This window comes from Notothenia rossii, assembly GCF_949606895.1.
Source record: "Notothenia rossii genome assembly, chromosome: 12".
NCBI classification, from domain to species: domain Eukaryota; kingdom Metazoa; phylum Chordata; class Actinopteri; order Perciformes; family Nototheniidae; genus Notothenia; species Notothenia rossii.
The window spans coordinates 13,673,256-13,817,434 of record NC_136911.1 but is presented as its reverse complement, the minus strand read 5'-3'; the positions used below and the strand labels follow the sequence as shown (position 1 = coordinate 13,817,434).

Below are 144,179 nucleotides of genomic sequence, written 5' to 3'. Positions count from 1 at the left end.
GTGTAAGAGAGGCCCCTAAGTGTTTAACTGTAAAATATGGTTCTCTAAATGCAAATGTGGCTGGTTGCGGTGTGGTTAAAACACAAAAACGAAGTGTAGATATGTTTGAAGGTTGACTGATAAGGGCTTGAATAGTCATCATTACATTTGGGATAAATTGTCTACAAAAACATGTCGCACCCACGTCCAACTGGCTCCCTCATTGTAAAAATGCATCACTTAAAATAAATGTAATGTAATGTAAATAAATGCCACTTTTTGTTTGGATGTTCAATTAATGTTAATTGGTGATGTTGTTGATTGAAGAAATCCATGCCTCATGTTGAAGGAAAATATCTCAAAGACATTCTAGGTCAGGGGTGTCCAAACTACGGGTCGGGGTCCAAAAGCAGCCCGCGGACCATTTTGATAAGCCCACTTTTCAAATAAATTCAGTCAATTAAAGTTTGAAACGTTTTCTAACACATCTTAGTTGATAAAGAAAAAGGCTCAATAACTTATCTACCATACAAGCTTGAAATACACCCTTCATATTTCCCCTTATAAGCAAACTGAGGGATGAGCTGCCAACAAAATAAATGAAACCCTATGGAGAGCTGTGATCTAGGCTGTTTTTTTCTTAAGGCATTTTCAAGTATCAAGCATAATTTACCTACATTTGATTAAAAAACATTTCGCTGACTTATAACTTAACTTATGAGGCAATATACCTCACCTTTAGCGAGTGGCCCAGCCCTTCCTATATTTTTCTGTATGTGGCCCTCGGTGAAAAAGATTTGGACATCCCTGGTCTAGGCATATATTGAGTTTTGGGTGAAACACAACTCAGATAAAAAACCCAGACTGAGCCCTGCCTGGACTTCAGTACTGGACCAGCTTAACAGACAACCTCCCTTATTCTCCATTACACTTTACACTGACATCCATTCATCAGTTTTCAACTTCCAATCCCCCCTGAAATTCCATTTAATCTCAAAACTAAATATTGTTGTGCCCCTTGTTTGCTTGGTGCTTGTAAATGCATGAAACATATAATCCCAAACAGGAAATGGAAAGCCACTTCACACATCAGACAAATGAACATCTGAAGAGCTACCTGTGGGACTTTCTACTCAACAAACTGTCTCTGAATGTCTTTTTAACCTCTAAAAAGGCCTATCCAAACCACATGCAGTTGGATTGTACGTCCTCACTTTTTATACAATCGTATCACCTCTCTTACCATTCAAATGTCGAAGGGTCATTTTAACAGTCCCCCTGGATTTTCCCTAGATTGTGTTTCCATGAACACACAGTAATGTCACTACAGTTGTTTTGAGGTTATCTTTCTCTTAGATACCATTGTGTTTTTTGTTTCTATCTTGGAAAAAGTCACACATACTGTAGAACCCTGCTCTAACACTCTTTTATTTGTTTTGGTTAATTCAACCAGATAATCACTTTTGCAAAGGCTCCTTTTACATTATAATTATTTACATTGCAATTATACAGTACCTTTCCTAATAAAACGCAGAAGTGTCAAGGAAGCCTAATTAAACTAGCTGTGAGTAATGCCAACTAAACTACGATTATGCAACTTTGGGAGCTAGGGCTGCTAACAACTCTCATTGTAGAAGTCTTTAAAAGTTTTAATCTAGTTTACTCATGCTGGCTTCTGTTCAATATTTAACCTTGCTCCGTTTCCTGGCTCATTTCCACATTCTTAACAATGGCATGGCATTGCACAATCCTGCCGAGCACGGGAAAATCCCAGACACGTCCTACTGTACACTAGTTAAAAGGAGTGAGACGTGAAGACTCAGTCACAGTCTCACTGGATTCCTCCAGGCATTTTACACCGGCTCTAAAAGCACTACCCGAATAAGCACTCCAACTATAGGAAACCATGCCAAGCAGTAAAGTATGTTTCCTGGCAACTCTGTGCTCCCTGGTCATCCTGTCAACCTTTATCGGCAGCACACAGTCAGGTGAGTTCTACAGATCAAGCTACAGATAATACATGTGCAGTTTTGTTTGTGTCATCTCTGGCAAGTGTAGATCCATTTATAAAAGGATAAGGAAGTACCTGCAAATCCTAAAGCTCTGAAAACAGGCAGATTTACCATTGTATGTTTCAGGGTAAAATCAAGGTTAAAAAGCAAATTATTTAACTTGTAGAAAAATGTTTATAATGTATTTTTGTTCACAATGTGTTTGCAGTGAGCTGCTGCCTGAGTTACAGCAGTCGTCGATTGCCATGCCAACGGCTGCTCGGATACACCGTCCAGACCATCAACACCTCCTGTGACATCGACGCTATTATGTGAGTAAATGATTAAATCTCTTTTCAGACTACAATTCTGCACTTCAGTAGTAACAGCAGAACAGGGAGCAAGTCAGTGACAACAGTCTCACATGGATATTACAACATAATGTTATGGACAAAAGGTGCAATTGCACAATAAATGTTATTATTAATTAATCTGCAGACATGTTTCTGAATTGAATTATCCCTATGACGTTATACTACATACCAAGGTGATGTGTCAAATAACATAATATATTTAATTTCTTTCTTGAGTTGTTAATGGTTGGCTTGTTTGCTTTATGACCAAAAAGTATTTTTTATTTCATCTGATAATCAGTTAATTGACAAATCATTGTGGCCCTACTTAGAAATAGTGACAGTGGACCTAAGATAAACAAGTTTGGGTGTCTGACATTTTTTAGAAAAGGAGATGAAGATATAAACAAGCAAACTCTCTGGAGAGTGGCATTTTAAATGATATATCTTATATCTTGTGTATTCCTTGTTTTTCATTAAACATATCCTTGGTCATTGATTTTGCTTTCTTTATTACGGTAATTATTTTGACCACGAAACAACCTAACAGCAGGATTCACCCCCATATGTAACTGTTGCAATATGTAGAGTATACACACTAACAGGTTAATACACAACCTGGAAAGGACCGGTTTTTCTGGTGAACTGCATTCATGCGTCTCGTGTTTGATGAAGTCTTCACTTTTTTTCACAGATTCCAGCTCCCAGGAAGGTTTGTGTGTGCTGACCCTTCAAGCATCCATACTCAGAGAGAGAAGAAATGTCTGGAGTGAGTATACTCATTTGTCTCTAACTTCAATAAGTACTCTTACCGAACATTGAACTCAAATAATATTGTGTTTTCATTTTTCTCTGCAGTGAAAGGAGGAAGAAGAAAGGAGGAAGAAGAACAGTAAGATCATAGCAAACCGAACCTGAGGGCACGACACATGAGCTGTATACGGAAGTTACTGTATGAAGGATATAACTAATATTTAAAAGCCTTCGTACACCGAAGTAAATTATCATGTCATTTTGTTAAATTATTATATTACATCTTATTATATAAGATTGTGTGTTTTATAAACAGGTAGTAAACTGTACACTGAAGGTGCAGAGCATCATTGAAGTATATTTTTGTAAAGACATTTTAGTAAAGAGGAATGGAGAGTAAACGTTTGAATTGTAATTTATATTGTCAAAGGATTAATAAAAATAGAGATGTTTAATAATGCATTTGTCTGAGTTTCATAACATTCAGCATATATGTTACATATATCTGCTGCACATTCTAAATGTTATCCTAGTTTACAGTGTTAAATGAGTAAACCAAAGGTCAGCATTTCAAATAGGGTGCAAAGAATCAAGAGGAGCAAAATACAGTAGACATAATATAACAGTAGATAAATCACAACGACAGAATAGGGTTGAAAATCAGTTTTCTGAAAATTAATAAAGTAAATAGGCATAAACGACAAAAACCCGTTTTAAATATAAGATTTTAATTTTGTTTTAAAAGAATAGCTTTAAAATCATCCTATTCCACACTGTTTGATTGTATCATACTTGTTCTACACATTGTTCTTGCTTTTCATTGATATATAATTCAACAATATCCTAGTGTTTTGCACCATGAAAGCTAACTTATTATGCAAAATCCACTTTTTCTTATTTTAAACACAAACATGTTTCCCCTCTGTGTAAAGAGATTCTAAAAAATTCTGTCTGAAAATGAGTGGATAAGTTTTTGGCCACTTTATGATGTCATTTCCCATAATTTGAAGTCTACAGTTTTTGTATCTCTTGAAACTTTAGGAGAAGTAAAGTCCTGTAGGTTTGAATAAAGCTTGACTGTAAAACATGCTTAACAAACTGTTAAGCGTTATGGGATGAACAAAAATGTGGAAAAGTAGAGAGCTCATTTTGTGCTAACTGCTTTTAAGATAAAATCAAAGAAGTTAAAATAAAGGTTTAAATTCAATATTTACATTTTTACAAGAGACAGTTAACCAAATGTTGCGGAAAACTGTCAAAGAGTGAAATCAAACTGTGGCATCCTAAAAGATGATCATAATCATGACTATTTGTTCACTGCTCCATTCTAGAAGTGAAATGTAGGGCTCAACTACTTATGGAAAAACACATTTCACTCATACCTAGTCATAACTTGGTCTTCCAGTTTGTGTGCATGGAAACTATTGAAATTCATTTCCATTTCAGTTAAACCAGTAAGAGCAGCTGATCTAGTTGGTAGGTAAATGTAATCCCAGAAACCTCCTTCAGGTATACTTTGTTACATTTTTGAACAAACCAAAACATTTCAATACGACTCCAAATCTCACATAAAGAGGATTATATTTCCTTTCCATCATGGTCTGTCCCCCACAGTGAGGAGTAATCTGTCCTCGTTGATATCTTCTCTGTTCTTCAGAGCCTTGGAGAGTTTCACCCAGAACAGCTTGGGGTGCTCCTCAGCTTGAGGCCAGCTCAGGTAGGTCTGCCTCTTCAGCAGCTTCCTTATGTGGTGGTAAGCAGACAGCTGAGAGGTGGGAATATCCTCCAGAAACACCAGAACCAGCACATCCTTCTGCTCATCAAACAGGCGGAAGCTACACAGAGGAAACAGACGGATGGATTTTTTCATTACTAATTTATTGTTATAATCTTTTAATAAAAATGTTAAGTTTCAGACTTGGTTTATGTTTAAGATTATGACACTGTTCATGGTAAACATGGTGTTTGAAATTTTAAAAAAGCAGAATAAAAGACTCTCGCACACTTCATAACTTGCAGTCAGAGATTATTATCAATGTTCCGGTACACAAACCTTGATTAGGTTATTTGGATATTTAAATAACCTGATAAAGGATGTGGTATGGAAACGTTTCAAATTATATTTTATTGCAAATGATGAAGCAAGTTTGAGTATTGGGAGTATTTAGCTCTACATTTTTGACCAATATTATTATCTTAAACAGCTGTCAAATAAATATAAAAGGTGCTATTTAATACAACTATATGAGCTTTTTTCTTGTGTTAATTTCTCAATTAAGTTAATTATTTAGTATATCTCAGTATAACTTTTTTTCATTTATTTATTTAATAGTTTCAACTGTTTTTATTACCTTTTTTGTTTTATTTGACTTTATATATTTTTTAACTGTGTTTATGTATGCACCATGTACACCAAGACAAATTCCTCGTATGTGTTAACCTACAATAAAACTGTTTCTGATTCTGATTCAAGTTTGACAAGGCAGTGTAAAGCAGCATAAAACACAACTTCAAAAAGTAATCCAGAAAAGGTGTAAACCGATTAAGTTGCAACAATCTGACCAATACACAATAAAAGACTTGTATTTTTTCTGTGTTAATAAGTGTGTCATGTGTATGCATTTATATATTTGTGTAGGTCAGCGAGGAGCTCCAGCTGTCTGTGGAACACATAAAGCGGATCATATACATCCTTCGAGACTTCATTCATTCCCCAGAGAGGCGTGTCATGGCGGCCACCATCTCCAAGCTCCAGCTGGACCTGGACTTCGACCCCACCTCCCAGGCCCGGTTCCAGAACAAAATGTCTCAGGATGCATCTGAGATTAGAGGGTGCAGTGGTAAAGTGCTATTTTTAAAAGTGGGGAGTGGACCTCGAACCCTCGAAGGGGTCCTCACCTCCTCTAGGGGGGTCCGGGGGCATGCTCCCCCGGGAAGATTTTTTTTTAAATATTGAAGTTAAAAACATCAGTGAGAACCACCCTTGAATGATGGGATCGGAGACTAAAACCTTAGGGATCCAAACTATAACATATATCCGGATTGATGCAAAACAAGTGACATTTCACCTTTTTAGAGAAATTTTGAAAAAAATATTTGGGTGCATTTTCCATATCTTTGGACCCCTTGGTTGATTTTGATGATTGACACCTCTTTTTACTGTAACCGTTAGAGCCAATATAATCGAGGGGAAGTTCCTAAAATCCATCTAAACATTACCCATTGGTGAATGAGTGATGCATAGCCAGAATGCCCAAAACCGGAAGCTGTCATACACTCTCGTAGCAGCTAATATGAAATCTCCGTTATTGACATAAATATGAAGATGGATTATCAGTAATCATTTCAAAGTGACACAGACACATTGGATTAACCTTCAGCAGTGTTGTATGTATTTTAATGCCATTGAACAAAACTTTTGATCAGGAAACAGCAAGACTTATTTTCCGCTTTGGTCCCGTAAAGCTACGTTGTGTGTTGTCTGGGTTTGCTTCCCCTGCCGCGAGTTTTGGTCGCTCAGTGATGATACCCCTAGAATCTGTGGAATCTCAGTTTGCTAGCTGATATCTTGTTGGCATGGGGCTTAAATGGTTTAAACACTGTTATAAATGTTGTTTATCAAATACAGAAAACTAGTGTAACAATTCCTTTTTTTCAATGTAATAATATGACACCAGCACTTCCTATGAACCTTGATGATGCAGTTAATCCAAAATGGTCATGAAAAGTGACCTACGTCCTCACCTATTACAGAATTCCTTCTAAACATCGATGCATATATCAGATTTCTCTAAATGTTGTTTAATACGATTATGGATTATTTGACTCTTGATTGTTTGTGTGTGATCTTCTCAGGTTAACAAAGTCCTAAGGAACCATCCCATTAAACCCAACTGGATGTTTGCCATGTATAACATCATCCGCCGATCGGTGCGAGCCTGGCCTGAGCCTCTGCTGCCACCTAGTGGACATATTCAGAATATTACATCTCATCACTTTCTTTCTTTATATAATATTATAATTACTGAATTTACAGTACCACACATGCCTTTGACAGAGCTGCAGACCTACTTTGGTCCTGCGTCAGAGTGCGAGGGAGCAGAGAAGGAAGATGAAGTGGATGAAGAGAAAGCAGAGTTTGGTCCCGTTTTAGCTTCTCAGACTGAAAACCCTGTGACGACAGCTGACCCCACACAATCTGCAGCCAGCACCATAAACTCCACCCACTCCAAGGAGCCTCAGCGCTCGCCCCATCAGCTGGGTGCACAGCTGGGCCGGCTCAAACACGAGACCAACCGGTACATGCAAAAACACACAACATATACAGTAGATGGCTGTAGAGATGGCAAAAGTAAACACATCCTTTACTCAAGTAGAAGTACAGATACTCGTGTTTAAAAATACTCTGGTAAAAGTAGAAGTACTGACAACATGTCTTTACTCAAGTAACAGTAAAGAAGTATGTGCTTCGAAATGTACTTAAATAAAAAGTACCCATAACTACCAACTGTTCTATAGAGTAACTGACCTCACTTTATATTAGAGGTCCCCTATTATCCTGTTTTTCATCAATATATTATAGGTCGCAGATACAAAACATGTCTCTGAAGTGTTTGCCTCGAGATACCAAACAGATTATGCATTTTATCCCATAAACCCTTCGGTTTCAGCCCTGTTTCAAAAATGCTGATTCTCTGTCTGTTACTTTAGATGAAAATAAGGAGCCGCTCCCTACGCCCCTCTGAGAGATATTTGGTTAAAAATAACAGAATGGTGCTCTAGGAGGAGATTCAGGTGATAGGGTGGGTGGGTGTTACCTTGGTTGGTTATTGGATAATGGTTACACAAGCCAAAAAAACTTTATGACATCATAAAGTGGCCAAAATCTGATCAGCTCATTTTCAGAAACTAGGGCCAAGAAAGGGTGGGTGGAGGGGGTCTGGGGGACGGGTCTCGGGCGGGCGGCCCGGGGGCAAGGCAGAGACCAAGGAGGGGGTCTCGGGCGGACGGCCCGGGGGCAAGGCAGAGTCCATGGAGGGGCGAAGACCACAACGGGCGAACTCAGGGGGCCGAGCATGAGGGCGAAGGCAGCGACAGGAAGAGTCAGGGGGCCGGGCCCGAGGACGAAGACCACGGCTCTCAGGGGGCCGGGCTCTCAGGGGGCCGGGCTCGAGGGCGAAGACCGCGGCTCTCTGGGGGCCGGGCTCGAGGGCGAAGACCAGACAGCTCCGGAGGCCGGGCAGGGTCCGGTGTCGGACGAACAGGAACCGGAGTCAGTGGGACAGGCTTCGGCTCGAGCGGTGACTTGAGAGGGAACTCGAGAGGTGACTCGAGAGGGGACTCGATAGGGAACTCAAGAGGAGACTCGAGAGAGGGCTTGAGAGGGAACTCGAGAGGTGACTTGAGAGGGAACTCGAGAGGACACTTGAGAGGTGACTTCAGTGGGGACTCGAGAGGAGACTCGAGAGAGGGAACTCGAGAGGAGACTCGAGAGGGGACTCGAGAGGTGACTCGAGAGGGGACACGCGAGGTAACTCGAGAGGGGACACAAGAGGTAACTCGAGAGGTGACTTGAGAGAGAACTCGAGAGGAGACTTGAGAGGGGACTGGAGAAGAGACTTGAGAGGGGACTCAAGAGGGAACTGGAGAGGTGACTTGAGAGGGAACTCGAAAGGGGACTTGAGAAGTGTCTTGAAAGGGGACTCGAGAGGGGGACTGGAGAGGTAACTCGAGAGGAGACTTGAGAGGGGACTCGAGAAAGAACTTGAGAGTTGACTTGTAAGGAGACTTGAGAGGGAACTCGAGAGGGAACTCGAGAGGAGACTTGAGAAGGGACTCGAGAGGGAACTCAAGAGGATACTTGAGAGGAAACTCGAGAGGGAACTTGAGAGGGAACTCGAGAGGTGACTTGAGACGGTCGGTACGCCGACAGGACTCGGGGAGCTGGCGACGGCTGGAGAGCCAACAGGAGACGAGGTGCTGGAGTCGGCCGGTACGCCGACAGGACACGGGGAGCTGGCGTCGGCCAGAGAGCCAGCACTGGAGCCGAAGCTGAAGTCGGGACCATGGCTGCTGGGGGCGGAACCATTGCTGCTGGGGCCAGGACTGAGGCTGGGACCATGGCTGCTGGGGCCAGAACTGGGGCCGGAACCATGGCTGCTGGGACCGGCACTGGAGCCGGAGCCGCTGGAGTACGGGCTGGAATCCTGACCTTGCATCTTCCAGAGACCTTTTGGAGGCTACGTGGACCTCCAAACGCCAGACGGGTTCCTGAGAAGAGGTCTGAGGCTGGAACTGGAGCCGCTGGAACCGGAACAGAGGCCTGGACCATGGCTGTGTGGGCCAGGTAATCGAGCAAGGAAACATAGCTCTGCGGGCCGGTATTGGTGCATGGATCCATGGCTGTGGAAACCGGAACTGAAGCCGGGATCATGGCTGTTGGAGTACGGGCTGGAATCCTGGCCCTGCGTCTCCTCGAGGCTTTTTGGAGACTCCGTGGACCTCCAACAGGACAGTAGTCGGATCCCAGGAAAGGGTTAGAAGTTTCGGACAAGTCCTCAGGACAACTTGTGAAAAGTTGTAGCCACTCAGGCAACGAACTCCTCAACCAAGGCATTTCGGCCACCTCCATTTGTGCCTTTTGAGGATAGCCTCTTTGTCCCTTCTAGAAGAGGTTCCACTCCACTCGGCATGATAACACTGTAGGGAGAAATCCAGATCGAACAGATCCAACTCAAAATCATAAAAATCCGCTGGGTCCATTGTTGGTCGGTTCATTCTGTTACGAATGGGTGAAGGAAGCAGGACCCAAATACAGATAATGCTGAAAAAATACCTTTATTTCAAGGATAACGGGCAAAAAAGGCAGTATCCAAAATATCCAAAAACAAACGAGCAGCACAAGGAACACAGACCGTGGAATAAAATGGAGGGGAAACAATGAACCGACATGGAACACTGGGGAAGACTAGACTAAATACACAGAAGGGTAATCACAGGAAAAGACACAGCTGGGCAGGGGAGGGAGAAACACAAGGGCAACAGGTGAACACAATGAGACAATCAGACACACCAGGGAAACTAACGACAGGGAGGAGGACCAGACAAAACACGAGGAGGAAGACAAAACACCGAATGAACAGACTTACAAAACCCATAACCAGACAGACAACACTAAAACCGTGACATAAACCTAGGAGTGTGACACGCAATGACTCTAACATAGCCTGTTTGAACATGTAAGAAGTAGAAAGTACAGGTATTTGTGTTAAAAATGTAAGAAGTAAAAGTAAAAAGTCGTTAGAAAAATAAGTAGTGGATTAAAGTACTGATACCAGAACATTTTACTTAAAGGGGACCTATCATGCTATATTTGAATAATATATTGTAGGGCCATACATATATAAGGTATATTTATAAGTTTTATTTTTCAAAATACCAAACAGATCATGCATTTCTGCCTTTGCCTCAATCCAGCTCTTTCTTTGCATGAGCTGGAGCTGACACCCCCACCCCCCTGCAAAAGAGGGGGCGAGGCACAAGCGTCATGTTACTATGCTGTTGCCATGCTGTTGCTATGCTGTTGCCATGCCACAGCAACCTCTCATTCCCCTGATAGGTGGAGAGTTGACCATACAGGTGGAGTGCACCTCTGTGACATCATAGAGGTGCAAATCAGAATCCCCATGTATCAAATCCGTTGCAGCCCTGTTTTTAGACATTTGGGTATGGAGGAAAGAGAGAGGGTTGTATTTCTGACACTTGGTGAGTTCCCTGGAACACCGGGGACACATATTCATGTATAAAAGACGTACAAAAGTGCATTTTGCATGATAGGTCCCCTTTAAGTACAGTAACAAAGTATTTGTACTTCACTACTTCCCACCTCTGACATTAGCTTGTAGATGGGTGAAATAATACAAGGTGTTTTATACACAATCAAAAACAAGGTAAATAAAGTGGTATGGTGCAGTTTTCTTTAGAAAAGATACAATGTACTTTATTAATCCCAATTTAAGAAAAAAAAACGTGTTGTAGCAGCATAACACAAAACAAGGAATAGCCCAAAATAACAAATTAGAGTAGGAGTAAACAATTCTAAAATAGAAACATCTCAAAATAGAAATTAAAAAACCAGCATTAGGGAGTAAGAAAAATATATATACTGTAGAGATGACCGTGAAGATAAAAAATCTATAGACTGACTGACAGATAAAAACAAACTATTGAAGGGCCAATTTCCTTTGATGTTGTAACTTGTGTGTTCCCTTCAGATATTTGAACACCGACGGATTTTCCTACTCACGCAAACACACAAGGGAAAACGGCAGTTGTTTGGAAAGCATTTCATGATGATGCAACCCAACTAGTATCAATCATGTGACAAGGCTGGAGTGATGATGACACAGCAGGAACGTGTCATTAGTGCTGGATAAAAGCGTTGATAAAACAATGATGCAGTACAATGCTAAGGCTCATAAAGATTGTTTAACATTAAGAAATGATGATGTTGTCTTTGCAAAAAATAACACTGAAAAATAATATTTTTTCATTTGAAATACATGATGTTATTATCAGCAATGCATTACTTAAGATTCCCATTCATGTTCGAGAACCAAAAGTGCCCTTTAATTTCTTGTTTGGAGATCCCATGAAGGATGTTGCTGCTTTTGTAAAAACATTTAGATGTCTGTTTAATGTTTTTTTGTTTTAACATACCTACCTGGTTTCTAGCCTGTTTTTATCGCGACATGTTCAGTTCTTATTTCCTGATTGCAGTAGTTTTCCATTTTTATTCAGGCTTTTTTACTCCGAGATCATGGTGCACGTAGCTCTACTTATTCACAGTCAACATCCTTTACAATGTGGAACATTCTGCATAGAGACTTTTCTCTTAAACATGTGTAGATATTATTATTATGGCCAGTTAATGGAATTTTTTCATTAGCTTGTTTTTACGCACAGGGCCTCACCAATTGTACTCTAATTTTGCGTCTCTAGTGATATAGTATGATTAACAAGTTTCTATCTTTTTGACAGTTATTTGATGTATCTCAGCCTTTCATACTGCCTGTGAGATCTTCTGTAGATCTTAATACATGTCTTTCTTTGCTGCAGGTTGCTGGATCAGCTGCTGCAGAAGGAGAAGGAGTACCAGCAGGTCCTGAAGGCCACACTGCAGCAGAGAGCACACGACCTGGAGATGGTCCGAGTCAGACACAGACCCCCAGGTAAACAGGTTGACATACTGTATTATCCTTCTGTTTGTTTTTCTTCCTCTCTAACTCTCTGTTTCCTTACAGATATTTCACCTCCCTCCATATTCCACATCCCAGCGGACCCACAAGCCGGACAAGGAGCTCACTGATTGGCTGAAAGAGAAGGGGGCAGACGGAAATAACGGTATGTGTACAGAATCTAGTTTTACATGGTCATATGGAATTTAGGGGCGTTCTTCTCAAGTCTACAAGGCTTTAGGCCATCTGAATGTACCGTAAATGCTTTAGAGATAAGTCATTCCTTTTCGCAGCACAGGTGCATATTTTTGGGATTGCTGCAATATTGAAGGTGTCTAGGTTGAAAACTGTCCATCTAAAAAGAAAAAACACAAAATGCAACATTCATGGTGGGAACATTTATATTAAACTTGTTGCGCAATGCTACGTTACAAAGATACTTCTGTACCAATCTGTATTGTTTTTGACATCAAGAAGTTTAAATCAACAGCCGAATTGGGGATATATCATATCCGAGATTCGGCCGCATTATCATTTTCAACTAAGAAAAAAAAAAAAGAACAACTAAATAAACGTGAATAAAATAAAATGGATAATAGGAGTTTAAATAGGCTTACCAAGAGTAACATTTCTGATCTGAAAGAAAACATGTAGAGATTGTATAATAATCTATCACTATCAACAAACCTCTTTTCTTCAGCAATAGATTAAAACTAAAGTATCGAACCTGTTTTGAAAAGGTAAGAAGTAGAAAGTACAGCTATTTTGTTAAATTAACAACAAGATAACAAATCTATGAACTATAAATCTATAAACTGACTGACAGATAAAAACAAACTATTGAAGGGCCAATTTTCTTTGATGTTGTAACTTGTGAATGCCTTCGGATATTTGAACACCTACGGATTTTTCACTCACGCAAACACACAAGGGAAAACGGCAGTTGTTTGGAATGCTTTTGATGATGATGCAACCTCAACAAACCTCTTTTCTCCAGGGGTGGAGTCCTCTGCCGCATCTGGCGGGCCATCCAGCGGCACAGAGAGCGAGAGAGGCTGAGGGGTGACGAATGCTCGGAAGATGATGCATGATGGGCTACGTAGACTACAACTCTGGAGGACTCTGTTTGGCAGAAACACGCACACATCAACACTACCAGTCCTGCTTGCATTCTGTTTTTCTTTCTCTCTCCCCAGTGCCTTATCATGTTGTAGTCTGAAGGTTTTATGTACTGAATCTTAGTTTGATTACATCTCTATAGTCACAGACTGGACCAGACCAAATCTGTTCAAAATCTATCATAGCAATCAGAAATATTTGACACTCCATGCAGTATATTTTTAGTAAGAAAATGTCATCCCCCCAGTAAACGTTTTCTGTTCAGATTATTCACAAAGAATCACAATGTCCAAAGAAAACGTTTAAACTGCTCCTGTGGCATAATATATTCCGTGTGATCCACTGAAAACCTCATAACAGAAACTTAATTCAACATGTTAATTGGTTTCAGTCTTACCCCTCCCGATTTCTGTTGACTTTTTTTGTTCCTCTTTCCTTCATAACAGCATACAGTTGGACAAAAGATAAACCATTATGCTGCAGGACTAGATTCACACGCCTTCTGTTTTGAATAATGATTCCAAGTACAGCCATTGTTCTCTGAAAAAACCCACATGCATAGTATTTTAACAACCACATCTGTAATGTCACATAATCATCAATAATACAAACAAGTAGGCAAATTCAATCGAGATAAAACCATTTGTTTCTTTTCCTGCCTTCAGAATGATTGGTCAGTATGTAAACACGATGTAGAAAAAGGGCTCCAAATGTTCTAGTTTTAGGTTGAATACTTTATTAATTCAGTGGATAATTGTTCAAAACTGTGCAAAGATGGAACAAACAAAGCTAATCTGCTTTTCCTCTTCTGTAAAACCTTATTTAATAAACACATATGTTCTTCTCTCTGAGTACCTCTATTTAAATGTTTTTGTTTTTTATTCCAGCTCTAGTATGTGTATGTGCTTGTGTATTTCATTGAATACTTTAAAACTCCAATAAACCTGAAATAAATACAAATTGTTGCCCACTTTGTTTTGATGTTAACTTTTAGTACCAGATTGTATTTTTCCAATAGTCAAGTCAAATTACAAGACCTTAAACAATCAGCCATGCTAGCAGTCTCCTCCTGATTGGTGGAGTTGCCCAATAGCCGTAGCGCCACTTCTGTGACGTCACAGAAGTGTTCAAATCTGGATCAGTCTGTATCAGATCCGTTGCAGCCCCTTTTAAGAGATTTGGGTATGGAGGAAAAAAGAGAGGGTTGTGTTTTCTGACACTTGGTGAGTTCCCTGGAACACCGGGGACACATATTCATGTATAAAAGACGTACAAAAGTGCATTTTGCATGATAGGTCACGTTTAAATTACATAAACCAAAACACTGAACAAACTGGCACATTAAATGTAAAGTCGAATGATAAGTAGGAGTATTATAATTTGTCCTTAGGCCTTGGGGTACATTAGTCAGTCTTTGAAACCAATATTTGTGTACACTAAATAAAAACCACAAATGTGAGCATCATGGTGGAACCATTAAAAAAAAATCAATCACCAAATTCAAAGGGATTTATCTTTTGATCACAATGGCCATCCTTTGCCACATCTCAGGACTGGATATACAATGAATTTGTTTTAACAGGGTCAGTATCTCTCACTACATTATGGCACATCATTTATTTTTTGAAATGTTGTTTGTAAGGCAGGACTCAAAATAGCAATTTAACTCAAATCCTAAAGAGTATTTTTGAGCATGACTATGGGCTAACATATTCTGACCCTGAATCAATTATTGCAGCTCATTAGCCCACAGTATTACAGCAATATTAAGGAAAGCAAAGCTATTATTGTAAAGTTTAAACAATGTACTATTTTAAGCCAAAGGCTATATGCAAATCTCCACCTAGAAACCTCAAGATGAAAATCATGGATTATCCCTGAAATATTAAGTGACAAAGTTTAGCATGCTCACTTTAACCGACTTCTTCATGGAACAAGGAAATAAAATAACTATATCAGAGCTTTCGTTATCTCGTTTATTCCCTGTTTCATTTTTCCTCAATTAACTTGCCACTGTCTGCAAATTGGTGGTATGATTATATTTCATCATCACCACGCCTGGCATGTACGTGCATTATGGGTGAACATCATACTCGCAAAAGGGAAACCACCTGATTGAAAACCTGCTCTACAGTGTAAACCACGAGGCCTTTTCATGCGTCAATCTTCATTTCAAACTGCCTTAAGACATAATTACTGATAACTCTCTCATACGATGCTTTTTTAATTTTCTTTGTCTCCATTCATATATGTCATTCGGTTTGAGCGTCAAACATTGTTAAAGTATACGTATATCATGTCCAGATGAAGTAATCCAGTTGTTTACATAAGTGATTTTGATTCTTAGAGTTCACCTGAATGACGACAGTAGAATATTTAAAGACGTACTGCATGTTTTTAAAGATGTGCTTAGGGCAGCTTTTGAACTAGTCACAAAAGGGTGAGAAACCTGTGTTGACAGTTCACACTTAAGATCTGCTGTATGTGAAGACAGCATAATGACAGGTTTAAATTCATTTGTGTGGAATATAATAAGCTGAGTATGACCGTTTGTACTAACTATGTAATGATGTCCACCTTTGAAATGATCATGGGAATAAATTACTGTTCCGGGGAGAATAAACTTAGCCACAATGTCAGGATAAATTATGGATAAGATATGGAGTAGCTTGCTTTTAACCTATTCAGCTCACCATTGTTAACCACGTATGAGTTTGAATGCAGCACCTGTCCCAAACATTTTGTAATAAAGAACTTACGTTGAGACATATGAATGTAATGTACAGGACTGTCTCAGAAAATTAGAATATTGTGATAAAGTTCTTTATTTTCTGTAATGCAATTAAAAAAACAAAAATGTCATACATTCTGGATTCATTACAAATCAACTGAAATATTGCAAGCCTTTTATTATTTTAATATTGCTGATTATGGCATACAGCTTAAGAAAACTCAAATATCCTATCTCTAAATATTAGAATATCATGAAAAAGTATACTAGTAGGGTGTTCAACGAATCACTTGAATCGTCTAATTAACTCGAAACACCTGCAAGGGTTTCCTGAGCCTTGAAAAACACTCAGCTTGGTTCAGTAAACTAAATCACAAGTATGGGGAAGACTGCTGATCTGACTGCTGTCCAGAGGACCGTCATTGACACCCTCCATCAGGAGGGTAAGACACAAAAAGAAATTTCTCAAAGAGCAAGCTGTTCACAGAGTGCAGTTTCAAAGCACATCCACAAAAAGTCTGTTGGAAGGGGGAAATGTGGCAGGAAACGCTGCACAACCAAGAGAGATGACCGCAGCCTTAACAGCATTGTGAAGAAGAGTCGCTTCCAGAATTTGGGGGAGCTTCAAAGACAGTGGACTGAAGCTGGAGTCCAGGTATCAAAAGTCACTGTTCACAGACGTGTCCGGGAAATGGGCTACAATAGCCGTATTCCCATGGTCAAGCCACTTCTGAACTCAAGACAACGGAAGAGGCGTCTGACTTGGGCTAAGGAAAAGAAGCACTGGACAGTTGCACAGTGGTCCAAAGTCCTCTTTTCAGACGAAAGCAAGTTTTGTATTTCATTTGGAAGTCAAGGCGCCAGAGTCTGGAGAAAGGCTGGAGAGGAGCAAAATCCAAGTTGCTTGAAATCCAGTGTGAAGTTCCCACAGTCAGCGATGGTTTGGGGAGCCATGTCAGCTGCTGGTGTTGGTCCACTGTGTTTCATCAAGCCCAGAGTAAATGCAGCTGTGTACCAAGAGATTTTAGAGCACTACATGCTTCCGTCTGCTGAAAAGCTCTATGGAGATGAGGAATTCATTTTCCAGCATGATCTGGCACCTGCCCACAGTGCCAAAACCACCATTAACTGGTGTACTGACCATGGCATTACTGTCCTCGATTGGCCTGCAAATTCCCCTGACCTGAACCCCATAGAGAATATGTGGGGTATTGTGAAGAAGAAGCTGAAAGACACCAGACCCAACAATGCTAATGAGCTAAAGGCCGCTATTGAAGCATCCTGGGCATCCATAACACCTCAGCAATGCCACAGGCTGATTGCCTCCATGCCACGCCGCATTGATGCAGTAATCCGTGCAAAAGGATTCCCAACCAAGTACTGAGTGCATTAATGGACATTTTCAAATGTTTGATTGTGTTTTGCTGTTATAAATCTTTTTTTTTTACTTGGTCTGAGGAACTATTCTAATTTTTTGAGATAGGATTTTTGAGTTTTCTTAAGCTGTATGCCATAATCAGCAATATTAAAATAATAAAAGGCTTGCAATATTTCAGTTGATTTGTAATGAATCCAGAATGTATGACATTTTTGTTTTTTTAATTGCATTACAGAAAATAAAGAACTTTATCACAATATTCTAATTTTCTGAGACAGTCCTGTATAATTTATGTACGTCTTGTTAAGTCTTTGACGGTTTATGTTATATGTTTCATGATTAGTTTATATAATCATGCACTGACTGTCGTTGTTCTTCCTGTTTTAATTTGTGTCCCTTTACCTCTTCTGTATATAGTCTTCGTATCCCTTTGTCCTGTGCCAGTTCGCTTTGTGTCTTTCGTCGTCAATAGAGCCATTGTTTTAAACCAAGAATCTTTGTACAGTAGGCTAGTTATATTCAACAATCAAGTTTATTTAGTTTCATGTTCTTGCAGTGTGCTTTTCTAAGTGTTGCCTCTATATAAGTAAAGACTTTTTGAATTTTGAACCTTGTGTTGAGTAGTCCAAATGTGTGAGTCACGTTCCTAACAATGAAACCACAATTAGTGATTGGGGCTGCTAGCTCTCGAGGGATTCTGCATTTTTTTTAGTTATAATAAATCACAAAGATCAAATGTAAAAAAGAAAAGAGTGATGACAAGTTTCCAGTTTTCTCTGCTCTTGCCCCCCTGAATCAGCTGATACCCAATCTCTGATCTAACAGTAAGGGCTGTTGATTATAGGATTCACTATGGGGAGCTGTGTCTTTTTTCATACAGTCTATAGGCTAATTGCAAATTAACATCAAAATGATACTATTGACCAATGAGGTGAACTAAGGTTACGTTTTACAGCTGTCACATTACAACACTATAATCCTCATAAGGAAACTGGGAAATAGCAGCTCACATGTCAACATTGTCAACGCAGTTCAAACTCCTCGACAATCCAACTATCATAACCTATTTCTATTCTGAACACATACAGTATGCTATTTTTAGCTCCTGTGGCTGTGGTTTAAAACTAGATTTCAAAATCTGCAGGCTGTACCGGAGGCTTTACATGTTTTTTTTTGTATTCATTCTGAAGCAATAGCATACACAAGCTTCCAAGTCAATGGCAGCATTGGACAAACTGTTTAAACTTTAAAAGCTTCAGGCATTAGGCATTGATTTTATAGTAGTGGATTAATTCAATACCATTTATATCAGTAACTTAGTATTAAAATACAAAGTGTTTGGTGCACTACCCTACAGAGCAAATTAAATGCATTTGTGCAAAATAATTTGGAGATTTGTTGTGTAAAACCTCCTATACAAGGCCTCAAGAAAAGGTACTTGTAATAATAATGAAGCATCAGCTAGATTTATAATGAGCTTACAGTGTCAATTAGAGACCCCCTTATCATGTAATGCTGGAAACTAAGCGTACCATGGTATAGTTTAATGTGGACCAGGAACACCTCTTTCCATCCGCTTCAAATAGGGCCTGATCAGTGATCACACCTCTTTTTAAGATCCACAGAGCAATTGGCAAAAACCTGAGCTCAATTTTATAGGCTACTTACCAAAATAAGCACTAACCTTGTAAATGACAACTGAGTCAGTCAAAAAAGTTGATCTTAAACTAGCAAGAGAGAGGTGTAAGAGAGGCCCCTAAGTGTTTAACTGGTGTGGTGTGGTTACAACACAAAAAACGATGTAGTTATGTTTTAAGGTTGACTGATTGAAATGAATTGATTTATTTAAAACAAGGGACAGTGTACATTAATCAACATTTTAAAAACAAGTAACTCGAATTAGCCAAAAGGCTAGTTTTCTCCGATAGTCCCTTTGCCAGATGATGATAGGTATCCTATCAGCAAGAATAAAAATACCAATAAATTGTTAGGAGCAAGTCATAATAATAAAGAAACCATTCACAACACGCACTCACACACACACACTCACCTACACCCACACATCAGTGCTGACACTGTTGGGTGTCAATGAGCCACTTTTTAACACTGTGCTTGAATGAGTAGTAGGATGAGGACTCTCTTATAGATTGTGGTATTGAATTCCATTGATGGGATACGTTGAATGAAAAGACAGCCTGGCTAAATGCACTTATCCCAAATGGGATGGTGCAGTCTCCCCTAGCCGCACGTCTAGTAGCCCTGGTTGAGGTGGGCTTTAGGCTGACGAAGCCAGCCAGAGGAAGAGGAGCCAACCCACGAGTGATCTTGTAAACTAAGCAGACATTGGTGTATATACTATGAGATTTTCCCAGCTGAACAGATTCTACTTTTTAACAATGTGGCAATGATGATACCGGAATGGCTTTTTTTTTTGTGTTTTAAGTGCTTGTTTATATAATGATTCCAGTGGTTTTAGAGCTGTAGAGTGTGCATTAGACCAGCTTATCAGACAGTAGTAGGTCCGCAACCTTGGATTTGTCTTGGATTCAACCCTCTAATTTCAAACCACATCAAGTCCGTTTCAAAATCAGCCTTCTTCCACCTCAGAAACATATCAAGACTCCGGCCATCACTGTCCGACTCTGTTGCAGAGAAGCTGATACATTGTTTTATTACCTCACGCCTGGACTATTGTAACAGACTCCTGTCCGGGGTTCCCAGCAAAACCCTGGACAGGCCTCCAGAACTCAGCTGCCAGGGTTCTCACACGCACCAAGGCCTGGCAGCACATCACCCCCACTCTCTTCAACCTCCACTGGCTCCCGGTCAAGACCTGCATCACTTACAAACTCCTCCTCCTCACCTACAAATCCCTCCATGCCCTCTCCCCTCAGTACCTCACAGATCTCCTCCACCCATACATCCCGTCCCGCACCCTTCGATCCTCAGACTCCGGCAAGCTCTCCATTCCACCTTCACGCCTCCGCACCTACGGGGACTGTGCCTTCAGTGTCGCTGCCCCCACCCTCTGGAACTCCCTCCCTGCAGAAATCGGCAGAAATCAAACAGAAGGTGGACAAGCTGATCGAGTCCGATATGCTGGAGAAATTGATCCTGATTCAAGCTATCTATCTATCTCTCCAATTTGCGCAGTAAACTAATGTACCAAAGTATACAGGAACAAAACTCCTAATAATTGATAAAACACAGGCCTCATACAGAGACAGAGACATGCTGCAAACATGCAGCCTGAGGAGAGAAGGAGTATGGCCCACACATCTTTGGGCCATTGCAAAGCAGCAGCAATGCGCTCAAACACAACAAAGTATGACTCAACTTCAGACTCACGAAATACTGGAACCAGCTGAATGTTGTTACTTACATCAAAAGGAGTATCAGAACCTGACAATGGTTGCGTACCCGAAGAGGTACCAACTGAACCTGTCTGCAGCTCTAGCTGACGCATCCTGAAAGCTGTGTCTGCATCCAACTTTCTGATCTCCAGCTCCCTCCTGAGCTGAAAATCTCGCTCACGCTCCTCCTTCTCCTACTGTAGACGAGCTAACCTCACTTTCAACCTGGCATCTAATTTAGAACCAGTATGAGAGGACTCACGCCACACAAGGGAGGCCATACTAAAAACACACAACTAATTTTCAACACTCACACTTAAATCACTTCACTCAACAGGCAAAATATCTGAGGCTACACAAACATCGACTCTTTCAAATAACAAACTTCCCCAGATCCTGCCTACCGCAAACTTACCTACCTATCTTCTGGAGCGTGCCGGGCTCGAGGCGACTTTAAAAAAGGCAAACATCAGCGGCCGAAACCCTGAAACGCCTGCCCCCAACAGGGACTAAATCCCCACCCAGGATTTACCCCGAAAATAAAAAAGGCAAAATAATAAATGAGTGTCTGAAGGAAGGACTGATTCAGCCCAGCTAGACACTCCCCTATCTAAACTGAGGAAGCTGTTCAACAGTAAGAGACTTCAGCCAATGCTACACTTATATACACTACTGCTCACCACCAAACACAATATCAACACTAAACAACAATCAAATAGAGAACCGCAGTGACGCGTCCAAAAACCCGGAAGTAAGTTAGCATTTTTAGCACTTCCGGTTCCTTCGTCAAAAAGCAATGCATTTTTTCCATAGGGTTTTAGAAAATAGCTCGAAATAAGGTCTGTGGTTGACACACATTTAAGAGATAAGTCACGTTTTGTTCTACGAAATCAAATACATCAGCAGTGACCCCACTGGTGATTTTTGAAGAGTTTACGTGTCTAAAAACGATGGTTGTTACCGAGTGGCTGAATAGGACTACAGAAATTGTCGAGGCCGTTGTACGTCATTACGCCTAACACGTAAACACTCCCGCTAAGTTTGTTTTCCCCTGTGTTCGGCTTGAAAGCAAGTACCTGCCTATCTTTAGTATCTCATTCTGTATATCTATATCTGACCATTAGAATCTGTATTTTTTGAAATTGTCGTTTTTAACATCGTAGTTTTACAAATGATAGAATCATTAATTACCAGTGTTTTCCAATTTTACTCTGCAGTTTGTTTCGTGAGCTAACGTTAGCTAAAGCTAGCGCTACTAGTTAGCTACGCAATGGTTTGTTGCTTTGCTCCGGGTTGCAGCCACAGGCTTTCGCATGAAACGTGCTTGTTCTATCGTTTCCCGGCCAATGTTTTCCAATGGAGAGTCTGGATTCGTGCCCTGAGGTAAGCCGACGTTACATTTTTGTCCATGTCACGGTGAAATGTAAATGATGGGTAGTGACTGTATCGCCGTTTTAGAGATGGAGCTGCTGAAAAGACCGCAACATAAGTAAAGATAATGAATAAATCCTATTAAAACCTGTGTGGCTTATATGATAAGTCTAATTAGTACAGGCAGCATAACGTTTCACCATGTAACTAAAGATTGCGGTCTGGGAAATCAGTTTGACATATTGAACTAATAACAAATCACCTCTGGCTAGCAGAGAACTCTGCTCCATAGCTTCTCTTGGACGTAAAATCACATGTACATTTTACATTTATATTCAATTTATTATCCCATCCCTCACATACTTTTGTATATATAATAACTTATATTTTGTTTTTCTTGTTATGCTGCTGCAACACAAACATTTCCCAAATTGGGATTAAGAAATATTAATTAATTAAGAAATATAACTATTATAATTAGTGTAGCAGCTGACACCTATTTTCAATATGGATTAATCTACCATTTATTTCTTTAGTTCAAATTTCATCTATAAAAATGTCAAAATAGTGAAAATGTTCACGAGACTTATCAAAGTGCAAGGTTATATCTTTAGATGGTTTGTTTTAGCCTATGTACTGTATGTCTTAATGCTCTTATATGTGACGGGGTGACTTCCATGAAACTAATATTTTATATCTTCCCAACAGACGAGCTGACAGTTAACCTAACACTCTAACAACCACAACATTACAAATGCGAGTAAATGTAAATTAAAACGATTCACAATGTTTTAATTTCTTCTTCTTTCTTGCAGTGAGGTGAAGCTGACCTTGCACTTGGTGCCATAGGATGTTCCTCACGCAGGCTGAATGTTTCTCCTTCCTTACTGACACAGAAGCCCTTGATTTGCAATGCTTCACTAATTGTCATTTCCCTGGCTCCGTAGGGACACTTTACCTCCAGCACAGCGGAAGACCCTACCAGACCATCTGGAGATGCCCCCAACAATCGTGACTCATGGACCTGCATCTGGGTTGCAGTGGTGAATGCCCTGACGCACTCACATTCATTCATAGTCCCCCACTGTACAGACAAGACACCATCAAGGGCCTGTTGTTGCCCTAGCACCCTGGCAATAAGGGAAGCAGTCACACGCTTTGACCTCAGGACAGCTCCAAAGTTGCTGGCAGTCAACCTTCCTTTCCTGAACAAATGCCAGTTTGGGTTGGTTCGCTGACCAGTGGTAGCCACCTGAACTGCCCTCTGTTGCTCTTCAGACAATGCCATGCTTGCCACAATTGCCTCAGGTCCCTGATGCCCAACAGATTTGATAATTTCAGGAACAGTAAGTGTTTCCAAGCTGCAGTGTTCCTCTTCTGGCTCGGGGGAGAGAAGCCAAGAAATTCCTGAGAACCTGCCCCCGAGTCTGTCCCTCAGCCAGTCACGATCTTCGGAGGTGGGCTCTCTTATCAGCGGGTTAAATTAGTTATTGGTTGGAGGAAATAGCTCCTCCACTGAATGCGTACGTTTAGCTGCCTTTGGCTTCTTCCACTGACAGGGGGTGTCAGTGCAGCTGAAATTGTGGATGGCAAAGATGGCTCATGCAGCCGCATTACTGCATTTCCATTCTCCACATGGGCATTCACATTTTGTGGAGAGAATTCCCTCTTCTCCTGTAGATACCTGTGGTGGTGGGATTGTTTTATTATTTAAAATATATTTTCAGATTTGTAATGCCTTCCCAATTGTCCCTTTAATTGTTTATAGCCTACTGTATGTTTATTTCATGGATATTTCTGTGTTTTCTGGTGTGTAATATTTGTAATCTTGGGGCCTCTTCTCTTTAACGTCTACATGCTACCACTGGCTCAGATAATGAAAAACAACAAAATAAGTTACCATAGCTATGCGGATGACCCACAAATTTACGTAACCATTTCACCAGGAGACTATGCTCCAATTCAAACACTGAGTAAGTGCATTGAACAAATCAATGACTGGATGTGTCAGAACTTTCTCCAATTAAACAAAGATAAAACTGAGGTAATTGTTTTTGGAGCCAAGGCAGGACGTTTAAAAGTTAGCGCTGAGCTTCAGTCTGCAATGTTCAAAACAACAGATAAAGCCAGAAATCTAGGTGTAGTCATGGACTCTGACCTGAGTTTCAACAGTCACATTAAAACAGTTACTAAATCAGCTTACTATCACCTAAAGAATATATCTAGGATTAAAAGACTGATGTCACAGCAGGATTTGGAAAAACTTGTCCATGCTTTTATCTTCAGTAGACTGGACTACTGTAATGGTGTCTTCACAGGTCTCACTAAAAAATCCATTAGAAAACTTCAGCTAATTCAGAACGCCGCTGCTCGAGTCCTCACTAACACTAAGGATCACATCACTCCTGTTCTGAAGTCTTTACACTGGCTTCCTGTGTGTCAAAGAATAGATTTCAAAATACTGCTGCTGGTTTATAAAGCTTTGAATGGTTTAGGCCCAAAATACATTTCTGACCTCCTGCTAAATTATGAACCATCCAGATCTCTCAGGTCTTCAGGGACTGGTCAGCTTTCTGTCCCCAGAGTCAGAACTAAACATGGTAAAGCATCTTTCAGTTATTATGCTCCAAATATCTGGAACAAACTCCCAGAAACCTGAAGGTCCACTGCAACTCTTACTACTTTTAAATCCAGGCTGAAGACTTTTCTTTTTGTCGCTGCTTTTAATTGAACTATTCATATCTTAGACTGCATTGTAACTTGTATCCATTTATTTTTTCTTTTAATGTTTCTTTTATTAGCTTTTCTTTTTAATGACTGATTTTAAATCCCATTTTCTTAATGTGATTCATTTTTTGTAAAGCACTTTGAATTGCCTTGTGTTGAAAAGTGCTATATAAATAAACTTGCCTTGCCTAATAAAGATTTCATGAGACACATAAAATGGATTTGTTGATGGGAATTAATGTGAATAAATTAACTTGGTCTTAAAAGGTTAACGGTACTCTTGCTATCACTACTCACCGACACTATAAACCTTGTCCCTCATGCTAGCCCTGACAACACCGGTAAGCACACCTTCATCTAGGCTGCACCGTTTTACGTGTCCTGACTTGTAGTGGTTCTCTCCCTCCTCTGTCTACACTCTTCTCGTCATCTTTGTAAAACGATATCAGACTGGTAATTGACACAGCCATGACTTCTAGTTAAATTCAGTGTGGCTAAAATGAAAAGCTTTGTGAAAATATATAAGCGCGCGAAAGTCAAAGTCAGCTTTATTGTCAAAAATTCTACATGTGTTATACATCCAGAAATATCGAAATATCGTTATCGTATCGAAAACAAAACAAAAAGGGCCTAGATAAACGTGGTATACATTAAACAAAACGGGCCTAGATAACCGGGGTATTCAGTTTAAAATGTTAATATATTTAAAGTGTACATAGCGCAGTTTCAGTGCCAGTCAGTTGAAACGATCTTAAGTTGGCGTGACGTTGAAGTCGTTCTCTATAGCATAACGTTAGCATTTTGCTTCTGGCGACTAGATTTATGATTCAAAAATGATAAAGTAGGGTTGACATGTGGAGATTATCCGACTGAACAAAACGTGACCCCTCTCTTAAATGTGTGTCAACCACAGACCTTATTTCGAGCTATTTTCCAAAATCCTATGGAGAAATTGCATTGGTTTTTGACGAAGGACCGGAAGAAGTTTACTTCCGGGTTTTATGACGCGTCACTGCGGTTCTCTATACTCACTCTTTGTCTCAGAGATCGGACGAGCTCCCATTTGTTACGTTCCCTCCAAATCTAGGCGTACGAAGGGAAGGAACAAAACACAGAATTGACCAGAAACGAGAAAAAGAGAAGAAACTGATCTCTGAAGCCACGAGCAGGTCTTTTAATGGACAAAAAGAACACAGGTTCACCAGCCAATGTGCACAGTAAACTAATGTACCAAAGTATACAGGAACACAACTCCTAATAATTGATAAAAAACAGGCCTCACACAGAGACAGAGACATGCTGCTAACATTCAGCCAGAGGAGAAGGAGAGAGACCTGAGGTTACCTACTGTAACCCCAGCTTCTATGAGTAAATGGCGCAGCCCTCTAAGGCTATCGCTATTGGGTAATCCCCCTGCGCCACCGCGAAGCACTGAAACACTTGTAGTCCACGGCCACCCGCAAGGTGGGCCCCACCCTCGGGCCTCCTTCCGGTATAAATAGGAAGGTGGCCCGGCAATCTGCTCCCATACAACATAACTTTTCTTCAGCTATTCGTAGAGCCAGTGGGGCCCAGCGCTTAGAGGGCTGCGCCATTTACTCATAGAAGCTGGGGTTACAGTAGGTAACCTCAGTTCTATTTCGTATATGGCTTCGCCCTCTAAGGCTATCGCTATTGGGTTAAGGACGAAGCATGATGTAGTCTGCGCCCCACTGGGTCCGCTCGGCACTAGAAGCACAGACATACCTGCTCAATAACACCCCCCTGCCTGATGTGCCATGCGTAATGGCTCATCACCGTACCTGGAACATAGCAAAACATGCCTATCTTCCCGACGGGGTGAAGGCTGGGAACAATACATACCGGCCGCTGTGAGAAAGTAGAGACGAAAGTCCCACCTCGTCCTGCGATCGTAGTGGGTGTTAACTGTGTTCGTTATTCTCCCGACCAGGAGAGAAGCTTTAAAAGGAGACTAAATGGAGTGTCTGTGAAAGTTCAATTGGGTACTTTAATTAAAAAAGGCGCGGGTTGGTCACAAGCATGATATTGTTCAGTCAGACAAACAGCTGTGATCCGCTCCTCGATAGGGAAGAGAAGAGAATGGATCTCTCCTCCGGTGCTGTTATATATCCTCTGCTGGCTCCTCCCCGCCAGCCGGCTCACCTCGTCTCCAATGTCCGTTAATTTGCATTTAAACAGAGGATAGGTTCTTTTCACATTCAATATATGCTTAACACGCCGTTTCTCCTCATATTCTCTTTCATCACTTTTCATTTAACACATTCTAAACGCTGTAATCAATACTCTAAACAATACTTCTCGGCTCGTTTGGTTTCCGGTCATTCCGGATGTTGTCACATGCTACTCTCGTCTGTAAACAATAATGTATTCAAATAAACTGTACCTTCATTTAATATTCAGCATGGTAGTATCTTGACATCTATAGTTGTAGTGTTAAGTCAGTAGGCTTCGGTTTGCACCACTCTATATCATTTCGCTACTAAATTCGCCTCTTCAGGAAATCGTATATTAGCCACATGCTAAATGCTAACCGTAGATGAAGGATTTTCAGAATAAAAGCTTAACTGCTTGTGCACAAGAATTTCTGGTTTTTCAGTATAAAAGAGCATTAAAACTGACGGCATGTTTAAACTACATTTCTCCATTAAAACATTGATTTTAATTTCTAACATGGGGGAACAGCAGCTCTCTGCGTGCAGACAGGCAGGAGAGCGCACAGCTGGATCCCTGACGTCACTCACTCTGACCAGGCACTCCGTACAAAGTGTGTTAGAGGAAAAAGGAACATCCCTCCTATAAGAGGGGAAATGGGCCGCTCTCCGCGTGCCAAAAGGCAGGAGAGAGGCGCACAGCTGGCTCCCTGACGTCACTCACCCCGACAGGACACCCAGTACAGGGTGTCTCAGAGAGGAATGGGAGACATCCCTCAAATAAAAATGAATAAATTAACAGGGGGAAGACCAAGATGCAGCCGTGCAAATATCTTCCACTGACATTCCTCCGTGCAAAGCCGTGGAGGAGGGAATTCCTCTGGTGGAGTGCGCCTTGATGTTCTCCGGGGGCTCCACCCCAGAGGAGACATATGCCTGTGACACAGCCTCACACAGCCAGTGTGACAGCCGTTGTGCAGACAGAGGTTGCCCGATCGAGCTCTCTCTATAGTGCACATAGCAGGACAGCAGGACAGCGCGCGCACCGGACAGAGGAGATTTAGAAAAACAGCGGGGGTAAAAACCGCGCAAGACACTGTTCCTGGGATGACAGGAGTGTTTCTTGTATCCCATGGAACTGCTGGGGGAGAGGCTTCTCTGTGAAGTGCCGTAATGGTCTTCATGGTGACGAGCCACGCCATCGCCGCCGCTGCCCGTGAGGCAAAAGCGCTGCGAGGGAGTTTCCACACGCTGCCTTTCACTCCGTCTCTCCTCATGAGGCGCGTACACGCCCAGGGGATGAGAAGTGTGTGCATGCTGTCCACACGAGGCGTTATAACGGTGCTCGTTGTTATTATGACCGTGTGTAGGAGGCATATCTGGGACAGAGGAATGCCGCGAGTTCTGCAGTTTATAAACCAATAGGTTAAAACAGCAGGCTTCTGCAGCGAATGAACCACCTCTGGAGTGTCCCCCTGTTGGAAGAGACTCAGGGGGATCATCACGTGACCAGCTGACGCCAACGCCGAGCAGCTGCGTCACGGAGAGGGCTGTGTGGGTTGTGACACGCCGGAGGTGAGCTGTCAGTTCTTCCCCTCGCTGCCGCGAGAGTCGCGCTCTCATGCTGGCTGAGTTTAACTCCACTCCCAGATAAACGATTGTCTGAGAGGGAAGAGGACAGCTCTTCTTCCAATTTATTATGAAACCCAGGCTTTGACAGATGCGATACGAGATGTACGTCTGTAAAGCGACTTCCTCCCTGGGGCGAGCCAGCAAATAGCAGGTCGTCCAGAGGAAAACCACACTCTCATCCCTTCTCTGTGTAGTGGCTCCAGCATTCTCTACACAAATGCGAGGAGCCAGGAAATATCCGAACGGCAGACGATTGTCTGGTCTGATATTCCCTGAATGGAAAACGCAGGAATTTCCTGTGTTTCGGGATGATGGGTACGTGGAAGTATGCATCCTTCAGGTGGAAGTGAACCAGTCGTCCTGGTGAAAACATTCCAGCACCTGTTTGATCGTCAGCATGTGGAATACTGACAGATCGAGGATGTCTCATTCCCCCAGTCTTTTTCGGGATTAGAAAAATAACGGGAGTGAAAACCCCTGATTTTCCTCCCTTTGAGGAACCCTGGAAATATCCTCTTTCAACAGGAGTTCCAGCAGCTCGGATTGGAGCGCAAGACATAGCTTCTGGGAGGACAGGAGTGTTTCCTGTATCCCATTGAACTGTGGGGGTGTGGGAGAGGCGAACTGCAGGACGTATCCTCTGCTGATCAGCCTGCTCATCCATCTGTCCATCAGACACACGCGCTGCCACTCTGAGAATCACTCTAAGAGCGGGCCCACATGCTCGAGATGTTCTGTGGTCGTCATGGCAATGAGCCACGCCAGGGAGTCTCCACACGCTGCATTTCACTCCGGCTCTCATCATGAGGCGTGTACACGCTCAGGGGTTGAATGGAGGTGTGTGCAGTGCTGTCCACACGAGGCGTTATAACAGCGCTCATGGGTTTATTATGACCGTCTGTAGGAGGCGTATCTCGGATAGAGGAATGCCGCGAGCTCTGCAGGTTATTAACCGAGGTTAAAACCGGCAGGCTTCTGCAGCGAGCCCTGCTGTCTACTTAATCAACAGATTAGTGGCAGCCGGCTTAATTAGCGAGCTCTGCAGGTTATTAACCGATAGGTCAAAACCAGCAGGCTTCTTGCAGCGAGACCTGGCGCCGTGGCGCTGCGGGCGCTGCCGCTGGGGGCACTCAGCCTGGAATACTGCTCATTCCCCCGTTCTGGCTTCTCTGTGATGTGCTGTAATGGTCTTCATGGTGACGAGCCATGCCATTGCCCTCGCCGCCGCTGCCCGTGAGGCGAAGGGCTGCGAGGAAACCTCTACACGCTGCGTTTCACTCCGGCTGTCATCATGAGGCGTGTACACGCTCAGGGGATGAGTGGAGGTGTGTGCAGTGCTGTCCCCATGAGGCGTTATACCGGCGCTCATGGGTTATTATGACCGTATGTAGGAGGCGTATCTCGGACAGGGGAATGCCGCGAGCTCTGCAGGTTTATTAACCGATAGGTTAAAACCAGCAGGCTTCTGCAGGGAGCCCTGCTGTCTACTTAATCAACAGATTAGTGGCAGCCGGCTTAATTACCGGCTCCCAGGGCCGTGGGAAGTAGGGGTGCTGAGGGTGCTGCAGCACCCCCTGGTGGAGGACAGGGGATATGCACTTCCACAAGATTAAATACAAATATAATTTAAAAAAAATGAATTTTCAGCCTTGATGTAACAACATTCATAATTAAGTAAAGATAACTCCCTTTTCACCCTGGTTACATTTTCCATTTGCCCCGTACGATGGGCGCTGTAAGTGATGAAAGTGGGGGATGTTGGCTTATCAGGCACCCGCAGCTCACAGCCAGCGTGAGAGAGAGAGAGAGAGAGAGGGATAGATAGATTGAGAGAGGGGGTGCACCGGTACCGGCTGGGATTGTTGTTAGCTTCTGCTGCGCTAACGGATATAAGAAGATGTTTCTACAATAATGTGGAGGGAGAGCTCTCCTGTCAGACTGAGAGGCTCAGTGAGGTAAAAGACTCTTGAGTGTTTAGATAGTTGAGTGGGTCTCAAATGTTTTGATCACAATTTATGTAAACAAATATTTCCAAGGCACTCCTTTATAATTATTAGGCTGAATAAAAACAGGTTTGAAATCATTCCAATGTATACTATAGGACAGTAAACCAAAAATATTGTTTAAAACTGGAGAGATTTAAAAATATGCATAAATAAATAAATGTTAACTGATGAGATATAAATGAACCACAAAAATAAAACAAGTTAGCCTACATTTATTTGTTATTGGCTATGGTAGGTTATTGGATATGTTCACATACAAACCGATCTTTTTCATATGGGTGTTTAGAGTTGTATGCCCTAGATCAGTCTCTAGCAATTGTGCACCCCCGGACCCCCCAAGAAGATGTGAAGTCCACCCCCCAATTAAAACATGTTATAATACTAAATACATTTGAAGCCTTTTTATATAAGCTGTCCACCATGTCAATACGTTTCTGTGTTTGTAGTGTATTGGTCTTTTGTAGAGGTTTTTCATTGTCAGCTAAAATCTTGCCTAGGGCAGCACATTGGTCAGAACCAGCCCTGGTGTCATCCCCACAGCACCCCCCGTTTGAAACATGTTCCCACGGCTATGCCGGCTCCGCTTCCTCGGAGGCTCTCGCGGAGCAGACCAGGAGCGGGGGAGCTTCACTCCCCTTTGACTCGCCGCCGGGAGACCCTGTCTCTGGGGTGGCGGGGGAGCGGAGACGTGGGATGGAGCCCCTGCAGCCGCCGGGGCGGTTGCTGTGGGCGTCTCTCCGCTTGCGGCCTCCTGTGGCCGGCATGGACGCCGCGACTGCTGCGGGCGTTGGTGCCGTTGTGGCAGATCAGCCGACTGGAGCCAACTGTACATGCTGGCGAATGCCGTCCACCTGTTCCGCGGCCGTCTTCATGAACTGGGGTCCGAACAGCCCGTCCGGGCTGATTGGAGTGTCCAGTAGCACTTTTCTGGCCGTCTCCGTAACAGACGCCGCCGCGCTGTGGTGACGGAGAGGGGGAAAGCATGTTCGGCCGCCAAGCTGGCACCCTGCTCCGACTCTGTCTCCCCCGTCCGGGGGAGAGGAGGGAGGGGAGAACCGAACGGTGAACCGTGGAGGGAGGCGGGGCATTGCCCTCGCCGCCGCTGCCCGTGAGGCGAAAGGGCTGCGAGGAAACCTCCACACGCTGCGTTTCACTCCGGCTGTCATCATGAGGCATGTACACGCTCAGGGGATGAGTGGAGGTGTGTGCAGTGCTGTCCACATGAGGCGTTATACCGGCGCTCATGGGTTATGACCGTGTGTAGGAGGCGTATCTCGGACAGAGGAATGCCGCGAGCTCTGCAGGTTTATTAACCGATAGGTTAAAACCAGCAGGCTTCTGCAGGGAGCCCTGCTGCCTACTTAATCAACAGATTAGTGGCAGCCGGCTTAATTACCGGCTCCGCTTCCTCGGAGGCTCTCGCGAAGCCGACCAGGAGCGGGGGAGCCTCACTCCCATTTGACTCGCCGCCGGGAGACCCTGTCTCTGGGGTGGCGGGGGTGAGGAGACGTGGGATGGAGCCCCTGCAGCCGCCGGGGCGGTTGCTGTGGGCGTCTCTCCGCTTGCGGCCTCCTGTGGCCGGCGTGGACGCCGCGGCTGCTGCGGGCGTTGGTGCCGCTGTGGCAGCTCAGCCGACTGGAGCCAGCTCTACATGCTGGCGAATGCCGTCCACCTGTTCCGCGGCCGTCTTCATGAACTGGGGTCCGAACAGCCCGTCCGGGCTGATTGGAGCGTCCAGTAGCACTTTTCTGGCCGTCTCCGTAACAGACGCCGCCGCGCTGTGGTGACGGAGAGGGGGAAAGCATGTTCGGCTGCCAAGCTGGCACCCTGCTCCGACTCTGTCTCCCCCGTCCGGGGGAGAGGAGGGAGGGGAGAACCGAATGGTGAACCGTGGAGGGAGGCGGGGCAGGAGTTGCTTCGGACTCCTGCCCGGCACTCTGTCCCAGGGACACGAGGCCCCGTCCGCGGGCTCGTAAGCCTGGACGGGCCAATCGTCCTCCTCGGCCACAGCAGCAAGAGTGTCCGCTCTCCGCTTCCTGTCGCCCGAGGGGAGACGAGCGCAGTGCATGCTACCTGCTGGTTTAGAGCCGCGTACGCGTGCTCTGACCCCCGGCAGGATTCGCATACTGCTTTTATCTCTGCAGGTAATAACTCATTATGAACCCAGAGCCACATGAGGGACAACCACGGACGCAGTTGTTGCTCATGATGATTCTCAATTGCTGTGCTTCAGTAACTGTGCTGGTTTGCTGAAAAAAAGAGGGAGCAGATTGCCGGGCCACCTTCCTATTTATACCGGAAGGAGGCCCGAGGGTGGGGCCCACCTTGCGGGTGGGCGTGGACTACAAGTGTTTCAGTGCTGCGCGGGGGCGCAGGGGGATTACCCAATAGCGATAGCCTTAGAGGGCGAAGCCATATACGAAATAGAACACTGCTTCTTCTTCTTCTTCTTCTTCTTTCTTGTTTATTGGCGGGTTGCAAACCAACTTGTAGGTGCATTACCGCCACCAACTGGACTGGAGTGTGGACAAGAGACTAAGCAGAAAACAATAAACAAAAGAAACAAAACAAAACAAAGAACCAAAACTCTAGATTATTTTAAATGTATCAATTTCTCTTAGAAATGATAATCTCACAATATATATTGCCTGATGTTTTCCCTAACAGTCCTGATAGCGACAAGTCATGGAACTTTGCTTTCTTCAGTGTCTGGAAAAGCAAATTTCTCTGAGTACTATATTTCCTGCAAAGCCGTAAAACATGCTCAAAAGTTTCTGGCTGGCAACAGTGTATACACTTTCCGGTTGGATGCTTTCCTATTATACTTAATGTATAATTGAGACCTGTATGACCTATTCTCATCCGAGAAATGACATTTTCCTCCCTTCTTTTAAACCCCACCTTCCTTCCATCCCCCACATACCTTTGAATTTGATAAAGATGTCTTCCTGTATCACTAAGGTCACAATGTTCTTGCCATGTTGTTTGTGCATATTTCTGTATGAATGTTTTAACCTCCGCTTTACTGAGTGGAACTTCTATGTCTATGTTCATACTTCTGAGTGTTTGTTTGGCCAGAATATCCACCTGTTCATTACCCTCCACACCAACATGAGCAGGAACCCAGATGAAACGAGTTGCTATGCCTTTGATTTGTATTTTATATAAAATTAGAAATATTTCATTTATTATGTCCATTCTAGATGAAGATCTACCTGATCGTATACTCGATAATGCTGAAAAGCTGTCAGATGCAATTACACTGTTATGTATTTCTTTCTCCTCTATCCATTTCAATGACAATACCAATGCCAACAACTCTGTGGTGTATACTGACATATGGTCTGTTACCCTTTTCTTTATATGTGTATTACTCACTGGGATGTATACTGCTGCCCCTGCACGCCCTGTCTCTGGATCTTTGGAACCATCTGTAAATATGATTGTTGAGTCTGAGTGATATCTTGCAAAAATAATACTGGACTATGCGCCATACTGGTAGTTCTTTCTTTTCCTTTAACTCCTCTTGTATATTGAGGTCTACACTTGGCAATGGGAATAACCAGGGTGGAATGAACGAGATTGGAACTGTGGGGCAATACTGTATTTGATTCAAACCTATACTTGCTGCCTTAACATCGCCAATCCATCTGAAACTTGTTAAATGTGACTCATTGTGCTCCCAGCAGTCTTTCAATAATACTTTTCGCAGGATGACTATCAATATGCCTCTGAATGTTTACCCAGTATGCCAACATTAACTTCACTCTTCTTATCCTCAAAGGCATTTCTCCCATTTCACCTGTATTGCTGATACTGGAGATGTTTTAAAAGCTCCACTACAAATTCTCAGGGCCTGAGCTTCTAGGACATCCAGTTTATTAAGGTTTGATTCTGCTGCTGCCATGAACGCTATACACCCACAATCGAATACAGGTCTCATGAGTGACCAATATATATTCAGAAGTGATGACCTACTTGCTCCCCACTCCTGTCCCGCTAAACACCGAAGTACATTGTTGACCTTTTTACATTTATTTTGAACTTTTCCTATATGATTGCTCCATGTTAGCTTTCTGTCAAACCAAACACCAAGAAATGTTATTTTATTAACCTGTTCAAGAGGTTGCTCATACAATTTTAACGATATAGGAGCAATGTTATGCCGTTTTGTAAAACAAATGACCTGCATCTTAGCTACTGACAGTTTGAATCCCCATTTATTTGTCAATTTCTCCACTTCAACTATTGCAGCTTGTATTTTCTTTCCAACATGTGCTACATTGCGGCCTTTTGCCCACAAAGCCCCATCATCTGCATACAAAGATTTTCACACACTTGGATGAACTTGATTAAAAATGTCATGTATCATTATATTGAACAGCAACGGACTACACACACTACCTTGCGGAGTACCATTTTCCACAGCATAAATACTTATTCTGCACCTACTCTTACTTGTATTTTCCTGTCCATTAAAACATTCATAACCCAATTATATGCTTTACCACCAATTCCCAATGATTTTAACTTGATTAGTAGTCCTTCCTTCCAGAGCATGTCATAAGCCTTTTCAATATCAAAGAATACTGCAATCACTACTTCCTTGTTGGTCTGTGCTTTCCTGATGTCTGATTCTAAGCACAATATAGAATCCATTGTATTCCGACCCCTACGGAACCCACTTTGATATAGGGACAACAGAGCTTTACTTTCTAAGATATATGTTAACCTTTCTGTAACCATTCTTTCCATGATTTTGCATAAATGAGATGTCAGGGCAATAGGTCTGTAGCTAGATGGATCTGAAGGGTCTTTCCCTGGCTTCAGGATGGGCACTATTATCGCTTGTTTCCACACTGAAGGAAGTTGGCCAGAATCCCACACCCTATTAAACAACCTTAACACAATGACTAGAGTGTTATCTCTCATGAGTTCCAGCATTTTGTAACAAACACCATCTTTCCCAGGAGTGGTTTGACGAGCACTAAAAATTGCTCTTCTCAACTCAAACATACTAAAATGCAGTTCCAACTGATCTCCTAACGCTTCTACTCTATCCAATATTCTCGGGTTTTCCATTCGTGTATTATTTCTGCACTGCCCCCTTGTCCCCTCTGCTCAAAACTGGCAACTCATAATTCCTTCGAATTCCCCCCATTCTCCTAATCATGCCCCAAACATCTGCAAGCTGTACTTCTCTTCCAATACTATTGCAACTTGCCTCCAAAAAGTGAGTTTTTGGGTTCTTATTGTTCTCCTTACTATAGCCTGGGCCCTTTTATACTGATTCAAAGCTTCCTGAGAATGGAGTTTTTTGAGTTGCCTGAATGCTTTATTCCTGTCTTTAATGGATTTCCTACATTCACCATTCCACCAGGGTACACTCTTGGTAAACCTAACTCCTGCAATTTCCGGAATTGTTTCTTTAGCTGAATGAATGATAACCTTAACCAGCTCATAATTGAATTTATTTATATCATCATAATTTTCGTCTTGAAGTGTTTTACATCTATTCATACTTACAACTTGGAAGGCATCCCAATTAGCCTTTCCCAATTTCCATCTAGGAATTTTCTTTTCCTTTTCAAACCTTATGTTAGTCCCAACTTTAGTCATTACCGGATGATGATCGCTGCCCACTGTACTATGCTTTACCACATTCCATGTACTTATACCTGCTCAAGCACGAGATACAAATGTCAGATCGAGTACTGTTTCTATATTCTTCTTGCAATTATATCGTGTTCCTTCCCCAGTGTTAATACACACTAGCGTGAGGTCATCTATAAATTCCTCAAATACTGCACCATTTGCAGTTGTGCTACTGCTTCCCCATAGCGAGTTACGGTATGTGCATTAAAATCCCCACACCATATTACTTTGTCTTTCAGTGAACCCCCAGCATCCTCTAATATACTTTGATCTAATTTCCCACATGGATTATAATAATTTACTATATCTATAGGTCCTCTATCATTCCATACCCTTATAAGTATTGCTTCATGATCTGTACTTACATGCATAACTTTGTAACTTATACCACTCTGTATGAATGTTGCAACTCCTCCCCCTCTGCCAGAGTCCCTATCTCTTCTAACTGCAGTATATCCCTTCACAATAAAATCCAGTTGTGGTTTCATCCATGTTTCCTGAATACAAAGAACATTAGGTTTCTCTCCCAGGTTGTCAATATATTTTTTGAATTCTTGTCCATTTGCAATTAAACTTCTAGCATTCCACTGCAGTACAATTAACACCATCAGGATGATCCAGTCCATGTCTGAGGTGGTTGGATGTCATCATTTAGGATATCTTTCACATTTTTCCAGTGCATCCCTTTTACATCAAGGTACTTTTCAGCTGATTTGACAATTATTTTGATTATTTCATTCCGGTTGTAGTCTGCGCTGAACAGTTGATAATCTCTGCCATAAACAGTCCAAACTCTCTTTTACTCACTATCAGAGTGTCCTCCTTCAACTTAACACAGTTGTGGACTTTTTCTGTTTCTTTGCTCTTATTGTTGTTTCCCATTGTAACCTTCATTCCTCCCGAAACTGTCTTCGCTGCCTCTGCATAGCTAACTTCCTGCGTCACCCTGACTCGCTGCACCTCTTCTGCTTTCTTGCCAACCTCACATCCACGGTACGCTGAGCTATGCTCCCCTCCGCAATTGCAACATTTCAGCTTTGCCCCTTCTTCACATTTGCCGTATTCATGATCTCCACCACATCTGCCACACCTTTGTTTTCCCTTGCTCACTGCCGCCACATGTCCAAATCTCTGACATTTAAAACATCTTATTGGTGGTGGACAGTAGTGTAGTCCAGGGTATACGCAGGTATACGGCGTATACCCACTTATCTTTCAGACAGCATGGCGTATACCCACTTCTCAATCACCGCTGGTGCGCATTATTTAGTAGTGGCTCAATGTCATTTCATAGTACTGTGAAGACTCATGACACAAACCTACTCTGCCTCATATTGGCTAATGCCTTCGCTGGTTAGATTGGTCAGGTTTTCAGCGCGAGAACTGATGAAAAACCAATCAGAGGCAGAGTAGGGCGGGTCTTAATAAGGGAAAAAAACTGCATATAGACAAATGTTAATTTACTTTCAACTATTTGCCATTACAAAAATTGTATGAACTGTTAGAATGAAGCGAGCCATTCAGACTAAAATTTTCTTTTACAATAAACATCCTTGTGGAACTACATCGGCCAGCAGCTCAGCTACAGATAGTGAGGCTAGAACACCGGAGCTGTTAGCTGATAGCCCTGTAACACCTGCGCTCCCTCCGTCCCCCTCATCCGTTGAAGAGGATGCTGACAGGGAAGGAGATGAAGACGACAATAACGGTGGGTCTCACTTCTATATTTTAAGATTTTTGTAACAAATCGTAGCTAGGTAGTCATATATACTAACATAAAAGTAGTAATAGCATTATTTTCGTTAATAGTTGGTTTCAACTTTTAAATTTAGTATTTCTGATTCTAGTGGCGCTAGTTAGCTATTATAGCTTCATGGCAATGAGCACAGCACACCTTAGTGAGACAGAAAGACATTTGGAAAATACATCCATTATTTGCTGCAATCCATATTTATTACTCTGAACTTTATTGTGTCCCTTATGCTAAGTGTCTGCCCCAACTTTATTTTCCCGACATTTACATTTATCTTGTACACAAAATCCATCCCCATACACCAGAGATAGCCTGAAGGCTTTTCAAGAGCATAGCTAGGTACCACGCAATCTGAAGAACGTTAGCGCTTAGCTAACGTTAGCTAACATAATGCTAAGATCATCGTGTGTTTGGTGACGTGACACAGCTATCTGCTTAATTGTAACATTAGCTGTGGCAACTGAAGATTAGTGTTTTGGATTGTCAGCGTTTTCCTGTCAAATGGAGATAAAAAATTAGCTAGCTAGCACTAGCAGCTACATAATTTGAGGTCAAATGTAGCTAGTGCTAATTTATAGGAGACTGCACAATCTGAGGGTAGATGTTGGCTGCCAGTGGTCTCTTCTAATTAAAGACAGCCATTTATCCCGCCGATCTACCTCTTTTAGGATTGAATAAAGTCTTATATCTGTGTTACTTTGGCGACTGTTGTTTCAGCCAACAGCTTAAAAATAGCAAGGGCATTTTGACCTTGTGCGACGCACAGCCAGATTCGGGCATAGCGACGCTATGTGGAATCCACAAATTTGGATACATTATGAAAACGGGTACTTTTATTTTGAAGGCAGGATGCGGTAGGAAGTAAAAGACGTATATGACGGTAAAAGTTTAAAAGTGCGTCTTCCTCACGAAAGGAAACGTGCTGTTGTTTACCAAGGACCTGGTTGAAAAGGGCACAAGGTTTGTCTGTGTTTAGGTCTAATTTGTGTGCAACATTGAGTCACGTCATAACGCCTTTTCTTAGAAGAGTTTTCACACTTTGTATTGACACAGCCATGGATAAAGCTACAGCTAGGCCCTGTGTAATTGACTATTTGACTATTTGGGGGCTAAAATGAAAAAATCTAATAATGCAGATTATGAAGGTGACAACTTTACACTTTTGAATAGGTTATGGTCATTGTTCCCCTTTTATAGCCTATAATTCAATAACTTTTGTTGTTCTTCCCTTAGACATCAATAATGACTGGCCTGACCTGTGGACTGTCAATCAAAAAGAGGATTTTAAATCCAAGAACCCCTGGTTGGGATCCAAAAACAAAAAACTTGGTAAGTTTAGGTATCTTGTTAGTTTAGGTAGCTTCTGAAACAGTGGACACACATTAATATTGTGTGCGTGTGTGTGTGTGTGTCCTTTTATGTATATGGGAAAAATAGACCATGCACACATACAGCTGTGGATACAGTAGTTACATTGTATGTTTATGCTTCACAGGATGTCTGGTTTGTAGCAGTGTGAACTCCATTGGGATCAACAAGGAGCAAGGTGTATCACTCTCAAGAGAATGGATGAACTTTGAAATTCAAGTGTCTTCTCAGGGAAGTAGAGAAACAAGTCTGTCAGTCTTGAGAAATAAGATCAGGAAACATGCTTTGTCCAAGGCACACTCTCAGGCTGTGAAGGTGGCAGAACAACAAAAAGAATCGGCCATTGAGAATGCAGTGGAGGTTATGACTGAGTCCTACAAGAAGGAAACTGATGCTGTGTTCCGAACAGCCTACCATTTGGCCAAAAAGAGACCCTTTTCTGACCATGAGAGCCTCATTGAGCTGCAGGAACTGAATGGTGTTAAGATGGGCTCAATACTTCATTCACGTTACAGTGCAACACAAATCATACAACATGTTGCCAGTGAGATGCAGAGCAAAATTGTGAGTAACATAATAGCATCATCCACGAAGTTAGCTGTCCTTATTGACGAGGCCTCTTCTTTAAGTCACAAACCTGTCATGACAGTTTCTGTAAAAGCGTCAATTGAAGGAGCAAGCCCTGAGTTCATATTCCTTGATCTAGTTGAATTAGACAATCAGAGAGCAGATGGCATAGAACAGGCTTTACTCACCTGTTTAATGAAGGCTGGCTTTACAGAAGAGTGGCTTCTTGAAAACTGGGTAACATTTGTGTCTGATGGAGCCAGTGTCATGCTAGGAAAGAAGTCAGGAGTAGCAACCAGGTTGACCTCGAGATTCCCAAGGCTCTTTGTGTTGCACTGTATGAACTATAGGCTGGAACTAGCTGTGTCAAATGCTGTTGATGAGGTGACGGGTGTCAACCACTTTAAAATATTTATGCAGAAGCTATATTCACTTTATAGTATGTCGAACAAAAATGAGCGTGAACTCAAAGATGCAGCAGCTGAAGTAGGCTCACAACTTCTTCGCATTGGCAGAGTTTTAGATGTACGCTGGGTGGACAGTAGCTTTCGTACTGTTCGTGCTGTGTGGACATCCCTGGGAGGTCTTGTGCAGCACTTTAAGAATGCGTCTTCCGATGAGATGAGGTCCACCAAAGAGAAACAAATGTACAGAGGTTTATTATACCGTCTTCAAAGTCCTGAATTTATCTGTGACCTTGGGCTCATGTATGACACTCTCCATGAACTAAGTGTCCTGTCACTGGAGCTTCAAGCTCATTCTATAACTCTCCTCAGAGCAGAGCATCTGCTGAAACGCTCAATCAGAGTGATACAGTCTTTCAAAGAGAGTCCAGGTGAAAAATACTGTGAGGCTTTAGAGGCAAAAGAGGCTGGGGAGTATCGCTCTATAGCTCTAGTAGGAAATGCAAAGCTGAAGTCAATCAATCCAGGCCAGTTCTTACAAAGCCTTGTGAACAATCTTGAGCAACGCTTGTCTTTCGAAGGTGCGGTCATCAAGGACTTCAGCATCCTTGATCAGAGTAAATGGCCATCAAACCCCAGCATTCGCCATGGTGAAGACCAGGTTAAGCGACTGTGCAAGCGATTTCACTTGTGCACAGACCAAGCACTGAATGGGATGCGAGACCTACTGGAAGAGCCCAATAGTGAGCCCAAGGACCTAAAACCACTCATGAACTGTATGAAGACATTCCCTGTCAGCACAGCAGAGTGTGAGAGGAACTTTAGCCTTATGAACAATATATGCTCAGACAAAAGGGCTGTACTACTGATCTCAAACATATCAAACTTGATGATGATTAATATCAACGGCCCCCCTACTTCTATGTTTGATCCTCAAAAGTATATGAGGACCTGGTTGAAGAGACACCGTGCTGCCACCTCTATGCGTTCAAGGCAATGCGGTGTGAAAACTCCTGCAGAAAGCAAGTCTGTCTGGAAAATACTGTAATATGAGCACTTACTTAGAAACCCAGCACTGGGTTGAGAGAGTCACTTTGGTTTTCATGGATATGTTGTAAAATGTATATATTTTTGTTCATTGTTAACTATATATTGTTGTTTTGTAACATATCGTTTTGAATTTATTGTTGAATTATTTGAATGATGATATTCAATATTTGTGGTGATATTTATTTATATATATATATATATATATATATATATATATATATATATATATATATATATATACACACTATATTGCCAAAAGTATTGGGTCACCTGCCTTGATGTGCATATGAACTTAAGTGACATCCCATTCTTAATCCATAGGGTTTCATATGACGTCGGTCCACCCTTTGCATCTATAACAGCTTCAACTCTTATGGGAAGGCTTTCCACCAGGTTTAGGAGTGTGTTTATGGAAATATTTGACCGTTCTTCCAGAAGCGGCAACTGAAGTTGGATGAAGAGACTGGCTCTCAGGCTGTGCTCCTAATTCATCCCAAGGGAGTTCTATTGGTTTGAGGTCAGGACTCTGTGCAGGCCAGTCAAGTTCATCCACACCAAACTCTGTCATCCATGTCTTTATGGACCTTGCTTTGTGCACTGGTGCACGGTCATGTTGGAACATGAAGGGGCAATTCCCAAACTGTTTTCAAAGTTGGGAGTATGGAATTGTCCAAAATCTCTTGGTTAAATTACCTCACAAATGCGCCTCTGGAAGAATGGTAAACAATTCCCATAAACACACTCCTAAACCTTGTTGAACACTCTGCTTATTTATATAACAAATAATTCACTCATGAGAAGGAACGACAGATGTCCCGTAATGTAGTGGAGTAAAAGTAAGATATTTTACTTTGAAATGTAGTGGAGTAAAAGTAAAAAGTCCCCCAAAATGGAAATACTTAAGTAAAGTACAGATACTTCAAAAAAGTACTTAAGTACAGTAACGAATTACATTTACTTCGTTACTGTCCACCACTGTGTGTAAGTAATACTGAGTAACTATACTGGGTTAATATTTTTGGGGTGAACTAAATAGAGTATGTCACTATAAAACAGGGCGATAATCCTTTGCACTATGGGCTGCTTAAAAAAAATTGCAAAACTAAGAGTATACCCACTTCTCCAGGGACCACTACACCACTGGTGGTGGAACATACGGTCTCACATCATAACACATATAACCAATAAGTATGTTTTCCGGAAGCCTTTTTTCAACAAAGGTGATCAGAACCGAAAGACTATCTTCTTTAATTCCATTGCGGTTTGCTTTCACACGTTTGACATCACTTATTTTTGCATGTTATATTCCCTTTCACATCATCAGTTGATATTCTGACGGGGATTCCTGTCACAACTCCCCTGACTAGCTTTCTACCACTGAACAGTGAACATTCCACTTTCTTACCCTCCACGGCACTCATCTTTATTGCTCTCCCCTGTTGCTCTCTATCCCTACATTTGATCAACATTGATCCATTCCTCAATACTTTAGCACTCATTAACTCCCCGATTTCTTTACTGATGGATTTAGTTAACCGTATAGGGTTCCACACACCGAACGAAGCTCCCTCTTGCGCAAGTTTCACAACCACCATGAACTCCTGTTGCCTATTTCCGACTACTCTTTCTCTCCTTTCATCCTCACTATTGCTCTCATCCAAATTAGTATTTCCTCCCTTTTTACGTTTATTTCTCCTCACTATATCCCATTTTCATAACTCCCGCCTGTTGCGTCCATGTCTCCTGACTCGCTTCCTGCCTCGTCACTTCCCTCTGCCATCTCTCGTCCAGTCACAGTCCAGTGTTGCCACCACCGTCTACCAGAAACAGCTAGCGTCCGCAACCGCCAGCAGTCCGTCAAAACAACTTCTCAGAGACCACTGCAGCCTTCCTCAGGTCCTTTAAGGAGGCCCTGATTGGGGATTGGGAGCACCTGGGGGAGAGGCTGCACCTGGAGACAATCAGGGAGGGAGAGAGACACACACAAAAGCACACACACACACACAAGCACCAACTGCGGCACGTAACATCTACGAAGAAGCATGTAGCTGTTTCTGTGATTAGCCCTCAATACAAATTGCATTGGATGCAGAACGAAGGAGCTGTTGTTGAGATGATTGATGATTTGTTTGGCAATCCGTTTTTCAAATACCTTGGAAACTATGGGCAAGATACTGATGGGCCTATAGTTGGATGTCACGAGAGGGTCACCAGCTTTGAATAACAGGACCACAACAGCAGGCTTCCATGGATTGGGAAAACTCCCTTGATTGATAGCAATATTAATGATGTGCGTTAGTGCATGGGTGTCAAACTCAAGGCCCGGGGGCCAAATCGGGCCCGTGACTTGATTTTATGTGGCCCCACAAGAGCTTGCAAAGAATATAATATATTTATTATACGGTTACATGCCGCTTTACAGAAGCACATTGCCCATAAACTACATGTCCCACAATGCATCTCATTTTGACTTTTTTCCCAGAATGTGGCTTTTCTTTTTAAATCATTTTGGGACATTCTCACTGAAGAGACTTGCAATTATTTGCCTAAGACTTCTTCTTTCAGACGTAGTTAATTATTAAGTTATTACCCTATCCGATAATAATCCAATGCAGAGGCAATAATGTAATATAATACATTATTTTAGATATATGATATGTTTATATATGTATTTCTATATAGTCTTAAAGTTACAACCAGCCCTTTGAGAGCAACCATAATGCTGATGTGGCCCACGATGAAATTGAGTTCGACACCCCGTTAGTGGCTTTTGAGGAGAACAATTGAGGAGTAAATCTCTTTCAGCATGAATGTGTCCATACCGTAGACATCCTTAGCCCTTGAGAATTTCAGATTGGCTATTACAACCCAGTCTCACGGCATTTCGTGTTATAGTCACGACATTTAATCTATTGATTCGTGTTCACCAACACGATTTTCCCCTTTTTTTCGTGTCACACAGAGCGATTAAAAGCAATGTATTTGTATTGGTAGTGTGTTTCGTTACCTGCACCACGTCTTTTTATCCAGTCGGGTCTTGGAAGACCGGAAGCTGTGGGGTTCATAAAAACATTTTGTCAAGGGGTGAACTCTGAGGCATGAACTCAAATGCACGACTCAACTCAGACTCAGGTAGTGTTCAAAATAAAGACTTGCGGGAGAGTACGTGGAGGGGAAGATCCCGCGTAGAAAGCCAGACTTTTTGGCCTGGCTGGTATACAGGGGCTGGTCGGCGTCTTCGGTCTGCTGCTCTTTTTTCACCAGCTGCGAATTTCTGCAGAGGATTTTCAAAGCCGCAGCCCACACGCGATGACAACGCCTGACCAGAGCGTGGGCAGACGGGACCGTGACCTCTCTCTACGTGGCTGGGAACAGTGGCGGCTGGTACCCATAAACACAATGAAACGGGGACAGGCCCGTGGCAGAAGTAGGGAGGATGTTGTGTGCATACTCAACCAAGGTGAGGTGCTCGCTCCAGGAGGATGGATTCTGGGACACCAGGCAGCGCAAGCAGGTTTCCAGTTCCTGATTCATGCGCTCTGTCTGGCCGTTAGACTTCGGGTGGTATCCAGACGAGAGACTGACCGTGGCACCGATGAGGCTGCAGAACTCCTTCCAGAAACGAGACACAAACTGGGGGCCCCGATCGGAGACAATATCCTTTGGGAAACCATGCAGACGAAACACATTCTGCATCATGACCTCAGCCGTTTCCTTAGCTGAGGGCATTTTGGGCAGAACAATAAAATGTGTCATCTTATAAAAACGGTCCACTACCGTGAGAACTGGTTTTACCTCTAGAGAGGGGCAGGCCCGTGACGAAGTCCATGGAAATATCCGACCAGGGTCTGTTGGGAATAGGAAGTTGTTGTAATAATCCCATCCGCGCCCTGGAAGAGGTCTTGTTGCGAGCGCAGACAGGGCACGCCTCCACATACTCCTTCACCTCCTTCTCGATGGATGTCCACCAGAAACGTTGTTTTACAATGAACATGGTTCTCTTGACTCCGGGGTGACAGGTGAGCAGCGAAGTGTGAGCCCAGTGGATCACCTGTGGTCGCTCGGCTTCCTGAATGAATAGCCGGTTAGGCGGGCAACCCCTGGGTGCAGGAGCTCCACCGTTGGCTCGTATCACCTCCTTCTCTACTTGCCAAGTGAGCGCTCCTACCACCCGGTTTAATGGAATGATGGGTTCCGGCTCCTTGACTGTAGGCACAGGGTCAAACAGATTGGACAGAGCGTCAGGCTTGACATTCTGAGACCCTGGCCTGTAAGAAAGAACAAAGTCAAACCGGTTAAAAAACAAGGTCCACCTAGCCTGGCGGGAGTTCAGTCTTTTGGCTTTTTTGATGTACTCCAGGTTTTTGTGATCGGTCCAGACCACAAAAGGATGCTCGGCTCCCTCCAACCAATGCCTCCACTCTTCCAACGCCAGCTTCACAGCCAGCAACTCACGGTTTCCCACATCGTAATTTCTCTCCGCTGGGGAGAGCTTCCTGGACAGGAAAGCGCAGGGGTGAAGTTTGTTGTCCTTCTGTTGGCGCTGGGAGAGGACCGCTCCCACCCCTTCGTTGGAGGCATCCACTTCCACCACAAACTGGCGAGTGGGTTCCGGCAGGGTAAGTATGGGGGCAGAGGTGAACATCTTCTTAAGCCGCGAAAAAGCCTCCTCAGCCTGAGGAGACCACACAAAAGGCACCTGAGGGGACGTGAGGACATGAAGAGGGGCTGCAATAGCACTGAAGCTCCACACAAAACGCCTGTAAAAATTAGCAAAGCCTAAAAACTGCTGCACTTTCTTGGGAGAGTCAGGGGTAGGCCAACAGGCTACTGCACTAACCTTTGCTGGGTCCATCCTAACCTGACCTGGGGAAATGATGAAGCCCAAAAAAGTGACTGTCTTGGCATGAAATTCGAACTTTTCGGCTTTGACAAACAACATATTCTGGAGAAGTTTTTGTAGAACCTGGCGGACATGTTGTTTGTGGGTGTCAAGGTCAGGGGAATAGATCAGAATGTCGTCAAGATAGACAAAAATGAAACAGTTCAGAAACTCCCTCAAGACATAGTTGATCATAGCCTGGAAAACTTCAGGAGCGTTTGACAATCCAAACAGCATGACCAGGTATTCATAGTGGCCTGAAGGATTGTTAAAGCCCGTCTTCCATTCATCGCACTCCCTGATCCTGACCAAATGATAGGTATTACGCAGGTCTAGCTTGGGGAAAATCTTGGCATCCTGAAGCTGCTCGAAAGCGGACGAGATGAGAGGAAGGGGGTACCGGTTTTTAACCGTAATGTCATTGAGAGGTGAGTAGTCGATACAGGGCCTAAGAGACCCATCCTTTTTGCCATCAAAAAAAGATCCTGCACCTGCTGGGGATGAGGAAGGGCGAATAAGCCCCGTTTTGAGGGAGGCATCAATATAGTCCTGAAATTGCATATAGTCGACCCTTAGGAATGGGAGACCCAGCAATCAAGTCAATAGCACAGTCATAGGGAGGATGAGGAGGAAAAGCCAGAGCCTTGGACTTACTAAAAACTTCACTTAGATCGTGGTAGCAGGAAGGGACGGAAAGTACATCAGGAAGATATATTTCTGGGATAGTATCCTGCCTAACACTCCCAGTGTTACATCTCCTGTCAATCTCTGCTACCTGCTTAAAACAGTGATGAACGCAATTCTTTGAGGGGTGACGGGGCCTCCAAGAAGAAGTGGTATCCGGCGGCGAGCGCCTCCTCTGGAGAGGCGGACCAACCTCATCCTTGAATTTATTCCTTCTCCTCTCCGCCAAACAATTGTCTATCCTTATTGCCATGGATATGACGGAGTCCAAGATCGAGAGGCGCCAGCTGGTCTTGTAGGGGATCCGAGAGACTGCTGACGAATTCGTCAAATAATGCAGCGGAGTTCCAGCCGCTGTCGGCTGCAATAGTCCGGAACTCTATAGCGTTGTCAGCCACACTATGCTGATTTTGACGCAGTTTAATCAGAGCCCGAGCTGCTTCCTTGCCCGGGGTGGTTTGATCGAAGGTTTTTCTCATGGTGTCTATGAAGTCGTCCAGAGACCCACAGATGGGGGAGCCTCAGGACCACTCTGCCGTATCCCATGCTGCTGCTCGGCCGGAGAGATGGGAGATCATGAAAGCCACTTTGGAGTCATCCGTGGGAAAAGCAGCCGGTTGTGTAGCTCACACTGCACAATGAACGGCCTGCAGCCTTCCGAGTTTCCGGAATACTTTTCGGGTGGAGCCAGATGATTGTAGTTCCACGTGGCTGTTGGTTAGGTGCTGCACTCCGTGCTGTATGGTGGCCATCTGCTCCTCTTGTTGCCCAAGACGTTGGCCCTGAGAGCGTATGGCGTTCTTTATCTGCTCTGAGTCGGCTGAGTTCATTTTAATGGCCAGTTCGTACTGTCAAGGGGTGAACTCTGAGGCATGAACTCAAATGCACGACTCAACTCAGACTCAGGTAGTGTTCAAAATAAAGACTTTACTGGTATAGTCACAGTAACAAAACAGGGAAAAACAATAACACTCTTTCGAGGAAAAACAAGGACTATGATCATGATGTTAGAGGAAACGTAATATGTCCGTGGAGTCGGCTTGTACGTGTATCCTAAATGAGGAAACGAACTGGCAATGGACAGGAGGGGACTAGCACAATATATACACAGGGTAAGGGGGAACAGGTGGAAACAATCAGGGCGGCGAAAACAATCACGGACACAGGAGACAGATAGGAGCGGGGAGCGTGGAGGCCTGAAATGAGAGGGAGAATTACTTATTGGAATAAACATAAAGCACAGACAAGGGACATGAAAAAACTAACATAAAGAATAAACTTTCACAATAAGTTTCTTAGACATGACACATTTTCGTACTCAATATCAAACCACGATTATTGTTTTTATTTTTAATCGTATAATGTCTGACTTTTTTTGCCGTCTGTGAGGAAAAGATGGGGCTCAGAGCCTCAGAATACTGAAATCTGTATTTTTTAAATCTTTTTTTCCTTCTAATTTGTTATTCTTTTCTAAATAACACTCAACAATAACACACAATTATCCTTGTTTTTATTTATTTGTTTACTTCCATAATCTCTGGCTTTTTTGGCGTCCCGTCAGGAACTGAATTTCAAAATAAAAATAACCGGAAACAGACGTAGGCCTATAAGGGACATTGCGAGCATCATTGCGATACACACCCACTGAACTGATTACCCAAGATCTTCAGCATGGTTTAAGCTCGGTGCTTGGATGTTTTAGCCGCAATGCACGTTGGGATATGGTGTTAATGCGATATGAAATTTGTTGCGCAATGCTACATTACAAAAGAGACTTCTTTTCCTATCTGTATTGTTTGTGACATCAAGAAGTTTTAAATCAACAGCCAAATTGGTGGTATCTTGTATCCGAGATTCGGCCGCATTGCTATTTTCATCAAACTAAGAAAAAAAGAACAATTAAATAAACGTGAATAAAATAAAATGGATAATACAGTAGGAGTTTAAATAGGCTTACCAAGAGTAACTTTTCTGATCTGAAAGACAACATAGGCTATAGAGATTGTATAATAATCTATCACTATCAACAAACCTCTTTTCTTCAGGCAAGCAATGATTCTAAATAATAATGATCACGCCACTAAACACAGATTAAAACTAAAGTATCTAACCTGTTTTGAAAATGTAAGAAGTAGAAAGTACTGCTATTTTTGTTATAAATAGAAGAAGTAAAAGTAAAAAGTTGTCAGAAAAATAAGTAGTGGAGTAAAGTAGACCTACTGATACCAGAAAAATGTACTTAAGTACAGTAACAAAGCATTTGTTCTTCACTACTTCCGACCTCTGAATGGGTGAAATAATACAAGTTGTCTTATGTACAGTCAAAAACAAGATAAATTAATGGGTATGGTGCAGTTTTATTTTTTAAGGTAAAATAAGATAAGATGTACTTTATTAATCCCAATTTAGGAAAAGCAGGATAAAACAAAACAAGAAAATTGCACATAATAAAACATTTGAATAGAGTACAAATAATCAATTCTAAAATATAAACATCTCAAAATACCAATGGTAATAAACCAGCATTAAGGATTAAGAAATATATATAAATGACCGTGAAGATAACAAATCTATAAACTATAAATCTATAAACTGACTGACAGATAAAAACAAACTATTGAAGGGACAATTTTCTTTGATGTTGGAACTTGTGTGTTCCCTTCAGATATTTGAACACCTACGCATTTTCCACTCACGCAAACACACAAGGGGAAACGGCAGTTGTTTGGAATGTATTTCATGATGATGCAACCTCAACGAACCTCTTTTCTCCAGGGGTGGAGTCACTGCCGCATCTGGCGGGCCATCCAGCGGCACAGAGAGCGAGAGAGGCTGAGGGGTGACGAACGCTCGGAAGATGATGTATGATGGGATACGTAGACTACAAATCTGGAGGATTCTGTTTGGCAGAAACACGCACACATCAACACTACCAGTCCTGCTTGCATTATGTTTTTCTTTCTCTCTCCCCAGTGTCTTATCATGTTGTAGTCTGAAGGTTTTTGTACTGAATCTTAGTTTGATTGTACATCTCTATAGTCACAGACTGGACCAGACCAAAGCGCTTTTAGTGCAGCCAGAACTCTATATATCTGTTCACGCACTTAAATATGTATTGATGCTCATGCTTGAGAACTTTGCTTGAGCATTTTGAGAAGAAAATCCATCATAGCAATCAGAAATATGTTTAAGTGACACTACAAAGTATCTTTTTAGTAAGAAAATGTCATCCCCCCCAGTAAACGTTGTTTGTTCCGATTATTCACAGAGAATCACAATGTCCATAAAAAACGTTTAAACTGCTCCTGTGGCATAACATATTCAATGTGATCCAAGGAAAACCTCGATACAGAAACTTAATTCAACATGTTAATTGGTTTCAATCTTACCCCTCCCGATTTCTGTTGACTTTTATTGTTCCTCTTTCCTTCATAACAGCATACAGTTGGACAAAAGATGAACAATTATGCTGCAGGACTAGATTCACACGCCTTCTGTTTTGAATAATGATTCCAAGTACAGCCATTGTTCTCTGAAAAAAAACACATTTATAGTTTTTTTTAAGAACCACATCTGTAATGTCACATAATCATCAATAATACACTGAACAAAAATTTAAATGCAACACTATTGTTTTTGCTCCCATTTTTCATGAGATGAACTCAAAGATCTAAAACATTTTCTATATACACAAAATAACCATTTCTCTCAAATATTGTTCACAAATCAAAAAAATCGAGATAATCCATCCCACCTCACAGGTGTGGCATATCAAGATGCTAATCAGACAGCATGATTATTGCCCGGGTGTGCCTTAGGCTGGCCACAATAAAAGGCCACTCTGAAACGTGCAGTTTTGCTTTATTGGGGGGGTCTGGGGGGGTCCGAAAACCAGTCAGTATCTGGTGTCACCACCATTTGCCTCACGCAGTGCAACACATCTCCTTCGCATAGAGTTGATCAGGTTGTTGATTGTGGCCTGTGGAATGTTGGTCCACTCCTCTTCAATGGCTGTGCGAAGTTGCTGGATATCGGCAGGAACTGGAACACGCTGTCGTATACGCCGATCCAGAGCATCCCAAACATGCTCAATGAGTGACATGTTAGGGTTAGGGTTAGGCTTTAACCCTAACCCTAACCCTAACATGTCAGTGGGTGACATGTAATACATAATCAGCATCTTGATATGCCACATCTGTGAGGTGCGATGGATTATCTCGGCAAAGGAAAAGTGCTCACTATCACAGATTTTTTCAGATTTGTGAACAATATTTGAGAGAAATGGTTATTTTGTGTATATAGAAAATGTTTTAAATCTTTAAGTTCATCTCATGAAAAATGGGAGCAAAAACAAAAGTGTTGCATTTATATTTTTGTTCAGTGTACAAACAGGTACGCAAATTCAATCGAGATAAACCATTTCTTTCTTTTCCTGCCTTCAGAATGATTGGTCAGTATGTAAACACAATGTAAAACAAGAAAAAGGGCCCCAAATGTCCTAGTTTTAGGTTGAATGCTTCATTAATTCAGTGGATAATTGTTCAAAACTGTGCAAAGATGGAACAAAACAAGCCAATCTGCTTTTCCTCTTCTGTAAAACCTTATTTAATAAACATATATGTTCTTCTCTCTGAGTTAAATGTTGTTGTTTTTTATTCCAGCTCTAGTATGTGTATGTGCTTGTGTATTTCATTGAATACTTTAAAACTGCCATAAACTTGAAATAAATACAAATTGTTGCCCACTTTGTTTTGATGTTAACTTCTAGTTCCAGATTGTCTTTGCCAATGTGTGTAAAGTACATTTACTGTACCTGTTCGCCTTTTACCCGCCTATTATTATCCATAATCGCAATGGATTTTCTGACCTCATCTGACTGTGTGCCAACAACAACTCCTACCTGTGACAGCATCATTTGGTACTATGATACTAGTAGGATTAAATCAGTCACGTCAAATTACAAGACCTTAAATCATCAGCCATGCTAGCAGCTCTGTGAGGCTGTATTAAGGCACATTGTTGCTTTTAGCAAGCTTACGTCATGCTAACATATTTACAGTAACAATTATAATATGCTGTTGTTATTCAGGTATTTTATTACCAATGTTCACCAACTTAAATGAGAGTTTTAGAATGCTAACTTAATAATTAGCCACGCAAACAAGTCAAGCTCAGGGTTATCGGGATGTCAATGGTTTGGGAGTATTCATTACATAAACCAAAACACTGAACAAACTGGCACTGGTGGGGTATAGCTAAGTTTGAAAAACCGGCTCGAGATAAACTTTTTGTTATATTCCATGGAATTTTCTTAACATCCCTATAGCAATGAATATCTTTAGTGCTTTGACAAAAATCCATAAAAAAAATTCATCTGTGGAAGCCGTGGTACTGTAAAAAGCACTACCAATCATTTTAGCCGGCCCGGCTAAAGTAACTGGAAAGCTACCTGCCTGTCAGCCATCCATCTGTGCACAAACTTATCTCGTGCCCTCATTGGTCATGTGCGTGTTCGTGTGTGTTGGAGGAGGGGCTCTGTAAGGAAGTGGCAGATTTTTTCCGGCTGTGTATTTTCAAATTCTTGCGCACTCGACCTGGTTTCTCCAAAATTACCTACCCCACCTTTAAATGTAAAGTCGAATGATAAGTAAGAGTATTATAAGTTGTCCTTTGGCCTTGGGGTACATTAGTTAGTCTTTAAAACCAATATTTGTGTACACTAAATAAAAACCACAAATGTGAGCATCATGGTGGAAACATAAAAAAAAAAGCCATCACCAAATTCAAAGGGATTTATCTTGTAATCACAATGGCCATCCTTTGCCACATCTCAGGACTGGATATACAATGAATTTGTTTTAACAGTATCAGTATCTCTCACTGTATTATGGCACATCATTTATTTTTTGAAATGTTGTTTGTAAGGCAGGACTCAAAATAGCAATTTAACTCAAATCCTAAAGAGTATTTTTGAGTATGAATATGGGCTAACATATTCTGACCCTAAATAAATTATTGCAGCTCATTAGCCCACAGTATTACAGCAACATTAAGGAAAGCAAAGCTTGTAGGGTTGAAACAATGTACTATTTTAAGCCAAATGCTATCTCCACCTAGAAACCTCAAGATGAAAATCATGGATTATCCCTGAAATATTAAGTGACACAGTTTAGCATGCTCACTTTAACCAACTTCTGGAACACGGAAATAAAATAACTTTTTCAGGGCTTTCTGTGAGGATTTGCAGTACTTCCTCCTTCTTTTTCCCCTGTCTGTGTTTGTTTTGTCTGTTTGTCTATAGGCGCATTCACACCGCAGTACTTTTCCCACAAAGGTTCATGAGAATTTAGTTCATGAGAACTCTCTAGTTCTCATGAACTAGAGAGTACAGATCGCGTTCACACCGGAATAAATCCCTGAGGGAGGATTAGGCAAATGAAGCCGCTGTCGTCACGGAGGATTAGGCAAATTAAGCCGCTGTCATCACTTCTTCTTCTTCTGCTTTGGGTTTACTGGCAGACCGCAAACAACTTCACGGCGTATACTGCCACCCGGAGTCCCCGGCTGGAAGTCCCCGGAGTTGGGGACTGGCTTCAGTAGAAGCTACTGGGAGCAGCTTCTTTATTTTGTGTTGCCATAAATTAGTCTCTCTGCGTTTCTGCACTGGGCTAATGCTAATGCTAATCATGCTAATGCAAGGATAATAAAATAGCGGCTTCACAAAACATTTTGGGAGTTTGACAGGGCGTGGTTTGCATTTCGCCCAGCCAATCAGACATAGGAACCTTTTTCTCCCACGGAAGTACCTGCTCTCTAGCAGGGACTGAAAAGGGGGTGAAAAGGTTCTCATGAACAAATTTTAGTTCCGGCTCTTTTTGGTGTGAATGCGACATTTCGGAACTATATCGGAACTAAAGTGGGAAAAGTACTGCGGTGTGAACGCGGCTCTTGTGTCTGTCTCCTTGGCTGGGCGTGGCTACCTACATTCCGATTCCCGCCAACTCACCTCCTCAGCTGCTGCTCATCTCACTGATTGCCACTACTCACCTGTACCCGCTTAAAACCCTGGTTCCCATCTTCAGACTTCGCCAGTTCTTCGTTTATTCTTCAGTGGTAAACTATCGTCCAGGCCTACTAGTGACTTTTTGATGCTCCTAGTGAAGGGAGATCATTTCCTAATCCTGCTTGTTTTTCCTGTTCCAGATCCACATACTCCAGCCGCTCTGCCTGCCACATCCAGCCTCCCCTCCTGATCAGCCCAGCTCCACGTCTTCCCCCTACGTGTGCTTCGTTCGTCAACTCCTTGTCAGTGTCGTGGACAAAATAAAGCCTTTTTGACACTTCACCACAGTCTCAGTTGTAGTGCTTGCATAGCGGGTTCTCATCTCCAGTCACTTCTCGGGAAACCTAACACTTTCGTTATCTCGTTTATTCCCTGTTTCATTCTTCTTCAATTAACTTGCCATAGTCCGCAGGTGGTCGTATGATTCTATTGTATCATCACCATGCAAAAGGGAAACCACCTGATTGAAAACCTGCTCTACAGTGTAAAACACGAGAGGCCTTTTCATGTGTCAATCATCATTTCACAGTGCCTTAAGACATATAATTACTAATAACCCTCTCACACAACGCTTTTGAATTTTCTTTGTCTCCACTCATGTATGTCATTCGGTTTGTGCGTCAAACATTGTTAAAGTATACATATGTCTAATCCAGATGAAGTAATCAAGTTGTTTACACAAGTGATTTTGATTCTGACAGTTCACCTGAATGACGACACTAGAATATTTAAAGACGTTCTGCATGTTTTAAAGATGTGCTTAGGGCAGCTTTTGAACTAGTCACAAAAGGGTGAGAAACCTGTGTTGACAGTTAAAATTACTCACTTAAGAATTTCTGTTTGTGAAGACAGCATAATGACAGGTTTCAATTCATTTGTGTGGCATTTCAATCAGGAGAGACTTCATTTTGTTTAAAGAACATTTATTGACATATGTCATATGATAAATGTTAAGTCTTTGGCGATTAGACCCCGATCCTGAAATCGTATATCTAAAGGGGGATATGCAGCCGTGAGCAGAGGGAACCCTCCAGGGGTCTATAGTTTAATGTGGACCAGGAACACCTCTTTCCATCCTGCTTCAAATAAGGCCTGGTCACACCTCTTTTTAAGACCCAGAGAGCAATGGGCAAAAAGCTGAGCTCAATTTCATTGGCTACTTACCAAACATAAGCACTAACCGTGTAAAAGACAAATGAGTCAGTCAAAAAAGTTGATCTTAAACTAGCAAGAGAGAGGTGTAAGAGAGGCCCCTAAGTGTTTAACTGTAAAATATGGTTCTCTAAATGCAATGTAGCTGGTTGCGGTGTGGTTAAAACACAAAAACGATGTAGATATGTTTTAAAGTTGACTGATAAGGGCTTGAATATTCATCATTACGTTTGGGATAAATTGTATATAAAAACATGTAATATATATTACACAGTAGTATTCATGTGTTAATAAGCCCACTTTTCAAATAAATTCAGTCAATTAAAGTTTGAAACATTTTCTAACACATCTTAGTTGATAAAGAAAAAGGCTCACTAACTTATATACCAAACAAGCTTGAAATACACCCTTCATATTTCCCCTTATAAGCAAACTGAGGGATGAGCTGCCAACAAAATAAATGAAACCCTATGGAGAGCTGTGATCTAGGCTGTTTTTTTCTTAAGGCATTTTCAAGTATCAAGCATAATTTACCTACATTTGATTAATTTTGCTGACTTAGAACTTAACTTATGAGGCAATATACCTCACCTTTAACGAGTGGCCCAGCCCTTCCTATATTTTTCTGTATGTGGCCCTCGGTGAAAAAGATTTGGACAACCCTGGTCTAGGCATATATTGAGTTTCGGCTGAAACACATCTCAGATAAAACCCCCAGACTGAGCCCTGCCTGGACTTCAGCGCTGGACCAGCTTAACAGACAACATCCCTTATTCTCCATTACAATTTACACTGACATCCATTCATCAGTTTTCAACTTCCAATGCCCCATGAAATTCCATTTACTCTCAAAACTAAATATTGTTGTGCCCCTTGTTTGCTTGGTGCTTGTAAATGCTTGAAACATATAATCCCAAACAGGAAATGGAAAGCCACTTCACACATCAGACAAATGAACATCTGAAGAGCTACCTGTGGGACTTTCTACTCAACAAACTGTCTCTGAATGTCTTTTTAACCTCTAAAAAGGCCTATCCAAACCACATGCAGTTGGATTGTACGTCCTCACTTTTTATACAATCGTATCACCTCTCTTACCATTCAAATGTCGAAGGGTCATTTTAACAGTCCCCCTGGATTTTCCCTAGATTGTGTTTCCATAAACACACAGTAATGTCACTACAGTTGTTTTGAGGTTATCTTTCTCTTAGATACCATTGGTGTTTTTTGTTTCTATCTTGGAAAAAGTCACACATACTGTAGATCCCTGCTCTAACACTCTTTTATTTGTTTTGGTTAATTCAACCAGATAATCACTTTTGCAAAGGCTCCTTTTACATTATAATTATTTACATTGCAATTATACAGTACATTTCCAAATAAAACACAGAAGTGTCAAGGAAGCCTAATTAAACTAGCTGTGAGTAATGCCAACTAAACTACAATTATGCAACTTTTGGAGCTAGGGCTGCTAACAACTCTCATTGTAGAAGTCTTTAAAAGTTTTAATCTAGTTTACTCATGCTGGCTTCTGTTCAATATTTAACTTTGCTCCGTTTCCTGGCTCATTTCCACATTCTTAACAATGGTATGGCATTGCACAATCCTGCCGAGCACGGGAAAATCCCAGACACGTCCTACTGTACACTAGTTAAAAGGAGTGAGACGTGAAGACTCAGTCACACTCTCACTAGATTCCTCCAGGCATTTTACACCGGCTCTAAAAGCACTACCCGAATAAACACTCCAACTATAGGAAACCATGCCAAGCAGTAAAGTATGTTTCCTGGCAACTCTGTGCTCCCTGGTCATCCTGTCAACCTTTATCGGCAGCACACAGTCAGGTGAGTTCTACAGATCAAGCTACAGATAATACATGTGCAGTTTTGTTTGTGTCATCTCTGGCAAGTGTAGATCCATTTATAAAAGGATAAGGAAACAAGTCCTGTAATTTATTTAGCTTGTGTTACATGAAGTACCTGCAAATCCTAAAGCTCTGAAAACAGGCAGATTTACCATTGTATGTTTCAGGGTAAAATCAAGGTTAAAAAGCAAATTATTTAACTTGTAGAAAAATGTTTATAATGTATTTTTGTTCACAATGTGTTTGCAGTGAGCTGCTGCCTGAGTTACAGCAGTCGTCGATTGCCATGCAAACGGCTGCTCGGATACACCGTCCAGACCATTAACACCTCCTGTGACATCGACGCTATTATGTGAGTAAATGATTAAATCTCTTTTCAGACTACAATTCTGCACTTCAGTAGTAACAGCAGAACAGGGAGCAAGTCAGTGACAACAGTCTCACATGGATATTACAACATAATGTTATGGACAAAAGGTGCAATTGCACAATAAATGTTATTATTAATTAATCTGCAGACATGTTTCTGAATTGAATTATCCCTATGACGTTATACTACATACCAAGGTGATGTGTCAAATAACATAATATATTTAATTTCTTTCTTGAGTTGTTAATGGTTGGCTTGTTTGCTTTATGACCAAAAAGTATTTTTTATTTCATCTGATAATCAGTTAATTGACAAATCATTGTGGCCCTACTTAGAAATAGTGACAGTGGACCTAAGATAAACGAGTTTGGGTGTCTGACATTTTTTAGAAAAGGAGATGAAGATATAAACAAGCAAACTCTCTGGAGAGTGGCATTTTAAATGATATATCTTATATCTTGTGTATTCCTTGTTTTTCATTAAACATATCCTTGGTCATTGATATTGCTTTCTTTATTACGGTAATTATTTTGACCACTAAACAACCTAACAGCAGGATTCACCCCCATATGTAACTGTTGCAAGATGTAGAGTATAGAGACACTAACAGGTTAATACACAACCTGGAAAGGACCGGTTTTTCTGGTGAACTGCATTCATGCGTCTCGTGTTTGATGAAGTCTTCACTTTTTTTCACAGATTCCACCTGCCAGGAAGGTTTGTGTGTGCTGACCCTTCAAGCATCCATACTCAGAGAGAGAAGAAATGTCTGGAGTGAGTATACACATTTGTCTCTAACTTCAATAAGTACTCTTACCGAATATTGAACTCAAATAATATTGTGTTTTCATTATTTTCTGCAGTGAAAGGAGGAAGAAGAAAGGAGGAAGAAGAACAGTAAGATCACAACATAACCGAACCTGAGGGCACGACACATGAGCTGTATACGGAAGTTACTGTATGAAGGATATAACTAATGTTTAAAAGCCTTCGTACACCGAAGTAAATTATCATGTCATTTTGTTAAATTATTATATTACATCTTATTATAAAAGATTGTGTGTTTTATAAACAGGTAGTAAACTGTACACTGAAGGTGCAGAGCATCATTGAAGTATATTTTTGTAAAGACATTTTAGTAAAGAGGAATGGAGAGTAAACGTTTGAATTGTAATTTATATTGTCAAAGGATTAATAAAAATAGAGATGTTTAATAATGCATTTGTCTGAGTTTCATAACATTCAGCATATATGTTACATATATCTGCTGCACATTCTAAATGTTATCCTAGTTTACAGTGTTAAATGAGTAAACCAAAGGTCAGCATTTCAAATAGGGTGCAAAGAATCAAGAGGAGCACAATACAGTATACATGATATAACAGTAGATAAATCACAACGACAGAATAGGGTTGAAAATCAGTTTTCTGATAATTAATAAAGTAAATAGGCATAAATGACAAAAACCCGTTTGAAATATAAGATTTTAATTTTGTTTTAATAGAATAGCTTTAAAATCATCTTATTCCACACTGTTTGATTGTATCATATTTGTTCTACACATTGTTCTAGCTTTTCATTGATATATAATTCAACAATATCCTAGTGTTTCGCACCATGAAAGGTAACTTATTATGCAAAATCCACTTTTTCGTATTTTAAACACAAACATGTGTCCCATCTGTGTAAAGAGATTCTAAAAAATTCTGTCTGAAAATGAGTGGATCAGTTTTTGGCCACTTTATGATGTCAGGATTTTTTGGCTTGTGTAACCATTAGCCAATAACCAAACAACGTAACACTCGCCCACCTTATCACCTGGATCTCATCTAATCAAATCTTATCTTCACAAAGTAAAAGACAGAGAATCAGCGCTTTTGAAACAGGGCTGAAACAGAGGGGTTTGTGGGATGCTACACTGCATGATGTGTTTGGTATTTCGAGCCAAACACTTCAGAGACACGTTTTGAATATATCTGAGACCTATAATATATTGATGAAAAACAGTATATTAGGGGGCCTTTAACATTTCCCATAATTTGAAGTCTACAGTTTTTGTATCTCTTGAAACTTTAGAAGTAAAGTCCTGTAGGTTTGAATAAAGCTTGACTGTAAAACATGCGTTAAGCGTTATGGGATGAACAAAAACATAGAAAAGTAGAGAGCTCATTTCGTGCTAACTGCTTTTAAAAGTTAAAATAAAGGTTTAAATTCAATATATACAGTTTTACAAGAGACAGTTTTCCAAATGTTGCGGAAAACTTTCAAAGAGTGAAATCAAACTGTGGCATCCTAAAAGATGATCATAATCATGACTATCTGTTCACTGCCCCATTCTAGAAGTGAAAGTAGGGCTCACCAGCTTATGGAAAAAACACATTTCACTCATACTTAGTCATAACTTGGTTTTCCAGTTTGTGTGTATGGAAACTATTAATTTCCATTTCAGTTAAACCAGTGCAGAGCTGTAAAAGCAGCTGATCTAGTTGGTAGGTAAATGTAATCCCAGAAACCTCCTTCAGGTATACTTTGCTACATTTTTGAACAAACCAACACATTCCAATACGACTCCAAATCTCACAGAAAGAGGATTATATTTCCTTTCCATCATGGTCTGTCCCCCACAGTGAGGAGTAATCTGTCCTCGTTGATATCTTCTCTGTTCTTCAGAGCCTTGCAGAGTTTCACCCAGAACAGCTTGGGGTGCTCCTCAGCTTGAGGCCAGCTCAGGTAGGTCTGCCTCTTCAGCAGCTTCCTTATGTGGTGGTAAACAGACAGCTGAGAGGTGGGAATATCCTCCAGAAACACCAGAACCAGCACGTCCTTCTGCTCATCAAACAGGCGGAAGCTACACAGAGGAAACAGACGGATGGAACAAATGTATTGTAATAACCTTTTAATACAAATGCTATGTCAGTAACATATCAGACATTTCTAAAATTTCATTTCAGATAAAGATGAATCAAAAGCAATTATTTTTGATTCTTTCAAAGTTTCAGACTTGGTTTAGGTTTAAGATTATGACCACGTTCATGGTAAACATGGTGTTTGAAATTATGTTTTGCTTGCAGAGATTTGAATGTTTCTGTAATTTTAATAGAGACCCCATTAAAGAACAGTAAGGGAGGCTTTGGACTGCCATGTGTCTTAGCTCAGATACGTTTAAAGTCAGCTTGCATGTTACCTGGCCACCTGGATCTCTCTGGAGCACCATTCACTCTCAAGATATTTGCGACTGATGACACAGATTGTCTTCCTGCTTCCATAAATGGCATCTGTTATGTTGTCAATGATGGGTTTACCTGAGGTAGAGTTAAGGAAAACATTAGTAGATATTCACCTGATTAGTTCATCTGATGGTGTAGTTAAAAAAGTACTATCGTAACACCTTCTGGGGAAAAGATAAAGTACAAAACTACTGCGAAAATGATCTGCCAGTTAAGATACGGTGTCATGGAAATACAATTATATTAACTAAACGTAAGAAATGTATGAACCTATTTTTATTTATTTTTTTAATTCTCAAACATCTTTTTGGCCAATTGTGAAAGCTCTTCTTGTTTGTAGTAATTTGTGACCCTTCTGCCTTTCTGTTCCTCCCCAAGCCCCTGCATCTCTATTGCAATACTCCACCCTTCTCCCAGAAACCCCACGACGTTCCTACTCTTATAATAGTTTTCTACACAACCATGTCTAATTTACCAATCAATCTGTCAGAACACATACAGTACCAGCCCCCATGTTACCCAGTCAGTTGCCAGTTTAGCAATGTTGCTCTTTGCCCTTTTTTTCGAAATAAAGACCCCTGAAACCGATCCTTAATCTGAACACTGCCATAATTCTCGACCAACCACCTGATAGAATAACATTGCCATTCCAAAATAATTAACAAGCATGGCTAAAATATTTGTTTAGTGCCTGGTGCAACACGCAGTCTCACCTGGCTCGAAGTCTCGATGGTGCAGACACAATTTGAAGCCCTGCTCTTCTTCCAGTTTTGGCACCAGCTCTTTGATGACCCATGGCTCATCATGGCCGTTGTAGGAGATGAAGGCGTCATACTGATTTGGAGCTTGCTTGTTTTTATACTTTGTTTCAAAGAGCAAAGCCAGGAAGATGTAGTAGGCGTAGGCCAGTTGCCACCTCAGGAAATGGTAGGTGAAGGTCACCACCATAAATAGGAGTAATGCACACACGGTGGTGATAAAGTAGATGAATTCAATGTCCACGGTGCAGGAACGTACGTCTAGGTCCAACAGTTTCTTACCTTTAAGGCCTTTTGGATAGTTGCACTCAAAGTTGGAGGCGTCAACCACTTGTGTTTGCAGGTCATTAACTGCCCATTGGCCAAACCAGACATTATCGCAGTCACAGGTGAAACTATTGCCCTTAAGATCAATGTAAACTAGAGCCGGTAGGGACTTTATAACTTCCATACTGATAACTGAATATTCATTATGTCTTGCCTGTAGAAACTCCAGGTTTGTAAGGTTGGCATCAATAAGGAAATCTAGAGACCCAAGACTTGTTCTAGATATGTAGAGGCTTTTAAGGTTGCCAATTTGGAAAAACAGATCCGGAGAAAGATCTTTTAGGTCATTTGAGCTAATGTCAAGTGTTTGCAATTTCGGCGTGTAATTAAACATGTCTTTGTGGAAATACAGAAGTTGCATGTTCCTTGCATCGAAATACAAAAGGTTAGTCAAACCTTTCAGAAAGTTGCGAGGCAGATGAGACTTCAACCTTCTGTGTTGCGCTGGCATAGCCAGTGTCTCCAGATCAGACAGCTGAGAAAATGGTGGATCACGCAGAGCTTTATCGTTGGGGTATTGAATGTGATTCTCCCTTAAATCCAATCTTTTCAAATGTATTAGATCATTGAAAGCATCTCTGAATGTATATTCTTTTAAACTATTTAATTGCAGCTGAATAAGAGTTAGATCCGTCAATCCGATGAAGGAGCCATTTGCAAGTTTCTCTATTTTATTTTCATGTAATGACAAATTCTTGAGGGATTGCAAGCCTTTAAAATCCCCCCGCTGAATGGCGGAGAGTTTATTTGTATTCAAATGCAGTTGTGTAAGATTTGGTAAGAACTCTGTGAAAGCATCTCCTAAATTGTAGATGTTGTTTGCCTCTAGCTTTAAAACTTTTAATCCTATTAAATCCTTGAAAACACATTTTTGTAGAGCTGAAATCTTATTCTGGTGAAGGTAAAGCTCTCTGAGCCCTGTCAGATTGGTGAAATCGTGACACTCAAGTCTGCTGATGTTATTCATTTGGAGAGACAGCTTTTCAAGTCTCGGTAGATTGCTAGTGGCAGCTGGAACAGATAAAAGCTTGTTTTGACTCAGATCTAAGATCCTTAAACCTTGAAGATATGTGAAAGCCTTGTCTGAAATATTTCGTATTCCATTATCTGATAAATCTAACTCTTTTACATGAATACACCCCTGGAACAAATTTGACCTGATAAAAAAGAGGTTGTTACGTTGGAGTTGGAGTTTGGACACTGTTGGGATGGTGCAGGACATATTGATTAGTTTTGGAAGGTTTGATCGTTTCATAGCATTCATCTTCAGAGAGGTCAGTGAGAAGTTGAAGAGCTCTTGTATTGTTTTCCTGTCATCAGGAGTCATTTGAAGCCCACTTATATCAAGAGTGGAAACTTGACGAAGAAAAGTCTTACCAACGTCCCATTTCAGCGGTGGTTTTTTATAAGTGCAGCCGATGTTCAACAATTTAAGATTTGGAAAAACATCCGCAGTGATACTAAAGACTGAAAAGCGATTCTGAGACAAATGAAGTTGCGTAAGTTTTAGAGAGCGGTTTGTCATTTCCCATGACTTGAAAGTGGGTAAATTGTTGTCTTCAACTGACAGCATCTGTAAATTTGGCAGATTCTGTATTACTGAATTCAATGTTGTTATGTGCTGCAGTTTGTTGCTGGAGATTTCCAAAAGCGTTAAGCTTGTTAAGGACCTAAACGAGGTGGATGACACCGCTTGAATTTTATTATTATTCATTCTGAGCTCTGTGAGATTGCTCAGACCTTCAAAAAGATCATCTCCAAGTTGAACAAGTTGATTATGATCTAGATTCAAAGTTTTGAGGGAAATCAGATTTCTGAAAGCGCCTGTGTCGATCTGAGAAATAGTGTTCCGTTGAAGCTCTAAATGCATCAAAACAGATAGACTTTTGAAATCTGACACTTGCAATTTTGGAATTTTGTTCCTCGACAAGTTTAAACCTTTCACGGTTACGGGAATTCCTCGAGGGACAGATTTGAGTTCATTCGTGGAACATATGGCAGTATTATTACTGATTCGGCATGACTTAACTGAGAATCCTGTGACTGGAGCAACAATACTACTGATATTCAGCAAAAATAAAAAATAACTTAGTTTGAACCACTTGGGTCCTGGTGTTGGCATTGATCTGTCCTCTTTTACTCTAGCAGCCATTTTTTTATCTTTGCAAAAAACAAAAAATGTCTTCCTGGTGAAAAAGTCAGCAGAATGTGATCCTGGAAATTCCAAAACAAAAAAAGGACATCAAAAACAGAAACAAACAACAAATAATCCAAATTCAAACACTCATACTCCACATAAATGATCACCACAAATAGGTGCAGTACGATAACTGGACATCTGAACTCCGAGAGTTCACTTTGTCTTATAAATGTTTTAGCAGAAATAGTTTCTGATACTCACTGTGGTTCACCAAGAAGAGCTGATTAATAACTGATGACGTAGCCGCAGATTCTTCTACTAAAATGAACCTCCTTTGTTGAAATGAAATGTTCCTCTCAGATAAAAAGAGTAGAAATGTTCTCCTTTACCATGCAATAGACTGTGTACAGGACAAACATGTTCATCTCCAGTAGAAACTTCTTTGCTCTGACTCTTCCCTGTCCTCTTTTGTCGGAATCGCACAAGGAAGTGAGAGTGGAAAGAAGTGCGGCTGTTTTTTCAAAGGCATCCTAAATTATATATGGACAGTATTTCATGCCTCTGAGCTTTTTTTGGAAAATCAGAAATGTGTTTTGAAGAGTTGTCTTTTTTCTCAAGAATTACATTGTGTTAATGATGTGTAATATGCGCATCTCTGCTTGTCTAGCTGACATCTCTCAGTGGATGTCTGCTCACCACCTCAAGCTCAACCTTGACAAGACTGAACTGCTTTTCCTTCCGGGAAAAGATTGTCCCACTCTTGACCTAACAATCAACATCGGCACCTCTGTTGTTTCCCCGACTCAGAATGCAAGGAATCTGGGTGTGATCCTAGATAACAAACTGTCCTTCACTGCAAACATTGCTGCTACAACCCGCTGCTGCAGATACACTCTTTACAACATCAGGAGGATACATCCCCAGCTGTCCCAGAAAGCAACGCAGGTTCTGGTCCAGGCTCTCGTCATCTCACGCCTAGACTACTGCAACTCCCTCCTGGCTGGTCTACCTGTATGTGCCATCCGACCTCTGCAGCTCATCCAGAATGCAGCTGCTCGTCTGGTCTTCAACCTTCCAAAATGTTCCCACACCACACCGCTCCTCCGCTCCCTTCACTGGCTTCCAGTAACTGCTAGAATCCACTTCAAGACACTGGTACTTGCGTACCATGCTGCGAATGGATCTGGCCCTTCGTACATCCAGGACATGGTTAAACCGTACACCCCAGCACGTGCACTCCGCTCTGCATCGTCCAAACAGCTCGCTGCACCCGCACTGCGAGGAGGACCCAAGTTCCCATCAGCAAGAACACGTGGGTTTGCTATCCTGCCTCCAAAATGGCTCCCCATTGAAATCAGGACAACAGATAGCTTGCACATCTTCCGGCGCAGACTGAAAACTCATCTCTTTCGACTCCAATTCGAGCGATAGAATTACTAACAAAGCACTTATATACTAATAAAGGACTGGCTTATCTATAGCCAGTTGAGTAGCACTTGAAATGTTTTAGCTCTATGAAACCTGATGTACTTATATGATTCTGTTTTCTTCAAGGTTGTATCTCCCTGGTCGAATGTACTTGTACAAGCGCTTTGAGCACCAGGAAAAGCGCTTTATAAATGTAATGTATTATTATTATTATTATTACTTATTGTAAGTCGCTTTGGATAAAAGCGTCAGCTAAATGCAATGCAATGTAATGTAATATAATGTATGTAAACACATTTCTTAGAGAACCTTAAATGCACCCTAGTTCTAATTTCTCTATTCCCTTTTTTACTTCTTATTTTATGTATCATGCACTTTTGTTGGGATACACTTCTTCTATTCAAACAATGAAGGGCCTAAACAGAGTGTGAGAAAATCCAACTAAGGAATTTACACTTCCTCTTGATGCTGCTTCGTAAATCAGTAACTACCTCAGTCAAGGAAAGTATTGATTGTTGAGAAACTTCACTGCTCAAATTCATTAAAACAAAATGAGGAAGAGATGTGGTGCATTACTAAACAAAGGTGCTGTAGAGGGAGACTATGGATGGAGAGTCATATAGTGTTATCCCTTCTCAGTTAGCACACAGAAAGGATTCAGTTTTCCATCCTCTTTGTCTAGTTTCGTTAAGGCAAGACTTCTTCTTTAAACTGCATGCAGCACTTTTCCCCGTAATACGTGTCTGCTTATTGAGGAATTGATATAAGACTAAAATACCTCAAATCTGTTTCAGCAAGACCTCTGCTCATGTTCAAACATTCTTCACATACCGACGTACAACATATCCCACATTTTTATAAGGTTTCAAAATCAATTTATATGTTTCAGAAAAGATTACCCATATTATGGCAACAAAGTGCACACTAAATGAGGAAACGTTTTTTTGATGTAGCCTTCCCTGCTGTCCATCACATGATGTAGATTGTAGACTGAGCCACATTCACTGAAATCACTGTGCTGATCTGAATTGAGTTAGAAACTGAATCTAAGTAAAGCTGCTTTCCCATGATATGCAAATTGCTCTTTTCTCACTGCCTCTCAATATCAATCTCAATCTTTATTTATTTATAGCACATTTAAAAACAACCTTCAGTTGACCAAAGTGCTGTGCAGGCAATAACTACAATATAAAATAACACAATGGGAGTACAATAATAAAACAATAATTAAAAAGATGATAAAAAGCAGAATAACTAGAAACATATAAAAACACATACAAATGTAAAAATGTAATGTTCAACTAGTATTAAACGCCAGTGCAAAGAGGTGAGTTTTTAGCTGAGATTTAAAAAGTCCAATAGACTCAGCAGTCCGGATATGTACTGGGAGGATGGGAGCTGCTACACTGACAGCCCTGTCACCTGTCCTAACATGTGCTACAAACCTGTTACATAAAAGTAGTTTAAAAGTACAGATGCCAGTATTTTGTTTATGTTTTCATCTTAGATGGGAGAAAGACTGTTAGGATTGAGCAGCACAGGATGGACCCAAGTGCAGAGTTCAATGTTCAAACCGAGAAAACCTTCATTCAAGGAGACTGGATTTACAAAACAGACAATAACTCTCTTTTTTCATCTTAGATGGGAGAAAGACTCTCCACAAGACGATATATGTAAACACTGTAGGACTGAATCAAATATAGTGGGTCACATGTGCCACAAAGCTTGTTTATTTATCATTTTTTTCCTCTTTTGTGTGGTGATCAAATCGGTTGGGGTTTGCAATAGACAGTTGTGCAGTAGCTCAATAGAGTTGCTAGCCACCATCTTGGAACAGTGCTTTGCTCTTTCATGTCTCACTGCCCTCATATGACAGTTAACGAAATCTTTCAATAGGTAGGTCTACAGCAGGGGTAGCCAACACGGTGCCCGCGGGGCACGTTCTAAAAATAGCTCGCCAAGCAAATCCAAACAGCCTGTCCTCCTACAAAAAACGACCAAATAGGTAGATTGTTTAAGCACCTTAGATTACGACCCATAGCCACGTTTTAAAGTGTAGCACCTCTAGTGGTCGTGTAAGAAACAACATGCTCTCGTTTATTCATAAATAACCCTCTCTGGAAAATCCTAAATTGTGGAATAGTTTGGCCATTAAAATGCTTTTTGATTAGATTTCTAGCGAGAAGTGTATATTGTACTTTTAGAATCCACGTCCAGTGGATGTGTAGGATATATAGTTTGATAGATATTACGAAGATGATTTGAGGTCTCGCCAGGATAACGTGTATATGCGGCAGCTTCCATGTAAAGTTAGCGTCGGTGAAAACAGTTTTTCCGGTCTCGAAATTTCATTATAAAACCGGATATATTCCCCTGACTGTCAAATGATTACACAGTGATATCTGCATTACTCATCCACTTAAAAACATCAGTGTATCCTTGTTAATTAAACAATATTGATTGGTTTAAATTGTGTACAATGCTTTTGTGTTTTTAACCTTCGATTCAGAGAAACAAATAGTTTTTTAGGAGTTTAGACACTACAGTTTCCGAAGACACTACACTACCCAGAATCCCCAGCTATCGTTTGGGACTACAACATCCGCCTTGCTTTACAAACCCCGTGATTAGTCATCAAGCCCTGTGATTGGATGTTGGAGTGGCAGAGCGAAAAGGTTACGCTGGACGTCAAACAGCTCTATAAAAGGGAATGGAACCACGGCAGACTTTCCAAAACTGGAATTGGACGGGTCTAGCCCCCGGGTCCAAAAATGGCAGTAGCCATCGATCATCTTAAGATAAGATAAGATATACTTTATTGATCCCAAGTTGAGAAATGTTTTTGTCACAGCAGCATACTACACTGAACAAAAATATAAACGCAACACTTTTGTTTTTGCTCCCATTTTTCATGAGATGAACTCAAAGATCTAAAACATTTTCTATATACACAAAATAACCATTTCTCTCAAATATTGTTCACAAATCTGAAAAAATCTGGGATAGTGAGCGCAAGATGCTGATTAGACAGCATGATTATTGCACAGGTGTGCCTTATGCTGGCCACAATAAAAGGCCACTCTGAAATGTGCATTTTTGCTTTATTGGGGGGGTCTGGGGGGGTCCGAAAACCAGTCAGTATCTGGTGTGAACTTGAGACCTTGGCACACCGTGCTGAGTGGTCGGAACTGGAGCGAAAGCCTCGGCCGCGTCCCGTAGGAAAACCCGCTGGGCCATGGCAGACCAGGGAGCTGATGCGTTTGGGAGGAAATCTCCTGGAACTCTCAACGGCTGACCGTAGACCATCTCCGCTGTAGAAAACTGCAGATCTTCCTTAGGTGCGGTCCTCAGGCCCAGCATCACCCAGGGCAGCTTGTTGACCCAGTTACCGTCCGTAAGTCCGGCCTTGAGCGCCGCCTTCATGGAGCGATGGAAGTGCTCGCAGAGGCCGTTAGCCTGAGGGTGTTAAGCGGTAGTCCTGTGCAGCTTAACCCCCAAACCGCCTGCCACGGCGTTCCAGAGTTCGGACGTGAACTGAGAGCCCCTGTCTGAGGAAATGTCCGACGGGGTGCCAAAACGACACACCCACGTTGCAATGAAGGCCCGGGCAACTTCTGCGGCCGACGTCGAAACGAGCGGGACCGCCTCCGGCCAATGGGTCGTCCTGTCCACCATGGTGAGGAAGTAGGAAAAACCCTGAGAGGAGGGCAACGGACCAACCAGGTCGATGTTAACGTGGTCAAACCTCCCCTCAGGCACCAGGAAACGCTCCAAAGGGGCCTTCGTGTGGCGGTGCACCTTAGCGCGCTGACAAGCCACGCACTCACCAGCCCAAGTCCTCACGTCCTTTTTCAGCCCTTGCCAGACTAACTTCGCGGCCACCAAGCGCACCGAAGGCTTAACGCCGGGGTGTGACAGTCCGTGCACAGCCTCGAACACAGGATGCCTCCAGCTGGCAGGAACGACTGGCCGCGACAGGCCCATGGAGATGTCACACAGGAGGGTAACGCCCGCGTCGCCAAACACCACGTCCTCCAAGCGCAGCCCCGCGCCCTCCACCTTCAGAGCCTGGACGCCGGGGTCTGTGACCTGGTCCGCCACCATGCGAGTATAGACCAGGCCCAACTGGACGGCTCTGATGACGACTCTGGAGAGGCAATCTTCAGCCAGATTCGACTTGCCCGCCACGTGCTCCGAAAAGCAAAGAAAAAGAAAAGTAATGTGGCACCTCACCACTTCATAAGGAGTTTGACCGTGATTTAAGAGAGAGAGCGAGAGATCATTCCAATGTGCAGGCCTACTATAGGACAGTTAAAATAAACAGTTTAAAAGGGGAGTGATTAGTCAATTATGCATAAATAGAAAGAAAGAATGCTAAAGCATAAGATAAGAATAAACAAGTTTAAATGATTTGTTATTGGTGATCATATTCTAAAGATGTTTGGATCATTGAAAAGTATACAGCTCCCTTTCATATGAGTGTTGAGAGCTGGATCCATAAATTCATTTTGTTCTCAAAGTGCACCAGATTGGTGCATTTAACTTCAACATTTAAAAGAAAAATCTTCCTGGGGGTGCATGCCAATGGACCACCCCCAAATAATGCAGGTTAAAATAATTAAATTGCATACATTTTCTTTTAGTAAACACTGAAGAAGGGTCCCAGAGACCCAAACAGCACACAAAGGTTAAAGGTAAGCATATAATAATGTTAAAATGTGCTAAATATATACACTGCAAAAAAAAAAAAAAAGAGAGAAGTAAAAGTAGCCCCAGACTTGTTTTATTTTTTGAAAGTAGCCCTCATCCTAAAAAAGGTTGGTGACCCCTGGTCTACAGTATAATACTTACTGATTATCATGAGCCAACTTAACACAAAATACAACGAAGGGAATTGTTGTGAATTTTTTGCAGGTAAATGACAAAAACATACTTTGAGTTGCGGTTTGTTATTGAGACATATCACACCAAAACAGCCCTAATGGCAATTTTATTTACGTATATAGCACCTTTCAGCACACGGCAATTCAAAGTGCTTTACAAAATAAAAGACATTTAAGAATAAATACAGCAGAAACACATAATAAAATGGCATTTAAAAACAGGCATTAAAAAGCAAAGATAATGAAATAAACACAACATGTATAGAATGCATGAATAAAAGCCATACTGCAGTGTGGATATAAACAGCCCACTCAAATGCAGCGGCAAAAAGATACATTTTTAATCTGGATTTAAAAGTATTAAGAGTTGCAGCGGACCTGCAGGATTCAGGATGTTTGTTCCAGATAGTCGGGGCATAATAGCTAAACGCTGCTTCTCCATGTTTAGTTCTTACTCTTGGAACAGAGAGCAGACCCGTCCCAGAAGACCTGAGACTCCTGGATGGTTCATAGTTTTGCAGGAGATCGTTAATATAATTTGTTCCTAAACCATTCAGTGCTTTAAAAACCAGCAGCAGTACTTTAAAATCAATTATTTGACGGACTGGAAGCCAGTGTAAAGACTTCAGAATTGGACTGATGTGATCCACTCTTTTAGTGTTAATGAGGACTCGAGCAGCAGCGTTCTGAATCAGCTGCAGCTTTCTAATGGATTTTTTAGTGAGACCTGTGAAGAAACCATTACAGTAGTCGAGTCTGCTGAAAATAAAAGCAAGCTTTTCCAAAATCCTGCTGTGACATTAGTCTTTTAATCCTAGATATGTTCTTAAGGTGGTAGTATGCAGACTCAGTGGCGGCTCCAGGGTATGGCTGGGGTAGGCTACAGCCATACTATTACGACCCGCCCTCTACTCCGTGGTAGTGGCTCGTGGGGAGACCCGCAACATAAAATGATACACGCAAAAACCCGGTACTTTTTAATGAGAGTTTATTAGACATCAGCCGTTTACTCACACAAGTGTAAAGGGTAACAAAAGGAGGTCTGAAGAACTGGCCAAAAGGAACATACAAACGCCACGGGCCGTAGGACCCAGAGCTTCCCCCCCCTAACCAGAAATCAAACATAAACCCTATGGGAAGCAAAATAAAGCCGCGAAAACTGGACTACCAGGTCCTCCAGGCTAAACATACATACATCTGCAAAAACACAGCCTAAAGCTAAAAATGGCAAAGAGATAATGTAGGGAGAGATTGTCTCCTGGCGTTAGGATAGGCGAGAGCTCCTTTTCCTCCAGTTTCTGCTTATAACACGGCAAGTGGAATTAGGAACACCTGGGCAGAGGCGGAGCCAGGGGTAGACCAGGTGCAGCAGGGAGACCGAAAAGACAACAAGGAGGGGAGCAAGTAACATCCCCACCATGAGTTAGTGATTTTTTTTTTTTAAACAAAACAATCACAACAATCAACTCTGAGTTGTCAGATGTGCTCACGACTACGTTTGTCTTCAACGACCACTCAGTCCACACACCGAACAGGAAAATACCATTTAATACACACACAAAAACACTCGCAAAACAACTGCGACATATTTATAAGCGCGACAATGCATACAAATACTCAATTGCATCAATCTTTGACTTGTGTTACGCATCCTCTGCAAAAACACAAGGGGGTTGTGGTCGGTAAGAACAGTGACAGGAATGTTTGATGACCCAACGTATACCTCAAAGTGGTTTAAAGCCAGAACCATAGCCAGTGCTTCCTTTTCGATGGTGGAACACACCCGCTGGTGGCGATTTAATGTCTTGGAGCAGTATGACACAGGGTGCTCCACTTCACGATCAGTTCCACTACGTCTGCACGCTGCGCATCAGGCAAGTGTGCTAAATGAGACTCAATATTCACCAGAATCTCTGAGTTTCGCAGCCTCCCTATTCCCGCTCCGCAATAATCAGGCCTCCGAGGTGACAGGGGTGTCACTTTCAACACTGGACAGCGCCACCACACAGGCAGCGACAGGTTTATTAACACCCAGGGGCCAAGCAAGCTGATGACGTGCCACAGGCAGAGTACAGAGGCTTAACGTACCCGATTTCCCACCCTCACACCACGGTGGAGGGTCCCTGATCGGTCTGTCCAATTCCGTAGCCTTAAAACTGTCAGACAAATCAACATCGCTAACGTCAACTCCACACTTGAACTTTGCGCGGGTGACAATTACCGGACCTGTGACTAGATCTGACTCAAGGTGAATATTATGCAAGGGCAAACCCACATACTGCATACCAAACCCCCTCACAAGATCACCAGAACCCACAGCTGCTGTATCCCTCAAAATGGTTACTGGAACCCTGTTGTTCTTCCCCGGTAAAGACACCATTCCCTCCATGAGAATCTGAGCAAAAACTTCCAGTTCTGACTTAAGAGATCCTGGCTTTGAAGAATTCACCAAGGCGACCGACTTTACAGGTGTGAGGACCTGCAGTACTTCCTCCTTCTTTTTCCCCTGTCTGTGTTTGTTTTGTCTGTTAGTCTATGTGTCTGTCTCCCTGGCTGGGCGTGGCTAACTACATTCCGATTCCCGCCAACTCACCTCCTCAGCTGCTGCTCGTGTCACTGATTGCCACTACTCACCTGCACCTGCTTTAAACCCTGGTTCCCATCTTCAGACTTCGCCAGTTCTTTGTTTATTCTTCAGTGGTAAACTATCGTCCAGGCCTACTATTGTTTTTTTCCTCGTGACTTTTTGATGCTCCTAGTGAAGGACGATCATCTCCTAATCCTGCTTGTTTTTCCTGTTCCAGATCAACATACTCCAGCCGCTCTGCCTGCCACGTCCAGCTTCCCCTCCTGATCAGCCCAGCTCCACGTCTTCCCCCTACGTGTGCTTCGTCAACTCCTTGTCAGTGTCGTGGGCAAAATAAAGCCTTTTTGACACTTCACCACAGTCTCAGTTGTAGTGCTTGCATAGCGGGTTCTCATCTCCAGTCACTTCTCGGGAAACCTAACAACAGGCTTCTTCTCATCCCGCAAAGCATAACAATTAGCCACAATATGACCCTTTTTCTGGCAGAAGAAACACACTGGGCTATCCTTAGGACACCAATTCACCTCCCTCGGCTTTTCCTCCGCACTTCTTGACATGCTGGCCTGCCATGGCACGTTAGTGGAACCTGGGCTTTCCCTGACCTGGCTGTCACCAAACCGGGCCTGCATCCTACCCCTCACACTGAAGACAGACTTGTGAGTGAGAACAGCCAAAACCGCAGCATCAGACAGTTTTACAGGTTTTTGCTCATTAAGATATGTGGCTATACTGTCAGGCAAACAGTTTTTTAATTCTTCCATGAGCATCAACGTTCTTAGGTCCTCTAGAGCAGTGGTTCTCAAGTGGTGGGTCGTGACCCAAAAGTGGGTCGCAGATGTATTTATTTTCTTCTCAGAGTGTACCAGAATGCGTAGTTTATAATTTAGTATTTCTACAAATCTCCTGGGGGAGAATCCCCCCAGACCCTGGGGTTGGGTTTTCAGCATGTGTGCCTTTGTATGTTATACAGTTCAGCTTTGATTCCATCATCTCACTAAACCTTATTTAAAAGCATCCTTTAGTTATGTGAAGGGATATAAGGGATATATGCACTGTACTTCACTTTCATTAATAATGTGTGCTGAAAAGCGTATATACAGCACGATATTTTGTTGAATAGATTTGAGTGGTTCAAATTTCGGGTCGCAATTTATTGACAAAGGAAAAAGTGGGTCCCGAGGCCTGACCAGTTGAGAACCACTGCTCTAGAGACTTTACCTCCGTCTATGAGCACCATCGATCAAACAGTCCCTCTTTCTCACAGGTGAATTCCACATAAGCTTGAGAATCATTATTTTTAAAACGACGAAACCTGCATGAGAAGCGAAACGGAAGTGAGGGACCCAAACAAACGATTAAGAAGGCACACAAAGACGGCTATTCTTTCTCATCTCAGCTGGACGCAAGAGTTTATTTTTGCGATGTGGAATGAAGAAACCAAAGACCAACGCACACGCTATTTGTTGTTGGTATATCACGCAGTCTGTTCTTCTTCTCTCTGTGTATCACGCAGTCCAGAGCCAGTCTGTCTTCCGGTTGTTGCCTCTTTTGAATGACGAATACACACTACCGCCGCCTGCTGGTAAAGGAGAGTTACAGGTTCAGCTTTCAGAACAAAGTAACAAAACACAAAAATGGCATTAATTCTTTTTATTATAGTAATAGATTTGTTTTCTTCTCAAGAGAGTACCAGAATGTGTATTTTATGTTAGTATTTCAAAATATCTCCTGGGGTACAATCCCCCCAGACCCCCCTGCAGGGGTTTGGTTTTCAGCATGTCAACTTTTTCACCTGTGGGGAAATTGCAGGATTGGCTCCGGGTCGCCCTTTTTATTTACTACAAGACAAATGTGCCTTTTTATTTCATACAGTTCAATTTTGATTGAGACAGGGAAATAATCTAAACCTCACGCATGGCGTTTCACTGTCAAGGGGGGCGATATATAGTGTGTATGTAATTACATTGCAAACACTGACTTGAGCCCCACCACTGTATGCAGGGCCTTCCCTGGCCAACATGAGGCCCCACGCAAAGTTATATGATGAGGCCCTCTGTTTTGCAAGCGTCTACGGGGGGGGGGGGGCGTTTGCTAGTAGAGCCTTGCAGTGGAGAAACCGTGCCGCGCCACACTAATTGTGCCGCATAAGCGCATAGGTGCGAAGCATTTTTGGCTCAGTTGAGGCACCCTCCGCAAGATGAGGTCCCCTCCACAAGGTGAGGCCCCACGCAGTCTGCATGATCGGTCTGTAGGGAGGGACGGCCCTGACTGTAGGGGTTAACCTACCATAGATTACCCAACAAAAGTCCTCTGGAGCCGCCACTGTGCAGACTTAATAACTGTTTTAATATGACTGTTAAAATTCAGGTCTGAGTCCATCACTACACCTAGATTTCTTGGTTTATTTGTTGTTTTGAAGTCTGCCGATTGAAGCTCTGCAGTGACTTTTATTCATTCCTCCTTTGCTCCAAAAACAATAATCTCAGTTACATTTTTTGTGAAATTGGAGAAAGTTCCTACTCATCCAGTCATTGATGTGCTCAATGCACTTACTCAGTGTTGTAATTGGAGAATAGTCTCCTGGTGAAATTGTTATATACATTTGGGTGTCATCTGCATGTAGCTATGATAACTTAGGTTGGTGCTTTTTATTATTTGAGCCAGTGGTAGCTATAGATATTAAAAAGCAGAGGTCCTAAAATGGAGCCTTGAGTCTTTAAAGGAAATGTCTGGGTGAAAAGTCAGGAGGTTTTATATTTACCTGAGCAAAGCAAAACATAACAAGGTTTTTAATATACAGTTCAGCCGCAACTGATTAAAAGTTTTTTTTCTGCCTCTTAAAAAATACAACTATCATACTACTTATAGTGTGCCAATTACAACGGTGAAAAAAAATCGGAAAATATGACACCATTTCCCAAGTCTCTGCAGTGCTAAAGAGTAGAGCCTTAAGTGCTGTTCCTCACTATGTAACCAACATCAACAACATCTGTCACCAGCAGAGGTCTCTATAGGGAAGGGAAACTGTAGCCATCCACATTCTGACACTGCTTCATTGCATCTGTGCATTCATCTACCTGAATATATGAGGGTCTCCCAGGTAAATTATTCAGAAATATCATTCATGAATTAATGACTCATATAGCTCAGGCAATGCATCCTTACTGATTTAATTACATTAATAATGTCTAAATCACTTTGATTATATGATCAATTTACTACAATATGTTGGCTTAACAACCAACTGGCAAACATTAATACGTGAACAAATACTTTACAGGAAACATTTCTGCTGTAACGGAAAAATAAAACAAAACTACTTTTGAAAAAAACATCAGATTAAGTTGTAATGGAAATAATAGGTTCAACTCAGTGTTATTGCTTTGAACTGCCTAATAGAGTTATGTGAAATGTATCGACCAAATATATTTAATTAAAGTCAATGTTTCTGTTTTTTTCAGTGTTCTCATCTACTTTTTTACTTTCGCTCAAAAAATGAAGACCAAATACTTAAAACATTATCTAACAAGACTACTACACAGCACTAAGTGGATTTAAGAGGCTGTAATTCTCAGCATATACTGTACCTTCACTTGATGGTGGCTTTATTTCCAGAAAGCCATAGCAGAAATGTCAGCAACTTATTCAGACCATGGAACAAAGTGAGTTATATACTATACTGTAATCCTTTCCATGCTTTATACTCTAAGTTATCACAGTACACAGCTCGGCAAGTGGTCTCTCACTCTCCTTTTTGCTTCAACCCACTTAACCATTCTGCTTCAGCATATGATGTGAAATCACTTTACCAATATGCAAATGTGCTAATGACGTGTGGATCTACAGCTTGCTACGTATATTTAAATGATGTTGGCAATACTGCTTGTATATTAGCCCAACTGGCTATATAATGGCTGCTTTGCACAGCTCTCATTCTATGGTTAATGATGTGCCTATCCATGGTGGTTTTGCACAAGCATAACGCATTTTCCAGCGTTAAAAGCAGTGTTGAGGCAATTCCTTAATCATGGATTTTCTCTGAGGATAGTATTAAGAAATGTTACCTTAACGTTTAGATATTTAAATAATGATACCACTATAGGAACATGTGGGAATCCAGGCTTATCCTTCATTGTCTAGGGACCATGCATGACTTTATTCCTTTCAAGTAGAGCATGAAATGTAGATTTCAGGTATTAGGTAAATACCATAACTGACTTTCTGATACAGTGAACACTTAAATAAGTAATATGTCAAGATTAGACTGCTTTAGTTAATATTTTTGAATCACCTGACTCTGAAGCTGGCTGCCACCAGCTTTATACTGAGGTTCAGCTCATTTTTTAGCTGTTCAGCAACTTAACTGTTTCACTCTCAGGAGTCATAAGGTGTAAAAAGGTGAATATCACACTTATTAGTTGGACAAACACAGGTCGAAATTATGATAATGTAGCTCTCTACATGTGTCCCATTGGCAAATCTTGCTAACATATTAGCCATATCAATTTGCTACCACTGCCCTCAAGTGGACACAAGGAAATGGTTTAAATGTACAGAGAAATGGAGGCATCACGTTTTGCAACAGAGGCAGTCCCTAGATGTACACACACACATACACACACACACACACACATACACACACACTGAAGGATTATTTGAATTATTTGAAGTATTAAAGTAACGTGTCATGGCAGGAAAGTTAAATCTGGTATATTCATTTTAATGTCACCTTATATATATTCATGTGTGTTAAATTTGAAGGGACAAAGTATATTTTCCCTCCCCAATATATTGAGGTGAAGTCTTTGTGTTTAGAGAAGGATGGGAGCAGGGGACATCCTAATTTGGGGATAGCTCCAAGACTCTGGAATGTTTCCCTCATAAAAGAAGAGTGTGCGTTACACATGCTTGGGGCAAATGTGTGTGTTTTCATTGCAGTATATATATGTGCTGCATGATTACTGTTCAACTATACCTCTGTTCTTATTCTTTCATGTGTGGGTACTAAATGGCTACAAACATTGTGGAGAAATTAGCTTAAACATGTTTTATTACTCTATATGAAATGGAAGCAGCTTTTATGATAGGGACGAGAGAGCATTTTCAGCATGTCAATTATCAGGGAAATCTACTTGTTTTCAATAGATGTGTGTGGTTAATTACTTTGTATTAATAATAACAGTATGTGTAAAGGAAGCTGGAAATATACAATGTGAAACCTTTTATTTGAAGTAAAGATGTGAACGATAGCTCAAACAAATGGAAAGGCGGTAGGACAAATGAGTGTGTTCTCTATATTAGGCCTGTGTGAAGTTTGACTATTTGAAAAGCATCTCTAATACTGCTTAAGAGCACAGGTAATGTGTTCCTCGTTATTATTGATATGAAAGTGATTTACATGTATTACGTATAGTTAGCCAACTATAACAACTATATCTTAAAACATACTTTTAACTTGTGTGTGGCAGCCTGAGGCGGGAAGATGGACACAGGGACAAAGGGCCATAAAGGGGATGTGTGTGTGCTGGCTGCAAGATGTGAAATAAGATAAGGAAACGTGTTGTTTAGAGCAGGTTCGTACCTTCGTCAAACTTAAAGAGACTTTTTGTTTCCGGGTTTCTTCTGCTGTGTCGCACTGATTGGGTGCGACAGGCCATGTGTTGGTCTCTCCCAATAAGATGACCTCTGGGGGAAAGCACGCACACACCTCCTCCTGTGTTTTAGTATGAAAGCCTGTGTTTTCCTTTGGTTCGCGCTCTTGTTTTTGACCGGCCGTTCCTGAGACCTGTCTCACACGTGGTAGAACCTGAGCCCGGAGTACTCTGCAGAGTGCTTCGTGATTCCTTTGTATTTGTATTGTTACCTTGTATCATTAAAACAAGATTATTGTTTCACTTGCATTCTGGTGTTTCTTAATCCCTTCCTTTTTACGAATTTACCCAGTTTATCAAACGACACGCGGAGACGAGGTTGGTTTTAAACATCCTCCAAATCTCCAACAACACACAAACACACACACACACACACACACACACACACACACACACACACACACACACACACACACACACACACACACACACACACACACACACACACACACACACACACACACACACACACACACACACACACACACACACACACACATATTTTGTATCTTTTTCATACACTCACGGCCTGATTAAACATCTTCTGAGAATATATTTCCCACATCTGCATGATTGTATCGCTCGAGAGGGAACTGAAGTGCGCGCGAATCCACCCACGGGGCGCGTGCATGGTTTAATCAGAGGGAGAGCGAGAGAGGGAGAGTTGTTGAGTCCGTTGTGACTTATCTATCCTACTCTGCTGCTGTAACGGGCCGGCTGCGCACACACCTACACACACTCCTCTCTCTTTGTCACACACACTCATTCGCATACATACTACTACAAGGGAACGGTTTCGGAAGAAAAGAGGGGACGAGACACATGTCAGACCGTATCGAGCAGGGGAATGTAGCCTACCGGAGTTCGCTGCACACACGCACGGACTGTCCCGCACTGAAGGCTGCGCCGCGTTAACGGGACACGACTCCGGGCTGAGCCACGGGCGGGAGGATCACACCGGGATAGTGTTATTAAGGTGTCATCTGGCTGCAGAGGGAGTGAGGCAAGAGGCTGACAGAGCTTTGTTTTGGGTTAACATCATCGCTCAGGCGCAACGGAGAGTCGGCGCAAAGTTTTCCTCGATGGCGCTGGTGATGGAACAGGTGAGCAAATGGAGCACGAGTCAGGTGGTGGACTGGATGAAAGGTAGGCTACAGAAAGAAACACTCGCATGCCTTTAAGCTAATTATACATTCATTATCAAGCATAAACGACACACCTGTAAGACGGACGTGTGTGTGTGTGTATGCGTGTGTACTAGTGATGAGTCTTTCGCGAACGATTCGTTCTTTTTGAACGAATCTTTGAAGTGAACGAAATGAACTGATTCCTCCCACAAAACGATTTGTTTGTTTGTTCCGCCAAAAGCTAAAGAGATGCAGTTCGCGAACAATGAACTTAAAGAACTACAGTTCTTTTATGTTATATCCCTTTCTTTCAAGAGGAGGGTCGCGTTAGGGCCCCTCCAAAATACTGGATGTTCCATCTACACAGAGTTGGACTCAGTTAGACAACCACCACAAATACAGTACTTTACTGTTGGACTCAGTACTAGTTGGACTAGTAGGCTACTATGAGGTTATTTTACTGCGTACTTTTTCAGTTATTCTCTGTCAAACTCCTGTGGCAGAAAATCCTTTTATCTCTCATCAAATATGGCAGAAAACATGCAGTTTGACAGAGGATTAAAACTGTAATCAGAGCCCTCTCATCTGAGCTCCGTTACACACACACGCACACGCACACACACACACACACACACACACACACACACACACACACACACACACACACACACACACACACACACACACACACACACACACACACACACACACACACACACACACACACACACACACACACACACACACAGGGGCTGCACGGTTTTGAAAAAAACTGACATTGCGGTTTTTTTCCCCCTGCGGTATATATTGCGTTTTTTTTTGTTTTTTGCGACCAACATTTTATTGTTGTTGTTTTTTTTTCGACCTCACAAAAGGGATTTATACAGATAGAAATTATATAGACAATACAAAAAGAAAAGACAAAGAAAAATATATAGGGAATCCCTTTCCCATGCCACCCCGTCCCTCCCTCTTCCCACCCATCTTGCCATTTCACAGAAAATCCTACCTGAAGTTTTTTAGCAATCGTCTGAGTTCATCTATATATTATTTATATTATAGCATAACAATTTATAGCATAACAATGTATCCACATAAGATACATTCATACCTTTTCTTTTGATATTGCGTTTTTTTCAACTATATTTAACCGGATGAAGGATTTTAGTCACGGACGTCTGGATCTTAACTGGTTGACTCATCAAACCTTAAGTCATGATCTAACATGTCATGATAATGCAGGTTGTTTACCCTCAAATAAGGGGGTTCATCTGTGAATCAAGAAGAGTGGTGTCTAGAAGGGATCCAAGAGATTAAACGTATTACATTAAACTAGGAAGCTTCATTTTGACATTAGGGAATTAACATACGTGACAAAATAGGTCATTTAACTTTTTATTCCACAATGAAAACCTTTTTTGTGCAAATAGCAGCAAAGTAGTGGACATCTTTTAAACAAAATTATACAAATAAAATTAAGAACAGCTATACACCAGCTCCCTGAGTGGTTTACAAAATTACAACTTAAAATAAATATAATTTGTCATAAAACAAATAACTTTAACTACTACATAACAATATCAACTTGTGAACCATTTTGTTTTACAAATCTTTTTTTAAATCAAAATGTCTTAGCAACAGTCAATGCAAAGTAAAACAAAGTGTTCTTGGTCATCATGGCTAGCCTAAACAAATAAAGATCTGCTTTCTTTCTGAACAGAGCACCTAGCAGTTAAATCAATCTGAACATTTATTTTTCACAATTTCAACTGTTGCATAATGTAGTCACATATAATAATTTGACTTTTTAAGCCTGTATGCATTGCTCAATCAGGCTTAGGGGTTTTTGGCCAAGAATACTAGTTTATCCACTAATGCAAGCTTGAGACAAGAACGTTGGCAAGTGACAATGTTGCCACTTGTACTGAAATGCCTCTCTGAGGGGGCACTTGTAGCAGGTATGCATAGGTACTTGCGGGCAAGCTTGGCGAGTTGTGGAAAGACTGCTTTGTGCGTTTTCCACCATGCAAGTGGATCTTCCTCTTTGTCTATTGAAGGTGTTAGCGGGTAGCTGTTTAACTCTGCTTCCACAGCATCCTTTAGGTACTGAGAGGAATCGGCCTTTGCTGCAGCTTCGCTCTGTTTAAAGAAACTTCCCAAAGACCTCTTGCCTTTCTTTGCCTGGGACGTGCCAGCCACTTCACACTCCACTTCAGTGCTGCAGCTTGCAGCTGCAGTCTCCTGGCATGTCATGATTGTCGTCATCATCTCCGATGTCACTCTGGCCTTGACTTGGGGCTTGCTGTCTGCAGTGATGAAGTCCATCTTGAACCGGGGGTCCAAACAAGATGCCATATCTAGCAATGATGCAACTCTAGCAATGATGCTACTATTAGATACTGTGTTTTTAAGTGGCGATGGAAATTATTTGTTGACCCTGCTTTAAAGGATAGTTTGCCTTTACAAATGGTGCGCTTTATCACTGCCTGGGTTTTGGTTGAAGTGCATCCAATGCTGCTGCGTTTGGCTCATTTTCCATTTGTGCAACTAGCCTATTCTATTGGCTCTGACGGTTAAAAAGAGATTCACCCGAATTACCCCAGGAGTGCAGCCAGTGACGCGTCATAAAACCAGGAAGTAAGCTGCTGGTTCCCTCGACAAAAAGCAATGGGATTTCTGCACAGGGTTTTGGAAAATAGCTGGGAATAAGGTCTGTGGAAAACAAACCTGTTTGATAAATGCACGTTTTGTTCAGCCGGATAATCTCCACATGTCTACCCGGGTTTTAGGACGCGTCACTCACTGAACCACGAGAAGCCAACTCCGTCGATCAAGCTGGCTGAAACGTTCTCTCCCTCTTCATCTCATACTCCCTGTCACTCTCCTTTATCTCCTCCGGTGACTTTCTTTTATTTGAAGATTGTTTTTTGCACGGCGCTTGGCCGTTTACCGGTGGTATTAAAAACATTTTGGCGAGTCTGTAGTGAAGGAACGCGCTCACGGGAGCCTGCTCGCGCTGCGCTCCGCAGCAAACAGCTGTTTGCTTTTCACCCAACAACGACAAGCGACTCACGAAACGCTATGTTGTTGCTTTGATAAACGAAACAATTTAACAAAATTGCTATTCAAAATACCAATACCACAGGAAGAATTTTTTTTTAAAGAATATTTTTTGTGGCCCGAGCGGGCAAGTGGAAAGTACGTTATGCTGGCCCGGGGTGTCTAAATAGTGCTTCCGGGCCAGCGGGCCATTTATAATGTCGAGCCCTGAGATGTATTATCCAACCTAATTTATGTTAAATAGCTCAGTTATAGTGATGCCAACACTTTTAGTACAAGCTCAACTAAAAAGTTATGTTAGGTTTGACATAAAAGGGACTATGTGAAGGTCACGCAGCAGTTTATAAAGAGGTCTGTCTATAGGCTTACTTATTTTGGGGGCAGACAATAGTGCCAACATTTAACACACATCTTTATTTTAACACAACGCTAAGATGCCTCACAGATCTTATCACAAAACCCAGCCTCATCAAAAGTCCCACACTCAACCTAAACTGAGAAAATGACTAATAATATGACTAATATTAGACATCATTGTTATTCATCATGTCTGTTTGTTGCATAAAAAGCAGGTCAGGGATTTTATTGACTCACACGCTTCAATAAATCGTGATAAAGATGTATTTACATGATGTTCTATTTCTCAGAGCCTCTTCGTTGGATGGGTTATCGGCAGTGCTTGAATTGGAATAAAAAAGGTGCCAGTACTCTAAATCAGCAACAAGTATTTGGCACAAAGTCATAGTATATCCTATAATGCTGGTGGGTTTGTCTCTTTACTGTATACTTTAGAAAGGCTCACTGTACTTAAACAAAATGACTCAGGGTGCATCTGAGATTAGAGGGGGTGCAGTGGTAAAGTGCAATTTTTATAAGTGGGGAGTGGACCTGACACCCTCTAGTCTAGGGGGGTCCGGGGGCATGCTCCCCCGGGAACATTTTTTTTAAAATATTGAAGTTAGATGCATCAATCTGGTGCACTTTGAGAGCAAAATGAAGAGATATATGGATACCTCTCAACATACATAATGAAACAACTGTAAACAGATTAACTTTTTCTTTATGGATATAAAAGAAAGTAAAGCTTGACTCCTACTAGCTGGTTAAATGACTCCTCGTCCCTGAGGCCACTACCAGTTTTTTGTGCCATTTTGCTGGATTTATTTGTCAATAGCGTTGCTGCACAAAGTGATAGCCCTCTAGTTTAAATCTACTACCCAAAAAGAAACATATGGAGATGGGTTACTATTTAAAAAAAATTGCAAATCTATTTGGGAACAGTGGGGCCGGGCCTCAAATCCTATAGGGGGGTCCGGGGGCATGCTCCCCCGGTAAGATTTTATTTTAAATGTTGGACTTAAATGCATCAATCTGGTGCATTTTGAGGGGGAAATAAAGAGACTACACCCATATGAAACAAAAATGTATACATTTAAATAATCATAAAATCATAAGTACATGGCCATAACCAATAACATACAATATCCAATATGAAAAAACATTGAAACTTGTTTTTTTTTTTTGTTTTGGTTCATTTATAGTTGTGAGTGTGTCTGGGCTCCTGAATCGGCCTCTCCTGTCTCCCTCCTCTCCCCCCTGCTCCTCTTTGAGGCAACAGCAAAGACTAATTTTAGCTCTCAACAAGTTTATCTTACCTTTTTTCACCGAGTTAACATTTTGTTTGTATTATTCATGCATATTTTACTAATCACTACCCCCTCAAATGGAAATATGTGTTTACATAAACGGTGACTGAACCGTTTGAGACCCACTGAGATAACTTAAACTAAGTTAACTATCAAAAGACTCAGAGAGTAATTTACCTCACCAGAGCTGTAGTTATCAGCCTCTCAGTCTGACAGCAAAGGACTCTCCCTCTACCTTGTTGTTGAAACAGCTCCTTATATCCGTTAGCGCAGCTAGCTAGCACCAGATGCTAACAACAATACACGTAACCGGTGCGCGCGCTTTCTCGCTCGCTCGCGCCACACATACACCAACACACACCCTCCCGAGCTTGAATGACACACAGAGACCAATCGAGGGCATTAGTATGATCTGTATGAAAGTGGCAATGTCGGCAGGCCACGTCATGTAGACCAGGGGTTCCCAACCTTTTTCACCCAGGGCCCCCCTAAATGACTCCAGTTGGAATTTGCGACCCCCCAAAACTTTGAAACTTTAATTATCGCTGTTGCTGATCTGCCCCCCTGCCCGATCTGTACTGTGCATGTGCGAGATGGTCTGCCATACTGGACAACTCCGTACGGCAACCCAACTAGGACACTTGACACAGTGGCGTTTGGCAAAGCACAAAAAGAAAATGGATTTAACTTCTGTTTGGCAGTTATCATACTGAATAAATATTTACTGTGAATGTATGCAAAAATGTATGACATATAGCTGTCTAACAGAAGTTAAATCTATGTTTCACTTATTCTGACAATGTACTTAACCCCAAATAAAAGAACCCAATAAAAAGAGTTGTTAAATAAAAGTGAAGTCACGTTGTCATAACAATAACTCATCTCTCCCGGTTTTTTTGTGTTCTTTTTCTGCTTTGCCAAACGCCACTGTGTGAAGTGTCCTATTACAGTTGCCGTATGTAGTTGTCCAGTATGGCGGACCATCTCGCACATGCGCAGTACAGATCGGGCAGGGGGGCAGATCGGGTAGTGACAGCCGTGCCTGGTAACAGCGGAAAGTTTAAAAGTCTCAAAAATGCTACAACTACTGTCACAAACTGGATGAATGTGAAGTATTTCATTAAAGGAGGATGAAAGCGTAATGAAGGAGCACTATTGGAGTGACTTTATTGGTTATTGGACTCAGGATTAATGAATTTGGATGCCCGCTGTATCAAGAAATTAAAGGACGGCGCAAGTGGAAACAATTCACAAAGGGATTCAACTGTTTAAAACACATGCTCAAAGTAAGCCGGATTTTGGCGATGTGTTTGTGTGGATTAAAAAATCGTAAATAATCTACAAAATGGAGGAGACCGATCTGATCGGAGCAACTGTGACAAATAATCCAACTGAAACCGGCACTTTACGCGCAGAAGAAACATTTATATTAAAGAAAAAATGATACATTTCTGTCTTTGTATGCTTTTATTAGCTACTAACTTGCAAATGTATGCATCATATTTATTTAAAATGTCGAAGAACAGGACACTTCAAAAGAATATACTATGTCTCATAAATAAATGGTAAGATGGTTGCATAGGCCTATATAAAAAAAATTAAAAAACTGGCATATTAAACAGGTAAATCAAATGCTTGTCTGCCATGGAACAGGTAGCAGAGAGAAGACGAGGTTCAAGTAGGTTCATTAATGTGAACCTTGGGCTTGTACGCCCGCAGCCAGGGATGGAATGTCAGGTGTAATGTGAGTGACAGCCAGTCTAAAGTCGTTGTGAACGTCCAGTGTGTTGCGTGCTTTTGTCTTGATGGCAACAAGTGCGCTGAAGGCTGTTTCTAATAGATATGTCGTACTGAATGGGAGTATAATCCTGGTCGTGGCATGCAGTGTGATCTTTGGAGCGAGGCTTGGTCCTTTGAGAATCCCAAACTTTTTGAATCCTTTTTCCTGGAAGTATTTCTTTGATAGCGAGTCAGCTTGGATGTCGGTGAGCTCATCTTCGCAATCCAGGTATTCCACATCCTCAACTTTGGCAATAAAGGGATCTAAAACCCACAATTCCTTGGAGACATACTCGTCTATGTCAGCGAACCGTGATTGCATTTCCGTTTGCAGTGCGTTCATATGGCGGATGAACTCGCGACGTACAGACACAGGCACCGTTTCAGGATTGTTTTGGGATTGTTTCAGCAGTAGTGGAAACTGTTGCAGCTCCCCCCTCTCCATTTTCCTGACCCTGTACTCCAGTTTGCGCACAAATGCATCATTGGAGAATGTTGGACTCCACGCCTTGCAGACGCTTGTTTGTTTCATTGTAGAGACTGAAGGTGTCGGCCAGGTATGCTGTTTTAATCCAGAATGACTCAGTCACTTGCTCTGACAGTGCGCGGTTACGAGTTTGTAGGAACTCTTCAATTTTTTCCTTCAGTTCTACAAAGTGTGCCAGCACTCGGCCGCGTGAGAGCCAGCGCACCTCGGCTTGCAGGAGGAGGGTTTGGTGCGCTTCATCCTCGCACAAGTCTGCGAATAGACGCTTGTTGGTGGGGCGACCTTTGATGAAATTGACTATTTTAATAACAGTTGAGAGTGTTTCGCTGAGGTCTTCTGACAGTTTCTTGCTGGCCAGGGCCTGGCGATGTATCACACAGTGAAATATTGTGCAGTGTGGGGCCTTTTCTTTCAAGCGACTGTTAAATCTCTTGTTTTTCCCCATCATTGAGGCAGCTCCGTCTGTGCAACATGCAACTAAATTCTCATAGGGAAGCTTGTGGGATGAGAGGTAAGAATCCACTGCAGTAAAAATGTCCTCACCCCGGGTGGTAGTGGTAAGGTTGACTGACATAAGAATGTCCTGCTTCAAATCTTCCCCATCGATATATTGCACAAAAACGATCAGCACAGCCTCGTCGGCTACAGTTGTGGTTTCATCAAGTTGTATGGCAAATGGCCCCTTTCCAAGCTTTTCGAGCAGCTGCAGCTCGCAGTTACTTGCCATCTTCTCAATTCTGTCTTTCACCGTATTGTTTGACAGTGGTACAGTTTTTAGCTTCTCCGCCACCTGCGGGCCGCACAGTTTCTCAACCATCTTAATGCAAGCTGGCTTAATGAGCTGCTCGCCAATGTTGTGCGGTTTCTTTGCCTTTGCTATTAAAAGTGCGCATTCAAAAGAGGCCTCGCTGCCAGCCCTAACAAACGCTGTTCTAATATCCATTGGCTTGTTTGCCTTTGCAAGGTGTTGTTTCTTTATGAAAAAGTCCCGATCACGCCCGACTGTTTCTGGGTGCATGGTCTGTTGGTGTCTCTTCATTTTGTTGGGTTTCATGCTTTCGTTGGCTAGCTTCTCTCTGCATATCACACACTCTGGGCGGGTTTTGTCCGTTCCCTCCATGAAACCGAAGTTAAGATAGCTCTCTAGGTAGGTCCTCATTTTCTTTTTGATTGCAGATGAGCTGTCATCTCCTTTACGTTTTTCAGACATTTTAAGACAAAAATATTCACCTTATGAAGTCGGTCGCTAGCTAGCAAGCGCAGCAAACTGTTATTATTATGAAAGCTGACACAGTAACGTCAATGTTGGGGCCAATCGGAGGAGTATCAGATGAATTTTTTGAATTTTAATTTTAGTTAATCAATTAATTTCTATATTTTATTGTAATGTAGACAAGGCTTTTAGCGCCAATCATGTATTGCGTTACAATATGTAAAAAAAAATGATATTTAAAAATATGATAATGGTATATATTTTTTTTAATTCTAAATATGATATTAGGCCTCAAATCATCTGAGGTCTGGCGGCTACCCTGCGATCTTTGGCGACCCCCCAAGGGGGTCGCGACCCCCAGGTTGGGAACCACTGATGTAGACAGCCAGTCACCCTCTGTGAGGCAGAGTCAGACCCACATTTGCGCTGCGTTGCTTTCACAATATAGACGTATATTGCCGGCGGCTGAGTACCGGCATTTTAGTGCCGGTAATCAGTAAGAAGTGCCGGTACCACATGGGTAAAAATCAGAAGTGCCGGTACTGCGTACCGGTGAGTACCGGCCCAATTCAAGCACTGGTTATCGGTTGGTCATGTGTATATGACATGTGTGTGTGTCTGACATGTGTGTGTGTGTGTGTGTGTGTGTGTGTGTGTGTGTGTGTGTGTGTGTGTGTGTGTGTGTGTGTGTGTGTGTGTGTGTGTGTGTGTGTCTGTGTGTGTGTGTGTGTGTGTGTGTGTGTGTGTGTGTGTGTGTGTGTGTGTGTGTTTGGGTGGATGGTGAGTTGTTGGTCTCAGACCGTCTGTGCAGAACAGCTGACAGACACACACACACCCCCAAGTTTTATTTGAGCCTGCACTCTCACCCTGTTACCGACCGCGTCAAATCTTACGTGTATGACAACACATAGATTTGAGACCAGATACTCATTGGGGATTCCTCCATATGAAAGATATTGCAGTGTTTCACCCTTTGTCAACAACATGGAAGAGTAGCTTGTCACTACATTGAGTCCATCCAGCCTTTAGTTATGCTGAGCTAAAGTTGTTGCTATTTGGGTTTATGAAATTCAGAGAAAAAGTGAACCCTTTGGAACTTCCTGATTTTATGCATGAATTGGTCATTAAATGTGATCTGATATTCATCCAAGTCACAATTATAGACAAACACAATGTGCTTAAGCTAATAACACACGAACATTTACAAATATTTCATGTATTTATTGATAACACCCATTGAACATTCACATCCCCGATAGAATTCCGGTGCATCTCTATCGTGATATGGTGGCTCTGATTGAACCACTTTTTTTTCTTTTTAAGCCTATACTACATTTACTTCAATATGGGTCATTGTCCTTCTGCACCACCCAACTTCCGTTTTTCAGTAGGATCCTGAAGAATTCTTAATAAACTAGATGAACAGAGACTTCTTCTGTAATGTTTTGCTATGATGATAATAATAATAATAATAATAATAATAATGGGTTTAATTTATAACGCACTTCATATCTGAGTTCAGATCCCGAAGCGCTACAAGCATTTGGCATGGAACAAAATAAAAACAGTGCACGACACGGTATAATGAATAAAAAGCAGTAAAAAACAAACCAACTAAATAAATAAATAAAAGCGTAGTAAGTAATAAATAAGATAAAAGTTCTAGGAAAAGGCTCTATTGAACAGATGGACACCATGACTGAGTTTTGCTTATAGGAGAATCATGAACTGAGATATTAACTGGCTCCAATGATACCTACAAGCCTTTAGCTGCTACTCTCAAGTACTTTTTTACCTCATTGTTTTCTTTGCCTTATACCTTTGGAGTCATCTTTGCTGTGCGCCCACTTCAAGGGAGACTAGCCATAGTACTACATTTTCTCGAAAATGTGACTTAACGTTTTCAGCAGAAGCTTTTATTTTGGTTCCCAGAACGTTCTTCTGAAAGGTAGGATAACGTTCTCTAAAAACATTCTTAAAATGTTTGTTGACAACCTTCTTAAAATGTTTTTGATAAAATTGTTAGAACATTATGCCCTACTGTTCTTAAAACATTTTCAGCTGCAAGTTAGATTTTATATGTTGCCATAATGTTATTATTTTAGAGAAGGATAACATGGTTTATGTTACAAAAAGTATGCAAATGTTCTGTGGTAACAATTTACTAAAATATATTTACATTATTAGAACATAAAGACATAATATTCCTGTAATTGTTCAACTCAAAATTCCTGGGTAAGTGGACTGACCACTGTGGTCATTAGGAAGATTATGATAGTTTACTTAACTATTGGAATTTGACTATTAACACATGTAAAAGGATGACTCGGAATCAGCTGGTGAAAGTAACATTTGTTTATTAGAAAAGGGGAGCTGGGAGTGGAGGTTGGTTATGGCGGCAGTGGGAAACAGTTGTTCCAGGGTGGGTAGAGAGGCCTGGCTGCTCTCGGGAGTGTGGAAGGCCTTGGATTCCTCCTGGGAGAGACACAAAAATGAGTGTGAGGCAAAAGCAGGCAAAGTTGTCAAAGAATATGCTGGTAAAAAGATAGAGCGGCACGCAACAAACCGTTCACCGCAACAATCCGGCAGGGAATGAGTGCAGGCTGCATGCTTTCATAGTGTGGCTGACGAGCAGGTTGCAGGTGTGGTTGATTGGAGATTGCTCCCAGCCGTGTAGAGCAGACCAGCAGGCAGGTGGGGGGGGGGGGCACTAACCCACTAACAGGGGTTTCAGGGACGGGCAGTGATAGTCGGTCCGTTCTTCTATATGTCTGTCTTTGGTTTTCTAAGTGTTATTCGATCCATATGACAATAGAGATACGTATGTGCATAAACAACAAAAACACTTGGGGTATAATGTTCGAACAATGTTATCACCAAACATTTTAAGAATGTTTTTAGAGAACGTTATCCTACCTTTCAGATGAACATTCTAGGAACCAAAATAAAACTTCTCGATGAAAACATTCCTAGAACAATGAATGGTAACATTCTCAGAATGTTTTTAGAACCAAAAATGTCTAGCTCGGAACTCAGACATGCCTACGCAAACATGCAATATCATGATCATAATGATGATGTGCTTGTTTTTTTCTAAAAACAAAAATGTGGTGACATCAGTTTTCTTTTAAACATCCTTTTTAAACAAATGCAGCAAGTTTGTTTTTTAAAGCGCACTACAAATAAATCTGACGTTGACCATGACCCTGTTAATAATTTGCATCACAGGAACATTTTATAAAAAAATAATAACCTCCTGAAAACATTATCCAAATGTTGCTTTCAAAATGTTCTTCTTTGGTTATCATGTAACATTGAGGGACCGTTTTATAAAGAACATCTTTAATGTGTTACCCAACAACGTCCAAAACACATCCTTAGAATGTTGCAGACAAAACGTTCCACCTTTGTTAACATATCACATTGAAGGAACATTTTATAAAACACTTTCTGTCATCTCAGGCCTCAATAACATCCTGCAATTTTTTGCAGAATGTTGCTTTGAAAATGTTCTTCATTTGTTATCATGTAACATTGAGGGAACGTTTTATAAAGAACATTTTTAATGTGTTACCCAACAACGTCCAAAACACATCCTTAGAATGTTGCAGGGAAAACGTTATTTCTTAGTTAACCTTAAACTTTATAGGAACATTATTTGAAAAAATAAACATCCTAAAAAGGTTCTTTGAACATCAGATTAAAACGGTTCTTTAAAACCTTATTAGAACCAATAGGTAACGTTAGCCAAAGTTGTGAGTACGTTCCCCGCTAGCTGGGGTAGCTTATGCAATTTAGGCCTATAAATTGTTTATGTAATTTATATGCCAGTGTGTCCATGGTTTTGAGTCTGTGTGTGTGTTGAGCGCAGCGCCGTCTGCTTTTTTCAGTACAGTAACTAAAGTAGGACTAAGCATACCGGTAGTTTCTGTGGACCTGTGTGCCCGTTTGGTTAATGCACTGCGCACGTGCGCACTTGTGTGGCATTGCTTGGGATGATTTAATTAAAATAGCGTCCCCCCAGTAAAAAAATCCCCACTACACCACTGGCACAGAGTATGATATCCATGACATATGGATCTTAACAAAGTTCCGCTGTACATCCAGCATACTGTATCTGACTTTATTTCACATGAGCTCCAGTGTGGAACCCCACTGCACCCCCTGGTGGATCAATGATCCATTGCAGCTGGCTTCATTATGATTACATTTATTTATCACGGGGGAGGTCTCAAGTCAAGCTGGAGGTTTTCCCTTGAGCGAGGGCAGATCACGTACCAATCACGGCCCTCGCGTTTCAAACTGACTAAAATGAAGCGCTACATCTATAAGTGTTTTCTCATGGCATTTTGTTTTTCATTTGTGCTGTTTCATGTGTCAAAGAGGTAAACAGATGTATGGTCTTGACCCAGCTTGACCTCGATGTTTTGAATTGTTTGGAACTTCAAAGTCCTTTGATAATGTCTTTAGCAAACAGACATACACAGCGATACATACACTCCTTGATGTAAATAAAAACACCTGGCTGCAAAGCCAAAGCTTTAAATATGTGTAGTTTGGCAGGCTGGTCATTTCATTCTAATACGCAACAAAGATGAGCTTCTCTGAGGGACAAGAGGTCTCATGCAGCCCGTAACTTCAACTGCAGGACTCATCCTCTGAAACAGAAACACCCTGAGAAGGAGAATCTGGTGTGGATCTGCCTGAACTGTGCTTGAAAGGAGTCAGCACAAAGATAAAACATGAGAAGGAGAATCTGATGTGGAGTCTGATCCTTCTTCATCTGACCCTTCCCCTGAAAGTGGAGAGGACACAGAGGATCCCATCCCGTAGCTGCGCTACATTCCTCTGCACTATCCTATCCGGAGGATCGTGTCCATCATGGCAGTGGGTGGACATCAAAACATTTTAAAATCTGGTTTCCCTCTCACGAGGAAACGCCGCGCTACATTCCTGCTGCAAGATGTTTGGTTTCAGGGCCCACACGTTATGCCATTACGAGTGGCATAAATAAGAATTCATGACGTGGAATCCTTCTTTGATTTATTCTTTATCCCTGAGATCATCAGCAGGATTGTCGACATGACAAACCTGCATGGGGGACGTTCGGTGGCAAACTGGAGGGATGTTGATGCCACAGATTAAGGCTGCACGACATTGAAAAAAACGGACATTGCGATTTTTTTCACCCTGCGATATATATTGCGTTTTTTTTAACTATATTTAACCGGATGAAGGTATTGTCCTCCTGTGCCTCGCTCATTTATTACCGGTGTTTTGATGGTCTGCAAACTAGCGGGGCGGGGCCTGCTGTGATCTGATCAAGAATGATTGTGATTGGTGGTTTGCTGTGCATGCAGACCCTGCATTTCACTCACTCAAGTACCCCTGACATGAGAGCCGCGCAAGTTTTCCTTTTGTAGCAAGTAGCAAAATAATTGTAACATGACGTGTTTGAGTTAATTCACCTACTTAAGCACTGAGCCTGTTTTTCAGGTCTCAGGCTCGAAAATGACATTCCCAGAACAAATGACCATATCGTCCCTTCTAATAGGGTTAAATTAATTATATTTTTTCTCAAAGTAATGATAAACTTGTCAGTTGGATGTAGAAAAGTCAGAATCAATATAGATGTTTTTTTATTTTAAAGAAAATTCAGATTGAACATAGTAAAAAAACCTGTAAATTATAGTGTCCGTCCAAAAATTATTTTTTACTTATAGTGAAAACTACCCTTGGATTATGGGTTAGTAGACTAAAAGATTTAGGAATCCAAAGTACGACATATAATAAGTACCGTGTATCAAGATTGATGCAAAACAAGTGACATTTTACCTTTTTAGAGAGATTTAGAAAAAAAAAACCACTTCTGGGGTCATTTGGCTGGATTTTCCATATCTCTGGCCCCCCTGGTCGATTTTGACGAATGAAATCTCTTTATAACCACTAGAGCCAATGGAATCGAGGGGAAGTCCTACACACACCAACACATGAACAAATAAGGAGTGAGAGTGACGCGTAGCCAAAACCGGAAACTACTCTGGTGGCTACCATTAGCAGCTAACTTTTGTGCTCCGATTTTTACGTAAAAATTGAATTATGGATTCTAAACAATTGCTTCAAAGCCACAGATACATTATTAACTTATGGATCAACCGATTCAACCGCGTTTTTTCTCGTTTCAATGCCATTGAACACGTCTTTTGATCAGATTGACAGCTAAGGTGAGACGATCTCCCGTGAAAGCTCCGTAAAGGTACGTGTTGTGATGTCTGTGTTTGCCTCCCCTGTCGCGAGATAGGATTGCTTAGTGATGATACAATACTTAAATAATCTGTGGAGTCTCAGCTTTAATCGGATATATTGTATGTGCTGTTTCGATAAGTAATAAGGGTATCGTTATTTTGAATTCTGTGCTAAAGTGCGTTAGCATTTAAAAAAAAGAAGAAGAATAAAACAACACGTCCCTGCGGTGTTAATATCGCGCATGCGCATATCGCGGTTATCGCCATGACACGATATATCGTTCAGCCCTACCACAGATGTTTGAGCAAACATTGGATAGGTTAGTGCAGAGGAATGTAGCGCAGCTACGGGATGGGATTCTCTGTGTCCTCTCCACTTTCAGGGGAATGGTCAGACGAAGAACGATCAGACTCCACCACAAACATCTGATTATTTCTCTAAGCATGGCTTCACGTGGCGGCGCAACAAGTATTCTTGTTACTCCTGGTGCCATTCTCTGGTGCTTCCATCCCCTTTGTGGTGTGATTGAGGAGGGGATCACTAAGCACTTTAGTGAACATCAGGCTTTTTCCATCTAAAAGGTTTTGTAGTCCTTCATACATCTCAACCTCATCACCATCGTGTTGTTCCTCAGCAGTTCCTCAGCAGCTCCTCAGCAGTTCCTCAGCAGCTCCTCAACCTCCTCAGCAAAGGACCTCATCGATTCCTCTGTATCAACATGGGATTCGGGGCAGAACTGTTCCTTCTTCTCTGCCCCCCTCCGATAAATGAACTGTTGGCCTAATGGCCTAATGGCACGGTTTTGCCGCTGCGAGGCTCCACTAGCACTCATCAAATAACTGTGCGTGGGGCCTCAAATTGGCCCCTGGGTCTGGTTATTCTTGAAAATACTTCATCTGCAATATCTTTTTGGGCCGTAAATCAATATACTTATGTTATTATAATGTAATTTTAAGTTTGCACATCTTTATTTATAATTTTTTCAAAATGTACATCTCTTCAGTTCAAACCCTGAACGCATACGCATGTCCTGAGTGGACATATAAAAATCTCTTTGAAAAAACTAGATTTAAAAAAAAAAAAAAGTTCAAATCTTGTTTTTCATGCCCCAAGAGCAATAATAACACATGGTAAAAAAATCCTGAATGAGGCTTTCATAAATCATGCATGAAAGGGTTTTTTAAAGATGTCTTTTTATTGAACATTCCCTCAATGTTACATGATAACCAGAGAAGAACATTTTGAAAGCAACATTTGGATGATGTTTTCATTATCTTTTTATAAAATGTTCCTGTGATGCGAAATATTAACAGAGTCATGGTCAACTTCATATTTATTTGTAGTGCTTTTTAAAAAAACAAAGTTGTTGCATTTGTTTGAAAAGGAATTTTAAAAGAAATCTGATGTCACCACATTTTCCTTTTTAGAAAAAAAGAAGCACGTAATTCATGATATTGCATGTTTGCGTAGGCATGTCTGAGTTCCCAGCTAGACATTGTTGGTTCTAAAAACATTTTGAGAATGTTACCATTCATTGTTCTAGGAATGGTTTCATCAAGAAGTTTTATTTTGGTTCCTAAAATGTACTTCTGAAAGGTAGTATAACGTTCTCTAAAAACATTCTGAAAATGTTTGGTGGTAACATTGTTCAAACATTATACCCCAAGTGTTTTTGTTGTTTATGCACATATCTCTATTGTCATATGGATCAAATACACTTAGAAAACCAAAGACAGACATTTAGAAGAACGGACCGACTATCACTGCCCGTCCCTGAAACCCCTGTTAGTGTTTGTATGTGTTTCTTTCTACTGTGTATCTCTCTCTCTGCCTGCTGGTCTGCTCTACATGGCTGGGAGCAATCTCCAATCAACCACACCTGCAACCTGCTCGTCAGCCACACTATGAAAACCTGCAGCCTGCACTCATTCCCTTCCGGATTGTTGCCGTGAACGGTTTGTTGAGTGCCGCTCTAGCTTTTTACCAGCATATTCTTTGACAACTTTGCCTGCTTTTGCCTCACACTGATTTTTGTGTCTCTCCCATGAGCAATCCAAGGCCTTCCACACTCCCAAGACCAGCCAGGCCTCTCTACCCACCCTGGAACAACTGTTTCCCACTGCCGCCATAACCAACCTCCGTCCCAGCTCCCCTTTTCTAATAAACAAATGTTACTTTCACCAGCTGATTCCGTGTCATCCTTTTACATGTGTTAATAGTCAAATTCCAATAGTTAAGTAAACTATCATAATCATCCTAATAACCACAGTGGTCATTCCACTTACCCAGACATTTTGAGTTGAACAATTACAGGAATATTATGTCTTTATGTTCTAATAATGTAAAAACATTTTAGTAAATTGTTACCATAGAACATTTGCATAATTTCTTTAACATAAACCATGTTATCCTTCTCTAAAATAATAACATTCTGGCAACATAAAAAATCTAACTTGCAGCTGGAAATGTTTTAAGAACAGTAGTGCATAATGTTCTAACAATGTTATCAAAAACATTTTAAGAATGTTTTTAGAGAGCGTTATCCTACCTTTCAGAAGAACGTTCTGGGAACCAAACAAAAACTTCCCGCTGAAAACCTTCCTAGAACAATGACTCTAACATTCTCAGAATGTTTTTAGAACCAAAAATGTCTAGCTGGGTAACTGGTGCTAGGCAAGTTGCATGTAGTGGATTTATGAAAACTTTATTTTAACCACATGTTGCATATGGAGAGAGGGTTGAGAAAAAAAAGCGTGACTATTTGGCTGGTGCCCCCAAACAATTAGCTTCAAGAGACAAAAACACTGCAGCAATTTTAAAAAAACTCAAACATTTCTTTTATATGCCCAAAATGTGAAGCTAAAGAGGCAAACCAGGAAAGTAAGGAGAGAGACACACAGTAAAAAAAATGCACAGTCACCAAAAGCCTCCCATTTTTTTCAATAGAGTACATCTCTAGCTTTATTACCCCCATGCAAAATCAACCAAGATGACTGGGATTTAAACTTGCATAAACCTGCCATTAACTCACTTTTGACAGCCACCGGTGTTCTTTCATCTTGCATTTAAATTCCATGTACACAGTAAATGCTAGTCTTCCTTTGATTGTTTTTGGAGCCTAATGTGCTCTGAACAGATGACACAACCCTACAGGGCCAGATATCTTTGAGAACTCCCAAACATCCCAGAAGTCATTGCAAAATCTAGTTGTGTGTGTGTGTGTGTGTGTGTGTGTGTGTGTGTGTGTGTGTGTGTGTGTGTGTGTGTGTGTGTGTGTGTGTGTGTGTGTGTGTGTGTGTGTGTGTGTGTGTGTGTGTGTGTGTGTGTGTGTGTGTGTGTGTGTGTGTGTGTGTGTGTGTGTGTGTGTGTGTGTGTGTGTGTGTGAATGTGAGAGAGAGGGTGTTTGTGGGAGTTTGGCTCACCTGCTGTTGTGAAAAGTATGCCTTTGTGGGAGTTAAGTGTGTGAGTCAGCTGTGAATCACACTTTGTCTGTGCCAGTCAAAAATATGAACTCACATACTGTACATACAAAGATGTGAGTGCATTATTGTACATATTAGGCACCATTTCATAACAAACACATACAGATATTTTATTTAACTTGTAACTCTAGAAAAACTTTTTTTACTGTGCATCAAATTGAATATCGTGATATCCTTAGTGTTGACACTGTAAAGAAAAAAACAGTTGGTCAGCAAAGAGAGAAGTTGAAGAGTAAGCTAAAAGTAAAAAGCAAACATGTCCTTAAAAAATAGCTACTTAATTTGTAAATAAAAGTTAGCTTAAAGGTAAATGGTTGAAATATTAAGTTGTAATGGATTAACAGTGGAAAAAGTTATCTGAAGGTGTTTTTGCATAATCGGCCAACATTTATGGTAAGTTAATAAAATAATATAGAAATATATTAACAGTTAAAACACATTTTTTTATGAGCTTAAAGTCATTCATTAACAAAATATGTTTTCTTTTACAGTAAAGCATATATGGTAGAAATGGTTAGGTATGAAATAAAGGGTTAAAATAGCTCAACTTAATGGATAAAAGGCTAAAAGCTTCAACTAAAATTAACTTATTGAATAGATAGTAAAATAGTCTATTTGTATTTATTTTGTTTTTTTTAGAAAGGGGCAGTTCACATAAGATTTTATTCTTCTCCCTGCTCCTTTTCGCTCAATGGTGTTTTGGTAGAGTCATGTTTTGTGGCAATTATTGTACATTTGGTTTTGCGTACCATGAGCGGGACAAATAAAAATGAAATGGAATAGTAAAATAGCTTAAATCAATACATGCTGCAGTTGATGATGTGGTACTTGAGTTCTTATGAAAGGGCTCATTTGACAAAAAAGCTTTGAACAGTAACACGGGAATCTTATACTGCATCATTATGCTGTATGTATACTGTATATCAGCTGTGTAGCACTGTCAGTTTCTGTCTCACTCTGCGTGGGTGTGTACGTGCCCGCTGATGTCGCTCACAATTGGACTCATCAGTATTCAGGGCATTCACGCTCTCCCTCACTGCCAGTGATAAGCGATGCTGATTATCAGTGAACTTTTGCTACACAGTGTACATCCCCCCCTTCTGCTTCCCTGCCTCGCTCTGCTCTCTCAGCTATAGTAACACTCTGCCTTTGACAGCCAACATTGTTTTAATAATTTTCACGTCTTTTTTTTCAGAACCCACCTCCATTAACACTCATTATTAACACACACATGATGACAGGGAAAAAGTGCTCAGACACCAAAGTTGTTTGAAGGTATGAGCAGCAAGGTGTAGTTTTCAGAGTTGTATATTGTGTTATGGTTTATCTAATATAATGATCGTTGAATATAAGCCGCATTTTAATATTAAGATTAATTTTGAGCTAGATTTCATTATTTATCATACTGGTTGGTAGTTTGAAAGTGCATTATTGATTATTTGGCCGCTTTGTGGGCAGGGAAAAAACAACATGTTATCACCTTTTTAAGTTGATATTGGAATCTCACTGTTAACGGTAGTCATCTTGTTAATGAGTTTTTAAGGTGCTACAGGCATATTTATAATCTTTATTTAGAGTCAGGCTAGCTGTTTACCCCTATATTCAGACGTTAATGTTACGGGTGAGCGAAGCAAGCAGGACCCAAATGCAGATAACACTGAAAATACCTTTATTTCAAGGATATGGATAACATGGACAAACAGAACACTCCCCGGTGAACACAGTCACAGACAAACGACGAACCAACAATGACAGACAGAAAAAACAGAACTTAAATACACACAGGACTAATCAAGGTAAAAAGAGACAGGTGAGGAGGGAGGAGAAAACACAGGGGCGCCAGGTGAACACAATCAAGAAAACAGGTAGGAGGGAACACACACAGACAGGAAACCAAAGACAGATCTAAACAAGACAAAACACAACGCAGACAGAAAACCAAAGATAGATCTAAACAAGACAAAACACAACGCAGACAGAAAACCAAAGACAGATCTAAACAAGACAAAATACAACGCAGACAGAAAACCAAAGACAGATCTAGACAAGACAAAACACAACACAGACAGATCGTGACATTACACCCCCCCCCCCCCTTCAAAGGACGGATCTCAGACGTCCCAAAAGACGCCAAAACAGTCCAGTAAACGTCCAAAAAAACCAACGTCCAGCATGGTGGGTGGAGGGGGACTGGAGAAGGGACACAAAACTAGGGCCACCAGGGTGGGTGGAGGGGGTCAGGAGGACGGGTTTGGGCTGACAACCCAGTAGCACAGCGGAGGACCCGGAAGGGATCTCGGGCGGACGGCCCGGGGGCAAGGCAGAGACCATGGAGGGGGTCTCGGGCGGACGGCCCGGGGGCAATGCAGAGTCCATGGAGGGGCGAAGGCCACAGCGGGCAAACTCAGGGGGCCAAGCATGAGGGCGAAGGCCGCGGCTCTCGGGGGGCCGGGCTCGAGGGCGAAGACCACGGCTCTCAGGGGGCCGGGCTCGAGGGCGAAGACCGCAGCACTCAGGGGGCCGGGCTCGAAGGCGAAGACCACGGCTCTCAGGGGGCCGGGCTCGAGGGCGAAGCAGGAAGGCGCTGAAGGGCGAAGCAGGAAGGCGCTGACGGGACAGCTCCGGAGGCCGGGCAGGACCCGGTGTCGGCCGAACAGGAACCGGAGCCGGTGGGACAGGCTTCGGCAGGATCCCCCACGGAAGAAGAGTAGTCGGCGGGACCCCCAACGAGACAGGACATAGGGTTGGCAGGACCCCCGGCAGTAGAGTAGTCGGTGGGACCCCCAACGGGACAGGACATGGAGTTGGCAGGACCCCCAGCGGAAGAGTAGTCGGCGGGACCCCCAACGGGACAGGACATGGAGCCGGCAGGACCCCCAGCGGAACCTCCAACGGCACAGGACATAGGGTTGGCAGGACCCCCGGCAGAAGAATCGTCGGCGGGGCCTCCAACGGCACGGGACATAGGGTTGGCAGGACCCCCGGCAGAAGAGAAGTCGGCGGGGCCTCCAATGGCACAGAAAACAGGGTTGGCAGGACCCCCGGAAGAAGAGCAGTCGGCGGGACCCCCAACGGGACAGGACATAGAGTTGGCAGGACCCCCGGTAGGAGAGCAGTCGGCGGGACCCCCAACGGGACAGGACATGGAGTTGGCAGGACCCCCAGCGGAACCTCCAACGGCACTTCAGTAGGGACTTGAGTAGGGACTTGAGCAGGGACTTGAGAGGGGACTCAAGAGGGGGCTTGAGAGGGGACTTGAGAGGGGACTTGAGAGGTGACTTGAGAGGGGACTGGAGAGGAAACTGGAGAGGGAAGTCGAGAAGGGACTTGAGATGGGACTCAGAGTAGGGACTAGAAAAGGGACTAAAGAAGGGACTTGGGAAGGGACTAGAGGAGGGACTAGAGAGGGGTCTTGAGAACGGACTAGAGAAGGGACTTGAGTTGGGACTCGAGATGGGACTAGAGAAGGGACTAGAGAAGGGACTAGAAAAGGGACTTGGGAAGGGACTAGAGGAGGAGCTAGAGAAGGGACTAGGGAAGGGACCAGAGGAGGGACTGGAGAGGGGACTAGAGAAGGGACTAAAGAAGGGACTTGGGAAGGGACTAGAGGAGGGACTAGAGAGGGGACTTGAGAAGGGACTTGAGAAGGGAATTGAGTAGGGACTAGAGAAGGGACTAGAGAAGGGACTAGAGGAGGGACCATAGCTGCTGGGGCCGGAACCAGGGCCGGAACCATGGCTGCTGGGGCCAGAACCGGGGCTGGAACCATGGCTGCTGGGGCCAGAACTGGAGACGGAACCATGGCTCTTGGGGCTCAGGCTGCTAGCTTGGACTTGCGACTCCTTCTCTTAGGAGCCTTTTGGAGGCTCCGTGGTCCTCCGAAAGCCAGACGAGTTCCCGAGAACGGCTCCTGGACAGGAGCAGGACATAGGGAAGAAGCAGGGGTTGACTCCAGACGGAACACACCGAGACGTATGGTGTCAGGCTGGGAATCACACACCGAGAGGAAGTTCAAAATCCAGCCAGGTAAGAATTTCACGAAGCCCGGTTTCTCCATAGCCATTTGGCGCGCCTCTGCCAGAGCAGCCTCTCGCTGCTGAACACCGGACGCTCCCCTCAATCGATCAGAGCAGTAAGCCAAAGAAAAGGAAAAACTCAGTAATTCCTGCTCAAATGGATCTGCTGGGCCCATCTTTGGTTGGTTGGTTGGTTCTGTTACGGGTGACCGAAGCAAGCAGGACCCAAATGCAGATAAAACTGAAAATATCTTTATTTCAAGGATATGGATAACACGGACAAACAGAACACTCCCCGGTGAACACAATCACAGACAAACGACGAACCAACAATAACAGACAGAAAAAACAGAACTTAAATACACACAGGACTAATCAAGGAAACAAGAGACAGGTGAGGAGGGAGGAGAAAACACAGGGGCGCCAGGTGAACACAATCAAGAAAACAGGTAGGAGGGAACACACACAGACAGGAAACCAAAGACAGATCTAAACAAGACAAAACACAACGCAGACAGAAAACCAAAGACAAATCTAGACAAGACAAAACACAACACAGACAGATCGTGACAGTTAAGCTTAGCTAAACTAATTGCCTCCTGCCTTAAAACACACCGATAATATGTATACAAATATTTTACTCTGAACAAGTGTGCAGAAGAAGTGCCAATGAACCTTAAGTGTACCTCAAGTGACCTTCACCCAGCATTAAAGCTATAGAAGCCACACAAATCTCATGTGATCTGTTTGATGTCTCTATTCTTATTATGGTCTTTCATGCTTGTCATTGGGAGCTGTGAGCCGAGTTATCGCTCATCGACTTGAAGTGTTCGGGGATCCAGATTGGAATCAATTTGTCTAGATTCCATCAAAAATGAGATAATGGTTGAAAGAAGAAGGCTTATATTCAAATCGGATTGCTAGTAGGCCATCAAATCTTTGTTTAGTTTTTGAAAATATAATGGATATTAGGTTCCAACTTGTTTTGGATTCAGATGTGGTGGCTGTGGAGGGGGAGGAAGCAATAGGAGGGTGTGGAAAACGACAAATGCTGTTTGCTCGTCTCTGATGAGAGATGGAATGTGTGTGTGTGTGTGTGTGTGTGTGTGTGTGTGTGTGTGTGTGTGTGTGTGTGTGTGTGTGTGTGTGTGTGTGTGTGTGTGTGTGTGTGTGTGTGTGTGTGTGTGTGTGTGTGTGTGTGTGTGTGTGTGTGTGTGTGTGTGTGTGTGTGTGTGTGTGTGTGTGTGTGTGAGAGTGAGAGAAATAGTTTGCATGCAATTTAGCAGCTGGCTTATGAGTATTTTTTCTCTTCCTCCTTTTCGCCTTCTTTTTTCTCTCCTTTTTTCCACCGTATATTTCTTTCCACATCTTTGTAAGTGTTGTGATAATAGATGGGTTTATTATAAAGCAGGGAATTGAAGCAGGGGAAATCAATGCTCATCCCTCAGAGGTATGTGTGAGTTTGGAGTGTGTATGTTTTTAAGAGGTTAGAAGCTAGATACATTCATTGTTTTGGGAGCCAGGGGCTGCAGTTCAGCCGCTCTGTCTTTCTCTGCTTTCCTTTGACTCAGCAAACCCGGTCAGGCCAAAAGAACACACACACTAACAATTATCAAAGCACGCACCCACCCACTTACACGCTCACACACTTGCAGATCTAAAGAGACTGTCCCACTCAAAAAACACAGACATTACACAATCCAACAGAGAGTTAAGTCGTTCCTGGATGACTGCCTGATTACCCAACTATTACCTCTTTATTCCACTTTTTTTACTCTTGTTCCAGGTACACACTTTGTGTTGAGAGCATTCACCTCTTTGGGGAGGGAGAGCCAAGAATGGATGAAACAATTGTTAGTATATTGTCTGTCCTGCAGTCCTTCAACCACTAGACTGCACTGGCCAGGGATGGAATCGCTGACCTTCTAATTAGGTTAAAGGTCCCCTATTATACTGTTTTTCATCAATATATTATAGGTCTCAGATACAAACATGTCTCTGAAGTTTGGCTTGAAATACCAAACAGATCATTGTAGCATGCCATAAACCCCTCGGTTTCAGCCCTGTTTCAAAAGTGCCGATTCTCTGCCTGTTACTTTAGATGAAAATAAGGAGCCACTCCCCACGCTCCTCTGAGAGATATTTGGTCAAAAAGAACACAATGGTGCTCTAGGAGGAGATTCAGGTGATAAGGTGGTTTCCGCCAGACCAGGGCTGAGAGGGCGTCCACCCCGAGAGCGGTTAGTGAGTCGTATCATTTGGCTCGGCTCTCAAGCGCCGCCTGTTTCGGCTCCCAAACGGCTCTTCATGTTACCACAGTTTACCAAGGAGCCTTAGTTTCGCCGCTGCGATGCTCCGGCGCTCGCAGTTTACGTGCCTGCTCCACTAGCACCCCCCCGCTCATCACGTCCAAATTGCGTACGTTCCGTGTTGTCCTGTGGCAGGCACCGCCGATGTCGGGGAAACGATCTTCAAAACTCCGAAAAGAATCCCACCAGACTCCTTTGCGCCTCCAACACTGGGATGTCCTTGAACTTTTTCCTTTTCGTTATTTGAAGCGATAAAAACTCTCGATCTTCTTTCGAATCATTAATATTTTTGTCAAATGAAGGCAAGACACCCCCTTGGCGGAAACGCTGGTGGGCGAGTGTTACCTTGCTTGGTGATTGGCTAATGGTTACACAAGCCAAAAAATCGTTATGACATCATAAAGTGGCCAAAATCTGATCGGCTCATTTTCAGACAGATTTTTATATAAATGGATAAGGACAAAAAGTGAGCGAATCTTTTTTCCTGAAACTTTCAGAATGTCTTTACACAGAGGGGACACATGTTTATGTATGAAAGACATGATAAAATGGATTTTGCATAATAGGTGACCTCTAAGACTGCTCTACCCCACGGTCACAGCCTGACTCCAGTAACTCTCTTGTGGATTCCTCTGTAATCCCCTGTCTGTTTCTCTCTGATTGTCTGTTTTGTCGGGGTGGCACCTCTCACACATATCTTGACACAGTGAATCTCCGCTTGCCCGCATGCCTGCTGTTTTGCTACGCTCACACATGCTGTCTCCATCAGGCTGCCTCTGCCTCACCCAGCCTGATTTCTATCTATTCCCATTCCCTGCAACCTTACAATACACCAGAAGTCTGTGTCCTGCGTTTTCCTTTCCCCTGTTGATTGTAAGAGAGCCAAAGCCCATATGCCCTTATGGCAGTTTGATATTGGGTCTCAAACCATATTTTCTGCCTCACACAACACATATAAGGACAACAACTGAAGACTTCAAATGCATTTTTGGCCCTAAGGTATCCATAAAAACAAAATGCATTTTAAACATTTACCTAATCCTGTTGTGGGTTTAAACTGGAATCTACAAAATGTATTTGATCTTACTTGCTTGTCATCTCGTCCTCTTTAATATTTGCTATCTCTAGATAGTGTGTTTTGGGCTAAACGGAGATGGTGTGGGTGTGATGGTGGCAGATTGGCAGTTGAATAAAATCACATGGCAATACACTGCTTTTGTAGTTGGAATAAGACTAAACCTAAAAAACCCTTGAACAGGTGCAGAGGATTCTTTTCTTTTTTTTAACTCATCCTATTACGTGATCTCCACCCACAAAATTGTAAATGTTGTTCCAGGAAAGACAGCCTCTTCAAACATGCATTCATTGCATAAAATACATTTGTGACAATTTACTTTACATTACATTACATGTTATTTGTTAGACGCTTTTATCCAAAGCGACTAACATACTCAATGCTGTGGGCAATCCCCACAGGAGCAATTTGGGGTGAAGTGCCCAGGGACACAACAACATGCTGACTGCAGTGGGGTTTGAACCTGTGACCCTCTGATCCTAACACCAAGGCTCAGTCCCCTGTCCACCATACAGTCAGTCCCCCATTATAAATATGGCAAATGTGACAAACGTCTTCTACAATTCCTTAATATACACTCTGTTCCTGAACAAATCATACCTCTCAAGCCTCTATTGGTCAAGAACATGACTCCAAATGATTGCTATGTTCATGGTTTGTGCTGCATAAGCAAAAGTTTGCTAACAAGTCAAATCAATTTTAAAAATGATGATATGAGTTCACAGCTTGTTTCTGCTCCCAGATATCGGCTTAGAGCACAAGTTAATGGTATAAAATATTTTTTTCCTGAACCCCAAAATGTGCCAGTTTAGATGATTACAAATGTGTTCCAAAAAAAGTATTTTCTTGATTCTGTAACAAACTTTCTTGAATTTCTTGAAACAGATGAATTGTCTTTTAAGGTTCAAATATTTTTAAAACATTTCAAGATTTACAGATGACTTTTTGGACAAAATGACCTGATAGATGTTTTTGCTATGTATTTTGTATTTTTGTATTCTGTATTTTTCTGTGTACACAGTTTAATCAAAGCAAGATTTTCATCAACAACAAACATCCCCTTCTGGTATCAGTACCTTGGAGATGAGAAATATTAATTTATGAATTTTCACTGCGGTCTTGATCTCATTTTGTAGCAGATATGAGTGTATTTATTGTGAGTATCTCTTATAATGTGTGCTCGCTCCAGGTCTGGAAGACTGCTTGCAGCAATACGTTGGTGTGTTTGAGCGTGGAGGTGTGTGTGGGGAGAGGCTGCTGAGGATCAGCCATGCCGAACTGGAAGAGATGGGAGTTTCGGACACCAGGAGCTCATTCTGGAGGCCGTCGACCTGCTCTGCGCTCTGGTGAGTTGGTGTCTTTCTTCTGTATTTTCAATGCAATTCTGATCTCAACAACCATTCTCACTAATTCAGCTGATGGTAATGTATTCATGTTTTAAGTGAGTTCACAATGTTATACAGTAGATTTCACAAACTAAGTCTTCACAATGCTGCTCCAAATCCTTGAGTTGGCACAATCACTTTAAATGTTCTACAAACTAAAGGATTATACATACAATTATGCAAGTGTTGTGTTTGCCAAAATAAGAGATTGAAAAAGATACAACCTGAAATTCTGTATGTACAAAGAGCTGGAAGTACAGACATTTACATTAATTGAAAAATGACCGTCTATGTTTAATGTTTCCTGTAGATATTGAATTGCTCTTTTTACTGTACTTTTAGTGTACACTTTTACTATAATGCTGCTGAATTTATTGTATTTTTGTAACTCTGGCCCAACAATTTCCTTCGGAATGAATAAAGTCTTATCTTATCTTATCTAATACCTACAAATAATACCACTCTGTGGAAATGCTCTGGTACAAGTAAAACATACCTAAATAGCAGTACAAAAGTAATAACATACAACATGTAATTTAAGTAGCCAAAAGGGCAAGTACCAATCTTGCTTTTCAGAATCTTTCATAGATTATTGTATCATAATTATTGATAAATTATTGTGAACATTTATTTTATGGTGCAGCTGCTAAAGGGAGTTCCAGAGCTTCGGGGATGCCACAGAGAAGGCTCTGTCCCCGAAGCTCCGGAGTTTGGCCTTGGGGATTGAAAGCAAACCGGCTGAGGTGGATCTGAGGGAACGGGGTGGTTGGTAGAGGATGAGGAGGTCAGTGAGGTAGGGGGGGGCCAGATGGTGGAGGACTTTATAGGTGAGGACCAGGAGTTTGTAATGAATGCGGTGTGAGACGGGGAGCCAGTGGAGTTCTTTGAGGACCGGGGTGATGTGATGCCATGATTTGGTGTGGGTGAGGAGTCTGGCGGCTGCGTTCTGGACACGCTGGAGTCTGTTGAGGGATGTTGTGCTGATGCCGAAGAGGAGTGAGTTGCAATAGTCAAGGCGGGAGGAGATGAAGGCGTGAATGATTCGCTCAGCTGCGGTGCGGTTGAGAGAGGGACGGAGTTTGGCAATATTGCGGAGGTGGAAAAATGAGGTTTTTACAACTTGGTGGATGTGGGGGTCGAGGGAGAGGGTGGGGTCGAATATCACGCCAAGGTTGCGTGCCTTGTTGGAGGGGGAAACAGGGGTGCCATCGATGGTGAGTGTCAGGTTGGGGGTTTTGCTGAGGGTGGATTTGGAGCCGACTAGGAGGAGTTCAGTTTTATTGCTGTTGAGTTTGAGGAAGTTGTGTTGCATCCAGGATTTTATTGCAGTCAGACAGGATTCAATGTTTGTGAGAGGGGGGTCGTGGGGGGATTTGTTGCTGAGGTAGATCTGGGTGTCGTCAGCATAGCAGTGAAAGTCCAGGTTGTGATGGCGGAGAATCTGACCAAGGGGGAGGATGTAGATGACGAAGAGGAGGGGGCCAAGTACTGAACCTTGGGGAACACCTTAGGTGACTGAAGCTGTGGTAGAGGAGTGATTGTTGAGGGAGATGAAGTGGGATCTGTCGGAGAGGTAGGACTGGAGCCACCTGAGTGCAGTACCTTCGATACCGATATCCCAGAGTCGGGTAAGCAGGATGGTGTGGCTCACGGTATCGAAGGCTGCACTCGGGTCAAGGAGGATGAGGATGTTGAGGGAACCGGTGTCAGCAGAGGTGAGGAGGGAATTGAGGACTTTGATGAGTGCCGTTTCTGTGCTGTGGTGAGGACGAAAACCAGACTGAAGGGGTTCAAAAAGGTCATTTGTTTGGAGATGGCGGTGGAGTTGTTTGGAGATGATGCGTTCTATTGTTTGTTTGAAACGCTCAATGAACTACATCTCTGGTCTCGCAGAACAACACACGCCACCAAGATGGCCGTCACTACTGTCTTGTCAACAAACAAAAAAAATGGATTACCCTCACTAACACCACAATGAAACACGTCCAGAAGAATGTCATGCAAAGCTGCCTTCCTTTGATTCTCTCTGAACTGCCTGGTCTTTTTAATGTTTAATGTCAACCATTTGTGCAGATAGCATGAAGTAGAAAAGATCGGCGATCGGCGATGCTAGCGTTAGCATTTCTCCCCCGGGCTTAAATTGTGTATTATACAGTGGCGAACCGTGTCTATCACAACTGGACCTTCTGTAGACGCACACACCCCCTGCCGCGTCCCCCCACCCCCTCCACGGCATTATAATGTCCGTCTTTTTCACTGAATTGTCGTCTTGAAAAGGGTACTCACAACAATTCCGCAACAACTTCATCATCACCTGTTGCACTTGTTATTTCAACGTTAAAAACAATAAACGGCATGAATTGCTTCGTCGCATTCATCTAATCCTCTGTCTCGAGCCAGTTAACTACCGGGCCTTCTAGAATATCCTGGAACCGAGGGAAACTCTGAAAGAATACGCCCATTGGCTACAAATCAATATATGATTGGTTGATCAAACTGTCAGTACGCTCTCATTCAGTGCAACGGCCAGGGCATTCGATCAAGGATGTAGAATACCTTGGTTGAAGGATATTCTACCCAGAGACCCATAACAAGATCTGATTGGTTGCTTTCTTTTCTAACACAAAACCACTGAAATGCGTCGTGCATGATCCGAGAAGGACAAACAAATCAACGTAACACTGTAATATTACAGAACAACAAAGATACGATTGTCATGTATTCATTTTATATACATTTACATACATTTTATTACATTTTATTTATATAATTAAATCGATTTTGTGTTTGTTTTTCCGAGTGTTCCAGGGTATTCTCTGAATACCTTGAAGGCCCTGACGGTTCGCCACTGGTATTATAGAATAGGGTGACCAGACGTCTCAGTTTTCCGGGGACAGTCCCTGTTTGTATTGGCCTATCCCCGATTGAAACTGTCCCCGGAAATGTCCCCGTTTTTTAATATACGTTAAAAACACATAGCAAGGTGAAATAAAACGTTTCATGTCAGGAAACACTGGGTAAAAAGACTGTGGTCAAGCCAGTCCCCACTTCGGAAAACACAGTCAAGCCAGCCCGCATGTTGTATTGCGGTGCACGAATATCCTATGCATTACGGTAGAGAAAAAAACTGACTTTAAAATAAAAGCGTTTACTCGGTCAATAACAAATATACCCAAACAACACACCAAACATATTCATATATATACTGGAGCTTAAATTAAGAGATATATGTACTATATAATGTGATCAATAATAATTTATACTGTTTGTATCCAACAGTTCAAATGTTCGAATTATATTGAATCAGAATCGTCCCCCTTGGAAAATTGGATATGTTAATGATATATTGGAAAATTGGATATGTTAATGGTATATATTGACCGCAAAACTCAAAATGTCCCCGGTTTTAATTTAGAAAATCTGGTCACCTTATTATAGAATGATCACACCGGTGACAGTACTCTTCAAAGCAGGGGCGGACTGGCCATTGGGAATACCGGGAGTTTTCCCTGTGGGCCGGTGCTGTGGCACGGCCGGAGGGCCAAGAAAAAAAAAATATAATAATAATAATATAATAATATTAAATATACAGTTGCAAGAAAAAGTATGTGAACCCTTTGGAACTACCTGGATTTTTGCATAAATTGGTCATAAAATGTGTTCTGATCTTCATCTAAGTCAAAACAATAGACAAACACAGTCTGCTTAAGCTAAAACCACACAAACAATGATATGTTTTTATGTTTTTATTGAACACACCATGTAAACATTCACGGTGCAGGGTCTTTGAAATGCAATTGAATTATAGCAACAACAACAATAATAATAATAACAGCAATAATGATTGGGAGGGGGGGCGCGGCTGTTCTTATGTTCTCTGAGGGGAGGCTCACCTACCCACACTTTGAAAACCCCTGCTCTAGGCAACTCAAAGGCTAAGGTAATGTGATTACTATATGAATAATGGTCCAAAATAACATTAAATGCATAGGGTCTTTTGTTAAGTAACATACTTTCGTCGCCGGCCGGCCGATACACAGAGCCGGACCGACCCATTAAGCGACATAGGCGGCCGCTTAGGGCCCTGCCGCCACTAAGGGGCCCCCTAGCAAAAGATATTTAAATTAAAAGATTTTATTTAAAAAATACATAAATCTCAGTACACCGTCGCCGTGATAAGTATGTTTAATTAATTGTGTTAATATGCCTAGATTGCCTACTCTCAAAGTCATGTATTATATTATTGAGTCAATAATATACATTAACCGTGCTTTACCTGAACCTCATCATGACACAGGAGAGGACGGCAGGATTGTAATTTCCCGTGTTCAGTGAATGCAACAGAGGCAAGACACCAGACCAACCAGAGAGTTGAATGGAAATAAACATTTGTCTTATTGGCTGACAGGTACCTATCCTGTGAGCTGTGACAATGTTTAAAATAAACTGTCAGACGGACTCAGAGTTTTTGAAGATGGACATAAGAAAACATTTTCTTAAAAAATACGACAATTCTCAAGTGGTGGCTCACACAACAACCCCAGAGCCACCACTTAAGCCAGGTAAACAAGGTATGTAAATGTCAGTAAACTTCCAAGTTATGCGAACATGTAAGCAAAGCATAAATTACAGCTACGTTTTTAGCGTTACCTCGTGATTTCAAAGAAAGTTCTCTGGGAAATGTTGACTTACTGTTCAACATGAAGCTAGAAGCTACCTTAGAGTACACAGTTGATCCGGAGTCCTGTCAGTTAAAGTGTTTCACAGTTAGCTTAGCTAAGCATCAACCTAGCACTGAAATATATGGATGTTATGCAGTGTTGGGCAAGTTACTTTTAAAAAGTAACTAGTAATAGTTATAGTTACTGCTCTCCAAAAAGTAACTAGTTACTTTATTAGTTACTAGGTTATACAAGTAACTAGTAACAAGTTACTTTACTTTACTTTAAAAATAATAACAATACAAATACAAATGTTTGTGTTGTTCTGTGGCACAGTAAGACAATGCTTTCTGTCCTGCGCACAGTTTACATTTGACCGTAATATTTTTTGCGTCCTTTATCCCCACAAATTGAAAATAGTAGTTATATATCCAAGTTGTAAATGCGCTGCTGCTCTCGCTGATACTTGCATCTGCCATTGTGTGTGTGTGTGTGCTGGTGGTGAGTGTTGCCGTATGTGTGTGTGTTAGCATTAGCAAGTGTTCGTGTGTGTGTATTTTCCCCATAAGGCAAGACCCGCCCAACTCTGTCTCTGATTGGCTTACCCTGAAATGTTACCCCGCGTTAACCAATCATCACTCCTCTCTGGTTACTTTCAGTTTAAGTGATTTGTAAAATATCCATAAAGAAAAATCTGTTTACAGTTCTGTTTCATATGGATGTTGAGATGTATCCATAGATCTCTTAATTTTTCTCTCAAAGTGCACCAGATTGATGCTTTTAACTTCAATATTAAAAAAAAATCTTCCTCGCTTAGGCCCCCCAAAAGTCTAGGGCCGGCCCTGCCGATACATGCCGGGCATTAAGTGGGCCTGTCTGTCAATTAATCTCCGGGCCACTTTTTCCCCCCAGTCCGCCCCTGCTTCAAAGGCAGTGGCGGCTGGTGGAAATTATTTTAGCTGGGGCTATTGTAATTGTGAATAAACCACACGGGGAACATTTTGAGAGATTACCCCTTAAATTAAATTGGCTACACTATTTCATCGTTGCTGTTGTAAGATTGGTGTTTAGTTACGGTATTTAGCGTCTACAGCACCTCCGCTTTTAGGGTTGACGTAGACCCAAACATCGCCCGAAGGTCCCCCGGTGTTGTTGCGGGAGCTGTTGCACTAGCTAACGCTCCACTAGCTAACGCTATATTAGCAAAACAAACACTTATTTATTTTGCAAAAGGTGCAGCGGGCTTCAAACACGTTCCCCTCCACTGGTTTCAACCAAGCACTAAATTAGATGTTTTCCAATCAAATACGGTTGAACTGACACTTCCCCATATTAATTTGTAAGTAGATTCGAAGATACATCAGTTTCTGACTGCCGGAAGCTGAAGCTTGGTTGCTAGGTTACTAGCTGGGTGTTCTCCAATAAGGGGGCCGGGGGAAACAAAGTTAGTGATTACTGGTTCCATGTTGATTTAAATCAATGCAAATTGTTGGGGGGAACTGAAAGGCTCTTACCGTACTGGTTACTTTGCAGCCCGGACATTTCCCCCAAAACACATTTAGACGCTATCGCAACACAGAAGTACCTTTCAAATCCGATCATTTTTAAGACCTTCTAAACCATATTTAAGACCTTTCTTATTTTTTTGGTCATATTTAAGACCTTTTTAAGGCCTTACATTCAGATTATCAAATGCAAGGCTTTTTAAGACCCCGCGGGAACCCTGAGGAGACTAAATACGAACATTATATGCAGACACAGACGTGGTTCAGAAACACAGAAATATTAGAAAACAGACCATTAAGTGTGTGTGTGTGTGTGTGTGTGTGTGTGTGTGTGTGTGTGTTGTCTGTGTGTGTGTGTGTGTGTGTGTGTGTGTGTGTGTGTGTGTGTGTGTGTGTGTGTGTGTGTGTGTGTGTGTGTGTGTGTGTGTGTGTGTGTGTGTGTGTGTGTGTGTGTGTGTGTGTGTGTGTGTGTGTGTGTGTGTGTGTGTGTGTGTGTGTGTTTATTTAACACGGGCACATATTATCTGTCCCCGGCTGTTTGAAGAGCAAGCATGGGAAACAAAAGACAGTGTTTACCTCTTTGCATCCAGCTACTCACGCGCACGGTTACAATCACACTCCCTGTAATTGACATAATTAATAGATAGTTTAGCTTCTCACCATCATTTGCTGTGGCCCACTGATTAACGATCGTAACTGAAAGGCTGCCTGTCAAACGGAAACATTCAGCCACGTGACTCGCAAACTCTCGTGAGAGTTTTACACAAGACGGATCCTTTCTAGCCATAACCCTGCACCGGGCGCTGACATTGGCGCCCGGTGATCATCAGATTTGACGACGCTGATTGGCTGAAATTATGTTTCGGAGCCATAGCTTACAGATAGCAACAGTCAGCTGCTAGTGGCTGCTGCTGCAATGGTTGAGGGCTCCTCTCTTAGCGCCGAGACGAGAGAGGGTAATGATACAGGGGCAAGGCCAGGCAGGAAACATGTGACTTATCAGTAACTTTAGACATCGTAACACCATTTTAAACGAGATTTTATTGTAGATTATACATTTTACTGATATCAATTATATAATATTTACCTTGTTCATTAACATTTTTAATTAAAAAGAAATATATATTTTTTAATTTTAATTTTTTTAATTTTAATTTGTAATGTGGGAAGAGGTGGGGCGGCGCCCCTATGGGCCGGCCGCCACTGAAAAATCAAAGGGTTTGCGAAATATGACTACTACTCTTACTGTTTAACATTTTTGGTTACTTAATGTTACTTCATATTAAGGCTAATAAAAATAACACGGCTGTAATGCTAACTAACGTGCTAGCTACTAGCTAGGTAGCTAACTTGATCCAGCCACTCCTGGTCCTTTCATCAGACGGGAAGCGAAAGAACGAGCAAGACCCATTGCTGGTATGATAACAACCTGGTACTAAAAAAAAGGCATCTTGTTAAAGTTATCTTATCTTAGCCAGTGCCATATAGATAGATTATATCTATATGGCGCTGATTTTAGCTATCTCTTAGTGGAGGAAAACAATTGTGACATCACTTACGCGACTCTGGGATTTGTAGTCTTTCCAGTTGCTTATTTTACTAGTCTTATATTTCAACAGTTGTACGACAAACTGTGACTTTTTTTACATGGAGATTATTTTTTAAGATTGACAAACATCATATGTGTAATTCATGGCACAATTCAAAAGGGATCGAAAGATAGGTTTTCTCTCTCCATTGACTTCAATACATTATTTTTCCGAAATAAGGTCCCATGGACCGGAAGTAGATGGGCGTTACTTCGCCACTCTATAGGCCTACATGTTTATTGCACAGCCAGCATTAGCTATATTTACCTTGTTTACACTTAGCGGTCCTATGTGTTAATCTGTGTATGTTACACTTGCATGTATGAAATCATGAAGTGCATCGTAACTTCTTTTTTATAGTTTCACTCTCTAAAAATCTTTTTTTATTTAAAAGTACAGCCTGCATATGTGTTCTCAGCCTTGGAGAAACTTGACATGTTTTGGTATGTGAAGCTCTCTTTAGTGGTTAATTAATAAAACAGATATTTCAATGTGTGCCTACTTTGATCATGTACTGTTGAGGTTAATTTCAGTAGTTGTGTGCTATAATGTATTTACAAAGTGTGAAGAGGAGGCAACTTTAGAATAGGGAACCTGTTCAGGTCAATTAGAGTCAAACTACTAGCTTATTCGTTATGAAAAAGACTTCACTTTAAAATAGGGAACATATTATTAGATAGAAATACCTAATTAGAGTCAAACTACTAGCTTATTGGTTATGAACAAGACTTCACTTTAGAATAGGGAACATGTTCTTCGATATAAATACCTAATTTTGAGTTATTTAGACACAATTAACACTTATAGTTTCATGTTTTGTTACATAAGAATAGATCATATTTGTTTATATTAAGTGTTATTATGGGAGAATTACTATCCTTGTGTTACTACTGCCATATTATGCCCATATTGAGCCGAGCATATTAAGACCAAAACTCATGTACAACAACTTCCTTACTTGCAATAAATAAGCACTAATTAGAGGGTTATTGAGGAAAAACTCTCAAATAATGGCTTATTTCTTATAGAATATGGTCATAAGGCATTAATACGTGTTTTATAATGACTAATAAAGAGCCAATATACTGCTAATATGCATGTTAATTAACAACTAGTTGATGGTTAATTTGTGTACCTTAATATAAAGTGTTACCGGATTTTGTACTACATGGTATTATACTTTTTCTAAAGTAAAGAGTCTGAATACTTTCTTGCATTAAGCCTGAAGGTGCATTTATTATGATAATGACTTTTAAGTAACACTGTATGCGTTAGTGTTAGTGTCTGTATGCAGTAATTAGCACCAACATGGTTCTTATCGCAAACACCTTGTTCACACCTGAATAGTCTATTATGTTACAACCGACCCGGTGCCTCATTTGTAAACATTGTGTCGGTACAAAAATGGGTTTTAAAGACCCTCTCCTATCAGGAAAAAAAGATGCACACATCAGTGGAAACTCTATGCATACAAAATGTGGGAGACTTTGGGAATGAATGGTGCCAATGTCAAAGAAACATAATAAATATACAATAGTCTAATAACCCTCCTCACAGCTAATATCTCTCAACAGCATAAACCGTTTTGTTTTGGTTTGTTTGTTTCTAAAATTACAAATAGTCAGTAGAGGAGTTTAAATTGGTGCTCTCAGGACAGAATGGCTTATGTACCTTGTGCGCTAATAAGATAAGATAAGATGGTACTTTATTGATGATATGTTTTTGTTGCAGCAGCATAAAAGACAAGGCATTTTACAATAAAACAAAACTAGAAATAAACAAGAAAAGAAAGAAAATAAAATAAAATAGAAAATATTCATGTGAAAATAGAAAGTATACATGTTGAATTTCACAAGATATTATATATACAAATATATATATATATACATAAATATATGACATGGAATATTAATATTAAATATAAAATATTGAACAGATTATATATGTGTAAAATGTACAACGTGGTTTTATTACAAGAGAAACTATGGAGCAGAGAGTTCTCCTCCAGCCAGAGGTGACTTATTGTACAGTGTTATTGCAGTGGGCAGGAATATTTTCCTGTATTGGTCCTTGTGACAGCGGAGCTGCAGCAGTCTGTTGGAGAAGGAGCTCCGTTGAATGTCCAGCTGCAGGTGGAGAGGATGTGGGGGTTATCCATGATGGACAACAGCCTGTTCAGTGTCCTCCTCTCCACCACAGCTTCAAAGGGGTCCAGCTTGATGCCGATGACAGACCGAGCTTTCCTGATCAGTTTATTGATCCTGCTGGTGTCACCGGCTCTTATGCTGCCCCCCAGCAGACCGCAGCAAAGAAGAGTGCACTGGCCACAACAGACTGGTAGAAGATCTCCAGCATCTTGCTGCACACGTGGAAGGATCTCAGCTTCCTCAGAAAATAGAGTCTGCTCATCCCCTTCTTGTACACAGCGTCAGTGTTGATCCTCCAGTTCAGCCCATTGTCTAAGTGCACTCCCAGGTACTTGTAGTCCTCCACAACAGCCACATCCTCTCCCAGAATACACACGGGCTGAGGAGACGTCCTCTTCCTCCTGAAATCAATGATTATTTCTCTGGTCTTGGCCACATTCAGAAGCAGATGATTTCATCAATCAATCAATCAATGTTTATTTATATAGCCCAATATCACAAATGTTACATTTGTCTCAGTGGACTTCACAGTTTGTACAGAATATCAGTATGACAATACGACACCCTCTGTCCTTAGACCCTAACATTGTACAAGGAAAAGCTTCCGGAGAAAACCCCACAGTTTAAAGGGGAAAATGGGAGAAACCTCAGGGAGAGCAACAGAGGAGGGATCCCTCTCCCAGGACGGATAGACGTGCATTAGATGCCATGCGTAAATTGAAAAGATAATACATTTGTAACATATGTAGTCCAAATGTTTGGAAATGCATGTGTGTATAATAGGAAGATGAATCCACGAGGATATCCATCCAGGACTTATGATCCAGGACCACAGCCACGACTCAAGATCCAGGACTCGCGATCCATGACACAGGACCGCAGGATCATCCATGACTCCGGATCCCGGCGTATATAGACACCAAAAAGAAAGAAATTTGGGGAAGCTGGGTTAATCGGAACATGAGAGTACACAGGTATAGACAGAGAGAAGGAAGAAGTAAGATGTCCCCCAACAAACTAAGCCTATATCAGCAAAACTAGGGGCTGAATCTAATCAGCCCTAACTATAAGCTTTATCAAAAAGGAAGGTCTTAAGCGCACTCTTAAAAACGGATAGGGTGTCTGCCGTCCGAACACAAACTGGAAGCTGATTCCACAAAAGTGGACCTTGATCAGAAAAGGCTCTGGCTCCCATTGTACTTTTAGAGACTCTAGGAACAACCAACAACCCTGCATTCTTGGAACGCAATGCCCTAGTAGGACAGTAGGGTATAATGAGTTCTTTAAGGTAAGATGGCGCCTGCCCATTAAGGGCTTTGTAGGCGAGAAGAAGAATTTTAAATTCTATCCTGTGTTCTATAGGGAGCCAGTGTAAGGCAGCCAGAACAGGGGTAATGTGGTCCCTTTTCCTAACTCTGGTTAGTACACGAGCTGCAGCATTTTGAATCAGCTGAAGCGACTTGACTGACTTCTTTGTACACCCTGATAATAAGGAGTTACAATAATCCAGCCTTGAAGTAACAAATGCATGGACTAGTTTCTCTGCATCGTTTTGAGGCAAGATATGCCTGATTTTTGCAATGTTACTTAGATGGAAGTAGGCGGTCCTTGAAATTGATTTTATGTGGGCGTTAAAGGATAAATCCTGATCAAATATAACACGAAGATTCCTTACAGTCTCACTGGAGGCCAAATTAATGCCATCCATAGTTAGTATATCTCTAGATAATTTGTTTCGTAGATTCTTTGGGACAAGTACAATAACTTCAGTTTTGGTCGTGTTTAACATAAACAAATGTAAGGTCATCCACGTTTTTAAGTCCTTGAGGCAGTGTTGAATTTTATTTAGATGATTAATTTCATCAGGCTTGATTGATAAATATAGTTGAGTATCATCCGCATAACAATGAAAGTTTACAGAATGATTCCTTATAATATTGCCTAACGGAAGCATATATAATGTGAACAAAATAGGTCCGAGCACTGAGCCCTGTGGCACTCCATGGCTAACTTTGGTTTGCGTGGAAGATTCATCGTTGACACGTACAAACTGAGACCGTTCAGATAGATAGGACCTAAACCAGCCTAAAGCAGCTCCCTGTATGCCAACTAGGTGCTCTAGTCTTTGCAATAGGATATCATGGTCGATAGTATCAAATGCAGCACTGAGATCGAGCAAAACAAGAATAGAGACAAGTCCCTTGTCTGAGGCTATTAGAATGTCATTTGTGACTTTAACCAGAGCTGTCTCTGTGCTATGATGTGTTATAAAGCCAGACTGAAAATCTTCAAATAAATCATAGTTTTTTAAGTAATCACACAGCTGTTTTGCGACTGCTTTCTCAAGAATCTTTGAGAGGAACGGAAGATTAGAAATAGGTCTATAGTTGGCTAAAACCTCTGGATCGAGGTTGTGCTTTTTAAGAAGCGGTTTTATCACTGCTACTTTGAATGATTGTGGAACATAGCCTGATAATAAAGACATATTCATAATATTTAATAAAGAAGTGCTAATTAATGGGAAAACTTCTTTTAAAAGCTTAGTTGGAATGGGGTCTAAGATACACGTTGATGGTTTAGAAGAGAGAATCATTGAATTTAATTGTTCAAGGTTTATGGCTGAAAAGCATTCTGGTTTACTATCTAGTGTAATATTAGAACTTACGTTTCCGGGAGCTATTGATAACACTATACTGGTCAAAGGCAAGAGGTCATTAATTTTGTTTCTAAGAGTAACGATTTTATCGTTAAAGAAGCACATAAAATCATTACTACTGAGTGCTATGGGAATAGAAGGCTCAGTCGAGCTGTGGCTCTCTGTCAGCCTGGCTACAGTGCTGAAAAGAAATCTTGCATTATTCTTATTCTCATCTATTAATTAAGAGTAGTACGCTGCTCTCGCTTTACGCAGTGCTTTCTTATATTCATTGAGAGTAATATGCCAAATTAAACGAGATTCTTCAAGTTTAGTGGAACGCCATATCCTTTCAAGTTGTTTCGACTTTTGCTTTATTTTGCGGGTTTCGGCATTATGCCATGGAGCTAATCTATGTTGTTTTATTTTCTTTTTTTTCAAAGGAGCAACAGAGTCTAATTTTATTCGCAGCGCATCTGTAGCACTATCAACAACATGATCAATTTGGGGTGGTGTACATTTTGTATAAGTTTCCTCCCTTACATGCTATCGAGTTAAGTATTGGTGGAATCTCTTCCTTAAATTTGGCTATAGCACTAACAGATAAGTTTCTGCTGCAAGAGCTTTTGACTAATGCTTTGTAGTCTAGTAACAGTACTTCAAAAGTTACTAAGAAATGGTCGGATAAAGCAGGATTATGCGGTTCGACTAATAGTTGCTCAATTTCAATACCATAAGTCAGAACAAGGTCGAGAGTGTGATTATAGCAGTGGGTTGGTTTATTTACACTCTGACAAAAACCAACAGAATCTAATATAGAGTTCAATGCAACAGTAAGGCTATTTGTATCATCGTCAACATGAATATTAAAGTCACCTACGATAATTACTTTATCTGTTTTAAGTACCAAAGCTGATAAAAACTCAGAGAATTCTGATAAGAATTCTGAATAAGGACCTGGTGCACGATACACTGTAACAAATAAGATTGGCTGCAAAGTTTTCCAGGTCGGATGCTTAAGACTAAAAACAAGGCTTTCAAAGGAGGTATAATTTAATTTTTGTTTAGTATTGATAAATAAACTTGAGTCAAAGATTGCTGCAACTCCACCTCCTCGGCCCGTGTCTCGGGCAATATGAGTATTGATATGGCTGGGTGGAGTGGCCTCATTTATGCTGACATATTCTTCATGTCTCAACCAAGTTTCAGTGAGACAGCATATATCAATATTATAATCTGATATTAAATCATTTACCAATATTGCTTTGGATGCTAGAGATCTTATGTTTAAGAGACCACATTTAATCTTCCTGTTTTGTTGCACTGTAGTAGTTGTTACATTTACTTTTAGTAGGTTATTATGTATGAAACCTCTATTAGGTTTTACCTTAAATTGTCCTTGGGCAGACACACACACCGTTAATATTGGGTATTTTATTGGGTTCGGGATTCCTATGGATGACTGCCTAGGAGAGAGCGCAGAGAAGCGTGTAAGACTGCGACTCCGCCTCCTGGTCTCAACTCCAGTTTGTCATGGATTAAGTCCACAAAGCCCAGAAATGTTTGCAGAAATGAGATTTGCACCTTCCAAAGTAGGATGAATGCCCTCTCTCTTAATCAGACCAGGTTTTCCCCAGAAGGCTGTCCAATTATTTACGAAGCCCACATTGTTTGCTGGGCACCACCAAGACAACCAGCGCTGAAATGATGACATGTGGCTATACATGTCATCATTGATCAGATTGGGGAGGGGACCAGAGAAGATTACGGTGTCCGACATTGTTTTAGCATAACTACACACCGACGCCACATTAAGTTTGGTGCATTCTGATTGGCGTAAACGAACATCATTACCACCCACGTGAATAACAATCCTACTGTATTTACGTTTATTTTTAGCCAGCAGTTTAAGATGCGCCTCAACGTCGCCCGCTGTGGCCCCCGGAATGCATGTGACTGTGGAGGCTTCGGTCTCTAAATTCACGTGTCTCATAATAGAGCTACCAATAACCAGAGTTGGCTTCTCAGCGGGTGTCTCGCTGAGTGGGGAATATCTGTTAGATACGTGAACGGGTTGGTGGGGACCTGCGGGTTTCGCGTTATGCCCCTTCTGAACAGTCACCCAATCTCCCTGCTGCTCGGGAGTTGCCGGGGGACGGCTAAGAGGAGCTATCTTTTGCCGGTCCATACCGGCTAACATGAGCTTTACTGTAGCTGAGTTACTTTCTAAGATGCGGAGCCGGGCTTCTATGGCTATGATTCCCGCCTCCAACCTAACAACTATACTACATTTAACACATGTATCGGTACCAGTAAAGGAGGTAGGGAAGTAACCAAACATGAGACAGTTAGAGCAGGAAATAGCACCCGAGGGTGGGGAAAGAGCCATGGTTAGCTATCAAGCTAAAGTAGCTACTGTTAGCAAACCCGAAAAGAGTGTAGGCAACTGTGGAGTTACAGTCGCTAAGAGAAGGAGAGTTGTGAGTGCTTAAGCTGTAGTAACGTGTGATTACAACGTCAGGCAGTTGCCATGATCAAGAGTTTTAAAACGATCGATTAAGTTTAAGATAATAAGCTATCAGCAACAGAACAGGCACACGGGATACCCGGAGAGGACAACAACAACCGGAAGTTACAACATGCTTACCGCAATAGTGGTCCGAATGCAGGAAAGTTTTATTTTTATATTTATTTATTTATATTTCGTCCAGTCCACTCTACTTTTGAATCCCAAGTGCACCGACTTCTCACTTGTTTTTCCAGTCCAGTTAGATGACTCAAACTCAATCATTATGTGCTGCAGGATTCACCCCAATATGTAACTGTTGCAATATGTAAAGTATAGAGACACTAACAGGTTAATACACAACCTGGAAAGGACCTGTTTTTCTGAACTGCATTCATGCGTCTCGTGTTTGATGAAGTCTTCACTTTTTTTCACAGATTCCACCTCCCAGGAAGGTTCGTGTGTACTGACCCTTCAAGAATCCGTATTCAGAGAGGGATGAAATGTGTGGAGTGAGTATACTCATTTGTCTCTAACTTCAATAAGTACTCTTACCGAATATTGAACTAAAATAATATTGTTTTTTCATTGTTCTCTGAAGTGAAAGGAGGAAGAAGAAAGGAGGAAGAAGAACAGTAAGATCATAGCAAACCGAACCTGAGGGCACGACACATGAGCTGTATACGAAAGTTACTGTATGAAGGATATAACTAATATTTAAAAGCCTTCGTACACCGAAGTAAATTATCATTTCATTTTGTTAAATTATTATATTACATCTTATTATATAAGATTGGGTGTTTTATAAACAGGTAGTAACTGAAGGTGCAGAGCATCATTGGAGAAGTATGTTTTTGTAAAGACATTTTAGTAAAAAGGAATTGAGAGTAAAAGTTTGAATTGTAATTTATATTGTCAAAGGATTAATAAAAACAGAGATGTTTAATAATGCATTTGTCTGAGTTTCATAACATTCAGCATATCCACATGTTACATACCACCCTTTTTAATAAAAACTATTATTATATCTGCTGCACATTCTAAATGTTATCCTAGTTTACAGTGTTAAATGAGTAAATCAAAGGTCAGCATTTCAAATAGGGTGCAGAGAATCAAGATGAGCACAATACAGTAGACATAATATAACAGTAGATAAATCACAACGACAAGAGAATAGAGTTGAAAAATGATTTTTTTTTAAACGATAAAAATTCATTTGAAATATAAGATTTAAAAAATGTTTTTAATAGAATAGCTTTAAAATCATCTTATTCCACATTGTTTGATTGTATCATATTTGTAAAGATTGTTCTAGCTTTTTATTGATATTTAATTCAACAATATCCTAGAGTTTCGCACAATTAAAGGTCACTTATTATGCAAAATCCACTTCTTCATGTCTTTTATACACAAACATGTGTCCCCTGTAAAGATATTCTGAAAGCTTCAGGAAAAAAGATTCCCTCTCTCTTTGTCCTGATTCATTTGCATAAAAACCTTTCTGAAAATGAGATGATCAGATTTTGGCCACTTTGTGATGTTATAACAATTGTTTGGCTTGTGTAACTATTAGCCAATAACGGTGACATCCCCAACCACCCCCTCCCCCCCACCTTATCATCTGGATCTCATCTAATCTAATCTTAACTTCACCTAAAGTAAAAGACAGAGAATCAGCACTTTTGAAACAGGGCTGAAACAGAAGGGTTTATGGGATGCTTCACTTCAGAGACATGTTTTGAATATATCTGAGACCTATAATATATTGATGAAAAACAGTATATTAGGGGGCCTTTAACATTTCCCATAATTTGAAGTCTGCAGTTTTTGTATCTCTTGAAACTTTAGGAGAAGTAAAGTCCTGTAGGTTTGAATAAAGCTTGACTGTAAAACATGCATTTTTAAGCGTTATGGGATGAACAAAAACGTAGAAAAGTAGAGAGCTCATTTTGTGCTAACTGCTTTTAAGATAAAAAATATGTTAAAATGAATATTTAAATTCAATATATACATTTTTACAAGACACAGTTTTCCAAGTGTTGCGGAAAACTGTCAAAGAGTGAAATCAAACTGTGGCATCCTAAAAGATGATCATAATCATGACTATCTGTTCACTGCTCCATTCTAGAAGTGAAATGTAGGGCTCACCAGCTTATGGAAAAAACACATTTCACTCATACCTAGTCATAACTTGGTCTTCCAGTTTGTGTGTATGGAAACTATTGAAATTCATTTCCATTTCAGTTAAACCAGTAAGAGCAGCTGATCTAGTTGGTAGGTAAATGTAATCCCAGAAACCTCCTTCAGGTATACTTTGTTACATTTTGGAAAAAAACAACAAATTCCAATACGACTCCAAATCTCACAGAAAGAGGATTGTATTTCCTTTCCATCATGGTCTGTCCCCCACAGTGAGGAGTAATCTGTCCTCGTTGATATCTTCTCTGTTCTTCAGAGCCTTGCAGAGTTTCACCCAGAACAGCTTGGGGTGCTCCTCAGCTTGAGGCCAGCTCAGGTAGGTCTGCCTCTTCAGCAGCTTCCTTATGTGGTGGTAAGCAGACAGCTGAGAGGTGGGAATATCCTCCAGAAACACCAGAACCAGCACATCCTTCTGCTCATCAAACAGGCGGAAGCTACACAGAGGAAACAGAAGGATGGAACAAATGTATTGTAATAACCTTTTAATACAAATGTTATTTCAGTAACATATCAGACATTTCTAAAATTTCATTTCAGAAAAAGATTAATCAGAACCAATTCTTTTTGATTCTTTCAAAGTTTCAGACTTTGTTTAGATTCACAATTATGACACCGTTCATGAAAAACATGGTGTTTGAAATCATTGTTAGCTTACGGAGACTTTAATATTTCTGTAATTGTAATGGTGTTGATTTAAACACACTAAAATTAGCATTTTCTTTTTAGATTTTCTGGAAATTCAGTTGAAGTGTAAATGTTCATTTTAATTTAATGTTGAGCATCAAAGGTTTTTGTACATAACCAACAGTAACTATAGAGACCCCATTAAGGAAGATAAAGGGAGGCTTTGGACTGCCATGTGTCTTAGCTCAGATACGTTTAGAGTCCGCTTGCATGTTACCTGGCCACCTGGATCTCTCTGGAGCACCATTCACTCTCAAGATATTTGCGACTGATGACACAGATTGTCTTCCTGCTTCCATAAATGGCATCTGTTATGTTGTCAATGATGGGTTTACCTGAGGTAGAGTTAAGGAAAACATTAGTAGATATTCACCTGATTAGTTCCTCGGATGGTGTAGTTTAAAAAGTACTATAGTGACACCTTCTGGGGAAAAGATAAAGTACAAAACTACTGCGAAAATGATCTGCCAGTTAAGACACGGTGTCATGGAAATACAATTATATTAACCAAATGTATAAGAAATGTATGAACCTATTTTTATTTAGTTTTTAGATTTTTTCAAACATCGTTTTGGCCAATTGTGAAAGCTCTTCTTGTTTGTAGTAATTTTGCCCCTTCTGCCTTTCTGTTCCTCCCCAAGCCCCTGCATCTCCATTGCAATACCCCTCCCTTCTCCCAGAAACCCCATGACTCTCCTCCTCTTATAATATTTGTATGCCCAACCATGTCTCATTTACAAATCAATCTGTCAGAACACATACAGTACCAGCCCCCATGTTACCCAGTCAGTTGCCAGATTAGCAATGTTGCTCTTTGCCCTTTTTTTCGAAATAAAGACCCCTGAAACCGATCCTTAATCTGAACACTGCCATAATTCTCGACCAACCACCTGATAGAATAACATTGCCATTCCAAAATAATTAACTAGCATGGCTAAAATATTAGTTTAGTGCCTGGTGCAAAACGCAATCTCACCTGGCTCGAAGTCTCGATGGTGCAGACACAATTTGAAGCCCTGCTCTTCTTCCAGTTTTGGCACCAGCTCTTTGATGACCCATGGCTCATCATGGCCGTTGTAGGAGATGAAGGCGTCATACTGATTTGGAGCTTGCTTGTTTTTAAACTTTGTGTCAATGAGCAAAGCCAGGAAGATGTAGTAGGCGTAGGCCAGTTGCCACCTCAGGAAATGGTAGGTGAAAGTCACCACCATAAACAGGAGTATGCTACATGTGGTGGTGATGAAGTAGACAAATTCAATGTCCACCATGCAGGACCGTACGTCTAGGTCCAACAGTTTTTTACCTTTAAGGCCTTTTGGATAGTTGCACTCAAAGTTGGAGGCGTCAAACACTTGTGTTTGCAGGTCATTAACTGCCCATTGGCCAAACCAGGCATTATCACAGTCACAGGTGAAACTATTGCCCTTAAGATCAATGTAAACTAGAGCCGGTAGGGACTTTATAACTTCCATACTGATAACTGAATATTCATTATGTCTTGCCTGTAGAAACTCCAGGTTTGTAAGGTTGGCATCAATAAGGAAATCTAGAGACCCAAGACCAAACCCTCTAGATATGTAGAGGTTTTTAAGGTTGCCAATTGGGGAAAACAGATCCGGTGAAAGATCTTTTAGGTTGTTTGAGCTAATGTCAAGTTTTTGCAGTTTAGGCGTGTAATTAAACATGTCTTTGTGGAAATGCTGAAGTTGCATGTTCCTTGCATCGAAATACAAAAGGTTAGTCAAACCTTTCAGAAAGTTGCGAGGCAGATGAAACCTCAACCTTCTGTGTTGCGCTTGCATAGCCAGTGTCTCCAGATCAGACAGCTGAGAAAATGGTGGATCAAGCAGAGCTTTATCGTTGGGGTATCGAATGTGATTCTCCCTTAATTCCAATCTTTTCAAATGTATTAGATCATTGAAAGCATCTCTGAATGTATATTCTTTTAAACTATTTAATTGCAGCTGAATAACAGCTAGATCCGTCAATCCGATGAAGGAGCCATTTGCAAGTTTCTCTATTTTATTTTCATGTAATGACAATATCTTGAGGGATTGCAAGCCTTGAAAATCCCCCCGCTGAATGGTGGTGAGTCTATTTTTATTCAAATGCAGTTGTTTAAGATTTGGTAAGAACTCTGTGAAAGCATCTCCTAAATTGTAGATGTTGTTTGCCTCTAGCTTTAAAACTTTTAATCCTATTAAATCCTTGAAAACACATTTTTGTAGAGCTGAAATCTTATTCTGGTGAAGGTAAAGCTCTCTGAGCCCTGTCAGATTGGTGAAATCATGACACTCAAGTCTCCTGATGTTATTCATTTGGAGAGACAGCTTTTCAAGTCTCGGTAGATTGCTAGTGGCAGCTGGAACAGATAAAAGCTTGTTTTGACTCAGATCTAAGATTCTTAAACCTTGAAGATATGTGAAGGCCTTGTCTGAAATATTTCGGATTCCATTATCTGATAAATCTAACTCTTTTACATGAATACACCCCTGGAACAAATTTGACCTGATAAAAAAGAGGTTGTTACGTTGGAGTTGGAGTTTGGACACTGTTGGGATGGTGCAGGACATATTGATTAGTTTTGGAAGGTTTGATCGTTTCATAGCATTCATCTTCAGAGAGGTCAGTGAGAAGTTGAAGAGCTCTTGTACTGTTTTCCTGTCATCAGGAGTCATTTGAAGCCCACTTATATCAAGAGTGGAAACTTGACGAAGAAAAGTCTTACCAACGTCCCATTTCAGCGGTTGTTTTGTATAAGTGCAGCCGATGTTCAACAATTTAAGATTTGGAAAAACATCTGCAGTGATACTAAAGACTGAAAAGCGATTCTGAGACAAATGAAGTTGCGTAAGTTTTAGAGAGCGGTTTGTCATTTCCCATGACTTGAAAGTGGGTAAATTGTTGTCTTCAACTGACAGCATCTGTAAATTTGGCAGATTCTGTATTACTGAATTCAATGTTGTTATGTGCTGCAGTTTGTTGCTGGAGATTTCCAAAAGCGTTAAGCTTGTTAAGGACCTAAACGAGGTGGATGACACCGCTTGAATTTTATTATCATTCATTCTGAGCTCTGTGAGATTGCTCAGACCTTCAAAAAGATCATCTCCAAGTTGAACAAGTTGATTATGATCTAGATTCAAAGTTTTGAGGGAAATCAGATTTCTGAAAGCGCCTGTGTCGATCTGAGAAATATTGTTCCGTTGAATGTCTAAATGCATCAAAACAGATAGATTTTTTAAATCTGACACTTGCAATTTAGAAATTTGGTTCGCAGACAAGTCCAAACTTTTAACGGTTGCGGGAATTCCTCCAGGGAAAGATTTTAGTTTTATTTCATTCGTGGAACATATGGCAGTATTATTACTGATTCGGCATGACTTAACTGAGAATCCTGTGACTGGAGCAACAATACTACTGATATTCAGCAAAAATAAAAAATAACTTAGTTTGAACCACTTGGGTCCTGGTGTTGGCATTGATCTGTCCTCTTTTACTCTAGCAGCCATTTTTTTTTATCTTTGCAAAAAACAAAAAATGTCTTCCTGGTGAAAAAGTCAGCAGAATGTGATCCTGGAAATTCCAAAACAAAAAAAGGACATCAAAAACAGAAGGAAACAACAAATAATCCAAATTCAAACACTCATACTCCACATAAATGATCACCACAAATAGGTGCAGTACGATAACTGGACATCTGAACTCCGAGAGTTCACTTTGTCTTATAAATGTTTTAGCAGAAATAGTTTCTGATACTCACTGTGATTCACCAAGAAGAGCTGATCAATAACTGATGACGTAGCCGCAGATTCTTCTACTAAAATGAACCTCCTTTGTTGAAATGAAATGTTCCTCTCAGATAAAAAGAGTAGAAATGTTCTCCTTTACCATGCAATAGACTGTGTACAGGACAAACATGTTCATCTCCAGTAGAAACTTCTTTCCTCTGACTCTTCCCTGTCCTCTTTTGTCGGAATCGCACAAGGAAGTGAGAGTGGAAAGAAATGCGGCTGTTTTTTCAAAGGCATCCTAAATTATATATGGACAGTATTTCATGCCTCTGAGCTTTTTTTGGAAAATCAGAAATGTGTTTTGAAGAGTTGTCTTTTTTCTCAAGAATTACATTGTGTTAATTTAATGTAATATAATGTATGTAAACACATTTCTTGGAGAACATTAAATGCACATTAGTTCTAACTTCTCTATTCCCTTTTTTACTTCTTATTTTATGTATCATGCACCTTTGGTGGGATACACTTCTTCTAATCAAACAATGAAGGGCCTAAACCGAGTGTGAGAAAATCCAACTAAGGAATCACACTTCCTCTTGATGCTGCTTCGTAAATCAGTAACTTCCTCAGTCAAGGAAAGTATTGATTGTTGAGAAACTTCACTGCTCAAATTCACTCAAACAAAATGAGGAAGAGATGTGGTGCATTACTAAACAAAGGTGCTGTAGAGGGAGACTATGGATGGAGAGTCATATAGTGTTATCCCTTCTCAGTTAGCACACAGAAAGGATTCAGTTTTCCATCCTCTTTGTCTTTCGTTAAGGCAAGACTTCTTCTTTAACCTGCATGCAGCACTTTTTCCCGTAATAGGTGTCTGCTTATTGAGGAATTGATATACCACTTAAATACCTCACATCTGTTTCAGCAAGACTCATGTTCAAACATTCTTCACATACCTATGCATGTATGCATGTACAACATATCCCACATTTTTCTGAGACTTCAAAATCAATTTATATGTTTCAGAAAAAATTCTCAATATTATGGCAACAAAGTGCATACTCAATGAGGAAACGTTTTTTTTGTAGCCTTCCCTGCTGTCCATCTCATGATTTAGGCTGAGCCACATTCACGGAAATCACTGTGCTGATCTGAATTGAGTTGGAATACTGCCAAAATGCCCTGTCAAATTTGAGGCCAAACGTTCTAGATATAAGCATGCTTGCGCTTAAAACAAGCAAATGTGGCTGCCAGTGCAGTGAGTGAATTTCACTTGATAAGATGTCTTAAAACAAGTCAGGCTGTCCGACTGTCATTATAGCACATAAAATCTTGAAATAAGATTAAAAAGACTAATTTCAAGCAATCTAGTTAAGCCTATTTAATGCAAAAGAAGCCTATTATCACTCAAAACTAGGGTACTTTTTAGCATCAAATTACTTAAAATTAGATTTATGAATTTAGGGAGGCGTGTGGCGCAGTGGGGAGTGCGTTGGTGTTAGGATAAGGGGAGCACAGGTTCAAACCCCACTGCAGTCAGCATGTCGTTGTGTCCCTGAGACACTTCACCCCAAATTGCTCCTTTGGGGATTGCCCACAGTATTGAGTATGTAAGTCGCTTGGGATAAAAGCGATAACATGTAATGAAATTCTTGTTTTTAGGGAGCTAAATTAGAAAACATGCTCTTAAAATAAGTAAATATGACAATTCTCTCAAAAAACACGTTTTTATTAAGTCAGTCCTGAACCAGCAGGATCATTTTCAAATGAACAAAGCTCTTCAAAATGTATACATCCTCATAGAACTGACAAAGATTGGACACAGAATTCATGTTCTCTACTTTTTTGTGAATTCTCCCCATTCAGCCATTGCTTTTTTGTATGAATGAGTAAGGTCACGCTCGTGAATACTGTCCTTCAGTACCTCAGTCTGGATGACGGATAAGAGAGTAGCAACACATTTGGGGTAGGTGAGGTGGAAGGTGGAAAAACACCCCATCAGGATGAGTGGAGCCTCGTGGATCATTTCCTTAGGTAGGGTCATCAGTGATATTTTGCCAACAGCCAGGAGGAGGTTAGTAGAGTCTAGGATGACTCGACTGGTGATGGGCCGTTTCTGGAGAAACTGAGGGAGGCACAAAGTTTGATATGGTGTATTTCTGGTATATTCATTTTAATGTCACCTCATATATTCGTGTGTGTTAAATTTGAAGGGACAAAGTACATTTTTCCTCTTTTAAATATAGCGCAATAGTCTTTCCTTCCACTTTTATGTGTAATCAAAAGGGTGGTTTTTTGGCTATCTGTGGTTGAGAATAATACAAATGACCTTTGACATCTGCTTTGCAGTTCCCAGACCTCTATAGAGGCCCTGAGTCTCTGGCTTCCTCTGTTAAGTGCTAAAACCATTATTGATTAAGCCAAAGGACATTTTCCTCAAATATAATGCAGTTACAGTCCTGTTAATTAGTGATTCATGTCCAGCATGCATTAGTTAAGAAACGATAAGGATGTTGGGGTGTTGAAATATACGTGCGTTTCCTGCAAGACTCTTATCAGATAAGGAAATGATTGGGTCACACACAAGTTAGAGAGACAATGGTCCTTCTGATTCTAAAGTAAGCTGACTTTGGGGTGAAGGGAAGTTCAGGGAAGACCTTAGGGCATGGGAACAATTCACTTCTGTTGGTTGACTGATTCTGTGGCCGTCATGGGACGATGGCGTTTGGATATTTACAAGTATGGCTTTCATAAAGAAAAACAGGTGACTGTTGTGTGATAAGCTACATGATAAGATATGTGTTCATTTATGTTAAAGAGTCCTCTGTCTGTAAAATTATACTACTCCAAATCATTGATTTGGGGACTGCCTGAGGGCAGAGGGACAGAAACAAACAAACACACACACACACACACACACACACACACACACACACACACACACACACACACACACACACACACACACACACACACACACACACACACACACACACACACACACACACACACGCACAGGAGCGAAACAGATGGAATCAATGAACTGCTGACTCACTACCTGGGGTCCCGCCCAGAAGTGAAACCGACCAATGGAACACTGCCAACTCACTGGCTAGCTCGCTCAGAAGTGAACTCGCCAATAACAAATAGCTAGGGAAGAGCAAGCGACAAAACTCCTCCCCACCTGTGTATAAATGTTGTGATCATTTTGAAGATCGGCGCTCTTGTTTCTGACTGGCTGTCGTGGTACGTATATCACACGGTGGTAGAACCTGAGCCCGGAGTACTCTGCAGAGTGCTTCGTGATTAGGTGAATAGGAGATTGGGTGATGTATTGTATGTTTTACCATTAAAACAGATTATTGTTTAACCCTTATCCTGGCTGCTTTGAATTTTTCCTTCTTTTGAGAACCCGCTCATATAGGAACGGCGCGGAGCAGATGTTCTGCCCCAACAAAACGTATTGGGGTCCTCGGATGGCTGAGAGCAACAAAGTAGAGACAAAAAGTAGAACACAATTAAACCTCAGGGCATATCAAGTTTTATTTCAGTTTAACTGATACTGACTCAGACTCACCTCAAGAACATGGAACAGTGCCTCACTTGCTGACCCAAGCTTTTTGGGTGGGGCAGTTGGGCAAGGAAACATTGAGGGAAGTGCCTTCATCAAAGCAATGGCTGGTCCAGCTGAAAAACAAAATGGATACATCAAATGCATTGTGCTTGTTTTTGTTAGGCAATTTGACTTTGTGTTGCGTAACTGAAAAGTAAGCACAAAAGCAAAAAAATATTTCTGTGCAGAGCCCAAGGGAGTCTAAGCTAATCATAGAAAAACTATGCTGTCGGTGAACGACAGTGTATGTGTTTATCCCTGAAGCGACATGAATCTTAATGTCACCTTGGGAAATTGTACATAAACTGGTGGTACTTTTTTTCCAAAATTGGCCTGAATGTTGGCTAAGACAGAGATTGTGGGATCACCAAAATCAAACGGTTCTCCTCGGGATATTGAATGTGCACAACGAATTGAAAGAGTGAAATAAAAATGATTGCAGTTATTGGATCAGCAAACTGAAAGTTTGGCTGGATAGTGGGGGGGCAGCGGTCCGGGTGAATCTATAATATCCCCGACACTATCGCTGCAAGGGATATAAAAAGCACTTGTCAGTTGCAAAAGGGAAAGCAAAACAATAAGGGTCACCTTTATGCATGACAAAAGGTAGTAGTGTTTAAAGAGCATCTTGCAGGTTTTTATTTTTTCTACATTTATGCTTAAACTTGCTTGAAAATTACAATTAAAAAAGTGAATGCAGGATTTGATATGTTTTACGAGACATAAGGGTAGGAATTCAGAGGGAAGGAGCAATTTTGAGCTCTGCTCTTAAAAACAGCTTTTTTTTAAGGTCATACGTCAAACGCGTCATATTACATCACACAGGGGACACATCTCCACTCTCTGACCGCGGGTATAGTGGAGTTGCGTTGAGTAGAGCGGTTGTGTTTTAAGGAGCTGGTATTTTTCGGTAGTTTTACATTGCATTTCACCATTTGTAATCATGGTGCAGTATTGCGTTTGTGCAGGTTGCACAAATACCAGCCTGTCAGGACATCGAGTCCACAGTAAAAAGGACCGGAGCTAGCGTTTGTTCCTGGGTGCGTTGTGCATCCACCTCCCTGCAGCACATACTCTCCACAGCTTTATCAGGAAACCGTATTACTTCTCTCTCCCCCCCCCCCCCCCCCTTCGCTGCTCTCTCTCTCTCTCCCCTCCGGTACACGGCACCGTAAGACATAGTGTGGAGTTGCATTAGGTAACGCTGTGGTGGCGGTACTGCTCCAGCCGTCTCCTTTGTGTTTGTTTGTTTCCCCGTCTGTGTTGTTTGTGTGTGCGTGGTGGCTGTCACTCCTGGCTCCCTGCTCAACCTCCACTCACCTGCTGCAATCAGCTGTGCACCCTCCCCGACTACACACCTGCTTTCCATCAAGCCATTTACAACGGCATATCAACGGAGGCTCCACAACCTTTCTCCGCCAGATCGTCAAGTATCAGCCGTATCTCGCGTCTCCCCTCCGGTACACAGCACCGTAGTGTGGAGTTGCATTAGGTAACGCGAGATACGGCTGATACTTGCGCATTAGTTTCTGTTATGGATCAGTATCAACAGTCCTGCCAGTAACGTTACTATATTATCAATGCTACGTTAGTTATAGCCTGATATATTATAGCTAACTTTACAAGGTTGTGATGTGACGTTAGCTAACATTCTGTAGCTAACGCCGGTCACTCACCAAGATAGCTGCCCAGTTCTCCACTGGTTCTCCACACACCACAGCTCAATTTCTCTCCAATGGCCGTTATTTCTTCTAATCCTTGGCTGCTCCTGGTCTCTTGGACGCCTAGCAGGCTCATAATTATAAGGTTGTGGTCCGTCATATGCATTCGAATATTCATGTTCAACTTCTTCTGTGTCTTCTGTGTCGAAACTAGCATTGGGATCCATGTTTATTAATACGTTACACCGGCCGCTCTCCCCCTTGTGTCCCCCGTGTTACGTCACACGCGGGAGGTCACGTGCCGAGGCTTTTTTATGCGGAAGTGAACATTTCTTAAAAAAACGACGCCAGATGTCACTGTAGTGTATATTTCTGTATATTTTTTTGAAAATCTAGTGTATTCATCATTTTCCTACACATTTATTCACAGGTGTCTTTAACCTGGAAGTTGCTCTTTAAACCAAGCGGCAAACTCTGGGCAAGAGCCGGGACGCCAATACGGAAGTGCCACACACTGCAGTTCATCTAGTGGCCAGTAGGAGCAGTCTGCAGAAGGGAGCAATTTCCATAGACCCCCATGTTAAAATGCCCAACTTTACAGCAGAAATAAACATGTTTACATCATGGTTCAAAAAACGATATTCTCTGTATAGTTAGATACTTCATCAATATGGATGGGGGGGTGAATATTTTCTCAACTCATCTTTTTAATTAATATGAAGCATTAAAGTTATGCATATATTAGGGCGTGGTCACATTGAGTGACAGCTCTGTCAAGTGACTGCTGCTGCTAGCTTCTTGTCTCTCTGCTAGCTGCCCCGTGAAGCTAGCTACAGGGACTCTGCCTGGTCAGCTCATCCAGGGAACACAACTTGAAGCCCGGCCTTGGTTGTTTGTTCTTCATGCTTATATATCGGACTATTGTGAATCGCTCTGTGGTTAAAACAGAAGGTGCATGAATGCGGTTTTGCGGTAAGTGAAATTCAAGTACTTTATTTATGTGTTAATGATTTTAATCAGCTACGTAATGAATGTTAAGGCTTGGGTTAGCGTGTAAGCGAGTGGTAGCTACATCGGTACTAACGATGCTAATCGTAGGCTCCAAGTTAAAATCATAGACTGTATATATAAAGGTTAAAACGAAATAGACAAGTGTTAAGGGTTAAGTAGGATAATACTATAGAACAAACGGCTTTTGTTTGAGATTGATAAAATAAGGTCATCCTTGTAACTTAGAGAGATATTTTATTATGTAGGTAGGAACTGTATGCATCGCTAAGGTTAATTTAAATTGGCTCTGCTCAACTATCTAGACAAGCTAACGTCGAAGTAGTGTATGTGAAATCTACCTCACAATAAGATGTGTGTATATTAAAAATAATAATGTCATATTTCAAGATGATTACTTAGATATTACAATATGGTTGGTTGATCTGGAGTTCATTATTGAGCTTACACGTTAACGTCACAGTCATCTGAAGAACGAAGCCAAACCTTGTTGTTTTTATTAATTGCATTACCAAATGGGTATCAAATAAACAGTAAGCATTGGTAACACAACTTCCAAAGTTACAGTAAAATAAAAAGGACCCTGACTCGGACAATACACAATCCAACATGTTCAACAGAAGATAATCAGTTATATTGTTTGTGCACATGGTACTTTACATATACATCTGTTTGTTTAAAGTCCATGTAATGTCCAAAATAAATGTTATTCTGTGTTAATAAATCGCTTCATCACTTTCCACTGTTTCATTTGACATATCAACATCAATGATTCTTTCCATAAATACCCCCCAAATAACATGAAATGTGTGCCACTTTCCCGTGTTATTCCGCTCCGGTAGCGAAAAGCTTGCCAGCCATTAACCCAGCTGTGTGACGTCACACGTGGCAAACACCAGCCTCGTCTGGATTGTTTGTTTTGTATCCTTCCGCTATTTTCGCTCAACATATGTGTAACCGGACCTCACTAAACTTTTTTTATCTAACAATTCATGATGGGGAAGCGATGTGTAGTTATGAGCTGTGAATGTTTCCTGATTGCTATAAACATTGATCATGGGTGCTGGAAGATTGTGAACAAAACTCGGGTAAGAATTAAGTTACTACAGGTGTTATGCCAGCTTGAGCTAAATGTCACCAGAGTACAGTGAACTTGCCTAGTGACTGAAATATATAAAAGTTGAAGTGAAATAAGTAAGGCCAAAAATGAATTACGTCTGAATATCTTTATTATTTTTACCACTTTTAATTATTTGTGGGCTCGCACATACCAAAATAGACTAATGTACACTGCAATAAAGATCAAATGATACAAGTGAAAAATTAACAAAAGAACCCTTTTTTATTTATCAAACAGTAAATTAATACAATCTTACAAACTTGTGATTTGGAAAATGTTGTTATATTTACATGTTTCTTTGGAAAAATAATATTGTAAATGATGTACTTTGTAAATTATTTACATCATGCGAAACCATTTTAACCAGTTCAGCTGCATGACTTATGTCAAATTACAGATTTGGCCATTGAAATCCCTGATAGCGGCCTCCCGGTTCAGGGTAAGTCTTCCGTATCTCGGTTACAGCACATGCAGGCAGCGGGACTCTGATTTTTGGGCCGAGTACACCCCAGCACCAACGTACAAACTGTCGATAAGCTGTATATCGATACTTCCTAATGAAAAAAATGTATACAGATTATAAATATATTTGGAAAAAATAAAATGTTATGTAGTACTATTATGTAGCAATTGTTACAAATTGGCTTATAACATGATATTTGTATTTTACTTGTACAAAATAAATATGAGGTTATACATGACTGCTTGACAGAATCATAGACCTCTTATATATTTCCTCACATGTGTAGTTGTTTCTTTTCCCAAGCATACATTGAACTTGCATACACAGAAAAAATAAAAGCCAAGCTGTTTTTGACTGCTTGAAAGAGTTTAATGGTATCTTTAAAAGTGTACCATATCTGTAGCGACTAAAAGTATTATATAAAAGCAAAGCTGCAATAGGCAGTTGGGTCAATCAATATTTACTTACTGGTGTAGTGGGCCATCAACTGCTCTGTGTTGTTGTTTGTATTGAAGATACGCTATTTTCAGTGTCCAAACACTGAGACAGCCTTCTCTAAAGCCTGGGTGGCTAATAATGCACCTTGGTTTCTCGTCGGTGTCTTCTATCTGGCAGAGTCCTGCACGGGTCTGATTTTCAAGACCCGCTCCCGCCCCGCACCCGTGACGTGCAGTACCGAACCCGCCCCGCTACCCGCACATATTGCCAATTAGTTCCGCAACCCGACCCGACCCGCCGGCACAAGATCCGCAACCCGACCCGAACCCGCATATATATAAGCAGTGACAACGTGCAATTATTAACACACGCAGTTGCATATTTGGCTCAAAAAGCCTGGGATGTTGTTTATTTTCTCCATCTAGGATGACACCAAAAGCCTCCCAGACGTTGGATTTCGCTCTTGAAGAAGAGTTATTGAAAATGGTGTATTCTCCGCTAGAGAGCTTCACCTCAGCCATTCAGAATGTGGTGCGCTCAGCAGCGGATAGATGCGCTGCAGAGGTTATGATTATGCTCGGTCCCGCGGAGGAGAGGTCTGAGGATTTAAACATTAAACTAAAATATTATTGTTTAAATATATTTATTATGCAACACCCGCAACCGGACCCGCATCATCTTTGTTTTACCCAGAAGCGAACCTGGAAAAAAGCGTTTGAAAAAATACCACCCGCAAATCACCTTTTTTGCGGGTTACCCGCGGATACCCGACCCGATGCAGGACTCTGCTATCTGGTCAGTAGGTTGCAAACTGTCTATTTGTTCCATCACCTGCCAGATCTCTCTGCAGCATACACATTCATCTGCAGTGGGCATGCTTTCACAGCATTGACATGTACACCTGAATATTGTACATAACATTAAAAAAAAAAACAATATCTGCCGGACGTGTGAGGAACAGATGACAAATTAAGATCGACATTTAGTGCAGGTCAAATTAAATAAAACAGAATTTACCATTCAGTATTGCCGACTCGAGTCTCGCCGGCTGCGGAATCCGCTTCTCTTTCACAAGTTTCTGCCTCGTTGTTCGATTGCCGGGCAGGAGGCTCGTACTGATAAGGCAAGATGCCTTGAAGTGAAAGGCTAGCTGGTTCACTCTCTACTTCTGTAACTGAATCCAGATAACCCACCGAATCTGAGCTTGAATGATCGCTCTCGCTGTCGCTGTCTGAAGTTGTCGCGTTGCTTGCCATTTGGACTGATTTGATCAAATGGCAATGTTTGCCACGTGTGACGTCACCGCTCGTTCGGGAGTGATCGGGGGCGTACTCGGCAAACTTCGGAACCAACATCGGTTTTTAACGTATATGTCATTTAATTATGACCAAACTTTAAACATTTTTATTTATTTTTATTCTGGTGATATCTAAACTACATGTTAAAAAACACCTGTGTTAGATGCATTACATGGCCTTTAAGGTGTCCAAGTGATGCAGACAGGCTGGACCAGAGAGTGAGAGACAGAACTGGACTCCTCACAGCAGTGAACACACAGGTACAGGTACAAAGACTCTATTTTTCATACTGTACAAAGAATCAAGAAAGATATTGGTTTAAATAAATGAAGTATTGACTTGAATACACTGATATACATTCCATTAAACAATACTAAATACTAGATCACCTACACATCAGTTAAGTTGAGGGTTTTCTCCGTGCAAAAAGTTACATTTAGATATTTAGCAATATGACTTTGTCAGCTTTCTAATTTAATGTATTGAAGGCAGAGATATTTAACACATAGTGAGAACTGCTACTATTTATCTCTCAACATTGTCTGAAAAAAACGTGGTAAAAGTTATTCTTTCAGTGAGACAACAGAGCAAGCTTCGACAGTTGCACTACGTTTGGATAACGGTTAAATATTATTTTGATAATAACATATATTTCCATTACAAGTCCCCGGTTGGGTGCTTCGTTGTTGGAGTTTACCCCAGTGGACGAGAGGGTTGCCTCCCTACGCCTGCGGGTTATGGGGGGGAAAACTCTGACTGTTGTGTGTGCTTATGCACCAAACAGCAGTTCAGAGTATACGGCCTTCTTGGAGACCCTGGAAAGAGTCCTGTATGGGGCTCCTGAAGGGGAGTCTTTAATCTTGCTGGGAGACTTCAACGCACATGTGGGCAATGATGGAGACACTTGGAGGGGCGTGATTGGGAGGAACGGCCCCCCTGATCTGAACCGGAGGTTTGTTACTGGACTTCTGTGCTAGTGATGGATTGGTCATAACAAACACCATGTTCGAACATAAGGATGCTCATAAGTGTACGTGGTACCAGAGCACCCTAGGCAGAAGGTCCATGATCGATTTCGTTATCGTATCATCGTACCTGAGGCCGTATGTTTTGGACACTCGGGTAAAGAGAGGGGCGGAGTTGTCAACTGATCACCATCTGGTGGTGAGTTGGGTCGAGTGGCGGGGGAAGCCTCTGGATAGAACTGGTAAGCCCAAACGTGTAGTTCAGGTGAACTGGGAACGTCTGGAGGAGGCCCAAGTTCAGGAGGCCTTCAACTCACACCTCCGGCCGAGCTTTTCGGACATTCCTGTGGAGGTTGGGGATATTGAACCAGAGTGGTCGGTGTTCAAAGCCTCTATTGCCGAAGCCGCGGCGGGGAGCTGTGGTCTCAAGGTCTTAGGTGCCTCAAGGGGCGATAACCCTCTAACCTCCTGGTGGACACCGGTGGTCAGGGAAGCCGTCCGACTGAAGAAGGAGGCCTTCAGGGATTTGTTATCCCGGGGGACTCCCGAGGCAGTTGCAAGGTACTGACAGGCCTGAAGTGCAGCAGCCTCAGCCGTGGCCGAGGAAAAGCAGCGGGTGTGGGAGAAGTTCGGAGAAGACATGGAAAAGGACTTTCGGGCGGCACCAAAGATGTTCTGGAAAACTGTCCGACACCTCAGGAGGGGGAAGCAGGGAACCATCCAAGCTGTGTACAGTAAGGATGGGACATTGTTGACCTCAACTGATGGAGTGTTAGGTCGTTGGAAGGAACACTTTGAGGAACTCCTGAACCCGACAACTCCGCCCTCTATGTTAGAGGCAGAGCTGGAGTATGATGGGGGATCAACACCAATCTCCCGGGGGGGGGTCACTGAGGTTGTCAAACAACTCCACAGTGGCAAAGCCCCGGGGGTGGATGAGATCCGCCCAGAAATGCTGAAGGCTCTGGGTGTTGAGGGACTGTCATGGTTGACACGTCTCATCAACGTTGCATGGAAGTCGGAAACAGTACCGAAGGAGTGGCAGACCGGGGTGGTGGTTCCCCTTTTTAAAAAGGGGGATCAGAGGGTTTGTGCCAATTACAGAGGCATCACACTACTCAGCCTCCCCAGGAAAGTTTACTCTAAGGCAGGGGTTCCCAAACTTTTCAACCCGCGGCCCCCAAAATCATATACTGGAACAAGAAAGCAGCGGAGAAGTAACGGGGCAGAAACCCTCCTTTTTGACGCAGCGGTCCAGACATAGACATCAAACGGCAAAACATATTCAGTGTGCAGTTCCTTTGGCATTAGGGCAGGGATATCTAGATACTTTTGAAGGTTTAACATAATGAATTGTGCTACTTTTAAAGCAAGCAACGATGTTTTCAAATCTGTAATCAAAGAGGTCCGCAAAAACGCTATCGACCAATCAGATTGCTTGATTTGACTTGTCAGTTTCATAAATATATTTAAATTTCTTCCGTTACGAAACAAACTTACAAAGCATAAAATGGAAACATTTAAGATTAACTTCGACCTCCGGGGGGGTCTTACTATAGTATGGAGGAGTGGATTGAGCACTGCCTATCTCCAGAAAAAAAAAAGCACCTAAACTACGACATGCAGAGCTACGTGAAGAGCAGGTAGACCAACTGGAAAAGTACCACCATTCAAAAGCTTTCTAATGCGGGTCTTGAAACAAAGCAGAGAAATTATGACCGTTAGTGGCAACAGGTGCGAAAGCTCTCTCCAGAGCTACTGGAAGCCCAATCTCAGGGACCGGAGAAAGTGGAGCAATATTCTCGCCACGCCAAGCAACAGCCTCGAACAACCTCAACCTATACAAGTGACCACGTAAGCCATGCTACTGATGCTGGACAGTTTTTCAGTGGATGCACAATAAACAGTAACATACACATTAATGTAAATAAACAGCCAAATAATGGATCAACGCTCTCTGTCTAATATGTTCGCTTGCTGTTATTGTTGTTGCATAGCAACCACCTTGCATTATGTTTTGTGCAGAAGGCAACGGAGGGACTATTTTATTTTGAACATCATTATTTACTAATAAAAACTATTTAAATTAGAGTGTGTATTTTTCTTTCATATTGCCACACTTGGTAACCGTTTTATAAAAGCAATAGCTCACTTCAGGCCGTGGTATATGCTCATTATATCACAGCTAAGGGGCGTGGTTCGGCCCGACGCAAAGCTTAAATATATGCATCTGATGAAGCATTGCATGAAGACTGTTGATGATCAGAGGCTGTTGTTGGGGCTGCATAAACGTTTTTTTATTTTTGTTTTGTAGACAGACCATGCAGGCCTCAGAGAGTTAAACTTGGGCCTGCGACCATAGTTTTATTGTATTTTGATTTGAAAATCCACAGCGTAGGTTTGTGTCGTACAACATGCGGTGTATTTTCAATATCTCTCAGTAGCCAACAATCTGTGAGTCTGTTGGCTCGGACATAAACTTGTGTTTAAAATAATACTACATAATAAATGTAGTCTACATTTCATAATAAGAGGTGTAAAACCTGAGAGGATTTTAAATCGCATTTGAACTAAATGCTTATACAATCTGTAGTTGTATTTGTATTGTTGATTTAATGTGCTAACGAGGCGATATAGAGAAGGTTAAGCTGTCATTATTATGCTGTAATTTGTTATATACTGTTGGAATGGGTAAGCAGGCCTATTGTTTTTGGATATTTGTGGAGTTAGGTGGTCCATGAGTGTTTTTTATTGGTTAAGTGGTCCTTGGTATGAAAAAGTTTGAGAAACACTGCGCTAGTGGATTGTCAAAGGGGTAGCCTCGTTGCGGGGAAATTATACAGATGGCTAATCCACCCCTGAAAATGTCTATGCAAACGTTATTATTAATAATACAATTTTTTTTTTTTAATTTTCCATTTTTATTTTTTAATCATCTCGAGGCCCCCACTCCGGGTGCCCTGCTCTAAGGTACTCGAAAGGAGGGTCAGGCCGATTGTCGAAGCTCAGATTGAGGAGGAACAATGCGGATTCCGTCCTGGTGGTGGAACGACGGATCAGCTTTTTACTCTCGCAAGGATCCTGGAGGGGGCCTAGGAGTACGCTTATCCGGTCTACATGTGTTTTGTAGACTTGGAGAAGGCGTATGACCGAGTTCCCAGGGAGTTACTGTGGGAGGTGCTGCGGGAGTATGGGGTGAGGGGGTCTCTACTCAGGGCCATCCAATCTCTGTACTCCCAAAGCGAGAGCTGTGTCCGGGTCCTCGGCAGTAAGTCGGACCCATTTTCGGTGAGGGTTGGCCTCAGCCAGGGCTGCGCTTTCTCACCAATCCCGTTTGTAATATACATGGATCGGATTTCGAGGCGTAGTCTTGAGGGAGGGGATCTGCGGTTCGGTGGACTAAGGATTTCACCACTGCTTTTTGCAGATGATGTGGTTCTAATGGCTTCATCGGTCTGCGACCTTCAGCACTCACTGGATCGGTTCGCAACCGAGTGTGAGGCGGCTGGGATGAGGATCAGCACCTCCAAATCTGAGGCCATGGTTCTCAGCAGGAAACCGATGGACTGTCCACTCCAAGTAGGGAATGAGTCCTTACCCCAAGTGAAGGAGTTCAAGTATCTCGGGGTCTTGTTCTCGAGTGAGGGAACAATGGAGCGTGAGATGGGCCGGAGAATCGGAGCAGCGGGAGCGGTACTGCAGTCGCTTTACCGCACCGTTGTGAGGAAAAGGGAGCTGAGCCAGAAGGCAAAGCTCTCTGTCTGTCGGGCCATTTTCGTTCCTACCCTCACCTATGGTCATGAAGGATGGGTCATGACCGAAAGAACGAGATCGCGGATACAAGCGGCCGAGATGGGTTTTCTCCGCAGGGTGGCTGGCGTCTCCCTCAGGGATAAGGTGAGAAGTTCGGTCATCCGGGAGGGACTCAGAGTTGAACCGCTCCTCCTTCGCGTCGAAAGGAGCCAGTTGAGGTGGTTCGGGCACCTAGTTAGGATGCCACCTGGGCGCCTCCCTAGGGAGGTGTTCCAGGCACGTCCACCTGGGAAGAGACCAAGGGGTAGACCTAGGACCAGGTGGAGGGATAATATCTCTTCGCTGGCCTGGGAGCGCCTTGGGATCCCCCAGTCAGAGTTGGTTGATGTGGCCAGGGAAAGGAACGTTTGGGGCTCTCTGCTGGAACTGCTACCCCCGCGACCCGACCACGGATAAGCGGGAGAAGATGGATGAATGGATGGATGGATATATTTCAATGTTGATGAACTTCATACTGTTCATTCATAATCTGATTGTCTTTGTAGCTCACTGTTGAAATAAAAAAAAACATTACAATTACAAAATAATTATATCTATCTATATATACATCCCCTAAACACAGAAACACACCGCTTTCATAAATAACACACTTGTTCTGCAATAATATGTTTTATGTTTCCTGTCATTTTTGTTAGGAAAGGACATGCCTGAAAGACACGACATTTTCTCCTTCTCTGAGGGTCAAGAAGAACATCCAAGAGGAACTTTAAAAGCTGATGTTATGAGATTTTAAGACCAGTACAGGACATTCACTAAGAAACTACTTTTATTGTAAAAACAGTCAACTGATCGAATGCACCTATTTCCACATCTACACTCCATCAGCTGATTATTTGTATTTGCCTCGCTTTATGAGCTTCACATCACTTGTGCCTTGTACCGCAGAGTTTGCAACGTCACAAATAAATGGGGCCAATCTTCAGTCAGATGTGAATGTGTAATCTAACATTTTCAGTAAGAATAATGTACAAAAGGAGTGCAAATACAAATACAATTTATTGAAATGTGAACCAAAAGTTAATCAAATGTTTTAAATAAAAAGCACATATGGACAGAAGGTGTAATCGTTAAATGTATAAGTAAACACATTTAGTCAAATAAAGTGACAGACTAGGCCTGTGCAGTTGGTATCAGCTTTGCCCAGCATGGGCTCCTCCATCAGGCCTGGTCCTCCTCGCTGAGGAAAGTCCCTCAGTCCTCTCCAAACAAACAGACAGGACGTCCATCACACAGAGGTTTCTCCCTGAAGTCTCTGCAGCTCTCTGGACACCACGCTGTCTCAATCCGTCCACACTGAATTTGAGAGGGGGAAAATGAAAATAATAAATGCTTTAGAGTAGCCAATAAGAAATATAAAGTTGACTGTTGAGTTGCTCAATTTTTTTTAGATTGTCAATACTATTACTGTATAACTAATATATCAGGATAAGAAGCACATTCAAATAAAGATTGGTTTTTAAATACATGTTGTCTTTTGAATTGTTTGTCTAAAGTCAAGGATCTAGAACTGGTACTTAGTTTTAATGATGCAGTCTGGTTATTATGCTGTTTGGAGGAGGCCTCACAGGTAAGAGCACTAACTAGCTACCATCACATGTACCTTAGCTTGACTTAAATGTATTAAACGTATAATTAAGTGATATCAAAATATAAATAACTAATGTCATGCAAACATATTAATATTTGCTTGATTCCAGTGTTGAAT

The 144,179-nt window shown here is 41.7% G+C and overlaps 5 protein-coding genes and 1 long non-coding RNA gene across 14 annotated transcripts in view; 4 read left to right on the top strand and 2 right to left on the bottom strand.

Annotated features, from left to right (window-relative positions):
* The window catches only part of map3k15 (mitogen-activated protein kinase kinase kinase 15), a 158,340-nt gene extending 145,703 nt beyond the window's left edge, over positions 1–12,637 (top strand). For 2 of the 7 annotated variants that reach the window (XM_079661535.1, XM_079661529.1), the window contains one exon: positions 12,446–12,637. In XM_079661535.1, the coding sequence (XP_079517661.1) occupies positions 12,446–12,522 (77 nt within the window). In that variant the 3' untranslated portion in view covers positions 12,523–12,637. The remainder of the gene's footprint in view (positions 1–12,445) is intronic. The other 5 variants (XM_079661536.1, XM_079661534.1, XM_079661533.1 and 2 more) reach the window with 4 other exon arrangements.
* LOC307026608 (C-C motif chemokine 20-like) lies at positions 1,772–3,534 on the top strand. Its single transcript, XM_079662138.1, has 4 exons — positions 1,772–1,967; positions 2,200–2,302; positions 3,018–3,092; positions 3,182–3,534. The coding sequence occupies exons 1-4, from the start codon at positions 1,886–1,888 to the stop codon at positions 3,225–3,227; spliced, it is 306 nt and encodes a 101-aa protein (XP_079518264.1). The 5' UTR covers positions 1,772–1,885; the 3' UTR covers positions 3,228–3,534.
* A 44,372-nt stretch (positions 12,638–57,009) lies between the features above and the next one.
* LOC307026347 (C-C motif chemokine 20-like) lies at positions 57,010–58,829 on the top strand. The gene is made up of 4 exons (XM_079661683.1): positions 57,010–57,222; positions 57,492–57,594; positions 58,312–58,386; positions 58,476–58,829. Exons 1-4 carry the CDS (start codon positions 57,141–57,143, stop codon positions 58,534–58,536), a joined length of 321 nt encoding a protein of 106 aa, XP_079517809.1. The 5' UTR covers positions 57,010–57,140; the 3' UTR covers positions 58,537–58,829.
* A 253-nt stretch (positions 58,830–59,082) lies between these two features.
* On the bottom strand, positions 59,083–65,135 carry LOC307026346 (uncharacterized protein). Of its 2 annotated transcripts, XM_079661681.1 has the most exons (4): positions 64,326–65,135; positions 61,553–64,138; positions 60,797–60,914; positions 59,083–60,460 (listed from the first exon to the last, which is right to left on the bottom strand). In XM_079661681.1, exons 2-4 carry the CDS (start codon positions 64,074–64,076, stop codon positions 60,220–60,222), a joined length of 2,883 nt encoding a protein of 960 aa, XP_079517807.1. In that variant the 5' UTR covers positions 64,077–64,138; positions 64,326–65,135; the 3' UTR covers positions 59,083–60,219. The 2 variants fall into 2 exon arrangements, with proteins under 2 accessions (XP_079517807.1, XP_079517808.1); XM_079661682.1 differs by lacking the exon at positions 64,326–65,135 and having other exon boundaries at positions 61,553–64,317.
* Positions 65,136–79,276: 14,141 nt separating this feature from the next.
* Positions 79,277–122,434, top strand: LOC307026641. 2 transcript variants are annotated; one of them, XR_013804422.1, is made up of 4 exons: positions 79,277–79,759; positions 106,243–106,399; positions 121,919–121,993; positions 122,083–122,434. It is a non-coding gene; the product is annotated as an uncharacterized lncRNA (long non-coding RNA). The 2 variants fall into 2 exon arrangements; XR_013804423.1 differs by lacking the exons at positions 79,277–79,759; positions 106,243–106,399 and having other exon boundaries at positions 121,852–121,993.
* Positions 122,435–122,705: 271 nt separating this feature from the next.
* On the bottom strand, positions 122,706–128,332 carry LOC307026640 (uncharacterized protein). Its single transcript, XM_079662195.1, has 4 exons — positions 128,125–128,332; positions 125,341–127,937; positions 124,582–124,699; positions 122,706–124,114 (listed from the first exon to the last, which is right to left on the bottom strand). Exons 2-4 carry the CDS (start codon positions 127,871–127,873, stop codon positions 123,874–123,876), a joined length of 2,892 nt encoding a protein of 963 aa, XP_079518321.1. The 5' UTR covers positions 127,874–127,937; positions 128,125–128,332; the 3' UTR covers positions 122,706–123,873.
* Between the last annotated feature and the right edge of the window lie 15,847 nt (positions 128,333–144,179).

What these genes read in the sequence shown, in the direction of transcription:
- LOC307026608 (XM_079662138.1), top strand. Translation starts at nt 1,886, where the DNA reads ATGCCAAGCAGTAAAGTATGTTTCCTGGCAACTCTGTGCTCCCTGGTC. An exon ending in TGTGACATCGACGCTATTAT is followed by an intron (nt 2,303 to 3,017) that starts GTGAGTAAATGA and finishes TTTTTTTCACAG; the next exon opens with ATTCCAGCTCCCAGGAAGGT. An exon ending in AGAGAGAAGAAATGTCTGGA is followed by an intron (nt 3,093 to 3,181) that starts GTGAGTATACTC and finishes TTTTCTCTGCAG; the next exon opens with TGAAAGGAGGAAGAAGAAAG.
- LOC307026347 (XM_079661683.1), top strand. Translation starts at nt 57,141, where the DNA reads ATGCCAAGCAGTAAAGTATGTTTCCTGGCAACTCTGTGCTCCCTGGTC. An exon ending in TGTGACATCGACGCTATTAT is followed by an intron (nt 57,595 to 58,311) that starts GTGAGTAAATGA and finishes TTTTTTTCACAG; the next exon opens with ATTCCACCTGCCAGGAAGGT. An exon ending in AGAGAGAAGAAATGTCTGGA is followed by an intron (nt 58,387 to 58,475) that starts GTGAGTATACAC and finishes TATTTTCTGCAG; the next exon opens with TGAAAGGAGGAAGAAGAAAG.
- LOC307026346 (XM_079661681.1), bottom strand. Translation starts at nt 64,076, where the DNA reads ATGGCTGCTAGAGTAAAAGAGGACAGATCAATGCCAACACCAGGACCC. An exon ending in CCATCGAGACTTCGAGCCAG is followed by an intron (nt 60,915 to 61,552) that starts GTGAGACTGCGT and finishes ACTCTACCTCAG; the next exon opens with GTAAACCCATCATTGACAAC. An exon ending in AGAGAGATCCAGGTGGCCAG is followed by an intron (nt 60,461 to 60,796) that starts GTAACATGCAAG and finishes TCCTCTGTGTAG; the next exon opens with CTTCCGCCTGTTTGATGAGC.
- LOC307026640 (XM_079662195.1), bottom strand. Translation starts at nt 127,873, where the DNA reads ATGGCTGCTAGAGTAAAAGAGGACAGATCAATGCCAACACCAGGACCC. An exon ending in CCATCGAGACTTCGAGCCAG is followed by an intron (nt 124,700 to 125,340) that starts GTGAGATTGCGT and finishes ACTCTACCTCAG; the next exon opens with GTAAACCCATCATTGACAAC. An exon ending in AGAGAGATCCAGGTGGCCAG is followed by an intron (nt 124,115 to 124,581) that starts GTAACATGCAAG and finishes TCCTCTGTGTAG; the next exon opens with CTTCCGCCTGTTTGATGAGC.